The following is a 110,689-nucleotide window of genomic DNA, read 5'->3' on the forward strand; positions in this document are numbered from 1 at the left end:
CCCCCCCCCCGCCCCCGCCGATGCTTCCCCGAGTGAGACAGTTCAAAGCTTTGCAGGGAAACAGGCCCAGCAGTATCATTTCAAAAGGGAAGCGTCTTTCAATTCTCTTGATTATATCAAAGTATAACTCACTTCCTACCCTTTTACACAGGCTAACTTTCCCAGATCCCTAAACCTCCAAAGGGGTAGTATTTGAAATGTGTGTATTTCACTGTATTCATTTCTTACAGATAGCATCTATCTATGGCAATTTATATTTGTTTTCCATTCATGGGAGTGACACCAAGTTTTCTTTCTAAATATATTGAAGTAGATAGAAGCAACTCACTTTAAAGGAAGAAAAAAAAAAAAAACCCAACCCTGAAGTAACAAAGGTGGAACACAAATGAGGTAAAAACAAAACAAAAACTATAAAGGTGATACACCAAAGACTAAAGATTGGGAAAATAATGCCCTAGGCAAAATGTCCTCATTCTTGAGGGGCAAGCGGGAGGGCGTCCAAGGGTGCCAGTCTGTCAGATTCATGAGGCCTTTGAGAAGAGGTCACTGACGTGACAGAACCAACATCAAGTTAACAAGATTCTGCTACATCTTGTGAGGATCACACACCACACACGGTATGCTCCCGAAGCAGGTCAAAAACTGAAGCCAAAGCAAATTCTTGAAACTTAAAAAAAACCCAAAAAACCCTTTATAAAACAAGATATACCCTAGTATTAAGCTGCTCTCAGAAAAAAAAAAAATAATAATAAAAAGGGCATTCAGCCAGTTGCTGTATTTAACAAGCAAAATATCATCAAAATCTAATTACCCAACTTTTATTACTCCAACTGCAGTGTAGAGAGATTTCACAGCCACTTGGGGGAATGTACAACTTCTGCAGCCTTTAAACCAAGGCGGAAAGCCAGACAACTCTGCAACACAAGCCCGTGAGGTACACTTTTTGGAAGGAAATGGCTGGGTCTCTTCACCAAAGTTTCCAGCATATTCCAGTAACACACCTAGCACTGCTTACAAACAGTGAGAGAGAGCAATGCAAAAGGAGAGAGAGCAACGCATTTCTGAAACACATCCCCTGAAACGGGGAGGAGGCTCAGTCTGTGGGAAGGTCACCTTCGGGCTCTGCATCCGTCTGCTCCGTCTGCTTCTCTTTGGCTCCCGCAGCAGCCGGGGCAGGAGCAGGAGCAGGAGCAGGGACGACCTCGGCGCCCTCCACCTCTGCTGCCACTTCGCCTCTGGCCTCAGCGGCCTCATTGCTGGCCAGGGCGGCTTCACCCCCAGCCTCTGCTTCAGCGCTGCCCTTCTCAGATGCTGTGCCACACGGTGTCTCCACTTCTCCCAGCTGTTCAGAGTGGGGGCCACGAGTGGCCTCCGCCGAGTCCACGGGGCCTTCCCCTTCGGCCAGCATTTCACTGCCTTCCGGAGCAGGCGCTCCCGCCCCGTCTACGGCTCTCACTGCTGCCGTAATAACCTCAGCTAAGACCTCCGCAGCCACCTCTTCAGGTGTCTCTTCCTTATCCTCACCTCCTAAATTGTCATCTCCTTCGACTTCTGGATCAACGGCTTCGTTGGTGAAAGGGTCTTCACCCTGGCCAAGAAGAGGAAAAGGTCAATGCGGCCTACAGAGCTGTCCAGATGAAAGGCTGAAGGTGGCCCAGGCGGCCAGGAGTCCGGGTTCTTATGATGCCCCTTCAACAACAGAAATGCCTTCAACTACAGCAGGGGGGTTAATCCTACGGGTGCTCAGGGCCTATGGATCCAGAAAAGCTTCACCACAACTGTTTTGCCTTTTAACTTTAATTTTCTTATTTAGTTAGCTAGGGCATATGGTATAAGCAGAATAAGGGGGTATTCTTGGTTTTAACATTAGTAATTTCAATCTCTGCAATGGGTTTTTGAAAGATACTTTTCCCCCTTCTTCAAAGGCTTTGTAAAATTTAGAGGAGAGTATTTACAAATATTTAACACAATAACTGCTCCCCCACCCCGGCTTTGCACTTTTTAATTCAAGCATATAATTAATAGTGAAGTTCAAAAAGACCTAGGATTTCTTAACCCAATTAAAGCAAAAAAACCCTCATAACAGGAAGCTGAGTTTCAAATTTTAGTTTAAGTACACAGCCCTGGTTATATAAGAGTTGCCCCATTTTGCAGACAAGGAAATGAGTCTCAGCAACTTGTCAAAGGCCACACGACTATTAAGCATCAATCAGGATTGAACCCAAGTCAGACTCTGAGAAGCCAAACTTCTTTCAGCGTATGCTACAACCGCCTCTAGTTTAGAAAAAGTAAACGTCACCACCGGCAGATTAGGAAATAGGTTTTAAAATATGGTGTTTAGGGGATGCCTGGCTGGCTCAGTCAGTGGAGCATGCGACTTTTGGTCTCAGGGTTGTGAGTTCGAGCCCCACAGTAGGCGTAGAGATGACTTAAAAAAAAATCTTTAAATATACGAATACATAAAATATGGTGTTTGAAGTTTGCATCTACACCTGACTCAAGAAACTTTAAATCTGTTTAAGCCATGACACAAAACACTAACCAGTCATGGTTATTTATTTAGATCCTATGATGCCTTGGGGCGCCTGGGTGGCTCAGTCAGTTGAACGTCCAGTTGACTATTGATTTCGGCTCAGGTCATGATCCCAGAGTTGTGGGATCGAGCCCAGCGTCAGGCTCTGTGTTGTGCATGGAGCCTACTTGAGACTCCCCCTCTCCCTCCCCGAACTTCGCACACGTGTGTGCTCTCTGATTAAAAAAATAAATGCAATAAAAAAATTAGATTCTGTGATGCCTTTTTACCGGGTAGCACGAAGCATCCAATACTGGCAGATTCAATAAATGAGAGGTGGGCAAACAGATCCTTCCAGTCAGGCTGTGCTGGAGCCTAACTGCCAGCCCCAAACAGTGAGGTCTGGGGCTAAGCATTTAACAGATGGGCTTCCCAAGGAGGAACCAGGGGCTCTTCCAGCCGGACCTCTCCCTGGGGCACCCTCTCTGGGACTTTTTATTACTCTGCTCGGGTCACTAAGGCACAGTAGTCGTGGCACCACCAACTCTTTCCTCCCCCTCCCTCTTGTTGGTTGTCTCTGCCAGCAAGTCTCTTTTTGGCTTCTTTCCTGGATAGTTAGCATCTAACTTGCATTCTTCCTTAAGCATCTCACAATCACTTGCTCAGGATTTCATGGATATTCAAGCTTTCCCATGGTGAGCCAGCACCACTGTAGGCGCAAATCAAGCAGGACCGTGTCCCAGACCCCACGCAAGCAAGGGGGGTCGCAGGAAACCCACCGCTGTGGAATTGCCAAACCTGACACCTTCCGGCGTCCCTTGATTCTTCAAAAGACTTAGAAATGCTAAATACTGTACTCTGGGTGCAATTCTGCACTTGTAGAGTTCATCCTCCATTCCAAAAGCTTCTCCCGTATACTGGACCCCTAAGCACAAACCTTGAGGTATTTTTCCAGCATCTTCACTATGTGTCTGTTGTTCAAAACACTCTTAGCCACATGGAGACTGGTTTTCTTGAACTGTTCAGCAGCCAACTGCAAAGGGAACCAAACGTGGACTTTTAGACCTGGTGTGCAGCAAGGAGCAAGAAAACTAGCCAGGCTACCCTGAGTTGCCCTGGGATCAGCCCTAAACAAGAAAAAGACCAGTATCTTTCTTCACTGTGGCAAGTGGCAAGTCCCAAAATGCCAGACTCCCATAAGGAAAGAAGGCCCTGGAGAGACACTGGAACTGGGACAGTGTAGAAAAGTCTGATCACCACTGACACACCAGGGCCTGCCAGGTACCGTGTGCACGAACAAGCATGAAACGAGAATATTTACACATCAGATGCTATGCGGACTCAGCATGGGAAAAGGACAAGTTTTTTCTTTTCAGTTTCTTGAGTTAAGGTGACTTTATGAGTAAATTCAACGGGAGAAGTAGGGATTCTGCAACCACCTGGATTATTTTTGATCTTGACCCACTGAAACGATACTGCTTATTTGTGTTGTGTTTCCTGGATGATCTTTAATCAACTAGGAGATGCACAGGCAGGTACTGACATCTCCGTTTGATAGTCGGGTGAACGAAGGACAGAGACAAAAACCAGGGCTCAGCAAGTGAGCCTAGGGGCCACATGCGGCCACACCCACTACTTCTGTACTCTGGCTGCTGGTGCCCATCAGCAGCAGACTTGACATGTCAAGAGACCCCATGGAAGTATCTGCCACGTGACCCTTTATAAAAAACCTGCCAACACCCTGGGTCTACACGTTTATAGCCTCAGTCCCCACCAGCTAGTTTAGCCCCAATCCGTTCTTAACTCTGGGCCCCCCAGGCCACTGTGCTCTGAATGGCCCTCAGCCTCAGCTTATAGGAAATCTGGTTTGTCAACAACTAGGAAATTTACCTGTGTGACTTACAGGGAACATTCTCAACCAGGAGAATTTCACCTCCTCTACTGAAGTCTGTTAAGTAACACATTTTCTCACATTTTAACAGAAATTCGGACGTGTCTTACAATCCACTGACGAAATGACAGACTCAACAGAGTATGTTAAAAAGCTCCTCAAGATGCTCGCATTCCCCACAAGACACAGAAGGCCCCGTGTCCCACCAGTGGCAGCCTGGAAAGGCTCGGCTGGCTCGGCACGAGGAGGGGACTCACCCTGCGGTTGTGATTGTGGTCGACCGAGTGCAGGTGCCGCTGGAGGAGCTGATGCTGCGCGGGGATCAGCATGTCACAAGCCAGGCAGTGAGCCGCCTCTATCTTCTTGAAAAAGTGCTCCTGGCCGATCCCTATGGGTACAACCCAAGTCTGGTGCAATTTGGGACAGCATCAGGTGATACTGTCCTCCTGCTCCCCAACAGGGCCCACGTTTTGTCCTGGTGGGTTCGTCCCCAAGGATCGGGTTAGGGCAGAAATCTGTGACAGGCAACACCCGCCCTCTAGCAGGAGGGTGCAGATGGAAGCACATCTGCACTGGGCAATTTTACTCAACTTTTTTCATCCATCTGGTCATTTCATACAAAGGACGAAGAAACATCAGGGGGCGTAGTATCACTCCGAAAAGCCACCAGTAAAGTGACCTTCATTAGACACACTCAAGGGCTTCTTTCCATTGCTAGGTGTCCCACCCGAGGGTCCTCAGGTCACATGCTCAGCAACCCTACAACGGGCTGGCTTTGCACCCAGCCACGTGCCCCAAGACCATGACTCACCTTTGAAAGGGTCTGGTTTGGGTTTTGTGCTTTCCTTCTCCATCAGCTCCTGACGCCGCTTCTCAATTTTCTTATTCCTGTTTACGATGTACTCCTAGAGAAGATGGCACTGAATGAAATGGCAGGGCGCTGTGTCTGCCTGTCTCCCGGCCGCACCAGAGGCAGCTCACTGAGGGCGGCTGCCAAGCCCCTGGAGGAGGACAGCCCTGTCTCAGCCACCCCGGGACGGGGAGATGGCTCTCCGAGCAGCTCGAGGGAACTACAATGGCCAGAGCACTCGGCTCTCCCTCAGACCTGGGACTTGTACACTGTTATTCTGGAAAGCCCAGGCCTCATACTTCCCTTCCCCGTCCCTTCTCCGTGAGGGACCCGACTCCGGCAGGCCCATCAGGAAACACTGTGATGGACACGAAGTGTGCTTTACCTGGAGGAACTGTACGGTCTTGTCAGGGAGTTTGGTACTTATAAACCTCAGTGTCTCTTTGTGAAATTTGCTTTGTAGATGCTTCTGGATTTCATCTTCTTCAAAGCTACGAAACTTGCACACAGAACAGGCGAACTGAATCCTGGAGAGGGAAGACGAAAAGAGCAATGATGCAATCAGTTCACCTCCAGTCAGAACTGCAACGGAAATGGGAAAGCAATTTCTATACCAAGACTTCTGACTTCACACAGGGCATCAGAGTAGCCATTACCCCAGGTTTCCCCATGTCAAGAATGGGAGTAAAACCTTGCGAGTAGTTCAGGGAGGTGATTCATGCACCATTCCAGTCTGCTGGGCCCAAAGGCCCCTAAGAGAGCACCCTAAGGTGGAGATTTTCCAAAACTGTGGACTCTCTAAAAGCCTCCAGACCACTGCTCTGGGGGGGGCATAGTAATTCCATAACTTCTTTCTGCAGCCACCAGAATAACATGAGATAACCTCATTTAAAAACATTGTTTTACATGTTTATCTTTGAGAGAGAGCACGCAAGCAAGCTCATTGATTGGGGGAGGGGCAGAGAGAGGGAGACACAGAATCCGAAGCAGGCTCCAGTCTCTGAGCTGTCAGCACAGAACCCAACGCGGGGTTTGAACCCATGAACTGCGAGATTATGACCTAAGCCGAAGTCAGATGCCCAACCACTGAGCCACCCAGGCACCGCTGTATACTCTTTTTAATGTTTATTTTCGAGAGAATGGACATGAGCAGGGGAGGGGCAGGGAGACAGAGGGAGACACAGAATCCAAAGAAGGCTCCAGGCTCTGAGCTGTCAGCACAGAGCCCGAAGTGGGGCTCCAACCCACGAACCTCGAGATCATGACCTGAGCTAAAGTCGGATGCCCAATGGACTGAGCCACCCTGGCACCCCTGAGGTAACCTCCGTGAGGGGGTATTCCTGGAAGACCTTACACAATTTAAAACCTATAAAACCCAAGATAAGTTTTCCCATGGGACTCAATGTAAAGGCCTGTCATATCAAATTTTACAGCTAAAACCACATTTCTTTGTTGCCTGCTTTCAAAATCTCACAAATGCAGTCATGCTATAGGGCAAGAGGAGAGCAGCTTGCAGAGCCCTATGCCCCCAGAGCAGGGCGCTGCTTCCCTCGGCTCTGCCCAGGAGGCCCTGGCGCACATGGGGTAATAGCATGGACCCGGTGGCACTCAGGAGTCCTCATCTACCAACTCAGACTGCTGCCGGCCCCCAATGGCAGGCTTCTCCTCTCTGGACAAGATATGACATTTACTTTTGCACATACTCTCATTGGAGGAGTGCACAGAAAAAGTTCTGGGGCCCTATGTGTACGAATGCGTACAACTCTCAGGAAGCTACCAAATAAATACAGGGTTCACGCTTCCTTGTGACTATTTCTCCAAGTCTCTTTGAGGACCCTCTGTCACTAGGGTGGAGTCTAAAGATTCCTTCTGGAGAAAATGTCATCTCCGTTCTCATACAGTATGGAAATAGACCTGATCTAGCCATCGTTCGTTACTTATTCACTTACAAACAAGCATTTCAGGGACGCCTGGGTGGCTCAGTTGGTTAATTGCCCGACTCCTGATTTCGGCTCAGGTCGCGATCTCCTGGTTCATGAGTTTGAGCCCCACATCGGGCTCCGTGCTAATGGTGCAGAGCCTGTTTGGGATTCTCTCTCTCCCTCTCTCTCTGCCCCTTCCCTGCTTGCTCACTCCCAAAATAAGTAAATAAACTTAAAAAACTAAAAATAAAAACAAAAACAAAAACAAATGTTTCGATGAATTTCTGTTTAACACTTGGAAGTGCCTACTTTCCAGTTCCTGGCTTTCCTGCCTCTACAGTTAGCTCTTTTGCTAACATCTGTTTTGCACTTCTCTGCACAGGAAAAGCACCACCCCATTTGAGCCATAAAGGATTCCCCATCAGGTCATACAGAGAGCCTGTGTGTAGAGAAACAGCCGCGAGCAGTCAAGGCCTGAGCAACCAAGCACTCACAAGGCCACCAGTGGTTTCCATTTCTAGTCAGCAGCCACCTGATCACTGAAAAGGCAGAGAGGCACATGGTGTGGTCACACCAACACCCTTCGCACTTTTGCAATTCTTTTTATACCTAGAGACTAAATTTGTAAAGTAGCACCTAAACGTATACAATTGCCATGCCGAAATCCAGAGGCGGTCGGGATTTGGTCAAGACACCCAAAGCACCTTCTTAGCAGCTCTGCTGAAGTTCACCTGTCTGGGGTGACAGATACAAGCCGTGGACTGGGAAACTCCCTACGGGTCGGCAGGAGAGCAATAGCGCCCCCTGCTGGACACATGCGGGCCAGCGACTCACTGGCAAGAAGGTAGTGCCATCGGCATCTCCCAAGTTTTGTCTCCTCTCGACCTCACTGGCATTTCCTGACAGACACCACAGTCAGATCAAACCAGACCGCTCCTGCGTTGTGCAGTGAAGACAGATGAGCTCAGGAGAACCTCACCAGTGCCCGGGTTCCTGCCAACCTCCCCCCGGGCCTGCCTCCTCACCTGTCTGCCGCTCGGTCTCGCATGCGGTCTCTCCTCCTTTGCTTTTCCTTTCTCTTCTTTACTTCATCATCCTCATCGTCCTTCTCTCCTGTAACAGAGAAGTCCCTTCGAGACGCCCTGAGGAGCCTGCAGAGATGCTGAGCACCAGGGCTTGATGGGGACCACCGCTCGGCCACCACCAGGCACCCCGTGCCTTCTGCCACCTCCAACACAGCAGGGTCAGGATACCCTGAGGCACCAATAGTCTGTCAAAGGCTCCCAACAGGGATAGGCCTTTGATGAGAACCCTTGGGAGTTCTCAGGGAGTCAGCTCACATGCCCCCATGGTGTGATGAGGCTGGGATGGGCCAGGGACCCGGCCTGCCCATCCCACTCACACCACAGCCACCTGCTCTCTCTCTGTCCTTCCCTATCCTGCTTTTCTGATCCAGTGCCCTGCCATCGGTCTTCTCCCAAAATCACTTAAGGAGAGAGAGAAGCGATTCTTCCCAGATAAGAGGCAGCAGCGGGAAGGCCTCAGAAAATAGAGCAAGCCGCTCTACCGCCCTCCGTCCCACCTCTAGGTGGACCATGACGACTGTCCCGTCAGCCTCCTCTGAACTAGGGCCTCAGCAGGTCTGACAGTCCTTGCTGGCCCGAACTCTATCTTCCACTCACAAAAACCGTCCATCTAGGGCTTTCCCAGGGCTACGAGGGAAGCAGTCCTAGAAACAAAAGTGGGAAGAGACCAATTGGTCCTCCGTCCGTCCCCTGGGGCCAGCGCAGAGGCTCCTCTGAGCGCTGTGCAGCCCAGCGTCCCGGTGTGAAGCGAGGCCAGGCCAGGTCACCACGGCTCAGGGCCAGGGCCAGACACTGAAAAAAGGTTGGATAAGCATCTGAACTGTAACCCCTACCCCTGATGCCAGTCACGAGACTGTCCCACGAAGATGGCGACCGGCGTGCGCTGCTCAGAAGCCTCTCAAAAGGGCGTGTGGGATTTTTGGCAAGAGGTCACTGCCTGAAACTATTACTGTTGTTTAATAGCAAAGTCATCCCGGGTAGGTAGCAGGACCTGCGCGCAATAAACATGTCACCTTTGCTTTAGCATTTACCCTGCTGCATGAGCTGCGTACTGCTGTGTGGTCCCAAGCCATAGGAGTAATCACTTCAATAAACAATGTGGGAGGGCCTCAGAGGGTTGGCCAAGTCTAAACACATAGAAGGAGCATCTAAGCCAGGGGCCTGCAGATTTATGGCAGCAGAGCCACAAAGGAGCCAGCCTGTGATTCTTGGGGAAAACCAGCTATGGACAGACCAATGGGAACAGGAAAAGAAACAAATGGCAAGATCAAGGCCACGGTGTCTCAGGCTGCTTCTCCACACCCCCCCCTGAAAGGGTTGAACCTTGCTCTGCTCTTGCCACTTACTTGAGACTCTTCGGTCTCCCACAATGGCACTGATGAGACCTGCTGAGCAGGGAATCTCTCTGGAGGACCCGGGCTTGGGTGCACGTGACAGGCCCTCCCCTTCCCCACCCCCCACCCCCAGCTCCCAACCCAGGAAGGTGTCTGAACTCAGTCCCACACAGCCATGTGTGCTGCTGCCGCCAGCATGCCCACCACAGAGGCTGAGAGCACAACGCTGGGCTGGCAACGCAGGGAAGTGTGAAAAGAAAGAAGCCCAGGAAAAAACAGTACAGGGACCTGCAACAGGCCAATAGGGAACAGAGCAGACAGGCTGGAGAGCACCTTTTCTTTTCTTTCTTGCGTTTCTGAGACTCTCCCTTCCCTGCCACTGCAAGCTGCTGCACATACTCAGAGATGAGGTTTGCCCCCTCTCGTGACAGCCTGTATCAAGTGAGGCAGACAGACCTGTTTCCAGCAAGTGCTGCTCTAAGCACTGGAGCAAAGCCTGGGGGTGAGCACCATGGCCAAGGCCCACCCGGTGGCCACGGCCCCTCTTCTGCCCTGAGCCGCCAGGACCTCCATCCAGGCCCTGGGCTTGCTCAGAAGTCCAGCCTGGCCAGGAGCCGGGCAGTCACAGCAAAGCTCAGAGGGACATGGAGCGATGCCTACCTCTCTGCCTCCCGGAGTCAAAGAACTCGTCCTCCTGAAAAAGGGCACACACAAAGTTGGACAGTGAGGTGGAGTTTCCAGAACTCTCCACAACCAACCTAGCACCCTGCCACCACCTGGTCACAATGTGTCAGGACAAGTCTCAGGGCAGTGGGATAGAGGCTGTGTGTGTCCTATCACTATTCCTGGTTGCCTTCTGAGATTCTGTAACGACTAAAGTGCTGTTTTATTAAGGTCAGTGGCCCTCTTTCAGTTCTTTCTAAAGCTAAAGAATTCCCTCTGGCAAACACACCCGCACAGTTCTGCACATGGGAATGCCAACAGCCCACCCATCAGCTCTGTATCAAGAAACCCTGATTTGTGGGATGCTAGTTCCAGCACTCTTTACTGAAAAGGAGCTTTACCAAATTTCCAGGCCATCTGTTTACATTTATCAAGGTAATAACAAATGCACCTAACTGAAAAGTGCAATACTGCCCATTTCTTAGCCATCAAGCTCAAGGTTAAATTACTCAGCAGCAGATACACAGAATATCTAGATCCCAGACTCGAGATCTAGGGAAGCTAGATAAAGAGCAAATAAGGTTCGCCCAGAAAAACCCGAAAATTCACTGTATTCTGCCTCCCCGACCCCCCACCCATCTGAGCATCAGAAGGAGTTGGTTGAGACCTTCATATACTCAGATCTCCAGGCCCTGCCCCAGACATGGATCAGAATTTGCAGGGAGTGGGACAGTAGGCAAAGGCTGACTCCCTAGGTGCTTGTGCATGGTCATGGCTGAGTTGGCCTTAAATGCCTGTCTCTCATGATTGGTTTTGAAGGCGGAAAAACATGGAGGCAGCTGAGCACCAGCACAAAGCGGGCAGTAAGTAAGGCTTCCGTGCCAGTTTGAAAGCCTCAGCGCACACAGCCCACTGCACTTACCACGTGTGGAGCTAGGAACATCACTGAGGACACAGGAGTGTCTGTGGGGGAAGGGCTGGGAGTGTTTTCAGGAAGAGAAGCATCGTTGGTTTTTGTTTTAGAGAGAGAGCGTGAGAGAGAGCGCGCGCACAAGCAGGGGAAAGGGGCAGAGGGAGAGAGAGAATCCCAAACAGGTTCTGAGCTGTCAGCGTGTAGAGCCAGACGCAGGGCTCGATCCCACGACCCTGGGATCATGACCTGAGCAGAAATCAAGAGTCGGACACTCAACTAACTGAGCCCCAGGAAGGGAAGTACTGTTAGAAGTACAAATCTTGAGCTGCAAGTCAGACTCTTAAATCCACTCACACAGCAGTCAAGTCTACCACAGAAGCTGTTCCTGCCTCTTTGGGAGAGAGAGGGTAATAATGTAAAGAAGAAATCCCACACCAGAAACAAAGGAGGCTGACCAGTGAAGTTGGACTTACACCCCTGAATTCTTCATCTCCTGACCGGAAGTCAGCAGCTCCATCATCTACCGGACACAAAGAAGAAGGAAAATCAGCCCCTCCGTAGTTAGCCGGCTCCCTCCTTTCACCCTCCCAAGCTCACCGCCCAGAGCAGCCAGCACTTGTCCTGACTACAGTGGGGGCCATGGGAGTGCGGGTGATACGCGCCACTCTGGAGTTCAACACATGTCCACTGTATGGACGGGCAGGAGGAGCGCCAAGCACAAAAACGGACACATCTCACACCCACCCGGGCCTGCTGGCCCCCAGGGCATACCATTTTCAGAAAAATCTCCTTCGCTGTCAGCCCGGGCCAGTTTGGTGTCAGGCTCATCGTAGATGTGCAACTGCTTCCGTTTCCTGCCCATGCTGTCTGGGCCACAGCGGTCAAACCCTCTCCGTCTGGGCTACAGACACAAGCACATCCGATGTACCGCTTACCCCGACCATTAAGAAACCCCAGAGAAACGAAGATCGGAGAAGTTGTAAGATCAGAGAACAAAGGCAGGAAAGATCTTTGATCTTGTCACAAAACAAAGATGACTATAGTTGAACCCTCCCACCACCCACAATTTTATGCTAAGAAGTTGGACACAAAAAGCCACATATTATGTGATCACGTTCCCGTGAAAGGTCTAAGAGAGGTAAATCTACAAAGACAGAAAGATTAACAGTTGTCAAGACTGGAGTAGAGAGCAGGGAGTGACTGCTAATGGCAGAGGTTGGCTTCTTTCTGGATTGATGGAAATGCTGTAAAATTAGACGGTGGTGAAGGTTGCGCAATTCTGTACGTTTTTACTAACACTCAATTGCACACTTAAAAAATGAGTGAATTTTACAGTACCCAAATTTTCCCCAATAAAGCTGTTTGAGAAGTCGGCAGATTAGAGAACTTCCCGAGGCTTACCCGATCCCTCATCCGGGTCTGTGACCGGCCGCATCCATAGGGCGCAGAGTTGTCATAGCCGCCGGCCCCCTGCATGCCCATTACACTGAAGTCTGGGGCCATGGACTGGGAGAAGAGGGAAGGCGGTGGCCTGCTGGGGGAGGGACCTCCCAGGCCCCGCCCACCCACATAGTTCATCTCCGTCCAGGGAGCGGAAAGGGGCTCGGAGGAGGCTGCCGGCGGCGGCGGCAAGAAAGGGTCGCTGCGCATGAAGGTGCTGGGGGTGCTCCGGTCCTGAAAGCGGCCCTGGCCCTGGCCCCGGCCCCGCATGAAGCCATCAAGGGAGCCCCGCTCACGGGCTGGGTCCCGGCAGTCACTGTACTGACTGTTAAAGCCCCCATTTCGGTCAGGCCCCAGGTCAAAATCATAATCGTAGCTGTAGCTGGGGCGGTACGGATGGTGCTCAGGCAGACAAGACCTGGAGTCATAGGACTCAAACGACTGGAAGCGGAAGGAGCTGCAAAGGAAGCATAACCATCACTTCACTGTGGGCCCAAGCGCAAGTCTCCCGCAAAGCTGGCTTCACGACATTCAGAACAGCACACAGCACCATGCAGCCCTCCTGAAAGCTCAGAAGGCAAAGTGCACCCACGATCCCCCTTGAACGTTGTTGAACGAGGTGCATGGAGCCCTTGGCTGTGAGAACAAGAGGGTCTACAGGTACCTGACGCAGACACAAGGAGTCTGGTGTCATTTAGCTAACAGTCATACCCTAAGCCCCACCACTCAGGAAACCAGAAAGTCCTATTACAATGCCTCTGCCCAAATAACGCCCAACTCATCTACTCCATGTTCAGGAAGGAGCTGAGGAAAACCCTCCCTGGAAGAGGGGGTGCCCACTGCCATCTGCACAAAGCTGGGGTGTGGGATCCCCAGGGAAGGGCTCAGGTCCATAATCACCTCTCCCGGTCCTGCATGCCCTCCCCACCGCCGCTGCTCCCGCCCCTGCCTCCTTCCTTGGACATCATGTCCAAACGTTGATTGATCTTGGCGATGAGAGAGTCGGAATTGTCGGTGCACGGCTCTGGACCATAAGAAGCCATGTGCATGGCAGGGCCCCCAGCTCCCAGGCTGTCGTTGGCCTTGGTGGCCTCCCATGAGGCTGGGCCATAGCTGTAGGTCGCTCCTGTGGTGACGCTGGTGTTCTGGGCACCATAATAATTGTAGTTTTCATAACCTGCCACAGGGAGGAAGAACCAAATCAGACCTCAGCGGCCCCAAGGTCAGTCTACAGCTGCCACGTCTGGAGAGAAGCACTCGCTGCCCACAGAGAAGGAAGACTGTCAAGGAACCAAGTGGCGCTGGCATCACCCCACGCTGTAAATATCACCCGCCAAGGGGCGGCAAGAGAAGGACAGAGGCTGAGCCTCAGCCACGAGTGGTTGGCTTTCCGCACCAGATCTGAACACTTGCTCCCCACTCAAAGCCAGAGGTGGCCGAGAGCCCGTGAATGGCAGTTGGGGCTGCTGCTCCCATAACACAGTCACGATCCCCAGCTGCCAGCAAGTTCCTGACACTGCCTGGGCCTGCCAAGCCTTCAGGAGAGCTGTGGGCACAGCCAGAATAGGACGCGGGGGGGGTAGGGGGGCATGGGGAGGGGTTAAGTCTCTGTATCCCAGCCCCTCTGGGATCAGGTGGCCGATCAGAAGCCTTCTTGCGCGCCCACAGATCCCCAGAGGGCCTACCTTGCCAGCTGGTCACACCGGTTCCGTATGCACCTGAGAGAAACAAAAATAGCCAAGAGCTTTGTTTACAGAATGAAAGTGCCTGAGACACACACACCACCCCCCCAGCCCCAACTGTCACCTTACTCCACCAACCGCAGGTCTAGGGCTGTGGGCAGCTGTGGCAGTGCTGTGGGAGGTGCACCCCTGGTTGGCCATTGAGGCCAGGAATGGCTGGGGCCCACTAGCTGTAAAACTCATTTCCTACAGCTCTACTCAGCTAAGCATGATCCAGACTTCTCTTGTAGGCAAGCCTGATCTCCCCCATCAGGACAATGAGAAAGGACAAGTGCAGCCTTCCCAGGAAGTGTCCAGTGTGGGCCACCAGCCAAGAGGCGGACAAGGCTAGATCCTCTGGCAGAACCCTTGGAAAGTGCCAGTTCTCACCACTTGCCAGAGCTCAGGCACCGCTAACACAGCGAGTACATCAGTGGAAGATTGTGTCCCCAACTCAACTAAGCAAGGGGACATTATGTACCCAAGCAACATGAAAAAAGCTTCCTCCTGGGAAACTTGGTGATGGGAGAAAAAGTGACCCCACCACCCTCAATGGTGCTGGGGGCAAATTCCAGGGTCAGAGAACAAAGAAAGCCCTCATCCCATCCCCTGGAACAAATGCTGGCAAAAAGCAGACAACCTCGCCACCAGGGAGGACATTCTGGTCCTTTAAACATCCTGAGCATCCAGCATTATGATCTAGATTCCAGAGCAGGGCCAGCAAACAGGGCCCCAGGCCAAATCTAGCCCATTGCCTGTTTTTGTACAGCCCGCAAGCTAAGGATGGGTGTTAGCTTTGTAAATGGTTGGAGACGGGAAGGGAAAAAAAAAGAAAAAAAAAAAGAATATTTCATGATGTGAATTTTGACACGAAATGCACCATTTATATATTTGTCAAAACTCACAGAACTGTGCAACCACAGCGACTATTAATTTAAACTGTGGATTGTAATTAACGGCAATGTATTGAAATTGACTTGTTACTGATAATAAACATACTGCACTAGTGCAAGATATTAATAATAAAGGAAACTGCTGGGGTGAAAGGAGACTATCTGCTCAACCCCGTTAAGTCTAAAACTACTAAAAAATAAAGTCTATTAATCATAAAAATCTCTTATCATACCCTCAGCTATTTGCTCTGAATAATAAATCCCTAAAATAAAGGCTCTTTCACCACGTATGAAAACTATACGGTATGCAAATTTCAGTATCTTTAAATATTACTGGCACACAACCACGTCTGTTTTTTTATAAACATCTCTGGGACTTCTGCATGGCAGAGAACGTATAGCCCCAAAGCCAAAAAAGTTTACTATGCAGCCCTTTACAGAAAAGGTCTCCTCCAGATCCTTGGGCTAGCCCTAGTGTGCCTGTCACGCTCTCCAGGTTACGGTCACCGTCCCGGGCTCTGGCAGGCTAGCGCCTCAGGTGTGTGTGGGGTGGAATCCACACCTCCCCGTGAAGTCTTACCTTGGGTGTTGGTGGGTCCAGCACTCCATGCCCCATAGCCTGCGAAGAGAAGACCTGTGAGTTAGGATCCTATTTGTCACACGGAAAACGGGTGCTTCTGAGGCGCTCTGAGGCACCTAGAGTGGTCGCCTTCAAGGACAGTTCAGTGCCAGCCTCACAAGAAGGCAGCATAAACACAACACTGTCCCTCTAAAAGTCCTGAGCGGGCTGATTGCCATTACCACACTCCACACACAGGCTTGAGGTCAAAGCAGAAAAGAGTGGGGGGGATAGACTTTGGGGCCAGCTCTGCCAGTAGCCTGTGGAGGAAGCTTGGCCTGAGCCTCCATTCACAACCCGGGATGACACAGGACAAGGTGCCAGCTAACCCAGGACTAGGATACAGTTGTGTCCACATTCCCAGTTTGGCCCACCCACCAAGCAGTCCTAAGTCCCCCATAACTGAGAACAAAGTTCAGAATTTGGAGACGACTGTGCCTCTCCAGGCCTCACTTCTTTGTGACCACGGACCCTCCCTCCCATGCTCCCCTGGGCCTTCATGTCCCAGGGCTTCAGCCTGGCCTAAGGCATCCGGGCTGCAGTCCTCTCTGTGGGGGCTCCCCTTGCCCCTGCAGACTCCCATGACAGCATCTGTCTGGGCCCTCTTCATTTCTGTGTCCCTGGAGCCTCAAACGGAGCTGGGCACAGGCAGCCATCCACACCTGTCAATGATCCTCACCTTTACAAAACAGGAACATACCCTGTCTCTCTTTCCAGAACAACCCAAGCCGCTAGCCAAGGGCCTAGTGTGTGCCCACACATGACAGGCAACGGGCACATGTTGGTTGGTGTCCCCGAATGCCATTTAGAGATGACAGAGCTAAGCCTTGGAGATTCAGAGACACATTGCTGAAGTTTGCCCTTTGCAGGCTGCGGTCTCCCTTGCCACACAGCCTTTTCTACACCTGTGCGGTAGAAAAACAGAGTAGTGATCCTAACGGCAAGTGACCAACTACAGAACACTAGTCTAAATACCATATACTAATCACATAACCTCATAACACCCCTTCAGATAGATAATATTTACCCTATTGTCCCAGAGGCTCAAGAGGCTGGCACTTGCCCATGATCATGGAGCTGGAGAATGGAAGAACTGAGACATGAACTCAGATGTAGGTGCCTCCTATGGTCAGGAACCAACTGTCAAGGCTCAGCGAGTCCTGAGAGATAACTCGAGGTGGAAAAGCCACAGAGGGACTCAAGGAGGCCCCAGCATCTAACCGGAACCTGAAGGGTTCTGGCAGGTAGGAAGTCAGGAGCATAAAACCTCTTCGTGCTCAGGACGTGCATAGGGCAGGGTTACTGGCTGAAAGATCTGGTGGGAAGCAGGCAAGGAATTGCGAGACCCAGGTAGACTGCAGAGAAGACGGGGAAAGCCAGGGTGAGCCACCCCAGAACACTGGAGACACCCAAGCACACCAGGCACCTCAACAGCTCTCTTGCAATTCCTTCTGCTGGATCCTAACACTGCCACCTTTCAAGATCAGTGCCTTTCTTTAGCTGTTGTAACGAAGATCAGACTGCTTGCTTCCCCAACCTCGGATAGATACTTGGATAGGGACGGCACCTGGTTAAGCCCCCCACCCCACGTATTCCAACATCAACTGTTCTCCACGGACAAACTTGGCTTCCAGCGCACAGCAAAAGCATCCTAGAAATCTCGGATTCTGGACACTGAGAGCCAGTCGCTCGAGAAAACCCGTCCTGCCGCAGACCCTGAGGCCCAAGTGGGGAAAAGGCACGTCCCCTCTTACACAGCCCCCAGACACCTCCAGGCCACAACGAGGGGCTGCCTGAAGGAAGGCCAAGGATCTGCCACCACCCCAGGGCACATCAGGTTTGCAATTCTGCACGAGACCCAACACCTGACCCTCGAAGTCCTGTCCTAGGCCAGCACGAGTCACGTATGCGGCAGGCGCCCGCCGACACTAGCCCCTGCGGAGACCGCGCACTGGTGGGGCAAGGCCCGACCAGCGCCGCCCGGACGGCTTCCGGGACCGGCGCGACGGAGCACGTGCACAGCGTGCAGCCCCGGCCAAGCCTCACATCCCCGAGATAGGCAGTCGAACTCCCTCGGCCTCCAACCGCGGGCCCGGCGCCCCACAAGCTCGTGCCGTGGCTCCGCCCCCGGGCGCCGCCATTTTGTGGTCTTCCGAAGCGGGAAGGCGGACCTCCGAGCGGCGGGGTCGACCGGGCCAGTCCCGCCGGGTCTGAGGGGTAGAAACGGCTAGGACAGCCCAAGGCGCCCCCCGAAGCCCGCCGCAGCGTCGGCCCGCCGAACCCCGCCCGCCTCCTCAGGCCTCGTCGGCCAATCCCCACGCAGCGCCCTGGGAGCGACGACTCCGAGGTCCAATGAGCAGCGCGCGCGCGCCCCGGCCTCCTCTCCGCTGGGTCGGGCTGGAGTAACCGTGCTCGGGCGTAGGCCCTGTCCCCGCGGCCCTCTACGCAGCGGCGGCTGCGTCGCCCGAGCAGCGCCTGGCCACCCCACCTCGAAATGAGCCGCCCAAACGAACCTCCGTAGCCCTGCTCCATGTCTTCAGCTCGGCCCGCCAGCAGCCCCTTTTTCTAGGGTGCCACAGGACGCATGCGCTCAACACACTTTCCGACGTCCGCTACTGGAAGACCAGGCGCATACGTCACTCCTTCCGCACACCACCACTGGCTGGCTTTCGCGGCGCACCCGCCCGTCGCCCCAGTCGGCCTTCCGGTTGCTTGGAATCGGCTTTCACGGCATCTTGGGAGTTTTGGTCCGGACACGGAGTCTTACTCTGCGCAGGCGCTTCCCTCTAGCTCCCCGCCGCCAGTGCGCAGTCGCACCCCCACCCTTTCCCGGGTCCCGCGCGCAGGCGCAGTCCGCTTCCCACTACGCCGACGGTGCCGCACACCAACAAACGAACAAGAAAAGTGGGGTAGAAAGAACTTTATTGGGCTCGGCTTCCAGCCTTGGCCACGCGGGTCCCGCCCGCCGCGGGCCCAGGTCACGGTGCGCCCCCACCACCCTCCTCGTCGTCGTCGGCCTCCACGTCGAGGCCCGGGATACCGCGGATCTGGCGCTGAAGCGCGCCGCCCAGCAGGGGCAAGGCCTCCTCCTCCTCCTCCTCCTCCTCGGGGGGCGGCGGCGGTGGTGGGGACGTGGCCCCAGGGGCGGGCTCCGGGGGCACTGGGGGTTGCGCCGGCGCGCCCTCGGCACCCTCCGCGCCCCCTGCCGCTTCTACTAGCGTCCCCTCGTCCAGGGCCCCGCCCTCGGCCTCCTCCTGTTCCTTCTCTTCTTCGGGGCTATCCGTGAACGGGTTCTCACCCTGTGGGGAAGGGACACAGATACTGAAGGGAGGACCCGCGGGGACAGGGGGAGGGGGGGACCCCGGGGCGGCGCGCCTCACCTTCAGGTAGCGCTCCAGCTTCTTGCTGATGATTTTGTTGTTGAGGATGCTGCGGGCCACCATGAGCGAGGACTTCTTGGACTGCTCCATCATGAGCTGCAAGCAAGGCAGGCAGGGCTGGAGAGGCTGCTCTCGGCGCCAGAAAGCCCCCCTCCCCCACCTCTCCAGATCTGCGGAGCCCTTCCACCAAACCCCTCTACCCTTAGCTTAGCACAGCTGAGGATTCTAACCACGTGGCATAGGTGGACAAGTGTACCTTGGGTACAAGCACGGAGCCCAGACCTAATCTTTGTTCAGATGCTCCATTTCTTCTACACCATACTTACTGTATTGATTAAAAACAAGTCTTTACAGCTGTACAGCAGAAATCTAATGTGCTTACATAAAAACTACAAACTGTGAACAAATTAAGAAACCTACTAAATGCTGAAGGTGCAACCCCAAAAAGAAGCCAACCGCCCATATGCAAGGGACTCATTAGGATCAACAGGGAGAATATAAAAGTAGGAACACAAATGTCAAACAGCACATTTAAGGGATATACCTCCTTTTAACCCACAGAATCCCCAAGATGAAGAATTATACCCCAAATGTCAAGGTTCAGTGAAGAGAGACAGTTCTACCCCTGATGGTGAGAGGGCCAACTGTTTACTTCCTTTCTGGAAAGCAGTTTAAATAAAATGTATTAAAAATAAAAATGTCTCAGTAATTCATTACAGGAATCTATACTAGGACTTGGAAACATTCATGCACGTCGCTGCAGTAGTGAAAAACTGGAAAGCACCTAAATGTTCTTTTGTTAAATAAATCATACATTCAAAAAGATCACCGTGCAGTCCACAAATAGGGCTCATCTCTCCCCCTGTGTGATAAGAAAGGTGTGTGATGGGCGGAGTACAGGCAACTCTCACTTTCATCATTATAAAGATTATGCAGAAAGCTGTAAGCCGAAAGACAAGGATAAAAGCTATTTTTGTTGGCATGGGAAGGAGGGGCCCACCTCCAAAACCCTACTGCGGCCCCCCAGCCAACTCTGTAAGTCATCATCTCCCTTGCTGTTTCTACTCCCTTTCCCAACCTTCACTTCTTTACTCATTTTCTCTACTGCTTGGGGAAAATACCAACAGACCTCAAGGTCTGTTGCTCAAAATGAAACAAATTAAAGATGCACAATTAGGATACTAGGTCAGCCCACTTCCTCCCCAATTCCTCACTTGCCAACACATTATCCTCCTCCCTGGAGGCACCAGAGAGGTACACACAATTCCCAGCAGAAGCCCATTTACATTGTTTCCAGATTTTTGCTACAATAACCAAACACCACCAAAATAACCTTAAATACTTCCATGTTGGTGCTTTTAATTTTACCAAACAGGTTCCCCAAAGTGACGGTGCCCCAGTACTCTGCAAAAAAAGCTGTAAGTTGTAGTAGGTGGAGCTTCCTCCACCTGTATTAAAACAATGTACTTATCCTGTGGCCTCCTCAGCAGCATCAGATGTTATCACTGTTGGATACTTTTGTGGTCCAATGAAAGAGAAAAGAATGTGTGCTGCCTCTCAGGGCATTGCCCTGCCCAACAGCAAGATCTGAGTGATCTGATAAGCATGCTGGGCCACCTGCCCAGCGTTTCTATGAGGTCATCTTCTCCACAACCTCTGGGTTTCCTGGCTTGCTCTCAGGAAGGCTTTCTGTTACCTCAAGGTAAACAAACGATCTTCTAAATTTTGCTCTTATCTTTTATTTTTCACGTGTATTATTTCTGGAATTGAATATATGGTATGAGGTTAGGGGTCCAATTTTCTTCTCCAGAAATTTATGAGATAAACCATTGTCTCTCCGTTGAATGGACATATAGGTCTATAATCCCTTCTCCACAAATCTGAAACCCAGAAGGAAAAGTTTTCCCCTAAAACTCCATTGTATTTTTATACTGTCTTTATTTATCCCACTTATATAAGTCACTTGAAGAATTACTTATGGTTCAACTACAAGTCACTTTCCCAGATCCTGCTAGGGATGTTATCGATCATTACCGTGTAGATGTTCTGAAACCAAAAAAAAAAAAAAACCTGATTTGAAAACATCTGGCCCCAGGATTTCAGATAAGGAACCTGTACTGACTTTAACAGTTACTAAGTTCCAAAACATACTGGGATCTTTCATTAGACTCTCTAATCTGGTTCCACCATTTTATTACTATGCCAATATCACTTTTTTGTTTTTTTTGGTTTTTTGTTTTTTTTTTTAATTTTTTTAAATGTTTTTATTTGTTTTTGAGACAAGAGAGACAGAGCATGAACGGGGGAGGGGCAGAGAGAGAGGGAGACACAGAATCGGAAGCAGGCTCCAGGCTCTGAGCCATCAGCCCAGAGCCCAATGCGGGGCTCGAACTCACGGACCGTGAGATCGTGACCTGAGCCGAAGTCGGACGCTTAACCGACTGAGCCACCCAGGCGCCCCTATCACTTTTTGTTTTTAATTGCAGTGGCTTCGTAAAAGGTTATTACCTGAAAAACCAAGTCCCTGAACTCAACTACTGCCCTTTATATAATTTTCTTGACTGTTAGAATTAATTCTACAACATAAAACTTTCAAACAATTTCATTCCATCTCCCTCCCCAGAGTATGAATGGAATCCCATTAACTGTCCACATTAATATGTGGGGAGATATAGTTTTGTTTTGTTCTGCTATTAAATCTCCGAAGAAGAACACTGTATATTCCTCTATTCACTGAAGTCTTATTTCATATCCTCGAGTTTAAGATCCCATACCTTTCTTCTTAAATCTATATTCCTAGTTATTTTGTGGATTTTGTCATTGCTATGAGTAGATTTTTCCCCATTTACATTTCTAACTGGGTATTACTACAATGGAGAAAAGCTATTACTTTCTGTATGTTATCTTAAATTCCCCTTCTTTGTCAAATTCTATTAATTCTAAGGCCATTTTGCTGTAATCATTCAGCCTTGCTAAGAATATAGTCATTATTTGCATATAAAGTTTTCATTTCCAGTATTTCACACTCACTGATAGTTGCTAATTTCTTTTTTTTTAATGTGTGTCATTTTTTTTAACATTTATTTTTGAGAGACAGAGTAAGACAGAGCATGAGTGGAGAAGGGGCAGAGAGAGAGGGGGGACACAGAATTCAAACAGGCTCCAGGCTCTGAGCTGTCAGCACAGAGCACGACATGGAGCTTGAACTCACGGAGTGCGAGATCATGACCTGAGCTGAAGTCGGACACCTAACCAACTGAGCCACCCAGGTGCCCCTGATAGTTGCTAATTTCTTATCAAGCCATCCTTATATTCCAGAAACGAATTATACTTATATAGTGTATTACATGCTTGAATTGAATTGAATACACTGGATTGGTAATTAGTAATTTATACTTAGCACTTTTATTCTTTTTTATTTATTTTTACTATTTTATCTTTAAGTACTCTCTGCACCCAACGTGGGGCTTGAACTCACAACCCCAAGATCAAGAGTTGCATACTCTATTTGACCAAGCCAGCCAGGTACCCCTACTTAGCACTTTCATTCTTTAATACTAAACTGATGTACAGTTTCATTTTGGCATTATCCTTATCAGAGTTTTGGAATTAAGGTTAAAAAGTCTTCCTAAAAATGCAATGGGGGATGGACTTTCAGCATGGAAACCCGACAAGCTATGTGGACCTGCTCCCTGGTGAAACTGATGAAGACTATAAAACACCACAACCCTTTCAAGTCAAGGGAAATGGTCCTAAGGACATACAGTGAATGAAGAAACACTAAGGAAAAGCTACTAAAACTCAGTAAAGATTTTGAGTTGTGGTGGTTTAAACATGACCTGTTGCTTTCTTGCCTTTCCCAGTTCAGAGTGATGGGAAAACCCACTCCAGATGCCGCAGCCCAACAACACAGGCCTCGGACTCTACCCAGCTCATCACAGTTGGAAGGCCGCATCTTCTCAGGAGGCACAGAAAGTCATCAATTCTCATTCTGAGCTACCTGCTGTGGAAGCTAAGTTCTAGACAAGTTCATCTGAGAGATGGTGGCGCCCTTCTTCTCTCCAGCCCCCCATTCATGGAATGGAGGCTTGACCTAAGGCACAGTATGCTGAGAATAGTAGGTTTCACACTGCCCTAGCTCTGGCTTGTTTATAAAGCAGAGGTCCTGTGCCTTGGAGAGGGAAACCAAACCAAGACCAGAGGCTACAGTTGTCACCTTCTCTCTCCAGTCTCTCCTAAAGCAGCAGGCACTGAGAAAGCAACACTGCATAATCCCCACACCCAGCTCCAGAGTCTAGGTGCAGGTTTTACCCAGGGGTAGGCCTTAAAACAAGGAGCTCCCAAATCTCTTCCCAAAGGAACTTACTTTATTCACAAGACTGTGAAGAAGTTCAAGACAGGAAGGTATGCAGAAAAACAGGGACACTAGTAGATTTGATAACAATATAAACTAAACCATCAGCTTCCCTGGTTACCAGAACCAGTAGGACAGTTAAGAAGAGCCTCCAGGGCTCAGAACTCTCAAACCATGACCTCAAAGATGATTCCTATAGAAGAGTGTGGATTTGTTTAATTGGATCAGATTGGAGAGCAATTTAATGCCTCAAGGCATTGCTGAAAACAACACAGCCATCAGTCAACAATTTGTATAGTTTGTAACAGCTAAGGGTAGTCTAGGCAAGAAAGAAAAAAAAAAAAAACCACTGTCAAAACCATTGTTATCCCAGGGTGGCTAGGCCCGTGCTCACAGCTTCCTCATTCAAGGCACCCTAGCAAAGGTTTCACTCTGGCAGAGACTTAAAAAATAATTTGACTAAACAAACAGATAAGCAAATATAGTAGCAAGACTGTGGTGGGGGTAGGAAGAAGAGAAAAGCATAATCACACGGTCTCATCAAATAGAGAGTATCAGTAAAGAGACAAATTATTAAAAAAAAAAAAACAACTAAAACAAATCTTGGAGCTGGAAAGCGCAATAACTGAAATGAAAAATTCACTAGATGGGCTCAACAGATTTGAACTGGCAGAAGACTTAGAGAATCTATAGATTGGTAGATATGATCTGAAAAACAGAGAAGAATGAAGAAAAACAGTCTCAGACAACCTTGGAACACCATTTGGTGACCCAACATATGCATAATAGAAACACCAAAAGAAGAGGAGAAAGAGGCAGAAAAAAATACATGAAGAAAAATGTAGGCAAACTTGCCAAATCTGATGAAAAATTTGAATGTAGAGATTCGACAAACTCCAAGTAGGATAAATACAAAGAGATCCATAAAAGACAAGGGAAAACGCCTGAAGCAGAAAAAGAAAAATGAATCATCACTTAAAAGGGAACCTCAATAGGTTAAAAGTTGGTTTGTCACGAGAAACAAGGCCAGGGGGCAGTGAAATGACACTGAAAATGCTCAAAAAGTGTCAACCAAGATTCCAGGGCCCAACAGAGCTACCTTTCAGAGGTTAAGGTGAAATAGAGACATTCCCCAAAATGAGTACCTGAGAGAGTCCACTGCCAGCAGACCTTGTAAGAAGCACCAAAGCTCTTCAGGCTGAAAGCAAGCGGCCCCAGACAGTTATTCAGATCCATGTGAAAAAATAACAAAGGTAATTATAAAAGACACTATGAATGTATAATTCTTTGCCTGTCTTCTCAACTGACTGAAAAGAAGTTGTATAAAACACACACACACACACACACACACACAGAGTACTGTTTGGCCTGTAACATAGAGAAATATGTTTGCCAATAACAGCAAAAAGAAGGTGGGGGGACTAAAGTTGTATTGAACTAACAAGGAAGTGGGAACTTGAATCCACAGGAAGAACACAAATGAAGAGAACCAAAAATAAAAAATAAGGCTAATGTAACAAAAGCTACAAATATATAATTGCTGTCCTGTCAGCTTCCTTATTTTATTTATTTATTTATTTATTTTTAAGTAGGCTTGGGGTGTCTGGGTGGCTCAGTCAGTTGAGTGTCGACTTAAGCTCAGGTTATGATCTCAAGGTTCGTGAGTTCGAGCTGTGTATCGGGCTCTCTGCTGTCAGCACAGAGCCCGCTTGGGATCTTCTGTGCTCCTCCTCCACTCATGCATGCACTCTTTCTCCCTCAAAAATAAGTAAACATTTTAAATAAAATTAAATTAAAATACAATACAATACAATACAATACAATACAATACAATACAATACAATACAATAAAAGTCAGCTTCATGCCCAGCATGGAGCCCAATGTGGGGCTTCGAATTCACGACCTTGAGATCAAGACCTGATGAGCTGAGATCAAGAACTGGACGCTTACCCAACTGAGCCACCCAGGTGCCTCTCTTCCTGTCAGCTTCCTTTTTAAAAGACATAATATTATGTAAAGCAGTAATTACACTGTTATTGTATCATTGGCTTTATGTTATTGGAACTACAACACATTTAGATAAAATACTATGTATAATGGTAATAACACAAAAATCTCCCATGTAGAGAGAGCTATATGTGAGTAACTTAATCCCACTGAAATTAGGCTATTGTACCTGACAGAGATTAGTTAATATGTGTAAGATAAGGCCTAGAGAAACCACTCAAAAAATAATGCCTAAAAACGTAGCACAAAAAATATCATTAAGGAAATTAAAAATTAATTAAAACCAAAACCAAACCAAAACAAACAACAAAAAAATACAGGGGGTACAGAACAAGAAATGTAAATCTAATAATCTCAACAATATTATTAAATGTGAATGGATTAAACGAACCATTCAAAAGATCATCAAACCAGAGGGGAGGGTTCCTGGGTGGCTCAGTTGGTTAAGCATCCGACTCTGGATTTTGCATAATCACAAGATTTGTGAGATCAAACCCCACATCAGGCTCTGCGCTGACAGCGCGGAGACTGCTTGGGATTCTCTTGCTCCCTCTTTCTGCGCACGCGTGCATGCGCGCTCTCTTCCAAAATAAATAAACTTAAGGGAAAAAAAAAAAGATGCTCAACATCATCGTCATTAGAGAAATCCAAATAAAAAATAAACCATGGATACCATTTCAAACCCACTAGGATGGCTAGAATCAGAAAGATAATAACCAGTGCTGGAGAGTATGAAAAAATTGGAACTCTCACACAGTTGCTGATAGGGAATATAAATGCTGCAGCCACTCTGGAAAACATCTGGCTATTCCTCAAGAAGTTAAACAGTTACTTTTGACCCAGACATTCCACTCCTAGACACATACACAAGAGAAATAAAAACATATACCCACACAAAAGCTTGTACACAAATGCTCAAATATTTATAACAGAATAATTTATAATAGCCAAAAGGTAAAAACAATCCAAATGCCCAAATTAATGAATGGACAGACCAAAATGTGGTCTATGCATGCAAGAGAGTATTATTAGGCCATACAAAGGAATGAAAATCTGACACATGCTACCTGGACGAACCCTGAAAACGTTACGCTAAGTGGAAGAAGCTGATCACCGAAGACCATGTATTTTGTGATCCCATTTACATGAAATACCCAGAGACAATATACAGAGACAAAGAGTATATTAGTGGTTGCCTAAGACTAAGGAAGCATGAAGCATGGGACAGGAGGGGTGGGGAGTGGGGGGAGAGGAATGACAGCTAAAGGGTTTCTTTCTGAGGTGATGAAAATGTTCTATAATTGATTATGGTGATAGCTACACAACTGTAATATATTAAAAACTACTGCATCGTACAGCTTATATGGGTAAATTGTATGATATATGATTTGTATCTCAATAAAGCTGTTACCAAAAATAATAATTAGAAGGTTTCCATTCATTTCCATAGTTGGAATCTCTAAAAATACGACATTGAAATTATACTCAAATCTCCACATATCAATGATTTCTGGTGCTTTCTAAGTATCTTCTGTCTTTCCTCACCCTTCCAAATCCCTCTATTAGTAGTTATGGTTTTTTCTTTTTTTAAGTTTATTTACTTGAGAGAGAGAGCAGGGAAGAAAAGAGAAAGAGAGAGAGAGAGAGAGAGAGAGAGAGAGAGAGAGAGAGAGAATCCCAGGTAGGCTCCAAGCTGTCAGTGCAGAGCCCGACATGGGGCTCAATCTCACGAACCACAAGATCACAACCTGAGTTGAAATCCAGAGTAGAATGCCTGATCAAATGAGCCACCCAGGTGCCCCTCTTCTCTTCTGTAAACTTCTTTTAGGATCAATTTGGAGTTTATGTTTTACTAGCTATCCTCACGTCACCTAGATTTTCCACATTTTAATATCATGCACGATCCATCCTCTGTCATCTGCTCTCTGCCTACCCCTTATCAGCTCCCAGTTCAAAACCCCAGTCATGGCAAGACCCCTACAAGATCTCCTCAACCACCTAACCGCATCCCACTGTTGAGAATTAGCGCACCAAGAAAGACCAGAGATGAATCTGATGGCCGTGGAAAAAAGTTGAGAAATGCTATTTCCTACACTTCCCCTGGTTGTCATCATCTGCCCATAAATCCCCTTCACCTTCCTCCAGGTGATGGCAGTCAAGCCTCACTCTGGCCCAGACCTGGTCCTAAACTTCTCAGCTCTCTCCCTCCATCCAGACCGGATCTCTAACAGCCACCACCACCTCAATCACAAAACACCCACCCTAACTTCTATGCTAAGCACTGGGGATACACTGGAAAACGAGACTGAATTTGTTCACCTTCTTGCCGGACTTGCTCCTTTCCCTGTACCATATACCTACCCCCCCACCTTAGCAGCAGCTCTGGCCACCTAGTTACCCAAGCCAGAAACCTGAGACATCCCAGACTCCCGGTCATTTCCTTTCTCCTCACTCGAAAAGCGGAGGCCCCCCTCTATCTCGGTACTACAGCAGTTCCTCCACTCCTCGCCCCGCACCGTCTCCCTCCACACCAGGTGCAACACCAACTCTAACCCCGTCACAGTGCCTGACCTAAAAACTCTGCTGCCTACAGGAGTGAGCCCAGACCGTCATCCCAACCCTCGTGAACCTCTGAAGCCCTGACCCCTCCTCCAGCAGCACTTGCACTGCACACTTTTTGTTTGGTTTCTGAACCTATTCTGGCTGGTGGCCCCTATGCACACAGAGGCCCCCATATCCCATAGCGTTACAGTCCAGCTCTGATGACACCTTCTCCCACACAGGGTCCCCATTTCCCGCCCCTCTCCCTGTAGCTGTACTGACTGCACTGGGCCGGAAATGTCTCTATCTGCCTGCCCTGCCACACTTCCTACAGTTCCTCATGGGCAGGCAGAGGTTATAACCCCAGGACCTTCCCAGATGCCTCACCAAGTCAACCCACAGGATGGCAGGTGAACACCCCGTGGCCACTCACCCTGCGGTTCCGGTTGTGATCCATGGTCTTGAGGTGCTTCTGGATGATCCCAAACTGCATGGGGATGAAGAGGTCACAGGCTGCACAGTGAGCTGCCTCTACCTTCTTCACAAAATGCTCCATGGCAATTTCTGTAGGGCGGAGAAGGAGAGTCACCACTGGTTCCAGGTGCCTAAGACAGACCCAGCAGTTTGGGAAAAACACCAGACCAGCTCCTCACCTCGCCCTGCCACTTCCACGTGGGCCTGAGGCTGTTCTCGCTGACCCTCCCTGGGGGAACAGAGGGGTGTCGTGACCCCACTCAGAACCAGAGGGGGGCAGGCTGAATCCCTGCCTAGTTGGAGTGTGATGGAACCTCCTTACCTTGGGTAAGATCTTGGTCTCTGTAGATCTGCTGAATCAGACCATCAAGATCCTCCACGGTTTTCCGGAGTTCCTCTGTCTTTTTGGTCTTGTTGGCGACATACTCCTGCCAAAGACACCGAGGAGATTCCAAGGATTGTGTGGCTGCTCTATGTTCCAAGGAGTCCGAGAAGCTAAGAGCAGCTGTGCCGCTCTAAGGCTCACCTGCAGGAAATCGGCCGTCTGCTTGGGGAGCTTGGTGCCTACGTATTTAAAGTGCTCCTTGTGGAACTTGCTATCGAGATGGCTGGCCATCTCCTCCTCGTAGAAGGTCCGGTATTTGCAGAGAGAACACACAAATTGGATCCTGCCACAGGAAAGAAACGAAGGGCTGAGGCCTCGAGGGTCCCACGGTACAGCGCTGCTGCCTCACCCAACCCAGCTGCGAGCCCTGAAACAGGCCTTGCTCATGGGCCTCTGTCGTTCGGTCCCAGCAGGGGGACAGGCTGGGACCAGTGGGGTTGGGAGTAGAAAGGGACAGAAAGTCTGCAGGCTGCAGTTACTGCAACGTGGGGGACAGGGGAGGAGCTCTTCCTTCCCAGACAGGAGGCTGAACCCTGAGGCAGCAGCTGCTGCAACAGGCAAGGAGTCGCTGGAAGGTTGCCGGTGGGCCTCTCTACCAAGGCTGGGCAGGAGCTTGTGCACTTGGCCCAGCTGGGGACCGGAAGGAAGGATGCCCTGGCGTGAGCCAGGTGGCCCTGAGGTGCAGAGTGGAGTACGCAGTCCCGAGGCAGGGCCCGAAAAGGTGCTGCATCTTCCTTCTGGGTCTGGGGGACTGAAAGGCCCAGCCCATCCTCTGCTCAGAATGCTTGGGGGTGGTGTCGGGAGGGATGGGAGGCAAGCAGGCCTGGGCTCCTGCTGCCTCATCTTCCTCTTCCAAGAAGAGACCAGTCTGAGCTGGAAGGAGGGCGCCCGCCTGGCCTGCCAGAGGGCAGCCTGGAGTCACCTGAGCGAGGTGCTCTGTCTGGGCCTGGTGTCCACAGCAGAAGCCCGGGGTCTGGGGCCTGAGCTGGAGCAGGCCGCCGTGGCAAGGGGCGGAGGAGGCCAGCCGCCACCGAGGCCTCGGGGCGGGTCCCTACCTCTGCCGGACGTCCTTATCTGGGCCACGGGGTCAGCTTTGTCTGGAGAGCCCAGGGGCCGGGCGCCGGCGAGGCTGAGGAAGGTCCAGCAAGAGCAAGAGTCTGAGGCGGAGGAGGAGGAGGCAAGCGCCAGTGCGGGAGCCCTGAGGGCAGACAGACCCGACCAAGGGGCGTGAAGGGCTCAGCCGCAGACAGGCCCGGCCTGACAGGGCCGGCGGGCAGGGCAGAGGGCAGGCCCAAGGCTGCCACAGCCCACAGGTGCTGCCATCTCTCCTGGGCGCGGCGACGGCCTCTTGGCAGCTAGCTGGGGTGGCACAGGCGCCTTGGACCTCGAGTCTCTGATGAGCTGGCCCCCTCCCGCAGGGGCAGCGGGCCCCCAGTGCACCTCGGGGCTCGTGCGCCGAGTGACCTAGCGCTGGAGCTTCTGGGCAACGGTGCCGAGCAGTGTCGGGTCTCAGGTCAAAGACGCTAGCGGTCGCCAGGCGGCCGCAGTGGGGCAGGGATGGAGTCAGGCCTTGGGAGCTGGGCCTGGCGGGAAGCAGGGTCCATGCACGGCCGAGCAGGTGGCAGCTCCCAAGGGAGGCCAGAGGGCGGCGAGGCGGCAGAGCTACGGCCCTGCTCTTCAGGCGGCAGCCCCCGAGCGAGGCAGAGGCAAAGGAATGGAGGGCAGCTGGTTACCTTTCCACCATGCGGTCTCGCTGCCGCTTTTTCTGCTTATCCTGGCTCTTCTTGCCTGCCTGCAACTTGCGCTTGATCTGGCCACTATCATCCTGGGTGCTGAGGGCCCCTGTGGAAACAGAGGGCACAGTCACTAGCCTGGCTCCACCAGGTCGGGGCAGGCCCTGGGGCCTCTGGCTGGATCACCCGCCTTCTACTCCAGATAGTCCATCCTGAAAGCAGCTGTCCGAACAAGGACTCCGGCCACGAGCAGGGCTGGGTTCCCTGGGCTGGGCAGGGAACCATTCTGGCCTAGGTCCTGAAGAGGGGAGGACACAGGCTGACCCCACCGCTCTCCAGAACACCCACATTCCACAGAGTGGGCCCCAGGGAGGCTGGAAGGCAAACAGAAGCCATCTTGGTGGGGACGCTGGCACAAGTTCAGAGGGGCCAGGTGGTGGGATGCAGGGAGGCCATGGCTGAGGCCTAAGTGCAGCCCCCAGAGGTAAAGACCCCAAAGCTCACAGGGCTTGGCCCACCCCCCACGGCGCACCGCGGCAACAGTGGGCTGAGGCTGGATTTACTGTTAGGTACCTGCTGGCGCTCATCACTCAGGTAGGGGGACACGGACTCCCAACAGGGGCTGGAGAGGCGCTAAGGGAGAGGACACGCAAACCAGAGCCGTAAAAACTCCACCGAGGGTCCCAGCTCAGACACCAGCCACTGAGGACTCGGAGCTGTGCGCTACTGGAGGGTAGGGCGTATGCCTGGGGTTCCCCCCAACTCTCTTGCTTGCTGCCCCCACCGAAAGGTAAAGCCAATGCGCTAGGCAGACAGGGACCACTGCCACCCACAGCCTCTGTCTGGGAAGAATGGGGGGGGGGGGGGGCAGAGTGAGAAGGGAACAGAGGAAGAGGAGCCCCCCGCCAGCGCATGCCAGCCCCACGAGGGAGGGCCCCAGCTGGCCGCACATCTGTCACAGCCCCGCCCTCAGCTGGATCCCTCCAACTGTGAGTGCCTGGAAGCGCCGCCCCAGCACCCAGGCCGCTCAGAAGACTCACCCTTTTCTGCATCCTCTTTGCTTTCTTCTTTGCCTTCTTCTTTTCCCTCTTCATCTTCTCCTTCCTAGAACACCATTTCAAATGCCCCACATTAAAGCGTGTACAGTCATTTACAAAGGCTCTAAATGACAAGGCCCTGCTATGTACCAAGCACGGAGCCTCACATCCTCCCAGCAGCCCTTGCACAGGGGGGGCTCATTCCACCGTCTCCTGATAAAGAAACCTGGGCTCTGGCTGTGTGGCCTGCTCGCAGCCCATGCTCTATCAGATCTCCACCTCTCCCGTGTTGGTCACACGTGCATGACCAGGATGGCCGGTGGCCTCCGTGGAGGGCCCTGCTCTGCAGCACAGGGGCTCAGCCAGCCCGCTCTTCATAGGCCCCACCTGCTGACAGCACACAGGGCCCGGCCACTTACTGCTCTAGAGCCCTTCTCCACAGCCTCAGCGCCTTCAGTGCCCTCTGCGGCCTCCCCCTCAGTGCCCTCATCTGAAAGGCAAAACAACACGAGTTCAGTCCAGGAGCTCCATGGGGCAGGGGACAGGGGCAGCAGCCCAGTGCCCCAGCTCACCATTATCTGAATCACTATTATCCGAGCAGTCCGTCCGGGTGGCTTTGCTGTCTGGCTCATCAGGACTGCCGCACTGCTTTCTCTTCTTCTTCTTGGTCTGGATCAGAGAGAGGGAGCTGCGTCAGGGCGGGTGGCTCTAGGACCCTCGCTCCACCCAGTCAGGGGCCCAGAGGGACAGCCTCCTCCACTCACCCGGAAGTCGGCTGTGGTCCAGGTCTTCCAGGTCCGCCTCATCTGCTTCATGCCATTGCCAAACCCGAAGCCAAAGCGGGAGCCACCTGGGAAGGCGCCCCCGCCACGCATGCCCTGGAACATGCTGTACTCGGGGATGATGTTCTGGGAGAAGAGGGAGGGCAGCCGGGAGGCACCAGGCATGCACTGGCCCCGGGCCCCCATAGGGTCTTCCCACATGCGCCCATAGCCCGAGGCCATCGGCCGGCCACTCCTGGAGTCCCGGGCCCAGCCCTGAGCCCGTGGGCCAAAGGTGTCGCCGCCACGCATGCGGAACTGGTCACGGTAGGCATCGTACTGGCCCTCGTAGGCCATTTCCATCTCAGGGTCAAGTTCGCCATAGTCGTAGCCTGACCGGTATAGGTCGCGCTCACTCAGAATGGCCCTCGAGTCACAGGCCTCATAGGAATCATATCTGCAGAAGCAGGTGGAAGGCATCAGGGAGGCCCTCAGGTCTCATTACCCTTGGGTGTAGCCTACTGTTCCTGCCTTTCCCAGTAGCTCCCTGTCCTGGAGATGGGAAATCCCACTCTAACCCACCCCACCCTGTCAGAGAGGCACAGTGTTTAAAAATGCCAATAAAAAGGTTTCTCGGGAGCCCGTGCACCAGCCTGGGGACCCTAAGAAAAAGGACAATAGGGTGGAGAGGGTCTCAAATAGGGGCAGAGATACCCCACAGCCCTTACGAAGCATGTACATATGTATGTGGTAACCACAATGCCCAAGGCTGTACCTCAGGGTACAGGGCCAGGCAGCCCAGCACCCTGTGGTATGTGGGCAGTCCAGCAAACGAATGCTTGTCCAAAAGGGCTGATAATGTCCATGAGAAACCCTGTGCTGGTCTCATCCCCCTTGGCTGAGGGAACTTCCAGCACTCCAAAGGTCCTCACCACCCAAAAGGAGAGGGGAGACAAAGTGGAGAGGGTTTCCCAGGAAAGATGCTGTGAGTTTGCCCAGGGCCTAGAAAAAGAGCCCTATCACATCAACCTTGTGGGATGGAACCCTCCATAGCAACTGGGAAGGCAGGCCAAACCTCCCTCCTGGGAGAAAGAGAGCGCCACACAAAGCTATTCTAACAGTGGGAACAGCCCACATACCCCCCAGCCCTGGCCCCACACGTCAAGCAGGTCTAGGGGCCCCTCCATGCAAAGCTGGGCACCCAAGCAGCAGCAGCAGCAGCAGCTGTGGGAGAAGCAGCCGGCACCACCTGGTCATTCCCTCCCCTGTCCTGCCCCCCAGCCCCAGACTGCAGAAAGAAGGGGCACAAGTAGCCGGCATCTGCAGAGAAGGGGTCCACCTGGCCACTGAGCAAACAGCCAAGCCCCTCAGCTGCAAGCACAGCGGCTGCCAAGCAGGAAGACAGGGGGCATGTCTGGGGCTCCCCCCACCCTTTTTGCTTGTGACAGAGCCAGAGCATGAAAGTCCCTCTGGCAGCCTCTGCTCCCCAGTAGCCCCGGGGCCTCACCTGAACCCACCAGTGCCCGGCTGGACCCCTCCTTACTCTCTGTTCTCCTCCCATCTGTCAGTTGGAGCCACGAGGCTGCCCCACACCATCACATGCCCTCCTCACTGAAGCCTCTCACTAGGGCACTAGGACTTCTACGCCGGCACCAGTTTAGACAGTAACAGACGCCCACCACCTGATGCTGTGGAATCAGGCAGGTGTAGGTGGCAGGCCCAGCTCCACCACCTGCTCCTAGGTCCCTTTGGGCAAGGGATGTGACCTCTCATGCTTTGAGCATGAGGACAACAACAGTGCCTCACAAAGGTGCTTTTGTGGCCCAAGAGGTACACGTGGGTCAGGCTCAGAAGAGCAGACAGGAAGTGTCCACATCTGCTCTGTCTCTTATGCGGGGATGGCCCAGCTCGCTGTGGTCTGCCCCAAGGACTCATCCCCCCCACCAGCCCTATCTGAGGATACAAAGCCTCCGGAGAACTCCTCCAAATGGCCGTCTCCAGAAGGAGGGGTCACTTAACACTCTGGTCCTGAGAAGAGCCATTTGGAGGATAGTGAAACTGGCCCTGTCAGGGCTTGTTCCTCACCCTACAAGCTGGGGGAGAGGCTGGCCACCAGGCAACTGCAAGGGGCAGGGAGGGGGCCCAGGCCAGAGAAGGGAAGCGCACTGGACCCCAAGCAGTCTTTGGGAGCCCCAGCTGCAAAGCAAGAAGAAAGGAAGCAGACATAGGAGGCGGTTCAAAGAGGGAGATGCCAGTAGGCAGCAGGCGCCCCTGCAGAGTCTCACCCCTGGGCAGACACCCACTCACCTTTCTCCACCTGAGCCGTACATGCCTCCTTGTATCATGTCTGTCTCCAAGTGTGGCACCATATCTAAGCGCTGGTTAATTCTGGACAAAACGGAATCGGCACTGGCGCTACCCGCGGCACTAGGGTTTGTATTTGTGTCAGAGCTAGGCATTTCCCAAGAGTTTGAAGTGGCCATACCATACCCATAGTTGGTGGTGTTATCCTGGCCATAGCCATAGCCATAGCCATAGTTCTCGTAGCCTGCAATGAGGAAGACAGAGACAGACAGAGATGGCAGGGATAGGGAGAGGAGACGTACACAGAGACGGCAAGACAAACACAGAGACAAGGACATCTGTCACAGAGACAAAATGGGGACCCTAGCCACCTCAGGCTGGGTGGGCCCTAGCCACAGGACCTCCTGTGAAAGAGCAGCTGGCCCCAGAGTCCCCGGGCCCCCCGAAGATACCTCCCGATACACTTTGGGCAAGCTGGGCAGTGGTAGAAACACAACCAGTTTAATCCCAAGGGACAGGAGAGCCATCATGGGAATACTTGCCTCTGTTTGTCCCAGAGTTCCAAGTTCCATATCCTACAAACAGTAAAAGCGTAATTACATCTACAATTGATGACAATACAACAAGAGCTTACTTCAGACACAAAGACGATGATTCCCAGTATCTGGCTGATTACAGAAGACTGAATCTCCCCCGGGAAGCCCTGAGCTTCAGAGCACTACATAAACGACCCAGGTCACTCCCTAACCCTGGTGCCCAAACTTCTGTGGCTCTGACCAGCTCTTAAGGGCCCCCTCCTTGCCAACACTGTCAGCTAAGGAACTGGCTCTTTATACTCCTCCCCGAGGAGCCAGAATTAGATTACCCCAACTTCCTGCTAAGCACCAATCAGAAGAGGAGACTGGATGCCGGTGCCTCACCGACAATGCTGTACAAGAAGTTCGGCACAGAGCCCACATCCACTCAGAAAATCACATCACTCAAATCACCCAAAAAAGCCATCTGGAACAGAGAAACTGACCATCCTACTCTTCCAAGCATATGCCTTAACAAGGAAGGCCACCATATCCTTGAATTGCATGTGTGTGCTATGCTAAAACACGTTAGCAGAGGTAAGGACAAGGCACAACTCCTACCTTGCAAAAGCTATTGAGAGGACAATCTGGATTATAAACCAAATATGCTCTGAATTTTATCACAGCACGTGAGAAAAATCAATTCCTTCAGGAACATAAAGCCAGTGAGAACTGACAAAGTGCAAAGCCAAGTGGGAATTCCAAGTCAAGCAAACACAGTTCCTCTCCCCAGAGGAGTCTACCAGAACAGTGACCACTTTCCCCATGTCTCTGGGGAGACTCCAGACTTGCCTCCTACTCCCTATTGTCTCTACCCTGCAGATAGACAAGACATGTTCATCCCAAGGCAGGGACCAAAGCTCAGTGAGATGGCAGCATGATGAATGGCAAGAGTCCAGCCACAAGAGAGCAAGAGTGTATTAACTTGAAAAGATGGAAAAGCGCAGGCCAGGCGTAGACCCGAGGTCCTACACTCAGGTTCCTCCTCAATCCAGCACATAAACAGAATGGGGAGGTGTCAGAAACCAGCAAAGAACCCTAGGTGACCATTAAATCTAATGCACCTCGAGTGCCAGAGCTCACAAAGCAAAAATCCTTTCAGTTGGGAAAACCAAAGCAGAGGCTTCTCCTTCATTCAGTTTTTCAACTATCAATCGGAGAACGCAAAAGCACAGGCTGGCAGTGCTGGGCACGGCTCAGGCCGAGAGCACTGCTCACTAAAGGAGCCACTTCTAACTAGAAAGCAGCAAAGGGACAGCCCAGAGCAGGAAATCAGGAGAGAGACGAGTGGCAAAGGAGAGTTCTGACAGGCAAGAAAAGAGGCTGGCAGAAGCATACAAGGAATAATACACACTTCGCTGAAGCAGCTAACAAGAGCCCAGTCGTGTGGATGTTTGCACCAGGAACAGTGGACACCAGCTATTCAAAAGGAGAAAGGACTGGGAAGCACAGGCAGACCCACTGGGGCTCTGCTTGTGAGGCCTGTATATGGTCCCCCAGAGCTTTAGCCACCGAAAATCTGCCAGCACAGAGCAGGGAAGCACAAGGAAAGGAAGCAGGAATGGGCACTAACTCTGTAAACACAAGGACAGGTGGGTGGACAAGTAGGTGATGGCCCGATGACAGGACTCAGCAAGCACTCTCCAGGTACTACTTGCTATGTCCAGGGCAACTCAGACTCCCTGAAGGGATTCCCCACAAGGTGCCTTCAAAGGGAAACCATTGTCTACACTATGAGGCCTGGGGAGTCCCCAAGACCTGTCCCTTCCAGAAGAACATCACAGCTCACTTCACCCCCAGAGGGGATGAGACCAGTGCTGACGTAGGAAATTTTAGGGACGTAATTTTTTTAATAAGAGAAAAAGAAAAGTAGATGGTCACCATAAGCAAAACTTATAGAACAAAAACATAAAACAATGGAAATGTTCAACTTCAAGGAAATAGTTATCCAGATTACAGCCTACCTTCTCGGTGACAAAGCTCATATAGGCATCAAAAAAGAATCCACTGGGGTGCCTGGGTGGCTCAGTCGGTTAAGCGTCCAACTTCGGCTCAGGTCATGATCTCACCACTCGTGGATTCAAGCCCCGCATCAGGCTCGGTGCTGATAGCTCAGAGCCTGGAGCCAGTTTCGGATTCTGTGTCTCCCTCTCTCTCTGTCCCTCCCCTCCGCCACCCCCCGCTGTCTCTCTCTCAAAAATGAATAAACATTAAAAAAAAAAAAAAAGAATCTGTTAAGCCTTATATAGTACGAGGAAATGCTTCTAACAGTAAGCAAATAAAGGAAGACAGACAATTCTATCCACCCATAAATTATTCAACTACCTAAATTAGGAATGCTGACGAAAGTATTAAAATGGTGGGGCACCTGGGTGGCTCTGTCAGTTGAGTAACTGACTCTTGGTTTCAGCTGAGGTCATGAGTTCACGGTGGGGAGTTCGAGCTCCGCATCAAGCTCTGTGCTGACTATGCAAAGCCTGTTTGGGATTGATTCTGTCTCCTCTCTCTGCCCCTCCTCAACCCTCTCTCTCTTTCTCAAAAATAAATAAATAAATGATAAAAATAATAGAATAAAATAAAATGGTGGGGTCTCGAGTGACTGTTTTTAAAAATGTTAAAGTTGCTCTATTGCTCTTGTAATTTAACCCAGAAGGAAATATAAAATGGCCTTTATTCTTTCACACGACTGCCTACATAAACAAACCTCAAAAAAAATCCATACAGGTTATAAGAATAAGTGAGCTTAGCAAGGTTTATTACAAGGTCAATAAATAAAAATCAACGCAATTTCTTCAAATTATCAATGACCGATTGAAAACTGAAGCTTTAAAACGTACCATTTACCTTGGCACTGACAGTAGGAAATATTTGGGTGTAGATACAACAAACTACGTGCAGGATCTGTGTTTTGAGAACTACAAAACTCTAATGAAAGAAATCAGGCTGGCTCAGTCTGTAGAGCATGCAACTCTTGAATCGTGGGTTGTGAGTTCAAGTCCCACGCTGGGTGTAGAGATCACTTAAAAAACAAAATCTTTTTAAAATTTATTTTGTTTAATGTTTATTTATTTTTGAGAGAGAGAGTAGGGGAGGGGCAGAGAGAGAGGGAGACAGTCCCAAGCAAGCTCCACACTGTCAGCGCAGAGCCTGACACGGGGCTCAAACCCACGAACTATGAGATCATGACCTGAGTGGAAACCAAGAGTCAGACGCTCAAATGACTGAGCCACCCAGGCGCCCATATTTTTTATTTTTATTTTTTTAAGTTTACTTATTTAGAGAGAGAGAGAGAGAGAGAGAGAGAACACAGGCGTGATAAATTGGACTTCATCAAAATGAAGAACTTTTGTTCTTCGAAATTCACTTGACAAGAGGAGAGATGATCCTCAGGCTGGGAGAAAAGATTTGCAAATGGCACATCTGTTAAAATGCTTGTGCCCAGAATTTATAAACCAGAAGGAAAATAATTCAAAAAAGATGTGCAATCTGGACTGTTGTTTGATTAAAAGGGGTGAGGCAGACAAGGCAGGATAGGGAAGCCATACAAACCAAGTCGCTTCTCATTTATGAAATACCAGATACCTCCATACTCAATTTCAAAACATTCTCTAAGTCTCCCTCTCCCCCGGGACCAGATGCTAATACTTCAGGGAGCTTACTTATGTCCACTGATTCAGTGACTCTTGAGGTAATGTCAGGGTGTAGGCTTGGTCTTTCCCCAGACCCTAGTAGTAAAACAAATTACCCATCTCAGCAATCAAGGCATTATCCTTATTAATTCCAAAGAGGGCTCCTTCTCACAGACACCAACAGTCACAGACCACAGAAAGACTGGTTTTATTGGCAGTTAGGGTTGCCAGAGCATACCCAGAGAACATCTGTGGATTCTGTTGAGTGGCTATTTCTGAATTAGAGAATTAGCGTGTCTGATCACAACTGAGAAATCAATCGGACACTGTCCCTCAACCCAATGTGAGGAACCTGCTGGCTTGGGACGGTCTGACTGTCTCTAAAAACCCTGCTAGATTCAGACAGGCAGCTTCTCTCGTACAGAGGTCCCACACGCTACACTGAAGCTAAACTGATGGTTTGGTTTCTAGCTCAGACCATCCTTTGGACTTTGGCCACTCTCCTTCCCAGACCCTCAAGGGAATTTTCTGAAGCCACACTTTGTCACAGACCGTATGTGCTTCTAAGAAAATGTTACGGGGTCAAAGGAACCAATCATTTACAGCTCCAAGAACTCTAGCCTGCTCAGTCAGCAGCCATCTTTCCCATAATTGTCTCCAAGGGAAGCACCGGCTATTCTAACAGCCCACCACACCATTTTATACAAGTTTGCATTTGGAAAAGCAAGGCAGGGCAAAGTCAAAGGCAACTGAGAAGACACCAGAGCACTCACCCTCTGGTTCCCAGGGGCCCACACTTACCATAGTCACAGGTAGGCTGAGCGCTCGTGTCTGAGTATGTCGACTGCAAAGTGGTTTCAGATCCTTGGACAAAGCCTAAATATATGCACAGTGTGGTTAATTTCCCCAAACAAGCCATGTGGAGATGACCTAAGATTACCCTTTGGTGTAGACTGGCTGGCAGGCCCTCTCCTCAATGGAAAGCCTCCAAAAATTCTAGCTTCTGAACACTTTAATTATACCTCCAGAACATATTAGCCAATGAAAAGATGGGCTATATTTAACTCGCTACACCAGAAGAACTGGACAAACAAAAGTTTAAACACTGTAAACCAAAACTTCGTTTTGATAAATCAGTACCCAAACCATTCAGTTAAATGAGAAAAATACTTACATCAAATGACTGAAACATGAGCCAATTCAAACAAGGATGGGACTTGGTTCTGAACAATACTAAGGCAAATAACACCCCTTCCCTTCCCCCAAATCTGACACCAAAACTGCTTTGTATTTTTTCTCATTAAAAAAACGTGTACATTACCTCTTCAATGCAATTACTTGGGGTGAGCACGTTTATATTGGGTAAATATTATACATGGCATGTGTATTACTTCCTGTTTTCTCAACTCTCAAATGATTTCTTAGCTTAAAATGAATTAGTACCAACTAAAGAAAACTTAAACCTCTACCAGAAACTACTCTTAAATGATGAACCCTGATAGTATTGTTAAAATTACATTGAAAAATATTATTTTTAGGTGTGCCTAGTGGGTCAGTTGGTTAAGCGTCAACTCTTGGTTTTGGCTCAGGTCATGATCTCAGGGTTTGTGAGTTTTAAGCCCCTCATCAGGCTCTGCACTATCAGTGCAGAGCCTGCTTGGGATTCTCTCTCTTCTCTCTCTGCCTCAAAATAAATAAACATTTAAAAAATGATAATGAAATATTATTTTTAAGTAATTTACCCTTAGCACTGAAACTATGAAGGATACCATAAGAGGCAATATTTGCGTTTTCTCAGCAGAGCCAACTCCTGACACATTAAAGCCAATGACTTTGACAGCTTTTTTACAGCAAAAGCATACACCAAGTGCCTCCCCTCAGGGTGGGCATTCACATGTTGACAGTCTCTCTAGCTCATCTTTTAAGACCAAAGCAACAAAGATGGCCGCCAACATCCGCCAACACTGAACAAGTGTCTCCCCTGCAGGGCGCTAAGAGCCTTTTTATTTTATTTCATCCTCACCACAGCCAACAAAGGGGACAGGGCCAACATCCCTTACCCTGCAATTCCAAGTCCAAAAAGGTCTGAAAACCAAGTGTTCTCCTCAAATGTGGTGCCAACACTCATTGTGGGGCAAAACTGACCTGTGAGGATAATTACGATTTTTCTTTACCCAATTTGGTATAGAAACAATGCATTTAGTTACAGGGTGCTACCCCAGACCCCAAGTGCTGTGGAATGTCCTTCTCTCAAGCTAGAACTCTAAAATATACCCAGCTCCAAGGGTTTCAAACAAAGATCGGTGGACCCACACTTTAGCCTTACTTCCCAGAGGAGGGAATTGAGACTGGGCAGTGGTGAAGGAGAGAGTCCCAAGTATCCACCCCAACCTCTTCACCTTTCCTAATGAAAGAGGGGACATTAGAATGGATTCCCTCCAGGGGCCATCCCAACATGCCTACAACATAAGCACTGTCCACAAGAAACACTGGAAGCGTGCTTTGTTTGGTTCACCCATGGGGAAGCCCCACAGTGTACACACAAGTAGCCTACGTTTACCTTCTCCGTTGTTTGCTCAACTAGCTTTCTGAAACCTCTTTGTTCAGCAATATGGCCCCCCGCAAAATGGCTCCAGACTTCAGCTACTGTGGTTTGTACACAGTGCAGCCGCAGCTGGAACCTACCACACCCTGACAGGATTACTAACTGGAACGCAGTACGCAAGCTGCAGAGCAAAAGATCTATGTCTATTCAAAGGAGAGGCGCCCTAGTTCTTCCCTGGGAAAAAGGAAAGACAATCCACCAAACCTTCAGAGGTCAATGGCAACCTCTGCTCTAGTTTGGTCCTCCCCATGTTAACATTTTGTTCCACGATACTGTCTCTAGAGCAAATTAAGCTCCAAGTATGAATAAATTTTTGTCCGGTTCCAACCTTCTCTCCTTGGTTCGGTTTACCAGCCTGATCAGCTCTAGATGAGAAAATAAAATAAGCAAGGGTTTGACCCTACAAACCTAAGGCTCAGGCATGGATTTATAATTATGTATCATAACCCCTCCTTCTTGGTCAGACTGACATCTTTTTTACTCAAAAATACATAAAGCTTCTCAGGTTTTTTTTGGTTTTTTTTTTTTGTAAGTTTATATTTATTTTGAGAGGGGGAGGGAGAATGTAAGCGGGGGAAGGGCAGAGAGAGAGGGAGAGAGAATCCCACGCAGGCTCTGCGCTGAGTCACCCAGGCTCCCCAAGCTTCTTTTTTTATTCCCCAAGTTTTATTCTTTTTTTTGGAAGGAGATTCCTTGAAGAAATGACAAAAAGTGATAAACACTAGAGGTCAGGGCACCTAGGTGGCTCCCTGGGTTAAGTGTCAGACTCTTCATTTCTGCTCAGGTCATGATCTCCTGGTTAGTGAGTGAGTTTGAGCCCCGCGCCAGGCCCTGTGCTGAGAGTGCGGAGCCTGCCTAGGATTCTCTCTCGCCTCTTTCTCTGCCACTCCCCTGCTCATGCGCGCCCGCTCTGGCGCTCTCTCTCTCTCCCCCTCTCAAAATAAACAAACATCTAAAAAATTCTAAGAACCAGAAGACAACTGGAATGAAGTTAGGTTGCCTCCAGCCTGATGGTAACCAGCCTCCAAGATGGCCTCTTCGGATTCTTGCCTCCTGACATTATGCCGTCCCTTCCCAAACTAATAGAGGTAGCCCGCGTAACCAGTAAGACCCCAGAAACCACGGAGTATGACTTCCCAGGCTCTGCCCTGCTCTCTTAGATCATTCACTCTGGGAACAACAGCCCACCGCGTTGTGAGGAGACGCAGGCAGGCTTGTGGACAGGCCCACTTGGTGGGGAACCAACAGCTAGCATCAACCTGCCAGCTGTGGGAGGCTGAGTCACCTCAGAGGTGGATCCTTTGGCCCCGGGCAAGCTTTCAGATGACTACAGTCCCAACGACATCTAAAACGTAACCTCATGAGAGATCCCAAGCCAGAACCATTGAGCTAAACCACTTGTGCATTCCTAACAACGGCAAACACTGTGTGAGATAAATGTTCTTATAAAAGGATTGGTAGTGTTTCAGACCTTTCTCTGAAGGCCTGATTCTGCATTTTTCTCTCCTGTTTTTCCACTGCTCTCATCCTTCCCCTCAGTGCCACAGACAGGGCCTCCTTTCCCAAGTACACACAAAGAGACTGAATTCAGGGGCGCCTGGGTGGCTCAGTCGGTTAAGCGTCCGATTTCAGCTCAAGTCATGATCTCACGGCTAGTGAGTTCAAGCCCCACGACGGGCTCTGTGCTGACATTACAGAGCCTGGAACCTGCTACAGACTCGGTGTCTCCCTCTCTCGTTGCCCCTCCCCCGCTTGCGCACGGTCTCTCAAAAATAAAAACAAACATAAAAAAGTTAAAAAAAAAAAAAGAGAGACTAGGTTCAAAAGCTGGACAAATCATCATAAAAAAAAAAGCTACTGTAATCACTTTCTATGCGTAATAATCACGGTAACATTTGCGTCAAGTCCTCCAAAACTCCTCCTTAAAGGCAAAGAGTTGTCTGAAATGTGACTTAAAAAGCTTTTGACTTTAGTGGTCTACTTCTTTAAAGGGAAAGACTCACATTATAAAGCTGCTGTGGTTTTCAGTTGATCAAGACCAAGGAAAAAGTAATCATCACCCCATTAGCCTGACTCCCTCAGTGAGCCAGGAATTAAAGCCTACCAGATCTGGAGTTGAACTTGAGACCTGGCCATTAGCGACCTAACTCAGTCTCCTTGTCTATAAATGTAAAATGCTCCCTCATTAAGCTACTCCACAGCACCCGACCATCCATCTTCTGGTTTCCTCAGCAGTCTTGCCCCTAAAAACCAAAGAACTGTCTTCCACCTCCTGGTAAGACTTGGAGAAAACCATTACATCTCAATTCCGGAGCTGTCAGCCGCGACCCGACTGACTTTCCTCCTGAACCAGGAAAGCTACGGAAAGGCTAGGGCAGGGCTGTCCAACCTTGGCACTGCTGATAATCCACTGTGGTGGGGTCCATCTGGCACGTCACAGGATGGTTAGCAGCATTCCTGGCCTCCATCCCCCAGGTGAGGGAAGCAACCCCACCCCCGGAGGTGACAACCCAGAACACCTCCAAACACCGCCAAACGGACCGGGGGCGGGGTGGGAAGGCAGAATCGCCCCTGGTTGAGAACCACCACCGGGCAAAGGGATGGTTACTTGAAAAGCTAGGGTTCTCACCAAGCTCCTGGCCTGGGGGCCGGAAGAGGGAGGCCTGGCACCACTTCCTTGCGGAAACCAACATAAAACAGCCTACAGAACGGCCCCAGAGGCTCCGGTTCCATCGTCAGCCCCCGAACATTCTAAGCAGAATGTAGGTTACCTGGCAACCACACTTTCTCGAGCCTGATACCCCCATTAAACGGGGAGGCCCTGTCTATGGCTCCGAGCTGAGAGGCCTCATCTGTTACTGCCAAAGGCAAACCCAGGCGGCCTTTCAAAGTCCTCCAGGGATAATTTACAATCGCCCAAGCATCTCCCAGGGCCCCCTCTCTCGCCACCCTCCCCTCTGCTCAAATCCCACCGGCCTCCCTAGCTGCTCATCTAACAAGCCAGGCCGTTTCTGCTCCTGGGCCTTTATGCCAACGGCACCCCTGACCAGACACCCTGAACTCCCTCACTCCATTCAGGTCTCTGCCCAAACGTCGCCTCTTCACAGTGAGCCCAACCCCCTCCCCCTGACCCCCCGCAACAGAGCAGCCGCCGCGGAGTACTGACCGTCGGGGAATACATCCTATATTCATTTGTTTTCCTGCTAAGATCTGCCCGTTAGCTGCTTGAGGATTTCCTGCCAATATTCCAGCGCCTGTTCGGCACCTGACACGATGAATCTGACAGATGGTGAATGAATTAACACAGAAGCCGGTCACTCCTCGCAAGGCTCAGGCTCAGCCCTTTGGCCCCGAGGCTCCCCGCTCGGCCCGAACCCTGCAAAAATGTACTGATCGCCTGGGGCCAGGAGCCTTTCCTAGCCCGGAGCACGCAAAGGGGCTGGGAGGGGTGGGTGGCTGCGGCGTTTTGCAGGGAAACTGCGCGGGGGGCAGGGTGCGGCAATGGCGACGGCAGCCAGGCCCGGCGACCGATCTCAAGGGCTAAGGACCCGAAAAAGGGTGGCCTGAATCTGGGTCTGAGGAGACCGGGCCAAGGGCAGAGGTGATGGGCTCAGAGAACGCAGGCGCCCAGGCCAGGGCCCTCGGACACCGGTGACAGAAGCCAAGACCTCGGGCTGCCGAGAGCCAGGACGCTCAGCCGCAAGCACAAAGAACTGAGACGCCAAGGCGCGAGGGGGGCGAACCTGAGGCGATGGGCCCGCGGCGCCATTTTGTGACCGCAGAGAGGGCAGCGTCCAGGCCCCGGGGGAGGTGTGGGAGAGCCCGGTGCGGCTCTGGCACGTCCCTGTCCCTCCCCACCCGACGCCCGACCCCTACCCTGCCGGGCCCACCTGTATAGCTCATGGCAGCAGCTAACACCGCAACCAAGGACTCCGGCAGCTGCCCCTCACGTCCGACGCCGGGATAGCGGCGGCGACAATCCCCGGGGCCCCTTCTAACACAACCGAACCCGCCTCCCAACCCCATTGGCTCGCGTCGGATCCCCGCTTTATTTCTATTGGATGCCAGCGCCGTCTATCCCAGCCCATCCTCATGCCAGAGGCTGATGGTGCTGCCGATCTGGCGAAATCCCCGCCCTCTGTTATTCTAAGCCCGCGACGATTGGCTGAGAGAGGCAGGCCAAGACACCGAATCTTGTAGAAATCGAAGGGGCGGAGCCGTGTACTACGGGAAGACTTGAGGCCCAAGCGTGGCTGGCGGAAGGAGCGCCTGTGCCCTGGAGCGCCGCCAGAGGGAGCCGGAACCTCCGCGCAGCACACTGCTCCAATCTCGGCCCTGCTACTGAGGTGCTGTGTAAACCTAGGCTGTTTCTTAATTCCTCTGGTCTTCAGCTCCAAAACGAGCACAGTAAAGCCATGCCAGAATGAAAATTACAATTAAGCGCCAAACAAGATACTGTTCAATCAAACATTTGAGATAATATATGTAAAGAAATCAGTCCAGGGTGCGGAAATGTTTTGTTACTGATTGTTGCATAATGGATAATAGGTACATTTCTATAGCATGTTTATATTGCACATAAATATTGCACATGTCATAAGTATATCTGTTGCATATGTAACAAGTATATCTGTTGTTTATCATCTCAAATGCTCCCTCATACCTGCAAGGATCTTTTTAAAGAGTTTCCCATTTAAAAGCTGAAACTGAGGGGCGCCTGGGTGGCTCAGTCAGTTAAGCGACTCTTGGTTTTGGCTCAGGTTACGCTCTCACTGTTGGGGAGTTCAAGCCCCTTGTGGAGCCACGTGCTGACAGCATGGAGCCTGCTTGGGATTCTCTCTCTCCCTCTTTCTTTTCTCTCTACTCCTCCTAGCTCGTGCTCATGCTCTCTCAAAATAAACTTTAAAAAAGTAAATATAATAAAAAATAAAAATAAATAAAACTGAGGCTTGAAATTCATGACTCGTCCAAGGCCCTTGGCACTTAAGTGTGACAGCTTGAAGCACCCCCCGCCCCCAAAAAACTTTCTTAGTTCGTTCAGGACTTTAGAGACCCTGTAATAGTGCAGTCTGGTGCCAGCACTGTGTCCTCCGCATCCTCACTGGTTGTGTGGAATCTACTTTCAGAAACATCTCATAACTCCTACGAGATTTGACAGAGCTGCAGACACTGAAAACGGTAGTAACTACTGTTTGTGAAAACTCATTAAGGTGAGTACAAATATGGTTTATACGTGTTTTTTTCTGCTTTACTTTAAAAGTTTGTTTTAAAGGTATGAGCTCTGTTGCTGACTTCTTGATATTAAGGAATTGTCGCTCTCGTTAGGTGTAATAATGGCAATTTTGTAAGTCCCTATCCTTAATTGAAAGACTGAAATATTAAAAGATTGATTCACATAATGACGATGGTTCACCATAATTCAGATGGTTTTGGAAAGGGAAGGAGGGTGTTGGAAGGGTTATAGCTGAAAAGACTGGTGTTGAGTTGATCACTAATAAGTAGACGAGGGTTCGTTTCAGTATTCTATTATTCTTTGGTTGGAATTCTCCATGATAAAATATTTTAATAAAGGAACTTCTCTGAAAATGGCTTATGCGGAACTTGCTGCTGTATAGGTTCAAGATGCGTTGAGAAACTCTAAATATGAAGCACATAGAACTGGTTAACGTGCACTCCAGTTTGGGGGCTCATTGCAGTGTCACCATCAGAGATGCCTACTTGTTCTCCAAATCCAAGCGAAGCCCCCCCCCCCCCCCGCCCCCAAACCTCTCCTGGATCCTACAGCTTCCTTCACAGCGCATACCAGAGCCATCATTTTACCTCCACTGGGTGATTTTGTTAACATCCTACACTCTGCCTCTGAGACAGAATGGCCTGAGAAAGTGCATGCTCAAAGTTTTCAGAAAAGATCCCTCTGTGCTAAAAGGTGTACGTGACCCTTTGGAGGACCTACGTAGCCATCACTGTATGTGTGGGTGGGGAGGAACTTCCCATGTTGCTTTATAAAGTCTTGAGCCGTTTGAACTTTTTACATCCAGCTTCCTCACTTTTATATCTTGAAATCTAATTTATAAAAAGCTGAAAGGGAAAGTACCTATGGGCCAGCTCTCATCCCAAGAGAGGGCCTCCCTGCTTTCAAAGTCTTGGACATGCCCACCCACAGCGTGGGATGGACAGAAGTGGATGAGCCCTTCCTCCACCAAGCGAGATGTGTACCCTAGCCTCACAGGACCAGAAAAGGCAAGAGTGTAGGCCAAGACCACTCTGGTGGGCATGTTATCACAGCTTGTCAGCCTGTCCCTCCCAGACAGGGACGTCGTGGGGGGCCTGGGGCAATAGGGTTGGGGGTAGAGGAAGCCTCTGCTGTCTACACCCAATGAGGTCATTCCCACTTTCCAGTCCTTGGCCGTTGAAGTGAAAATGATGAGCTGAAAAACCACATGCAATAAACAAGAAGGAGCAGCCAACAAAATCTCTTAAAATCTCAGAAATGTTCAATAAACATTTGCAGAGCGAGAAAATAAATAACATCACGAAGGAGCCAGCAGCTCCCTTCTCCCCTCGTGTGATTCGGGTTCAGGGTGCATGTGTCTCCAGGCAAGTCACATGTCTCGAAGGCAGGCTGGTCCCAGCTCTCTGAAGGCTGCCAGCAACTGTGGGCTTCTCCCTCCCCCGGCAGGTCCCCCACGCCCTCACTGGACCGCTCCTGCCCTTGGAGGGCCCTCCAGCTTCATTGCTTCTCTCCATCCTGGCTCCCTTCCTAGACCAGCTGCCCAGAGCCTTGGTTCCTCTCCTCTGCTCACAGGAGCCGCTTTGCCAGCCAGCCAGCCAGCCAGCCGGCCAGAGCCCCTCACCAACCATGCCACTGAGGGCCAACAGCTGGGAACCTGGGCTCATCCCCAGCTGGGTCTGGTCAGCTTGGCGGCCAACAGGAAAACCCAGGGCCTCCGGGAGCTCTAGGGGGAGGTGGCTCAATCCCAGCCCCGGCTGCCAGACGATGCCAGCCTGTCCACTTGACAGAAAAACACACGCTGGCCGCCTGCCCCGGGGTGTTTCCAGAAGAGAAATTTAATCTAATTTACATACTTCTAGGTACATCGATAACCAAAATGTGGCCACTGAAAAAAGTTAAAAGATCAATCAGCTCCCGGTCTCTAGCTGGCCCAGGATTGCAAAATAAAAAGATCCACGTTCCTTATTCTCTACACAAAACGCGTTTTTAAAAAAGTGAAAGGTCTAGGGAGCTATACATAGAAAGCAACAGTGAAAAGGAGGAGGGGAGTGGGGGTGGGGGAGGAGAGTCCCATCCCCACCCCCTCCTGGGCCCCAGAGCCCCCCAAGGCTCTGGGGGGCCTTGACATGGCAGGAGGCAGCTGTCAGCTCTGAGCTCTTCCAGGCTGGGAAGGCCCCTCTGGGGGGGTGGGGGGCGGCCAACAAGGATTTCCGTGGCATCATGGGCTCAGTGGGGGGCTCCCAGGCCCCAGCAGGCCCTCAGAGGGAGCGTGCCTTCCCCTGAGCAAGCACCGTGGCATGATGTGGTCGTTTGACTCAGGATCTGGGGGGCTAGGGCAAATCCTGGGTCTCACGAGGTGCGTGCGTGCGTGCACGTGTGCCTGTGTGTGCGTGCATGTATGTATGTGTGTGTCTGTGTCTGTGTCTGCGTGTGCGTGTGTGAGAGGATATTCACAGGGGCAAGAGGGAACCAGGGCAGGGGTCTTTGGGGTCTTTGCAAATGGCCACGGATGGCGAACATAGCCCCGCCTGGCTGCCAGATGCGGGGGAGCGCTGGCCTTCCTCCCCTTGACCAGATCAGCTGCCACCACAAGAGACCTGGCCTCTGCCCCTGCTGGACCAGGTGGGCGTGGGCTGAAGGAAGATGCGCTGTGTGTGGCCCCAGAGCCCTCGGGCTGGGGGAAGGGCCACTAGCTGGCTCCTGGCGCCCCGGCTGTAGTGTGCCCGGCCCCCAAGGGGTGCCGGTTTGAGGTTTTGGCTTGCTCCTTTGGAAACGGAAAAGAAAGAGGGAGGACAGGGTGGAACAGACGGAGGAGAAAGAGAAGACAGAGGTGGCACGAGAGGGAATTTGGAATGCTTCTGTGTCAGGGCGCCTCTGCCGCCGCTGTCTGTGCCTGCGGGGCCCGGGGTTCCTCGGGTGGGGGGTCCGCTTTGGAGAAATTCATCTCCAGGATGTGCCGCTGTAAGTGCCGCACCCACTCCTCCTGGATGGAGAGGGGCCCCTGGAACTCCACGTCACAGAACCTGTGGGGGAACAGAGGGGAGGCCGAAGTGCAGCCCAGCCCACGTGCCCGGGCGTCAGGCACACCCGCCACGGCTCGCTGTGCACGGTGCAGGCCCAGGGCTTCAGGGAAGGGGCCCTTCACGGACGGCTTCCTCTACCCACCCCTGGATGATGGCAGGGTCCCCTACAGACCCTCCTCATCTCTAGGCTCAGGGAAGTCTGCTGGCTCTGATGCTGGGAAAGGGCCATCGGGCTTCCATGGCTCCTCTGCCGTCTGACTGAAACACATGAGCTGAGAGGACAGAGACCCCAGAGCAGCAGACCCTGCCCTGCCAGGCCCCAAGACAGAAGGATGGCAGCTGGGGAAAGGGGGTCAGGCACTAACTCACACCCACCCTGCTCGGGCACCCACCTCCCCAATTCCTTATGCCTGAGGTCCCATGGGAGGCCTCTCAGAACAGGGGCCCAGGACCTGAGCCTGTGATGCCATAGACTTGGGTTCGAATCTTACTTCTGACTTGGCCTATGTGGCCTGAGGCCACCTTAAGTGTCAGACCCAGTTTCCTGGCTTCTGATGGATGCCTGGACTTTGATAAAAATGAACTAAGACCTTCATCTGTCTTAATCAGACAAGCACTTGTCGAGTGCTTACCATGTGGCAGGCATAGTTCACGTGTTTCATAAATACTCAACTGTTTAAACTTCATGACAAATCTATTAGGTAGGTCTGTTGTCAACCCCATTATATACATGGGAGCATTGAGGTTTGGAGCAGGAAGCCCTTGCCCAAGGCCACTACGCTGATTAGGTGTCAGAGCCAGTTCTGGAAACCAGGTCTCGTTGGTTACAAACCTCAGGGACCCAGCCTAATGCTCTGAGGTGACGCTCTCTGTTAAGAATCCCTTAGCCTGGGTCCAGCTATGCTCTGAGGCAGTCCTTAAAGCTACATCTCCTGACTGCCACCAACCCCTGTGCTGTTCAGAGGTTCTGGGTGACTAGGCCCCAGGTGGGTGGTCTTTCTCCCCCGCTGCCCCAGGGGGCCACATACCTGCACTTGAGGGTGTAGATGTTGCCAACAAACTTGACCAGTGATGTCTGGGGGGGCCGGGGTACCAGGGAGGGGACCGGCCGGACCCGGGGTGGGGGTTGCCGCACTTCCTCCAGCTTCTGCTGTAGATCATTGGCCTCTTCACCCCCCCGGACCGCAGAGGCATCTGGAGGGCGGGCTTGTCGGCGCTCAAATTCTGAGGCAGGGAAAGGTACGGGGAGGGACAAGACATAAGCCAGAGGGCAAGAGCCCGGGAAACCAGGTTCCTGCCTTCAACAAGCATGGTGTGAAGGCTGTGGGGAACTGTAGGACAGGACAGGACAGTTGGTCACTGGATGCTGCCTGGGCCTGGGGGAGGAGTGGGGAGGGGGGAAGAGTTGGGATGGTGGCCAGATGGGTGAACGGGTGAGCAACTGGGGAAGTGACTAAGGGCAGGTGCCCCTCGCCCTCAAAACCCCCTCCCACCAGCACTCACTGTTGATGTTCTGCCGCTGGTGCTCCTCAGCCTTCACAGTGCCTGGCGGGCTGGCTGCCAGAGGCCGCTCACCACTGTCAGCTGCCCGTCCAGCCTCAGGCCCTGGCTCACCCCCAGCACTGCGGCCCACCACAGCCAGGCCCCCGGGTGCCAGCCCTAGGGGCGGCCGCTTGTCACTGTCGCGGCCATGGCCAGCACTGCGGAACTTCTTGGTGAATGGGCGGCCGCCCTGGATGTAGCTGCGGTAGGCCCCCACCTTCTGGGGCCGGTGCTTGATCCACTCGCTCAGTGTCTCAATGGGTGAGCCGTTTACACACCACTCGGTCACGCCAAACTGCCGCAGGTGCGCCCGCGCGTGGCTGGCCAGGGCTTTGCGGTTTTCGAAGTAAAGGCCACACAGCTCACAGCAGGCCTCGGTGGCTGCAGGCAGAGGGGGTGCTGCTGAGCCCCAGCCCAAAGGCAACCAGAGTGCCCAAAAGGCCCTGCCCAGGTCAGGAGTCAGTCCCACCTCCCACCGGGGCCTCGCCATGGGCCCCTGCCGGGGGTCAGTGTGTGCACAGCACTGCTGGGCCCTGTGGGCCCCGGCAGGTGCCCTCCCAGGACCCTGCCACTGGCTGCTTACAGGAATGGGAAGTCTTCTCATGGAGGGTCTTTGCCTTGAAGGGCAGTTCAGTCTGGATGTAGGTCTTGGCCTTGACCTCTGCTGGGAGGAGGCGGTCCTCCTGCAGGGGCCGCTTGGCTGCCACTGAGCCCAGGTAGCCAGTGGCTGTGGCCTTGGCACCGGTGATGGGCGCCAAGCTGAGCTCTCGAGGAACTTGGGCCGGCCCAGCTCCTGGTTTGCCTGGGCGGCCAGCCATTGGCGCCAGCGGCAGGGGGGCCTGCACAGGCCCTGGAGCAGCCGTGGGGGGCCCGTCCTCAGCCAAGGCGGGGGCCAGGTCTCCAGCGGGCGGCTCTTTCTTGATGAGGCACGGTTTGGACTTCTTCTTGAGGATCTCCCGCAGCGTGTCGATGGGCGAGCCGTTGACAGACCACTCGGTCACGCCCATCTGCCGCAGGTGGGAGCGCGCATGGCTCGACAGGCCCTTGCGGTTCTCGAAGAACTCACCGCAGAACTCACAGCGGATGTCACGTACAGGCTCTGCCCGGGACGCTGCAGGGGGTCCAGGGTGGGGGGAAGGGGAGGAGAAGGAGGGGGCGGCTGCGGCGGGAAGCCTCCAAGCTCAAGGCTAGTGTTAACTGTCCCGTCCATACAGCCCCAGACCCAAATGACCCACTCCCTCATCCACTTCCAGGGGCCCCTGTGTACATCCAGCCCTTCTGCCTGCTCTGTCACCTCAAATCCTAGCTGGCTTCAAGATGATCCCCTGTGACATCATGAAGCAGTGAGAGCAAGCGCTTCGTTGATCCTGGGCTCAGAGGCCAGCTTGGCTGTGACCCCCTTAATGTTACGCTGGGCTACGCTGGGCAAACCACTTCCCCTCTGAGCCTCAGTTTCCTCCTTTGCAAAATGCAGATGGAAACTTCCACCTTGAGGGAGCAGTTCAAAGCACATGGCACACAGCTGGTAATGAAATGCACAGAAGCACTAAGAGAGAGAGGCCTGGGCCATCCTCACCTGCTCAGTACACGACTCCGCCAACTGGAGCAGAAAGAACACGGTGACATGCACACTATGACTACTATATACATACCAGGCACCGTGCTCGGTGCTTTATACCACTTTGGAACTATACAGAGCTTGGACCATGCTTATCTTCATTTCCAGAAAGAAGACACTTGCCCAAGGTCACATATTGCTAGACTGCTGAGCGCTTAACTTGAACCTGACTCCGAATGTCAAGCACTTAGCAACCAGGAATGTCAGAAAGACCGTTCAGATGCCCACTCAGAGTGCCTAGACTCCTGCCAGTGGAAGACATCACGAACTGACCCCTGTCATCTTTCTCCCCAGGAATCTGGTTGGCAGACACTACCAATCAACTAAAGATGGCCCCAGAGATAAAAATCTTTTTGCCATCATCGAATGGCACAATTCTGCCTCCCCAGAGTGGATGAAAGAGCATCAAGAAGCAGCTCAGCTGGGATCTGCACAGCAAGAATGCACAGCTAACCCCTTGTCCTCCAGACCTGTGTATCCTCCCTTCTATTTCTACCGTGGGCGCTTTGGGTACCCATGAAGTGCTGGGATGAGGGTGGGGAGGGGGCCCGGGGAGACCCCTCTACCTGTTTTCACTGCCCTGCCCAGGGGTCACACTTACACAGGTTCAGGGGGGCCATGTCTTCCCGCGGTGCTGCCCAGGGACCCTCGGATGGGTGAGGCTCCCCATGAAGGGCCCCTGGCAGCATCTCCCGTTTGATCTCCACCCGCATTTGTTCAGGCTTCAGCTTCTTGGGCAGGGAGGGTGTGGCCAGGCCTGGGAACATCTTCCGGGCCGTGGGAGGAGGAGAGGCAGTAGGTGAGTGGCCTAGGGGGCTGCCTGGTGGCGGTGGCAACTTCTTGGCCAGGGGTGAGAGGTGAAGGTCTGCGGGGCTGCGGGCTTCCAGCGAGCTGCCAGGACCTCCGCTGCCCATCACCTTGGCCAGGGCTTTCGGGCTGGGCCCTGGTGGGTTAGGGGGGCCACCAGGCCGGGACTGGGTCCGTCTCTTGAGGATCTCCCGTAGCGTGTCAATGGGCGAGCCGTTGACATACCACTCGGTCACGCCCATCTGCCGCAGGTGGGAGCGTGCGTGACTCGACAGGCCCTTGCGGTTCTCGAAGAACTCACCGCAGAACTCACAGCGGATGTCTCGAGCTGGCTCTGGGCCCGAGGCTGCAGCAGGAGAAAGGAGTAATTAGCATCGTGGGCACCATCAGCATCGTCGCCTGTGGGTCTCCTGGTCGGCTGGGCATGGGCAGCAGCACGCCCACAGGCTGGGGTGGTGGTGGAGGGCAGGTGCAAGCGAGGGAACTGAGCGGGGTGGGGGCCAGACACTCAGCAGGAGCGAGGGGAGGCTCCAGAGAGCGCATGGGCCCTCGGTCCTGGCAGAGAAGGATGGAACTAAGACTCCACGGCTCTGCGGGTCCCAACAAGGACAGGGGGCAAGAGGGCAGGAAGTAGCAGCCTAAGTGCCAAATGCCATCCAGACCAGGGGCAACCACGGGTACTTTCTACACCAAAAGGTAGCACCCCACCCTTGGCCTTCATTCTCAGGGAAGGTCACAGGCACGGAGGTCAAAGGCCAGGAGAAAAGGCCTAGCAGCCAACTGCCAGCAAGATCTCTGGGCAGAACCAGCCCACTGCCAAGGGCCCCTGTCTACTCCCTGCCCCAGCAGGAAAGGAGTAGGGAGGGGGCTGTGACCCCCCCGGGAGGGGCTCCAGGGCCCGCAGGGAGGAGGGAGCGGCTGAAGCGAGAACCTACAGAGGTTGAGAGGAGACGGCTCCACATCAGAGGCCCAGAAAATGCCGGCGGCTGCGGCGGCCGAGAGGTCCTGCTTCCCCCAGGGGCTGGCCGTACCCGCGGCCTTCAGCTTGGCCTTCTTGGCCGGCGGTGGGGGGGGGAGCAAGGAGAGGGCCGCAGAGGTGGGAGGAGGCCGCCCCAGCTGGGCCAGGGTGCCGCGCCCGGGTGGGAGGCGGATCTGGACGCCGTCCCTCCTGATGAGCCCGTGGAGCACGTCTATGGGGGATCCCTTGGCGTCCGGGTCGCTGACGCCCAGGTGGCGCAGGTGGGCGCGGGCGTGGCTGGACAGGCCCTTGCGGGTCTCAAACCAGGCACCGCACAGCTGGCAGTCCAGCTCTCTGCCCCCGTCACTATCTAAAGCTGCGGAGACAAAACACAGGGGGGGGGTTCACGGCCGCCACCTTGGCCGGCCCTGGGGGACTGAGGCAAGAAGACCTGGTGTGATTCAAGGCTGCCCAGGCCATTCGGGGCCCAAGACTTGTGCCGCAGATTTATTTTAAGAGGTTTTGGGAAACAGAAAGTCCTGTTCCCTGCCTAGCCCTTTGGCATCAAGGTGAGTGTGGAGAGCTTAAGAACATGGGGTGGAGAGGCGTGGCCAAATTCCAGTGGTACAATCTGATGCTCCCAGGCCCTCTTCCCTGGGACCCCAGCTTTGGGAGCTGTATGGGTGCAAAGCAGGGGCCCCACCCAGCTGCCAAGCATCATACAGCAAAGGGCAGACCTGCTCAGGGCCTTGCTCCTGAAAGCACAGCAGACAATGGAAGCAGCTTCATCAGAACATGAGGTGCCAACTGGGGTGCCCTGTTGGGCAGGGGGCTAGACCCTGGGCTCACCCTCAGACTCAAGCACCAATGTGTGGGAAGGCCTGACTTCCTAAGGGACATCACGCTAAACCTGCTCACTGCACCTGGGGTGGGGGTGGGGGTCGGGGTGAGGGTGGGGTCTTCCCAAACCCTACTTTGCCAAGCCCACAGGTAGCCCAGGAGGTGTGGCTCCACCTATGGGCACAGTTGAGGTGCCTTTGCACATGACAGCCAGGAAGATGTGAAGACAGGACCGACTACAGGACCACTTGCCTGCCTATAGGACCCAAGATCCCCCTCCTGGGAAGCCAGGCCAACAGGAGTTCTGGTTGCTTTCACTGCCCCAACCCTCAGGCTCAGAGGAGGTCAAGAGTGTCCCTGAGTGGCAAGGGTGACCCTGACAGGCTCAGCAGCCACAGTCAGGCCTCCAGGGGGAGGAACAGCAAAGTAAAGTGGGAGGCAGATGATAATATGCTGCATGGCCAGCCCAACAGGAGACACAGTGCTCTGACCAAAATTCTGACCCAATGGACCCAGGACGTAGGAGCTGCAGTCCCCATCGTCCCCACCCTGGGCTCTGCAGCCCTCCCGGTGCCAGGACCTCCCTCAGCTCCCAGGACCCGCACTCACTGAGGTTCAGGGGCCCTTCGTCCTCAGACTGGGGCCACTGTGCCTTTGGGGAGGCTGGCCGGGGGCTCAGGGACAGCTGGGGGCTCTTGTCCTCAGGATTCTTGGGCGTAGGGGAGCCCGCCAGGGCCAGTGGTGCCTTCTTGAGGAGTGGGGAGTTGGGTGGGTGGGCCAAGCCTTTGGTGGAGAAGCCGGGTGGTGACTTGATGGCCTTGTTGACAGCAGGAGCATCCAAGGGTTTGGCCAGGGCAAGCAGGCCAGGCCGGGGAGCCCCAGCTACCACCTCCTTCGGTGAGTTGGACTTCTTGGACAGGCCTGGGGGCAACCCAAGGGGTGTGTCAGGCAGGCCCTTTTGTTTCACGAGCTCGTAGAGGAGGTCAATGGGGGCACCGCTGCTCTCCGATTCGGCCACCCCCAGCTGCCGCAGGTGGGAGCGCGCGTGGCTGGACAGGCCCTTGCGTGTCTCAAAGCAGGCACCGCAGACCTCGCAGGTGGTCAGGCTCTGGGCTGGAGGGCGAGATGAAGGCCACGAGAGCTGGCTGTGAGGCCCCTTGAGCCCTGCCCTCCCACTTCTCCCCCCCACCAAGGACCCCACTCACCCAGGTTCCCCGCAAGCCTCCCTGATCCTTAAAATGACCCTAATAAGGCAGGAATCAGCCTGTCCAGTTTGCAAATAAGGAAACTGAGTCTCAGAGAGGGAAGAGTTGTGCCCAAGGGCACACAGCAGGAGACAGAGCCCTCCGTGGTCCAGCCAATGGAACGCCTTTCAGATATCCAACATACCAGGGTGTCCTGACAACAGGTGTTCACACAATTGCTGACCTGCCAGCTACACGGTTTCCAGAGCTGTCCCAGCCAGCCTCTGCAGCTCAACTTATGCCCCAGACACTGGGTTGGAGACCCCAGCCACAGTCTCTGCGGTGCCCTGCACCCTCTTCTGCAGAGCCCTTCCTTATCCCTGCCTGTCTCCTTCTCTGCCTCCCTGCTCCCCAACTTCAATGACTCCAAGGACAGACGCCAGGTCTGTTCTGCTCCTCTCACATCCCTGGGGTCTGGCACAGTGCCTGTTACCACTCAATAATGATCTGAATGTCAACATACAGATGAGAAAATACCATGCAAAAGATCACACAGCTAACCAGGGCTAAAGTCAGCAAATGAACTGGGTCTGAGTGTGAGCTCATGAAAACCATGCTCTTTCCTTGGATGTCCCTCCCTCGCCCAGTGAGGGTACAGCTCAAGGCCGTGCATGCCCAGGGCAACAGAAGCTCGAGAGAAGACAGCTAGATCTCTCCTCAGTGTCTTGAAGCGAAGAGAAAGCTGTTGACCCCGCACTAACCCCCAGACCTGAGAGTTCCCTATGAGCGTGACCAGCCTGACCAGCACCCCCACCTTGCCACCTGGGCCACTCACCCTTGAGATCTGGCAGTTCCTGCTTGCTGCCATGAGGAACCTCTGCAGCCACTTTGCTGCTCAGCCGATTGGCCACCTGCTCCAAGGGCCCAGGGACAGGCAGGCTCTTCTTGGGGAGCGGGGGGGAGCCCAAGTCCATGGCCACCATTGTGTTTTCCTCAGAACCCAAGCCTGTGAGGTTAGGAAGACAGGCTCAGCCCAGGCTGGGTGCGAGCTGTCTACCCCCGTAACACTGAGAGTGGCGGCATGGAGCCTTCTTCCTCATCCTCGGCAGCTGCTCTCCCCCTGGGAGGCGACTCACCCCATGAAAACAGGGGCTCCATCCATAACCCCCAGCACCAGTAAGACCCAGGGATGTCAAGGCTGCCCACTGACAGCAGGGACTAGCAGCAGCTTCCACGCACCGGCACACAGACTGGTTGGGCAACACAGTGTAAGCAGAGACTCCCGTCCTAGGAGATCTGACAACAAATCTCTCTGGGCAGAACGTGTGCAGGGGAGCATGTCAGTCTTGGGGGTAGGTAGGTGGCAGTCAGAAGGGGAATCCAGTAAGAGAAGGCCAGGGTCAGAGGCCAGAGAAGCAACACAGAGGTGAGAAGCCAAGGACAGGAAGGAGGCTCCTCCAGAGGAGGCTCCCAGGACTTGGGAATCTGCACCAGACAAGACAGCTGGGGCTGCCGAGACAATTCAGGGCTCGGAAGCAGTCTACTTATCACAAGCTGAGGCCTAAGTGGGGGAAGGTGAGAACGGGGAGCCTCCACCAGCAGGGATCTGAATACGGACAGGAAAAGTGGGAATCACAGAACTTTGTGGGAAGTTTCCGGGACGTCCGGCCGGCCAGGAAGCTTCCCTGAATGAGCTGTGTATGAGAAGACGGAGTGGAAGGTATGTTTTCGTGGTCTAGTTTTTCAGAGAAGGGGGCCCGAGTGGCCCGCTGAGCCCCAGGTTTAGCGTTCAGGGCATGGAGACAGCTCTGAGGATGAAGGAACTGTGTGTCAGATGGGGCTTCGAAGTCGTTCAGTGCTCTGAGCAGGAAGCCACGCAGGTCCCCTGCTCAGTCTGAGTCCTACGGAAGCAAGGAGAAGGCAGGCAGGGGAGGCCACCGGGGTACGGGACACCGAGGACTTTGTCAGAGTCGCCGGGTGGAGTGGGCGCGTCTGTCAGATAGTGTAGGGACCGTGTCTGAAGTGACTTGGAGTGGGTTTCCGCGCCGGAGGGACCGAGACTGAGGCGAGGGGCGCTCCCGGGGCTCCAAGGGGGACAGAGGACATCTGTCAGACGGGGCGAGGGTCCCACGGAGCGGCGGCGGCGAGTGTTTCTGAAGCCCGGGACACTGCGAGCTCCGACAGGAGGCCCGGGGCCCGCGCGACCGGAGGGCCTGGGGGGGAGGGGGAGTCCCGCAGACTGGAAGGCGGGCATCGGGGGCGGCGGCAGGGGGCGGGCGGAACGCCGACTTTGCCCTCCCCGTACCCTCCCCGGCGCGGGCTCTTACCCGGCGCGGGCGCCGGCCCGGGCCCCGGCTCCGGCTCGGCCTTGGGCCCGTCCCGCGGCGGCGGCGGCGGCGGCGGGGGCGGGGGCGGCGGCGGCGGCGCGGGGAGGGCCGCGGGGCCCGGGCTCGGGGGGCTGGGCGGGGGCGCCCCAGCGGGCGCGCGCTCCCGGGCGCCCCCCGCGCGCGGCCCCGCCGCCGCCTTGCTCTCCGCTTTTGTCACTCGGCACTGGGCGGTGGAGGCGGCCATCTTGGCTCCGGCGCACGCGGGGCGGCCGCCCCAGGCGGGAGCAGCCGAGCGCCGAGCGCCTCCGCCGAGCCCGCTCCGTTCCGCCCCGCCCCTCGGGGCGCACCCAGTGTGGCCGGCCGAGCGCCGAGCGCCGCGAGCGAAACACTTGTCCCGGGCCCAGCGGGCCGGCGGGGGGGGTGGGGCCGGACCCTCAGGGAGCCGCCTGCACACCGGCTCGCGGAAGCACACAAGCCGCGCTCGGCGCGGCTGCCAACTGCACCCCTGGCCTGGACGGGCTGGGACACTCTTCCCCAACCCTGGACATTCCTAAGGCTAGAATGGGAATCCTCGGGCCACGAGCATTTGCCTTAACAGCATTCAGACTCCTGGAGCCCCGACGCCTGGAGCTAGAAACTGCGCCGGGACCCTGTTCCTTTCCCTATCCTGGAAGACTGCCCTCCGTGTCGGAGATCCTGGAAGACACCTGATCCCAACTACGAGGATCCCACAACATCATCCTGGTATCCAAATGTCCCCGCCCCATACCCTCCGGCGCCGTCCCGCAATCCTACGGAACTCCCCACACGACCGCCGGCACCTCATTCCAGGCACAACCTGCTTCTCCCCAACACCAAACCGATCGCCCCTAGCTGGTCCCTGACAGCTGGGTGGGGCCAGAATCTGACCGTTGTCCCGCCCCCAACCTGGCACCCGCCCCCTACGGCTCACTTAGGTGGGAGATGCTTCTAAGAACAACTGTGCATGTTTCTGATTCTGTGTCTCCCTCTCTCTCTGCCCCTCCCCCGTTCATGCTCTGTCTCTCTCTGTCTCAAAAATAAATAAATGTTAAAAAAAAAAATTTAAAAAAATTTAAAAAAAAAAAAAAAGGGGCGCCTGGGTGGCGCATTCGGTTAAGCGTCCGACTTCAGCCAGGTCACGATCTCGCGGTCCGGGAGTTTGAGCCCCGCGTCGGGCTCTGGGCTGATGGCTCGGAGCCTGGAGCCTGTTTCCGATTCTGTGTCTCCCTCTCTCTCTGCCCCTCCCCCGTTCATGCTCTGTCTCTCTCTGTCTCAAAAATAAATAAATGTTAAAAAAAAAAATTAAGGGGCGCCTGGGTGGCGCAGTCGGTTAAGCGTCCGACTTCAGCCAGGTCACGATCTCGCGGTCCGTGGGTTCGAGCCCCGCGTCGGGCTCTGGGCTGATGGCTCGGAGCCTGGAGCCTGTTTCCGATTCTGTGTCTCCCTCTCTCTCTGCCCCTCCCCCGTTCATGCTCTGTCTCTCTCTGTCCCAAAAATAAAAAAAATAAAAAAAAAAAAACGTTGAAAAAAAAATTTAAAAAAAAATTAAAAAAAAAAAAAAGAACAACTGTGCAGGGCAGGGCGGGTGCCAGGACCTAGCCTTAATCTTGGGCATCCTTCCTCAAGGCAAGACTTCTAGGATCTTCTGAATCACTCATTAACAGCCCTCCTGCTCACCAGGTGTTAACTGGAAGACTGATCAGGGCCTCCCCTCCTACGGACAAGGCTAGGTCAGTACCAGACTGAATCCTGGCACCCCAATGGCTTGGCCGGATCCATCAGCACATAACTAGGGGCTGGCACATTGGTCTTCTCGTAGAAACAAGTTGACCAAAGCTGAACCTGACTGCTGAGCACATGCTACCATCCCTGGGTGGCCTGACCCAGGTACCAAGTAAGGAGTGTGAGCCTGACATTCAGGCCTCTACCCGAGTGACAGAAAAAGAAGGCAGCAGGGCTGGAACTTACAAACTACCTCCTGTGCCTCCCAGTCAACCTCAGAGCCAGCTCCACTTCTCAGCCACCCCTGAGAAACCACAAACCTAGCCAGGTGTGTGAGCTGAATGCCTGGGGACAGCCTTCAGCAGAGGCAAGAAGCCTGAGGTCACATCCCTACAGTCTCTTTCGAAACTGTGACCTCCACCAACCACTATGCCCTTTCTGTGCCTTAGTCTCCTTATCCAAGGAGGAGAGGGGCTTTGATAGTGCCACCCTCCACTTTGCAGACCCTCAGGTCTCCTTCGCCAGTAAGGGGGCTTACAGATGAGTGTAGTGGAGGTCAGAGTACAGATCTAGGTAGGACCCTGGCAGCTGTAGGTAGGAGAAACAGAAGGAAACTCAGTCCCAAGCAGCCCCTGGACAGTTCCCCCTGTTCAGGGACCTCCTGCATTCCCCAGAGCCCACCTATTCCTCACTGCCCAGTTCTCTGCTTCGAGATTCAGTAAGGGCTCCCACAAAGTCAGCCTTTGCAAGGCTGGGGCCTTCACCTTTCTGCCCCCTCAGTGGTGCCCATTCCCAGGCTCCTTCACCAAAATATTACTTCTGGATTTCCCAAGCCATCCTCCCCTGGAGAGACCACCGAACATGGTTCAGAAGTCTCACTCTGTTGCTTTGTGGCTGTGTGGCAAAGCAGAGGACCCACAGTCTCTTTCTCCGTAAAACCAGAACACAACAATCCTTAGCTGCACTGAATTGTTTTGAGGCATAAATATGATGAAACTTTAGTATACACAAGCACTCAAGTTACGGGAGGGGTTATAAATGCTGCTGGACAAAGTAGGCACCAACGAAAATCTAGAAAGTGGACTCTAGATCTGCAGTGTCTGAGCAAATTGCAACTAACCTTGCACTAGCCACATTTCAAGTGCTCAACAGCCATAGGTGGCCAGTGGTGGCCTATAGAACACGTATCTAGAGAACCTTTCCATCTCAGAAAGTTCTATCGGAAAGCACTGCTCTAGATAGAAGACGTTTTTAAGACCAAGAATGGTAGAGCCTGACTTGTCTAGGGTTTCAAATCCCAGCTCTGCCACTTCTGTGTGTCCCTGGGCAAATTAATGAATTTCGTTGTGCCTCAGTTTCCTTATCTGTAAAATGGGGATTATAATAACACCAGCCTTATATCGTTGTTGTCAGGATATAAATAAGTTTGTGTTTGTAAAGTGCTTAGAACCTATCTGGTTCCTAGTAAGAGCTGAATAAGCATGCATTAAAGTCACTGTCAGGCAGGGCAGGGACTAACTGGATCCAGAAGCAGCCCTGGCCCAGCCCCTGAGTAAAAGAGAAATAACCCCTACATGGCAGGGCAGTTGTGAGGACAGTTGTCAACATACTTTGAAAAGTGACTTGAAACCCTCCCAGGAAAGCAGAGTGTCTGACCCCCTCCTACCCCCCATCTCTCTGGGCCCCTGAGGAGGGTCAGGGCCCCAACCCCCTCTGCACCCTCTCCCCTTACCATCTCCGTAGGCTGGCCCAGGGTCCTCAGCCCAGGTGGGTGGAAAGGGCACTGCAAGAGGTAAGCGGGGCCGGCGGGAGGTCAGGAAGCTGCTAGGCGACCCCCCAGGCTCGCAGCCCAGGGGGCTGGGGGGCCGCTCAGCAGCCGAGGTGGCCAGCAGCTCTTGCAGGATGTTGATGGGTGACACGGTGAGCTCCCAGTTAGTGATGCCAAAGTCACGCAGGTGGGCCCGGGCATGGCTGGAGAGGCCGGCCCGGGTGTCGAAGCCAGCCCCACAGAAGTCACAGCGCATCAGGCTGAAGGTGCCTGGGTCGAAGTTAGCCACTGTGGAGGGAGAGAGGACATGGGCTGCCTGGAGGGGTGACTCTCTGGCCCCAGCCATCCCTGTTCCCAGGGGTTCTCACCCTCCACCCTCCACCCTCCACAGATTACACAGCCAGTGCCATCCCTGACCCAGGACACCTCCCTTTCCCATTCACACTCCTGCCTGTGTGAGCTCACACATCCTCCCACAACTCCTGCTCCAAGAAGCCTTATGTGCCTGGCCTTCCAGATTTCCCCCTACTTAGCTCTCGCATCAGGGGCTCCACCCTCAGAAACTTCTCTAGTTGTGGATTTGCAATCTTTTGGGTGAACGTTCGATTAAGAGCCTTCTCGTGTCTACAGTACATGCCTATTTTTGCTCACTGTCACTCCAGTGCTGTCAGTTAAATCTTTGTTGAATGAAGCAATGGCCAAATGGATGGGATCCCCTCCCCTGGGAGTCTGCTTGCCCCTCACCCCCACCCCCGCAACAGCCCCAGGCAGAGTCAGGGACCTCCTCTCAGCTTCCCCAGCCCCTGGCTTTCCCCATCACAGCCCTGGTCACTCACCACCATAACTGCCTGGTTTTGTGGCTGCCTGCCCCCTGATCCTGACCCCCAGTGTACGCGCACACATGCATGCATGCGCACACACGCTCTCAAACACCACACCAGCACCTCCCCCAAGTGGGATCCACGTTCGCCAGCATCAGAAGCACCCAGGGCAATCCTGTTGGAGACAGATCTCCAGAATCAGAACCCTGGTCCTGGGAATCTGCATAGCTCACAGGCTGCCCTGGGGTTTCGGAGGCCGGCCAGGGTCCCACACTCCTATTACTGGGCTGGGAACTCCAAGAGAGCAGGGACTGCTATTTCCTTCCCTGCTGTGCCCCCAAATGCCCGGAACAGAGGGGACCTCTCTCAATAAATATTCGCTGAGTGAAGACATTAGTGAAATTCCCTGCCTGGGGCTGCCTCCTCTGCCCATACTCCTTCCTCCAGCTGCTGGAAGGGCCAGGGCATCGGGGCGTCCCCACACCTCCACTGATGCAGTGGCCTTTGCCGCGGCTCCCAGTCTTCCAGAAGGGGAGGCCCTGACTTCCCCCTGCTTGGCGCTATGGGAGGACTTAGAGTGAGGGTTGCTCGGTTCAGAGCTCAGCTGCCCAGCTGCACGTCTCGCGGGCCTCGGAGGGAGGTGGGTGCCAGAGCGAAGCCGCCCTACCTTTTTTCTTCTTCTTCTGGAAGGAGAACCTGCGCTCAATGGCCTTCACCTCCTCGGCAGAGATGAAATGCCGCACATTGTAGCTGACGCCCACACGGTTCAGGTGGCCCCGGACGTGGTTGGCCAAGCCGATACCGTTGTGGAAGCGATCCGGGCAGTAGGGGCACTTCCGCTCCTCATGCTTCAGTGCCACCGCCGGGTCCCCATCCAAGAGTGCGTCCAGCCCCAGCGGGCTGCCCAGTGGTGCGTCCAGGAGCAAGAAGTCCAGGGGGTGAGTGCCCCCCAGCCCCAGCTCCTCGGGCTGCAGCCGTGGGGGCACCCGGGTTGCTGCAGCCATGACCTGTGGCCCCAGCTTTGCCACCAGCACAACGGGCACCATCCCTCGGAGCTGCTGCCGCTGTGCCCGAGAGGCCTCAGCTGCCCTCAGAGCTTTTCGGAAAGTCCGCTTCAGGTCCAGGGCCAGCTGTGGGATGAGGCCAGGGGAAGCTAGGGGTGGAAAGACCCCATTTTCAGGGGAAAAGTCCATTTCCGAGGCCAGCGGTATGTCTTCCTCCTCCTCTTCGCTCCAAGGGTGTCTCCGGTCCCCCAGCTGGCCTGGGAGCCCCTGCGGGTGGACCACGCTCTTGTTTCTACCGGGATGTAAGGAGTAGGGGGCAGATGCGAGAGGTGAGGGGAAGGCTGGCCTTCCCAGGGGCCTCTGATCTGAGCCGCGCAGAAGTGGCTTTGACAGTGGGAAATCCCTCATGCCTAGCTGCTGGCAGCCTGGGCCAAAGGCCAGGCTGGGGTCATATCCAGCAGGGTTCTCCTGCCACGTGGGGGCCAAGAGCGGCTCAGCTTTGCCAAAGTAGTCCTCGGCAGCATCAGGGAAGCGGGCATATGCCTCCTGGCTGGTGCCTGGCTGGCTGGCAGGGTCCTCCTCAAAAGCCTCGGCATCCTCCTCCCAGTGGGGGTGGGCATGCGCGAGCCTCATGTGCTCCCTGAGCAGGCTCTCGCTGGGCGCGGGGAAGCCACAGAAAACGCAGCCACTGAGCCCCGAGGAGCCTCGGTAGGGTCGATAGGCGAGGGCGGTGGCATCGGGGCCTGGGCTGCCGGCCCCGCTGCCGCCCCCAAAGGGCTCCCTGGCGGGCTGGCCCGGGAGCTCACGCACGTGCAGCTTGGCATGCTGCACAAAGGCCTTGGAGGAATTGGTGCCAAAGATGCACTTGGGGCACTGTAGCCGTGCCTCCCGGCCCTCATCGCCCGGGACCTGCTTCAGTTTCTGGATCTCTTCAATGATCTTCTCCCGGGAGGCCTGGTGCAGCTGGCGGTGCTGCTCCAGGGCGCTGGGGTCCGCAAAGGCCCAGCCACACTCTCCACAGGCCAGTGGGGCCAAGTCGGCGGGGGGCTCCTGGCCCGGGGCTCGGCGGTGCTGGCTCATGTGCTCCAGAAGGTGCTCCTTCTGCTTAAAGTAGATGCTGCACTCGATGCACGGGAACACAGCCGGCTCCTCGTCCTCGTCCTCATCTGGGCTGGCCACCCCCTTGGCCACCTCCTCCAGCAGCTCGCACAGGTAGGGCCCCGTCCGGACCGGGGCCAGCAGCGGCTGCAGCCGCTCCACGGACGCCTCCGAGTTCACTGTCCAGGTCTGTGTGGCCACCTCCGAGGCTGACCTGGGCAGGCCCCAGTCGGATGGCTGGGCCAGCCCTTCAAGGTCTGCCAGGTGCTCCCTAGTGTCCACCACCGTCACATCCAATGACTTAGCGCTATCTTCTACTGGCACAAGCACCGTCCTGAAGGAAGTGAGGGGCAGGGGCTGGGGTGGCAGGTCCCGGTGCAGCCCTGCATCCTGGGGTGGGGCCTGCTCATCTGTGTCCCGGAGCCAGTCGAACCTGGGGTGGCCCCGGGGGGCCTTCTCCAAGAGCTTCGGTTCACCCTGATGGTGCAAGAACCTTCTAGAGCCCTCGAGCTCAATGTGGGGTTTCATGGTTCTCACAATGACCGAGTCCTCGAACCTCTGCTCAGATGTGAGGCCCTCCCTGGCTTCCTGGACCAGGGGGTGCTCCCAGGTCCCCTGGCCATCAGGGGGGCCAGGGAAGTGGCCCAGGAGGTGGGGTGGTGGGGAGCCCGGCTGGAAGTCCAGGCTGCCTCCATCCCAGCAACTGCAAGGAAGTGCCAATTGGGACAGGTTAGCCATGGGACTCAGTCTCCCTTCCTTGGGCAGGGGAGGGGATCCTCGTAGGCTCTGAGACAAGCCCCAGAGACCCAGCCCAAGGGCAACCTCAGAGGGGCTGGGAACATGGAGGTGAGGGTGGGGAGGTATGGGGAGTGCGGGTGGCGCATCCAGAGCTGTTAGACCAGAAAACACATCCAGCTCCCAGGCTGCACCTGTCTATATAGCCCAGCCCCATTGCATGGTGGGAGAGTGTACAGGGTCTATCAGGGGTCACACCAGGGTCACAAGGCATGTCCTCAAGTCTGGTGGCACAGTCAACTCTCATCTGTCCCCCAGGAGGGCCCAAGGCTCTGATCTGTGCCCCCAAACTGGGGTGATTTAGTTCATCTAGTCTCACCTCTCCAGCAAATTTGGTGCAACTCTGTGGCGTAAACAACTCAAGGGAATGCACTTTTCCCCTGCAGCTCCCTTCTAGGAAGGGTGGAGTCAGGAATGGTGGAAGGATCCTGCTCAGCCTCTAGCCCCAAGGACCCTGGCCTTCTTTGGGGGAAGGGGGAAGGCGAAGCAACCTCACCGGGCCTCAGTTTTCCAATCCTACAAATGGGGATGAGTCCCAAAAACCAGGAGCCTCTGTGTCCTTATGCAGCACCTAAGGAGCTTTCTCGTATCCATAATCAAAGGAAAGTTTACATGAGGTATGTGCTCATTTAAATAATCACAGCTGTGGGGCGCCTGGGTGGCTTGGTTGGTTAAGCACCCGACTTTGGCTCAGGTCATGATCTTGCAGTTGGTGGGTTCAAGCCCCATGTCAGACTCTGTGCTGACAGCTCAGAGCCTGGAGCCTGCTTCGGATTCTGTTTCTCCCTCTCTCTCTGCCCCTCCCCCACTCACGCTCCATCTCTCTCTGTCTCTCAAAAATGAATAAATGTTAAAAAAAAAATTTGTTGTAAACAATCACAGCTACAATCCTTCAAATGGGGGCCTTGACCCCGTGAAGTGTAAGGAGAGGAGGACACAGCTCAGTGCTGGGGGGAATGCTTCGCTTCACCAGATGCCTGGCTCCTGGTGAGCCCACAGCCAACATGGGTTCTTCTTATCACTGTCCCTGATAAATCTCCCTTCATTTTCAGGACCCTGCCTCCAAGAGGGGCTATCGATCGTGTCCACCAAACAGGTGAACGCATGGCTCCACCAAGAGGCTGAGCGGAAAGCAGGGGGTCACCTCTCTCAGCCCCATCGGTGACATGTGATACTAACAGGACCATCCCCCCAGGGCCATGGCAAAGACTCAGTGGGGTAAACCTGTGCCAAAGCTATCATTTAACCTGGTACAACTATTATTTGCATATTAGCACCCACCAAGACTTAATACAGGGTCCCCGCTGTCACCACTGCTGTCACTTCCTGCTCCTGTCCCACCTCCCTTGGGTCCTCAAGGCCAGCTTGTGAGATGCATCTTAGGGACTCTATTTTGCAGATGGGGAAACTGAGGCTTAGAGAGGCCTGGCATCAGGCTAAGGGCCACCTGGCAGAGACAGGACTCCAAGGGTCTAACCTTCAGGCTCCTGTCCCTCTGGCCCTGCTCCTGGCAGGGATAATGAGAGTTGACTGTCTGTGTTCATCCCAGTCTTCCCCACCCCCTGCACACGCCCAGGGGCTTGTCTGCCGGGAGCCACCTCCTCCTGCCTGGCCTCCTGATTCCCTCCTTTCCCCTTCTCACTCCCCAGGGGGCTTCTTTTGGGCCTAGGCACATCCTGCTTGCCCCCCTGCCCTCCCTGACGTCAGGGCCAGCGTGGCACTCACCAGCTGCTGATCCGATGGGTGGCGGAGGTGGCACGGGGGAGGGCTTCGCTGAGGCCGGGATGGGGCTGCCCGTCTGCAACAGAGAGGGGAGACCCTGAGGGGCTGGGGTCCCCCTGGCCGGGGTCCTTCACAACACCCCAGCTCCGGGAGCCCTGCTGGGCACCTCGGAAGGGCCTAGCCGGCTCCCCACCCCTCTCCCCTGAGAGGCCTTTGGCCTCTGCACTCCTGAGCCTTGAAAGGGGTTTCTTTGGAAGAGCCTCTTGGGTCACCCACGGGGTGTCCTGCCTTTAACCCGCCTCTCTTTGCCCCCACCCAGCAACCAGGGTGATTTTTAAAAATCACACCCTGGTTAAAACTCACCTGACCTCTCATCATACCTATAATAAAAGCCAGATTCCCAACCACTACCTGCAAAGCCCTGAGAGGTCGGACCTCCACAGCAGGTCTCTCCAGCCTCAGCTCCCTGTCTTTGACCTTCACTCACTCTGTCCTGACTCCTCTTGATGCTTCAAGCTCACCCAACCCTTTCTGGCCCCAGGGCCTTTGCATTGGCTATTTCTTCTGTCTGGAGAGTCCTTCCCTGGCCACTGACCAAAGTGAGCCCCTATGACTTTCTCTCTTTTCTCCTGTTTCATTTCTGTCTTTGAACTCTCTGAAATTGCCTTGTTCCACTATGGATGACTGCTTTCCCCGAGTCCCTGCAAACAGGTAAGCTCCCCCTGAGGGCAGGGACTTTTTCAGCCTCCTTCACTGCCGCATCCCAGTGCCTGGCACACAGCAAGTGTGCAACCAATACTTGCCAGTTGATGAGTGAGGAGCCCTAAGCCCGAGCTGCAAAGGGCCTATCCCTGCCTCCCAGGCCCCCTTCCAGGCCTCAGTCCTAGAATCAAATCCCCTCCTGGGACCCCTTACACAGATAGAGCCAACTCTCCATTATCCGCCTGTGGAGCCAACGCCTGGAGCGACCACAGGAATCCTGGCCTGTGCCTCCTCTGCCCGCCGCACTCGCCTGACATGGGTGAACGTGCCAGTTGGGGTGCAGGCCAATTGCCTGGGCCAAGGTTAACACACGGGGGGAACTTGTGCCCCGTCCAGAGCCTGACAGATGCAATTGCTGGATTAACTTCAATTGGAGGATGGTCCAGGGCTAGCTCTTTGTCTGATCCCCCACGGTTCAATTTGCCCAGGAAATTGAGAGCTGACAGGAGCCAAAGAATTAAAAGTGCCATCAGGGATGATGTGGGGAATCAGAAAGTTGTGGTCACTGGCTGAGGGTCTTTCTGCTGAGCCTGAGAGAAGGGCTGTGACTGTCACATGGCCTCTGGAAGGGGAGGGTGGTGATGGGGGTACGTAAATTTGCATTTCTAGAGCAGTTTCTCAACTTCAGCACTATCCGCGTGTAGGGTCGGATGATTCTCTGTGTGGTGTAGGACACTGAGCGGCATCCCTGGCCTCTCCCCCCTGGGTGCCAGGAGCACCACCCCCCCACCCCGGCCCCCAGCCCCTGGCCCTGCCATCACAACAACCAAAAATGTCTATAGACATTGCAAAAGGCCCCTTGCAGGCAGAACCGCCCCCATTTGAGGACCCCTAGAGTAGACGGATGGGAGCAGGGCCAGACCAGGGTTACACTCGACTGCAGGGGCCAGTGTCAGGGCGGAAGGATGAGGTGCATATTGAAGGTGTGAGGGTTGGGAAAGCAAGGCCTGGACCAGCCAAGGGACAGAGATCTCAAAAAATGGGGTCTCTTGAGAACACAGGAGTCATAAATGTGAGCTACTCAGGGGAGGGCAAGCAATTCAGTGGCACCAAGCCCCCGCACAGCCTAGAGGTGCAGGTCTGAGGGTGCGGGCATCCTGCTTCTGAGATTCTGGGACCCCAGCTCTGGAGATTCTGGGCGTCCCAGATTCGTTGATTCTGTGATTGGCGTTGTCTAAGGATTCCATGAGCCAGGGGGCTGTGTTGGCCTCTTTGAGCAGCTCCAGCGAGGCTCCTATTTTTAGTGGCAGCATTTTGGAGGAAGCAGGCCAAGCAGGGCCCCGTGTCCAAGACACCTGGGGGCTGGGGGGCTTGCCCAGAGGCCTCCATGGCCAGAGGGGATCCAGAAGTCCCTACAGGTCGGACGAGGTGCCCAGATGCAGCCCTTGGCAGTGGCCATGCCAAGGGGCCCTCATGGACTCCTGCTATCTTGGGGGTCCCCAAGAGGGTTTGAAAATGAGAGAAGGAAAATGAGAAGGGTGTCCATTTGCAGCTTGAACCCCAAGCCAGGCAGCTTGGCAGAGTGACCATGAATCTAGACTTTGGAGGCAGACAGATCCAAGTTCAAGGTCCAGTGGTGACTGAAGGGCACACTTTTCCCACCTGTTTCCTCCTCTGTATAAAGGGAACAGCTACCACCCATCTCGCAGGGCCAGCGACAGATGCCAAGGAGATCACACAGTACATGCTCCATCCGGAGAGGTGCGGTGGGAGGAAGGAAGGGCTGTGAGGGTGCCTGGGACGGGGGGTCGGGGTTGGCTTGGAGGTATCCCAGGTTGGAAGCTGGAGGCTGGACCCAGAGCTCACTCCATGCTCTGATTTCCTCCCCAGCCTGGGGCCCCACGCAAGGGCAGAAATAGTATGTCGTTCATTCCCTGGCCCCCGGTCCCAATGCCAGGCACGCACCAGACTCCCATCAATCCTTGTGGACCATCTCAGCCCCCTAAGCCTTGGCTGCACCCAGGAAGCCGAGGAGAGAGAGGCCAAACATCAGGCGGGGGCTGCAAGGACGCTGTGGGGGCTCCAAGTCAATAGGCATAATGGAGGACAGAGAAGGCAGTGGACGCATCCGTGTGCAGACAGAGAAGTTTGGAAGTAGCCACTCCAGGGGTACCTTTGGGGGGCTCCAAGGGCAGGGGCAGGGTGAGGGAAGGCCCAGGCTTCAGGGTGGAACAGCAGCCCCAGAGGCTGTTCCTATTTATAGACATCACAAGACTCCTAGGGCAGGTGCCCAAGCCAGGAAGGGGGGTCGAGCAGGCTGAGAGGACAGCAGGGGAGGCGCTGCATCCCAAGCCCAGGCCCTCATCTAACCTCCAGGCTGTGACACCCCCCCCCCCCCACCAAGTCAAGCCACCCCTGCCCCAAGCCTCCATCCACTCAAGGACATCATTTAGGGTGGGTCTGGCCCCCTTTGGCAGCCACATCCCCCTCCTCTCCAGGGACATGCACTGGAGCCTGGCTGATTCCCTGGAGGGAGGGAGGACGCACCTACCTACTTACCTTCCCCCTCTCTTGCCAGACCTGGGGCTTCTGCCAGGTAGAGAACTGACCAGCTCCTCAGAAGGAGAGAGGATTCTGGGACCCCAGACCCTGTTTCCCTGGAGCTCTCATAAAATCAAGGTCTCAGGCCTGCCCTGGCCAGTTACATGCCGTGGAACATGGCTCTCCTTCTGTCTGGGCCTTGGTTATGAATGATCTAGAGGAGGGGATTGCTAAGGTTCCCTGAGCACTGATACTCTGCCCTCGGTCTCACCCTGTCCCCTGCTGTGTAACACCTTCAGTAGCTACCCATTACTTCCATGCCATTGCATATGTGGAGCCTGATGCCTAGATGGCCCCTGCCTGTCTGTTCCTCATCCAGGACTCCTGGATGGCCCCCAGGCTGGGCCTCACCCACTGTAGCCACAGCAACTATGTCATAACACCTGGTAGCTGGTTTGTCTCCCAGCCAGATGGCAGGGTTCATGAGTGTGAGGATGCTGTATGTGTGTGGCCCCAAGAAGGTGCTCAGTAAATATCTGAATATCATGAGTATTGCTAAGGGTGAGCTGGGTGCAGGTCCAGGATGCCTTGACACAGCGTGGTGGTTAAAGACCAGGGCTGTCAAGCCAGGTTACTGCCAGCTGTGGGATCATGGGCAACTAATTTAACCCCTCAGGGTCTAAGACTCCCCATCTCAAACATGGGATGATAATAATTGAGGCTACCCCACAGGAATCTTTTAAGAATGACATGAGATGATCACATAAAGGGCTTGGCATGTAGGAAACTCCTAATGAGGTACCCGGAGGTTCCTGGAAACCAAGGCCTGTGGGGCAGGCCAAGGAGATGAAGGGAGACATCTGGTGCATCAGCCTGCACTGCCCCCATCACTCTGCTGCTCCTGCCTGGTCCTTGAACACACCAGGCTCCACCTCACCACAGGACCTTTGTGCCTGCTGTTTCCCCCACCTGGCTTGTCCTTCCCACCATTCTTTCAATGCTCCATTCAAATTCCACCCACTCAGGGAGGTTTCCCAGGTCCTCCGGGCATGATCCTAGCACTCTATGTAAAACCTTTACGGCACCTGTTACTACCTGCCCTCACGTTATTTATATAGTTGCTTATTGCCTGTCTCTAGGATGTTAGGCCTCTTGTAGGAAGGGAGTTTTGCCTCTTTTGTTCATGGCTGTATCCCCAGCACCTAGAAAACATCCTGACACCATAGTAGTTGCTGAGTATTTAATGAATGAATAACAAATCTGGAGGTGGGGACAGTATGAGACCCCCTTCTGCTGGGTAAACTGAGGCACAAAGGGGTAGCTGGTGTCCCTGACTAGCCAGTCTCTCCCCGGCCACTAGAGGGCACAAGCTGTTTTAACCTGTGGCTCAGGAGCAGGACTCCCCGACAGTGTACCAAGAGGGAGCTGGAACAGACTGATGGGACTGGGGTACACCTGGGGAACAAGTGGGCTGCTCAGGGTGCTAAGCTGTGCACTTGTATCCAATTAACGAGCTCAGAAGAGGGAACCAGGCCGACCCGAGTTCAAGCCCCAGCTCCTTGCCACCCCCTGTGGGGGGAGGGCATTCATCAGGTCTGTTTTCACAACCATAAAATGGGAAAATAAGCAGAGCACAAAGAGAAGGCTCCGGACCCAAGCAGAATCAGAATCCCATCCCAACCCCTGCTGGGCTGGGTGACCTAGCCCTCTCTGAACCTCAGGGACCAGGCTGGATGCTCCCCCAGGGCCGCAGAGCCCACTCTCTTACCAGAAATGCCACTTCTGCCATCCAGAATGTCTCGGGGTCCCTCCTTGGTGACAGGCAGGTAATGGGTGGACCGGAAGATGCCACCTTCCCCCTCAGCAGCCTCGGCCCCACCTTCGATGTCTTCCCTCGGTGCTGGGCCGGGCAGTCTCTCGGGGCCACGAGGACGATCTGGGGCGGCCAGGCCGCCTGCCAGGGGCCCATCCATGGATGCTGTCTGCCTGGCTCCACTCAATTGCTGGTCTGGCTCAGCAAGGCATTGTAAGCCTGGGGGCAGAGAGACAGGTGCTCAGGAGAGGTGAGAAAGGGATGCTGCCTTAGTTTCTCCTACCTCGAAGTTCCAGTCCTCACCCTTGCTACTCAGTGCCTCAGTTTCCCTCCCAGCCCAGGAGAGCTAAGTAAATGGTGCTGAGGCCCTGTCCATATGCATTGTAACCCAGATGGCCCCTATCTTCCGTATGACTCAGTCTCCCCACGGGTAACTCCTCTTTACACAGCTCCTGCACTGTGCTGCCTCAGTTTACCCCATTTTTTACACATGCAAATTCATGGACCTTGTTTTCTTCCAGCATTCATCCTATCACTTCTCCCAGATGCCTCCTCTCACTCATGCTCTACTGCACTTTCCCCAATTGTGCCCTCACTTCCATGTACATGCAGATCCTCTGTCCCTGCTTTAGCATGGATCCCAGCCACTTCTACACCCTGATCCTATACATTATCTCAAGTGCTCCCATCATTACCTCTGCACTTTTCCCACACTCTGACCCCTATCCTCGAAGGACCTTAGGGTTCTCCAGCATTAACCCTTCGCCCTCACCCACAGCCTTAAGTGACCCCAGCATTAACCCCTTCTCTTCTCCCCAACACTCCCTCATGCATACCCAGCCTGGGCTTCTTCATCCCACCCTCCCAAGATTTCTCTAGTCTGCGGACAAAAACGACGGATGGGGCTCCTGGTCCAGAAATGAGGACCCTGGGGAGGCCGAGTGTGTGAGGGGGTGGGTGCTGTCCTCTCCACCTATAAATACCTTCAAGGTAACGGCGGAAAGTGAAGGGCAGGAATGAGGCGCCCTCCCCAGGGAGATGGTGGGGAGGCCGGGCCCAGGCAACCGGGGCGGGGCCCGGGCTCCAGGCCTGGCTGCAGGCGCTGCCCTCGGGGGCCTGGGGGCTCCCAGGGGGCCAGTCCGTGGCCTGGCAGTCGTGGCGGGGGTCCCTGCCCAGGCCCAGAGGAAGCACCTGCGGGTGCCCACCGGGTGGGCACTGCCCGCGGGGAACAGGCGGGACCGCAACTTCGGAGCACTTTGGCAGCGTGGGAAGGGGCCTCCCGCCTGGACGCCCCCCGGGGGTCGCAGGGGTGGGGGCGGCGCCGCGCCAGCGCACCCCTCGTTGGGTCAGGGTCCGGGAGACGCTCCCTCCGCCCGTGCACTTCGGGGCGGGAGACCCCGTGGGACGCGCCGAGGTGGGGGGGGGGGACACCTGCCCCAAGACCCCCGCTCCACCCCCCCACCGGAACGGCCCCGCCCCCGACCAGGCCCCGCCCCTGCAGGCCCCGCCCCCGCCCCCCGCCCCGGGGGGTCCCGCCTGTCCCGGCCCGGCCCTGGCCTCCCCCTCCCCGCTCCGGCTCCGCCCCGCCCGCGGGCTCCCCAGGCCGGGCCGGGCCTCACCGGGGAGGCGGCGCCGCCGGCCAGGCGCCGGGGTTCGAAGCTTCCCTCCTCGGTGCGGCCGTCGCTGCCGCTACCGCCGCTGCCGCTCCCGGTGCCGGTGCCGCGGCCTCCGCAGCCGCCGCCGCCTCCACCGCTCGGGGGACATTGTCCCTTTAAATCGCTCCCCCCGCCGCCCCGCCCCCCCGGCGCGCCGCCGTGACCTCAGCGCGACAGCCCCGCCGCGCCGCCATGATGGGGAGGTCCAGGCCCCCCCTTCCCCCCCCCCCGTGCCGCCCGGGGGGGGGGGGGGGCGGTCAGCGGGCGCGCCGCCATGTTGGGAGTGGCCAGGCGGGTCACACTTAAAGGGCCCGCGCGGCCTGAGAGTCCAGGGAGAGGGTCTGTTTCCATGACAACACACTTGTCCCCCTGCCCCCAATAGCTTCTCATCACCCTACTGGTTCTTCCAATGCTAGGCCTGCTAATAGCAGCAGAAGAGTGAGGAGGGGGCAGAGAAGTTCCTCCATGAGTCATTTATAGGTCACTGAGAACTCCACCCAGCCAATCCTTATCCTTCAGTCCCTTGCCCCCCAGTCAGCTACCTTCCAACCACAAGCCTTCTCCCTCCGTTCCCATTATCCACGCTGGACTTCGGCGCCTCCATGCCCCTAGAGCTGCCCTAGGTCCCCAATATTAAGCCCCTTTTCTCCATCCAACCCCAAGGATCACAGCCTCCAGAACTACCCCATTGTGAATACATAAGAAGTCTGTGGGCTTCTCCCATCCACCACCTATCCACACGTTCAACCACCCATTCATCTCCCCACTCATTCATCCACACACTCGACCAATCAACCACTCATCTATCCATTCAATCAACTAACCACCTATCCACCCATCCATCTAAACACCCACTCAAACCACCCATTCACTTCCCATCTACCCACTCATCCATCCACCACTCAACCAACATCTGGTCCTGTGAGCCAGCTAGCCACCCACCCAAATCCCCACAACCCATCTGAACACCCACTGAGTCCACCCATCCACATCCCATCTATCTGCCCAGCCACCCACCACACAAGTAAATACTTACTTATCCATACAACCAAGCAAGCATCCACCTATCCCTGCACACACCCTTTCACCCAGCCACGCAGACATCCATCTTTCAGTTGCACATTTACTTGCCTCCTCCGCTAGAGTATAAGCTCCATGAGGACAGGAGTCCCATCTGCCTTGTTCATTATTGGTTCCCCACTGCCTAGCTCAAGAGTCTCAGGAGACCCTGACAAATATTCATGCAATATATATAACCACTTATTCAATTAACTCACATATTTATTTTCTACTGTGATCCAGGTCTCTTCTAGGCAGACACACCTATCTAGGCTATCTGCCTACTTACTCACCTACCAGGGCAAATATTCACCAAATGCTAACCTATTTACTTGCTTATTGTCCCATTCACCCTACCTCCCACCCATCCGTTCACCCGTGATTCAAATGTCCACTCATTTACCCAACCAACACCCACGGAGCTCAACTGTCTTCACACATACTCACCCCTTCCTCCATTTGCCTCCCAGACCTATGCTTTCCCTATCATGAGGGAGTTGGTGTGGGACTTGGGGGCCTAGGAAGATACTATCATATGGGCACTGGGCTTCATTGAGAAGCAGGTACTGCCTCTAACAATGATGAATACCTTTTATCAAACACCTTAAACTATGGGTCTTCTACTGTGTAAGAAACTTTAGATCCATTTTACAGATGAGGAAATTGAAGTTCTGACAGAGTAAAGGTCTAAGGTCACACAGTTGGTGAGAATCTCCTCATGTATCCCTTCCATGAGACCTCCAATTAGGAGTGAATTTGGGAGACCTGAATGGTGGGAGTGGGGTGCTTTCTGATTGGCAACACTTAGGGGCAAAAAAATCCATCGACTTTACTGAAATCAAAATTTTACTGGGTAACCTCATAGTGCCAGACTTTTTGGCAGCTAAAGCTCCACTCCCTACTGTGTAGGCCACTTAGGGCTGGAACAGGGGTCGGACAGGCCTCTGGGACGGCCATCTGCTCCCAGACCACGTGGGGCAGCGTGGACAGCTCAGGTGGTATCTCCGTTGATACACGGTGGTTTGAGGGGGAGGGACTGGCTCCGGGATCCCGGCGTTCTTGAAAGAAGCTGCAGGCTTTGCACCACATTCCTCAGCTGGACCTGAGTACTCTCCATCTCAGCCAGGCGGCGCTCCTGGAGAGGCAGTGGCAGTGGGCTCGGAGCCAGGGGTGGGTTGCACCCCAACCCTGGTTCTCTCACCGCCCACATCTTCCCCGCGGCTGGGGCAGGGGTCTCACCAGACTTTTCAGCCTGTGATCCTCACCGCTTGGACGGCCACTCTCTGGATCCAACTGCGAGGTCCTGTGGGGATCAGGGGCAAGAAGGGAGGGTCAGAGGCTGAGAAACTCCGCCTCCAGCTCCGGGTTGGGCAGCCAGGAAATCAGAGGGCGGGGCTTGGCGCGGAGGCGGAGTTTGTCTACACTAGGGGGCGGAGCCTAGATAAAATTGAAGCCCGGGCTGAATCAGAGCCTTGAATGGCTGGGAGGAAAGAACCGAGCAATCTTGGGGGATGGGGCTTGGACAGTCTGGGTGAAGTGGGCACCGGGATGGAGGTGTGCCCTGATTGAGAAGCCCGGGACCAACCTTTTTGGGAGGGGCTGATTGAGGAGTGGGGCCTAGAGGCTAGGACTCGCCAGCGAACTGGGGTGGGAGGAGCTAAGAGGGGGGAGAGACAGGTGTGTTGGGGCGGGGCTGGCAGAGGGGCGGGGCCTGTCAGGAGTGATTTGAGCGGGATTGAGAGGCAGGGCCTGAATGAAAGTGGGGCCACCGCAGATCTGATTACAGCGGGCTGACCCGGGGGCAGAGCTAATGGAGAGGGCGGGGTTCACCCTTGGCGGAGCCTGGAGTCCAGGTCTTGCAGCTGGCCCTGAAGCTGCTCCTGCCTCTCCATCAAAGCCCGGATGTCGGTGCCCAGCGACTCCACGAGGCGGGACAGAGCCTTCTGTTCCTCGCGCAGGGCGGCCACCTCACACTGCAGCTCTCCCAACTGTGGGAAGGAAGCAGCTGTAATCTGACCCGTCGTCCCGCCCCATCTTCTCCCCGAAAAACCCAGACCTCCTTGTCCCTTGCGCTCTGCCTCCTCACTGCCCTGCTCCGTTAGGAAACCTCGCTCAAGTTTTGCAAAGGAGGAAACTGAGGACCGAAGAGGGTTGCAAACTAGTCCCGGGGTCACACAGCGCAGCGAGCTCGGTATTTGAACCCAGACCTGCCTGGCTTCTTGTCTTTCCAGTCCCGTCTTCCCCCTCTGTGTAGAGACCTGAGCTGGACCTCACCTTGCCCACGGGTCGGTGCGTGCCCAGCGCCTGGTCTCTGTCCCGCGGCTGGTCCAGCTGGCGCTGCCACGGCACCGAGGGCTTCCGAGGCAACGATGCTGAGGCCCCGGTCCAGGGCCGGCCGCGGGGAGCGGGCCCTGCGCGTAGCGAGCTTTTGGGTCGTGGCCGTGGCCCTGCAGAGGGGCGGCGACGAGCGGGGCGGCCCGCAGGGACGCTCTGCGTGCGCTGCACCGGCCGGGGCAGCCTCGGGGGCCGCTCTTCGTCCGGCTGCGGTCGCGCCCAACTCCCTGCGCCGTGAACGCTGCGTAGGGACTGGCTCTTGGAGATGAGCGGGGTGTGCTTGGGGAGATCCCGGGGAGCCAGGAAGCCTGGCTTCTCCCCTGCAGAGAAACTGGGAGGAGAACAGGGGGTGGGGAGCTCAGATCCTTGACTGGCCCCTGAGCTGACCCCAAACCTACCTCTGACCAGAAATGATTCCACTTCTGATCTTTTCTATGCGACCCTGTCGCTGATGGAATCACATTTCCACCTCTGATCTTGCCCTGGACTTCTGACAATACTGTCCTCTCTATGATTTTCGACCTGACCCCAATGTAACTTTTGACTCCTCTCTAGCCTTGTTCCTGACTTTTGACACAAGGTGATTCTTGACCTGACCATCTCTGTAACCTCTGATTTCAATCTGACCCTGGGCTAGACTTCTGCTCAGAGGAATATCCCCTTTCTGCCCCACCTGACCCTCCTTTTGTCCCTGACCTCTGACCTGAAGCTGACCCTGTCTGCCTCCGCACAGACCATGGACCCTGACTGTGACCATATGACTTTACCTATAACCCTTGACCCCATTTGACCCTGGCCTGACTCTGCTTACCATATGAACCCTTCCCTGACCCTTGATGGTGCATCTTAACATCTGACCCTGATCTGACCCCTGATTTGATCCCCTCCACAACCTATTACTGAAACCTGACCCTCATCACTGACCACATGTCACTTTCTCTGTCTGACCCCAAATGTGACCTCTCCCTGACGTCTGCAATGACCAATCCCCACCTCGGGCTCCAATTTGACTCAGTACCACACTGTGAGCTTCTCTCTGATCCCTCAGGTGACCCCATCTCCAGCCTCTGACCTTTATGCAACACTGTTTCTGAGAGAGAATCCCGACGTGACCCTGTTCCTGACTGCTGACATGATCTTGTCTTCACCTCTGACCCCAGTCTGACCCTGTGCTTGCCTTTGGTTCTGCCTCTGCTCTCACCCATCAGAACTGGCCCAGACTTGAGGCAGCAGGTTACCTGGAGTGAACTTGGGCTGGGGGTGGTGGGAGACGCATTGGCACAGTCACAGGTACAGGCCGGCCCTCCTCAATGGCTCGCAGGATGGTGGGCAGGGGTTCCAGGCTGTCACGGGTTGCCTAATGAGGCATGGAGGGAGAATGGCAAGCAGCTCTTTAGGGCCGGAGGCCTCTTGCCCCCCTCCCTACCCCACACACACCCTGGGCTCTGGCTATACCTGGTCAAGTTCAGCAAAGATGGTACAGAGCTGGGCGTGCAGGACTGCCAGCTGGAGGGCTAGGTCACTGCTGCCCTGGTAACCACTGGGTGCTGCATCCACATCCACCATGGCCACTTGGTCCAGGAATTGTTGCATGGCTGGTCCATGATCCTCCAGGAAGCTATTCATGAAGCCCATGTAGGCCTCCTTCTCACCAAACCTGGGTCAAGGGTGGACGGGGTGGATCAAACTAGGCATCTGCCACCCCACTCCCCTGGCATACCGTCAGGGATGTCCCAACCAGGGCCACCCAGCCTCCCAGCTAAGGATGGGGCCAGCCTCCTAGCACCTACGGGGCACTGTTGGCGAGGTTCTGGATGACCTTGGCGATCAGTGTGAGGGCGCGGGCTGGGCCAGGTGCGGGGTGCTCTGGTGCCAGACCAAAGAGGCTGGGTGCCAGGATGGCAGGACACAGGAGCCGCAGGAAGAGAGAGGCACACACCAGTCGGGGGCCCAGTGCCTCAGAGCCACGGGCCTTGCATGCTTCTCTCCAGCCTGAAAACACAGTGCCCAGCTCTGCTGGGAACCAGCTGGGGCAGAAGAGGCAATGGTCAGAGGGGGAAGTAGGCATAAAGGTCATATTCATGTAAAAGTCCTAAGGTCAGACATCAGGAGTCACCTACATTGTGGGTTCCAGGATTGGAGACACTGGGGATAATAACACTTGGGGTCAGGATTTATGGTGTAGGTATTGTGGTGACCTCTGGAGTCAGTAATCTTGGAGGTGGGGATACAGGTTGACATGGAGATATAGACCATGAGCTTGGGATGTAGCTATAACTGGATAGGAGACTGGGGTGCCGGATTACACTATATAAAGTAGAATGGACTTGAGGTTACAGGGTAACCTAGGTTCAGAAATCACGGTATTGATGTCCCAAGTGACATGGGACTAGACGTATGGGTTCACCTAGGGTCAGAATTCAAGGAATTGGAATCCCAGGTTTTTTGTGATCAGTTGCATGGGATTCGGGGATCAGGGTCATTTAAGGTCAAGGTCATGGGATTGGGGGGTTAGCATCACCTGGAATCAGAGGTCATGATTGAGGTCCTATGTTAACTGGGGTCAGGTGGCATGGAATTAGAGTATGGGGTCACCTGTAGCTAGAGGATAAGGAATTGGGTCCCAGGTTATTCGGGGTCAGTAACCCCAAGTTGACATGACATTGGGAATGGGTTGTCAGATTTAGCAAATACAAGTTCAGGACAAACAGTAAACTTGAATTTCAGATTAAAAAATGCGTATTTTTGGGGCGCCTGGGTGGCGCAGTCGGTTAAGCGTCCGACTTCAGCCAGGTCACGATCTCGCGGTCCGTGAGTTTGAGCCCCGCGTCGGGCTCTGGGCTGATGGCTCAGAGCCTGGAGCCTGTTTCCGATTCTGTGTCTCCCTCTCTCTCTGCCCCTCCCCCGTTCATGCTCTGTCTCTCTCTGTCCCAAAAATAAATAAACGTTGAAAAAAAAATTTTTTAAAAATGCGTATTTTTTTTAGTAAAAGTATGTCTCAACTGTTGCATCACACTTAACTGGGCATCCTGTATTTTATCTGGCAACCCCAATTAGGAGTCAGGGTTATTAGCACAGTGGATGAGATGTAGGGGTAGGCTCAGGTGCTGGGGCCCTGATTCTTACTTGTAGGAGTGGATGATGTTTTGGAAGACTTCCTCACAACTGTTTCGCAGTCTGGCCTGGTGCTGTGGCAGCTCTGGGGGAGGGCACTTGCTGGGGTCCACTTCACAGTCCTCAGTGGAAGCACAGAGACGCCGCACGACCTGCCCTGCAGCACAGCACAGCCAGACAGCGGCCAGGGCCGTGACCACCAGAACCCACCACACTTGGCCTCCAACCCCATGTCCAGCTTCCTCTGGAGACACCTAACATCTTTGGGGGAGCCCCCAGTTGCCTCCAGGATTTCAGCACCCCCAAAGGCACCACCCACTACCAGCATCCATGTTACCTAGAAGCTCCCAGATCTTCCTTGGGGTTCCCTAGCCTGCCCAGACAGCCTCTGACATCCACTCTCCGGCTCACCCAGAGTCTCTTGGAGGTAATCCTGTGCCACCAGCTTCATGTACTCATCGATGGCCTTGGTGGCCAATGTGTTTTCCCGGAACAGCAGCGCCTCACGGCCTCCACTGCGCGCCAGCTCTGCGGTGCCCAGATCTGTCACCAGTGCCTGGGCACAGTGGAGTTCACGTTGCGCGGGTTGCAGACTGAGCCAGGGGGAATACGAGCCCTTGGCCTATCACTCACACCTGGGACACAGGCCCCGCCCCTCACAGGCTGCTGCTCAGGTCCGGTCCTCACTCCTAGGGCTCACGGGGCCGGAACCTCCACCCCTCGCAGCAGAAAATTAAATCTTTCAGCTCAGAGTCTCTGCTCAGGCCCCACCCCTCGCAGCTGAAGCTCAGGTCCTGCCCCTGATGGTGCCCCGCCCCTCGTCTGTGCAACTGGGGTCCTGCGCCACCTGCCCCTCTACACCCTGCTCCCCGGGGCGCGTGATCAGTCAGCCTCGGGTCACTCGCGTCCGCCCCGTCTCAGTGCCGCACCTGCGCCCGGCCGGTGGCCTGCAGCACGCGCACCATGGCAGCCGCCAGCTCCTCCTTGGCCTGGGCAGACAACGCGGGTTCCAGCGCCCCGCAGAGGCGCGCGTAGTGGAAGGTGAGGAACTCCGCCAGCTCCTTGTAGCGCTCCGACGGCAGCACGCGCAGGCGCCGCGCCCGGATCCGCGCCCGCAGCGCGGCGCCTGCTGGCGCCCCGAGCAGCGGGAACCACCGCTCCAGGCCCGCGGCGGGCGCGCGGGGGACGCCCAGCTCCTCCAGTGCCAGTGCCACGCGGCCCAGCGCCGCTCCCCCTGGGCCAGCTCCGCGCAGCCGTAACGACAGGCGACGCGCCGGAGGCAGCGCCTCGAAGTGGAAGCGCTCGGCCCAGAAGAGCTGGCCCGGGCCAGCCCGCGGCGCTGTGCGCGCCAGCAGCGCGCCGTCCAGCCACAGCTCGGTGCGCAGGCCTGCTGTCCCCGCCGCCGCTCGGGGCAGCCCTTTTGCCTCGTGCACCCACACGCTCAGCCACGTCTCTTCCCGCTCCAAGTTGTCCTGCGGACGGGAGTGGGTTGGGAGGAGGCGTCGGTGCTCGACGTGGGGACCGTGCCCCCAGGGAGATCGCTGGGCCCTTGGGGGGAGACAGGGCCCACGGCGGTCTCAAGGTGGTTCTGCGAAAGCCCTCCTGCTTTTCTGGGCTCTCGCGGCGAGATCCGGACTCCAGGGTAAGGAGGAGTAGCCGCGGGGTGGGGACTTGGCGTCTGCCTGGTAGGCGGGGCTTTGGGGGCAAATAGGGCCCGGAGTGCATAGAAGGCACGCGATTTTTGTGCCAGGAGCTGGTAATGGAAAGAAGCTGGGGAGGGTCTCGGAGTGGTTGCAAAGGTGTTAGCAGGGAGGTGTATCTCAGAGGCCGCGTTAGGGCGCTGGTGTGGGGTTGGGTGGGGGGAAGGGCGGGGCCGTGGCCATGGCCGTGGCCGAGGGCGGGGCCTTCATGTCCCACTAATCTGTACTGACCTGGCTGGGTTGGAAGTGGCGGCGAAGGTCCTCGATCCAGCGGTCTCTCTCAGCGGCGGAGCGACAAGAAAAGCAGCGGCTCCCGCCCGCCCAAGTTACCTGTTGGGGATGAGGATCCAAGGGTTGAGGCCAAGGTGGAACCAAGGGGTCGGGGTCAGAGGGAGAGTTGTCTGCATTTACCTGGAAACAGTGAGGCTCCTCCAGGAGGCTGGGATGCAGTGGCCAGACACGCACATCCCGCTCAGCACCCAAGTCCAGCTCGGAGAGCGTGGCCAGCGATTCCCGAGAGCCCAGAGCACTGGGAGGCCTGAGGAGGGGACGGTTGGATACCTGGTCGTACTTCTCTCCTCCCCACCAACCCACCCCCTACAGCCTGAAGGGTGGAGAGAGGCCAGGATGAACTTGAAACGAAATCGGACTTGAACCTAACCTTTTAGGATAAGCTCAACTCCTCATGGTGGCCTGTATGACCTCATATGGTACAGTCCTTGTCACCTTTTGACCTCATGTCCCTCCAATGAATCCCTTTCTCTGAACTCCAGTCATACTAGCCTTGTTTTTGTCACTCCGTCTGGCCCCTTGGCCTTTGCACTCCCTGCTTCCTAGCCTGGAATACTTTTCCTGCCCCTCTTGGCCTGGTTGACTTCCATCCTTCCTTCAGATCTTAGCTCATTTGTCCCTTCCCTGACACTCCCAGACCAGGGTGTTGACTTAGTTCCTGATTTAGAGTTATTGTGTCAGACTCTGCCCCCGCCCCCCTTCAGCGGAGGGGTGGTTCCTGCTGGGGTCTTTCAGTGGCTCTAGCATTGCTCAACATGCGGCGGACACAGCCGGGGCTGTATCGGGGTTTTGGTGAAGGGGGGAATGATGCAGGTGGAGGTGGAGGGCGCAGTGTTGAATCCCAGTCCCTCCGGCCCCTCAGAGACACTTACCCATCCCGGGAGGCATTGGCTCCAAGCTCTGACCTGGCCTTTTTCTTCTCTTTCAGTCTCTTGAGCAATCCCTGTGGGAAAGGGGATATCAGGTGGGCAGAACCTTGTTCTCCCTCCTCAGCTTCTTTCCCCCCAGGGTGTCCTGGGTGGTCTGCTGGTTTGCAGGGGGGACCACAAGCTCAGGCTGTATTAGCAGTCATAATAAAGGCAACCAATAGCCCCGCTTTCTAAAGCACCAATCCTAGGCTATTCTGCATTCTCTACTAACTTCTCATAAACAGCCCTGAGAGGGAGGTTCTCTCATTAGTGCCATTTGACAGATGGGGACACTGAAGCCATAGGTGGGTCAGTGACCTGCCCAAGATCACCCAGTAAGAGTCCCCTTTCATCTCTGAGGCTCTGGGAGTCTTTGCTGTCCCCTCTGCCTCCCACTGGATGCCTCACCCGAACGTTGTGGACCTGGTTGGGGCCAGCAGCCTCTGGCTCGGTCTTTCCGGGGGTCCGATCTGTAGACGGTCAGGGGTGGAAGGTTGGGGGGGGGGTGGGATCATCTTGGATTCTGCCCCACCTTGACAGGTTCCCAAATGCCCCAGCCCTCCCCACCTCTGAAACAACTCACCTGGATCCCTGAGGCTCCCCATGGCTACCTGGATGCTGCCCCCAGAGCTAGCACTCCCCAGCCGGGGCCGGCGAGGACCCTGTTCTCCAGAAAAGTGGGTAGTCATAAAGGGGAGCCAGGCAGGCAGACACATTTCCATTACCCTCTCCCGCCACTCTCTTCTGTCTCCTTCCCACCCTCTTCTTCCCTCCCCTTGCTCCTGTGCCCCTTCTCACCTCCTCCTCACTGCCAAGCAGCACCAGCTTCCCATCAAGCAGGGTGAAGGCCCCAATGTTCCAGATGGGTACGTCAGGTGTGGGGGCCTCCGGGATCTGTGGGGCAGGGGTCTCTGGCTCTGGCTCAGGCTCTGGGTAGAGGAGGGGGTGCCGGGGACATAGGAGTCTTTCCCTCTCCCTCAGAGTACCCTCTCCATTCATAGAGGCTCATCAGGAGGTTCCCTCCCAAGTGTCTCCTCTCCCCCTGGCCCCAGCCCACCCAGCAGCCATGTCAGGCTGTTGTTGGACAAGTTTCCACCCCTCTCTGGACCTTGTCCCTCCAGGCCATGGGTGGTGGACACATGTACCCTGTACTGTGTTTACTACTCCACACGCCTTCTCTCATTTAATCCTCCAAAAGCCATTCAAAGGGCTATTAGAACCCCCATTTTGCCAAGGAGGAAACTGAAAACCAGAGAGGTTGAGTGACTTTCCCAAGGTCACACAGCTTGAGCGTGGTTGAGCCAGGCTTCGGACACAAGCATTCTCTTAACCAAGACAGCAGGTTGATCTAGGAGGTTAAACAGCAAGCCAGCATCCTTGGTTCCTTACATAAATAACTAATATAAGGTGGAAAGCATTCAACATTTGAGAAAGGAATAGAAAAAAGATCAGGGTAGGGGGAGGTGGTGGTGCAGTGGGTCAGGAAAAGCCTCCAGAGACAGTAGGTTTTCAGCGGGTCTTGAACAGCAGGTTGGATGTTGACAGAGATAGTGGCAAGATGGGGACAGTGGCAAGAGCAGTTTGAGCAAAGGCTGGGAGATGGCAGATGCCCAGGAAGGGCAAGAAGGGCTCAGAGAGCTCAGAGGCAAGAGGGAAAGGTCCAGGAAGAGATTGGTGCAGAAACTTGGGTGCCAGTTAGAGAATTGTGGGATTTCATCTTGGGGGTAATGGGGAGCCATGGGTGGCATTTGAGCAGGGGAGAAGCAGAAGCAGTCTTGCTTGTTGGAACTCTCTCTGGATCCTATGGAGTGGGAGGTTGAAGTGATACATCTGCAAAATGGGCATATGAAAAGAGCTTCCAGGAATAGAAGGGCTGAATTAACCCCCCAGATTACCTGTCACCCTATGGTTTTCCCATCAGGGGAATAAATAGCTCCACTTGTTCGTAGATCACTTAGAACATACCGGGCCCTGGGCTGGTGCTACGTTCATGCTACATTCATACATACATTCAATCTTCATGGCCTATCCCTTACTCTTCTAGATCCCTCTGAGTAACAGCCCAATCTGTCACTTTCTGTTTACTGTCTGTCATGCCCAGTATACTGTGAGCTACATGGGGCAGGCAGTTTCAAACGTTTTGTTCACTGCTGCGTCCTTAGTGACTAAATCAAGGCCTGGCATGTAGGAAATGCTTGACAGATCTCTGTTTGAATGCATGAGTGAATGGATGAATGAATGTGAATTAAATAAAATATGCTTTAAGGTAGGGATTATGATCCCCACGTAGCTGATGGAGAAGCTGAGGTCCAAGGTGAAGGAACTTAAGATATGGAGGCCAGAGGGCTAGAGAGCAAGCAGGAGGCAACTGAGATGATACCCAGGCAGGAGAGAATGAGCTGGGCTATTGGATATGAGGAGAGACCCATTGGGGCCAAGAGCCATTTGGTATCTGGGCAGGGCTACCCTTAGTGTAGTCCCATTCCCTTCCCCAGGATGGACCCCCAGCACGCAGGTCCCTGACCACTCCCCCCTACCCCCAGTCCCTGTGTGAGGGGGAAGAGGGAAGAGGGCAGCTGGGCCCCAGCCACTTCCTGTTGGGCTTTTGCACTCCCCACAACTTCCTGTGTCTGTAGGGCTGATGCTCCGGAGGCAGACAAAACCCAAGCATCCGGCCTCCCTCCCAGCCTGGGTGGGGGAGCCATGTACCTGGGGCCTCCGGCTCTGGCTCTGGTTCCAGCAGTGGGCTCTTATGCCTCCCCCAGAGGGTCTTGGATAGCCGGAGGCGGCTTGTGCGTGATTCCTTGGGGGGCGCAGAGAGGACACGACGGAACAGCGAGCGAGAGGCTGGCTGACTGCTGACCACGGGCTCCTGGTGGCTTAGTGCCCTCCCCCAGACTGCAAGTCGGCCCCAGCGGGACCCTCCAGCTACTTTCTCCCCATCACCCGCTGTGTGCCAGCGGTAGGAGGTTAGCAGGGACGAAGCTGCAGGCTGGGTTTGGGAGGCCTTGCACGGTGATGATGGGTCCATGGCAGGGGTTCTCCTGGGGGACAAGAGGGTGACAGTTCTGCCCAGTGCGTTCCCACATGCTGTCCTCATCTTGGCCCCCTCCCCACTCTCAGCTCTGCCCCCAGGGAACCCCCTTAGTGGCCACATGCACTCCCTCCCTTACCTTGATTTCCCGACCAGCCCCAAAATCGGCAGCCGTCTGCACCCTGCCTGGCTTCCTCCCGCTGAACGCAACTCCACGTGACCCTGTCTGTCCCACCCCACCCCACAGCCAGGCTGGGAGGGCACAGTGGGGGCAGGATGCAGGAGGAGAGGAGGTGAGAGGTGACGGAGTAGGACCCAGAATCTCTCACTGCCTGGGAGGCAGCCTCTCTGAGCCTCAGATGCCTTCTCTGCAAAATGGGTACATACTGACCAAGTGCTGGTGAGAATACGGAGCACCTGGAGGTGTCTGCTGGTCAGAGTGTAGATCAATTCACCTAAGCTGGAAAACTGGCATGATCTACTAACATTGACTACACAGCTCTCCTCTGACCCAGCAGTTGCAGTGGGAGGTATACATCCAAGAGACCGAACTACCAGTGCTGTCTGTAATAGTCCCAAGCTGGAGGCAACTCAAGTGTCCGTCTACTGGAGAAGGAATAAGTTGTGTCTCTTCCCACAGTGGAATACTATGCAGCAACGAAATGAACAAATTGCTGAATGGTTGAACTTGGATGAATCACACACAGTGAAGAGTAAATACCGTGTAGTTCCTTTGACATAAAGTTGCAAGGATGGCAAAACTATGTGCAACAAGTCAGGATTTCGGTCTCCTTGGGAAGAGGGTAGTGGAGCATCTGGGAGTTGATTTTTTTTTTCCCTAATTGAGGTGAAGGTCACATAAGAAATTTAACGTGTCCCATTTCTAGAACTGGGTGCTGGTTACACTGTGTGTGTTTTTTTTTGAAAATTTATTGAGCTGTACATTTCGGTGCACTTCCCTGTATCTCTGTTATACCTCGGTGAGTGTTTACTTGTAAAAAGAGGTGAGCAAGTGCTGTTCTGAGAAATAAATGAGTCAGCATGAGAGTCCGCCGAATCCTGGCCCAGGAGTGGGCTCCAGTGCCAGCTGGTCCTCTCACTGTGTGACCTCCAGCAAGTCACTTCCTCTCTGAGCCTCGGTTTCCTTATTTGTACAACAAGATGATAGCATTAGTTACAGAAGGTTCATAACGGGAGCCTTGGCTTATTCATTTATTCAGTAAATGCTTCCTGAATGCCTACGTAATATGTACTAGGTGCGGGAGAAGCCACAGGGAACAAAATGGATTTGGTTCTTGCCCTCTTGGAGCTCACAGTCCCATGAGGAAAACAGATCCTGAATATAAACGCCAGACATTTCTAGCTGGTGGGTAGGAATTGGAGGAAAATAGACTGGAGTAGAGGCTGAGCAGAAGTGAAAAAATCCAGGAGGACCTCCCTGAAGAGGTGACACTTGGGACCCAAGGCATAAGGAGCCAACCATGGGAAGGGCATGCCAGGTAGAAGGAACAGTTTGTGCAAAGGCAAGTGTGACCAGAATCCACAGGATGGGGTGGGTAGGATCACATTCATGGACACGTGGCCTGGGCAGGCGTCCAGGACCCCCACGCATAGAAAGGCTCCAGACTACATTTAATGCTTTGCTGTCACTGTCTTGAAGTTCGTGCTTTAAAAAAAAAAAAATGTACTTTTATTTACTTAGAGAGAGAGAGAGAGAGAGAGAGAAAATCCCAAGCAGTCTCCACACTATCAGCACGGAGCCCGATGCGGGGCTCGAACCCACCAACTGCGAGACCATGACCTGAGCCGAAGCCAAGAGTTGGATGCCCAACCCACTGAGCCACCCAGGCACCCAGAAGTTCCTGCTTTTTGGACAGAGGGCTCTGTATTTTCATTTTGCCCTGTGCCTCACAAATTCTGTAACCCATCCCAAGGTGCAGGATCTTCTGTGAAGGCCAAAGACCCTTTTCCTGGAGCTGGACATGTGCACAGAGGTGTGTACACCTTAGGTATGTCCACCTCATTCTTACTGCATTCAATCCGGTCACTGTGCACACACGCAGAGTTTCCCCGTATTCTGACGTGTCCCTGAGTCTTTCCCACTTCACTGAATACTGATCCACTCCCAACTGCCTGCATTTTTGCTGGAGATCTTTCTCTGATGTATGGCGCCCACTCTCCCTCTCTACGCAACAAGCAGCCCCAAAGTGCCAGAGAATTAATACCTCCCCAAGATTAGCCTTTAGCCAATGACTATGAAGTCTGGAGAATCAACACCCAGCTCCCTTGCCTCTTGAGTGGGACAACTCTGAGGTCCGTGTCTTACACTGTCCCCCAGAGGTCCCTGGTGGGATTGAGCTGCATGTCCCCGCAACACCAACTTGCTTGATAATGCACCCTTTCCTGGACGCCTTCCCACCCCTACCTCTCTTCCTGCATCCCCAACTGATATGTCCTAGGATCACCTTCACCTCCCAAGCAAACTACTTGCATTGGCATTCTTGTCTCTGGCCTGCTTCTAGGCAAACGCAAATTAAAACAATGTGTGCGAACACGGATGATGCACAGACACGGGCTTTCTTTCCACTGTCTCTTTATTGGAGGTCTGAGACTGGCAGGATCATTGGAGGTGGCTTCCTTCTGGATCTTCTAGAAGCCCTCCTGGCTGTTCTGGGTTTCACATTCTAGAAAATACAGGGCAGTGTGAGGCTTGGGGAGTGGGGGGGGGGGCTGCCCCCATCATGGTGGGACCCTGGATAGGGAAGAGGACAGAAGCCCAAAGTGAGGGGGTGAGTACGATGCAGACTGCGAGCCAGCTTAACGAAATAGGGTAAGGATGAGATTGTGTAGGTGTGAATATAGAGGCGTTTAGGTGATCGAGGGCAGGGGGTAGGTGGGATCATTAGGCCAAGGCTGTGCTGGCTGTACATGGGTTGCTCCAGCATAAGAGCCGTCATCAGGGGTCAAGGAGGCTGGGGCCGAGCAAGCATCCTTAGGGCTGAGACTGGGCAGAGGATGGCAGCACACTTAGAAGCTGGCTAGAGGTTGTGCAGGCAAAGGGGTTTTTCTGTAGAGGGTCACAGGCTAAGTTAGTGTTGTGTAGACCGAGGGCCCTTTGGGTAGGGGATGGGGTGAGGCCAAGTTTGGGTAGTCTGGGTGAGGGTGTACAGGCAGAAGAGGTAACTTGGGTATAAGTTATGCAGGCCAGGCTGAGGTTGTGAGGGCAGAAAGGCTGTGTAGGGTTGGAGTCCATGCCTTGGTTGGGAGGGCGGAGGTGTTGGGGCTGGGTAAGGGACAAGCTGGCTCGGCCGGGGCTCAGCTGACGTTGTGCAAGCAGAGGACAGTGAGTAGGAGCTGTTGTAAGCAGAAGGACTGAAGTCTGGGCCTAGGTTGCGGGAATAGATGGACTGCGAAGGGGCCCAGGAGCCTGGCTGAGGCTGTATGGGCATAGGGGTTGCAGTAAGGAGTCAGGGGCCTGCTGAGGTTGGGCGGGCAGGCGGGGGTCAGGGGTGAGCTCTGGGCCTGTGCGGAAAGCTGGGCCGCAGGCTCAGGTAGTGTGGGGTCTTGTACTCACCGCAGCGAAGCGCGGCCAGGTGCGCAGCAGGTCGAAGAGCGCGTCCCCAGGACAGTCAGTGCGCACGAGCTGGCGGTGGCCAAGCATCTGGTAGTCTGGCCGCAGGAGGCCAGCGCGCACGGCGCAGCCGGGGAGCACGTCCTGCACGATGTGAAGCGCAGCCTTCGCCGGCAGCTCCGCAGTGTAGTTGCCCACGAAGGCCACGCCGAAGCCGCGGGAGTTGTGGCCGCGAGTGTGCGCGCCCACCCAGTGCCAGCCGCGGCCCTCATACACGTAGCCGTCTGAGCCTACCACGAAACTGTAGAGGGGAGGGGGAAGCAGGCACTAGGCTGCATGAGGGACGCCCTGCCTTTCAGCCGGCCCCCTACCCCAATTCTGCACCCGAGCCAAGGGCCACCTCCACGCCAAGTCCCGCCCCCCCCTTCCCCCCACTCTTCCCCGGTCGCTCTGGCTCTACCCCGTCCATCCTCTCACCTCTCCCCACGTGCCACCGCAGAAACGGCTCCGTTTTTCTGGATCTGCCCCTCAGCATTGGCCGCGTCCCTTTCTACCCAGCCCCCTCCACATTGTCTCAAGTACAGCTCCTGCCCAATCCAGAGCTCTTTTCTGTCCTAGGTCATATTCCCTCACTGCCCTGTCCCAGACCCAGCTCTTTCCACTGCTCTTTTCTTAGTTCCTACACCAGACCCAAGAATCCCGCCGTCTTGAGGTATTTCTGGTCCCGGTTAAGGCCCAGACCTGAGTCAAAGCCACGGCCCCTCCACCTTGGCTCCACCCCCCCCCCCCCCCCCAAAGCCTCCTCTCGCCCTTGCGGCTCCGGTCCAAACCCCGCCCCCTGGGTCAGGCTCCGCCCACCCCAGGCTCCACCCTGAAAGGTTAGCGCTTGGCGGGGCTCGGTTTACCTGTAGCCGATGTCGTCCCAACCCCGAGTATCTTGGTGGAAGCGTTGCATCGAGCGCATGTCGGCGGCGCAGTGCGCGAAATCCGTGCAGGGTGGCGCCGGCACGTACGTGTGATGTACATACAAGAACCCGAGGGGCAGCTGCAGCGGCGTCGGGAGGCCCCGATATGGTGCTGCGCCCCAGCGGCAACGGGGGTGGATGGCCGGGCACCCTGCGGAGAAGGGAGTCCAGGGCTGGGGTCAGCCAGCGTTTCTCTGCCTGCCGCCCGCATCCTCGGTAAAGCGCACGTGTGGACCAGTCCTCCAGCCTCCCTCCAGATCTGAGGACATTTCCCCTGGCCGCCATGGGGATCTAACTTAACCAAATTTGACAGCGTCTCAGTCCTGTTGGAACATCTGCTATGACTCCCATCACCTTGAGGATAAACCCCAAGAATTTAAGCTCTTGTTTTAAGGCGCGCTACGGTCCAGGACTCAGCACTCTCCAGCTGGCTCTGCTCTGATTTCTAGAGAGAGACAGCTACGCTGAGAAAAGGGGGATCTCAGCCCCCGTTTTGTGTAAAGCTACTCGCTTTACCTGCTTCATCTTTCTTAAACCACCCAGCACATCCAAGAGGAAGCAATGATTTTCACTGAAGAAGGAGAGGTTCAGAGAAGTGAAGCAACTTCCCTAAAGATGCACAGGAGTAACTGGCTGAACTTCCATTTGAACCTCTGTGCCTTTGCATGTGCTGAGCCCACCTCCTAGAATGCCCTCTCTCTACCTGCCCCCCGCCTATTTTTTTTTTTTTGATCGGATGAACTTTTTTTTTTTTTTTAACATTTATTTATTTTTGAGACAGGGAGAGACAGAGCATGAACAGGAGAGGGTCAGAGAAAGAGGGAGACACAGAATCTGAAACAGGCTCCAGGTTCTGAGCTGTCAGCACAGAGCCCGATGCGGGGCTCGAATCTACTGACCGCCAGATCATGACCTGAGCCGAAGTCGGCCGCCCAACCGACTGAGCCACCCAGGCGCCCCATTGGTCGGATGAACTTTTATTCAGCCTTTAAGACCCAAATGTAGCCTTTCTTTACCTATGCGGCCCTGCCCACACCACCACCCCGCCCCGCCCCGTCCACCTGGACCCTTATTTCTCCCTCTGGAATCCCCCAAGGCTAGGGGCTGTTAAATTTAGTTAAATTAGATCCCCCTGGCCACATGAGGCTAAGAGTGTAGCATCTGTGAGATGGGGGGGGGGGGGAGGGGGGACAGGGAATCACAGGGGATGGGGGCTGTTCTCACCCAGGAAGGCCTCAGTGAATTCCTTGGTAGCGTTGGTCGCTACCTGTGCCAGCTGTTCTTGGCTCATGCCCTGTAGTTGAGGGTGTGTTGGCTCCAGCTTCTGTAGCAGGATGAGGGCCCCCCACACCTGCTGGGTCAATGTAGGGGCTGAAGTCAGAGCAGCTCCGTTCTGCCGTCGGAGGTTGCTGCAAAGTTCTGGATTTCCAGCCACCCCAGCACCATAGTATTGGCTCAGTAGGTGGCTGAGAGGTAGCCGGGGCTCAGGAGTTCGGCTTAGATAATCTCCTAGGAGGGCCCCATCCAGGGCACCGTTGAGGAAGGCCATGGTGACTGGCGATGCCTTGGAGTCTAAGAGTGTGAAGGTCCGGGGGGCAGAGAGCTGGTCCCAGCAACCATCGGTTCCCAGGCCTGAATGACTCCAGGTCTGAGGGCCCTGGAGGAAGGCCAGACCCAGGTCTCTGGCCAGGGTGACCACCAGGAGGCTGTCCACCGTGGTCGGGGACTTGACTTTGGTACCTGGCGAGGGAGCTTGGACATCCGGAGAGGTGACGGGGACATCTGGAGAGCCAGGTCTAACACCTGGAGAGGTGGGTTTGACATCTAGATCTGCGGCTCTCACATTTGAATACCTGGCTCCAACATCTGCAGAGATGACATCTGGAAGGGTATCCCTGAACCCTGGAGATGTGGCTCTTACGTCGGGAACCGTGGCTTCAGTGTCTGCAAAGGTGGCTCCAGCATCCAGAGGGCTGGCCGTGCTGTCCAAGGGCAGGTTTACAACCCTGTACCCCTGCAGCCCTGCCTCCAGCCCCGCCAGAAGAGGCTCCACTGCCACCGTTGAGCCATCGGGTGCCAGCACAACTCCATATTCCTGCCCAGCCCGAACACCATGTTGGACCATGTCCTTGGTTAGACCTCGAAGCTCCGGGCTCAGTTGGTGGGGATCCAGCCTGGTGGCCTTGAGACTCCGCCCCTCCAGCAGGAAGTGATGGACAAGATCGCGGGGACCCGACTCCTGGGCTAACAGCAGCCATGCAGAAGCAGTGTGCCTGGCCTTGGTGGCTGGTACCTTCTGCTCGAGCTCAGCCAGGGCCTGGATGACAGAGTCCATGAACAGGGGCAGGGTTGCTGCAGGAGGACAGACAACATTAGCCCAGTGGCCCAGCACCTCCCCTGTTCCTCCACCTGCTGCTTTCACATTTTCTCAATGCCCCCAGCTCTTCACTGGACAACCCTGTGACCCCCAACACCATCCTTGTGTAGATGAGGAAACTGAGGCACAGATAGCCAGTTAAGGAGATTAGACAATCAGTGAGCACTGGGGAGCCATGGCAGGTCCATGAGCAGGAGAGAGACAGGGCCTGGTTGGTATTCTAAGCCTGCTCCTTTGGCTACCATGTGGAGAATGGATTTGGGGGAGGCTAGAGAAGGGAGAGGGGAGACAGTGTGGAGGTAAGTGATGAAGGTAGCCAAAGCCAGGGTAGGGTCAGTGGGATGGACAAAAATGGGCAGAGCTCCCAGGTGCTTTGAGGGGAAAATGGGGTTTTTCTTTTCTTTTAATTTCTAATGTTTTATTTTTTATTTCTGAGAGAGAGAGAGAGAGAGAGAGAGAGAGAGAGAGAGAGAGAGCAGGCGAGGGACAGAGAGAGAGGGAGACACAGAATCTGAAGCAGGCTCCAGGCTCTGAGCTGTCAGCACAGAGCCTGACGTGGGGCTCGAACCCACGAACCGTGAGATCATGACCTGAGCTGAAGCCAGACGCTTAACCGACTGAGCCAACGAGGCGCCCCAAAATGGAGTTTTTAATGGATTGGAGTTTGGGGGACTTTAGAGGGATAGGTGTCTCTAAGGATGGCCAGGGAGGGGAGAGTGGGCCTGTGCCCTGTGAAGGAAATGTCAAGTGCCTGAACCCGGAACTGAGGAATGCTGGGCTCGAGCTGAATGGGATGTTGAATGACAGCTAATGTTTATTAAACATTTACTATGTGCCAGGCACCATTCTAGGTGACCTAACCCATTTAATCTTCACAATGACCCTGTGAGCACAGAGAGGCTAAATCGTCTGCCTAGAATCACACAGCTAGGAAGTGACAGAGGCAGGATGTGAACCCAGGAAGTTTTAATCCTTACACTCTTTCTAGAATCCAGGTTCTTCTCCAGACAGTCCACACTGTGATTCCTTTATAACTTTATTCTTCTTTTTGCCTAAGACACCTGTTCCTGCTTCCCCACCAAATGATTTTTTTTCCTTCTTCCTGTCTTAAATCTATGTCCCCTCCTCCAGGAAACTTTCCTGATTTTTGCTCTTCTGGCTCCAAGTCCTTCCCCCAGCTCCTGAGTCCTGACCCTTTGGGGCTGGCAGCATCTGGAGACTGGAGGTTCCTTGAGACTGGGGCCTCCTGGGGTCTCCAGCCTCACCCTGTACAGGGCTGGACACAGAGAGGGCACAATACACTTTTGCAGAATCGAGTCCCAGCCCCAGGTCTCTGCCTTCTGACCCACCTGTCCCGGGCTCCGGCCGCAGCAGCAATCCAAACAGGACCCAGAGGACACCCTGGGCCACCATTGTGGGGTTCCAGCTTCTGAGGGACATATCCAGGTGACCTCAGCTGAGACGTTGGCAGAACTGGAAGAGAGAATTGAGTGGTGCCTTTGGCTACTGTCAAAGTCCAGTGGTGAATGACACAGCTGCCCCTTGCAGAGCTGTGGGCGGGAGGTAGCAGGAGCATGGGGACAGAGTGCCCTGGGTCAAGGTTGTCTGGTTTCAGAGACTCCCCCATCCTATCCTGTCCCTCTCAGGCTGAGGTCCAGGGTCAGCAAGCCAGGCCATCCCAGGAGGGGCCCGGAGGCCAAGTAGTTTAGACTCCAACAAACTTCCCATTCCCAAGAGAAGCAGACTGAGGCCGGTCCAGCAAACCCTAACCCCTTCCTATAATTATTGTTCTAGAGCTGCAGCTGGCCACCGGAGGGGACTCTCAGGTGTCTGCCCAACTGGTAAGACCGGCTGTGCTGGGGGAAGGGAGAGTAGGAAAAACCTGGGGTTGATAAGGCCTCCTGTGTTCTTCGCTGCCAGCACCTCAGGTTCAGGCAGAAGATGGGCACAGGGGCTGGGGATTGTTTTTGCTGAGGCTTGTGCTGAGCCCATGGGATCAGGAGGTGTCACCTCTTATCCAGTTCCAAGTCCTGATCCCAAGCAATCAGAGGCAGCTGAGAGCAGGGATTGGGCCAGAGCATTCAGGACCCTGGCTTTATCCCAGGAGCTGGCTTCTGGGCTCGCCTGGGTTGACAGTGAGGGGCCCTCCTCTTTCCTGGTGCGGTGCTGTGGCTGAGTCCTGCAGAAACGAACCCGCTTCCCCTTTATTCCAGTTTCAGGAGGGATGGGCTCCAAGTGGTTGGGGCTGCTTCACTGTGGGCCTCCCACCCTGAAACCAACCTGGGGAGTTTCCAGGAGACCCACCAGGCTGGGGACTCAGCATGGGGCAGGCCCTGGGCGGGCCTGGGAATGCCCAGGCTGAGCCAGGCCTGGGATTCCCCAGGAGGGGGTGAGGGGAGGAGGGGCGGTGGGTTGAGGGGCTTTGGCAGATACAGTGTCCTCTCTTTGGGCACCCAGCATCACACATGGGGGCTCAGGGAGTAGGGTGCTAGGGAAGGGAGTTAATGGAGGCCCCTCTCCAAGAGATTCCAAGCAAATCTCTGCCTTTGAATCCCAGTTTCCAAGGATTTGGGGATAGGGGGGCTCTGCCTGGTAGAACCACATATAGGATTTGGACTGTGGGTCCATTTGGTGGGAGGACTGATGAGGAGAGTGAGGCATTCACCTAGGGTGCAAAATTCAAAGGTGATGCTGAAAATCTGAGATCAAGTTAATATTTTAATTCAATATTTGATTTTATTATTTTTTAAATTAAGGTTTGTAAATATTTATTTATTTTTGAGAGAGGGAGAGAGACAGAGCAAGGGAGGGACAGAGTGAGAGGGAGACACAGAATCTGAAGTAGGTTCTGAGCTATCAGCACAGAGCCCGATGTGGGGCTCGAACTCATGAATCACGAGATCATGACCTGAGCCGAAGTTGGACACTTAACAGACTGAGCCACCAGGCGCCCCATTTATTTATTTTTTAATTTATTTTTATTATTATTTTGTCATGTTTTATTTATTTTTGAGGGAGAGTGCGAGCGGGAGACGGGCGGAGAGCCGGGGGGACAGAGGATCCTAAGCAGTTTCTGTGCTGATAGCAGTGAGCCTGATGCGGGGGTCGCTGCTCACCAACCGTGAGATCATGACCTGAGCCGAAATCAAGAGTTGGATGCTTAACCAACTGAGCCACCCGGGTACCCCTGAAATATTTTATTTTTATTTTTATTTTTTCATGCCCAGTGCGAAGCCCAACATGAGCTTCTCGTGACCCTGAGATTAAGACTTGAGCTGAAAAAGAAAAAAAAGAGACTTGAGCTGAGATCAAGAGTAGGACGTTTAACCTACTGAGCCACGCAAGGTGCCCCTTAATGCAATATTTTAAAAGACGAAAATGAATGCAAAAAGTCTATGATAAACAAAATACCAGTTTTTTTTTAAAGTTTGTTTATTTACTTTTTGAGATGGAGAGAAAGCATGAGTGGGGCAGGGGCAGAGAGAGAGAAAGAGAGAGAGACAGGGGATCCCAAGCAGGCTCCACACTGTCAGAGTGGAGCCTGATAAGGGGCTCAAACTCACGAACCAGGAGATCATGACCTGAGCTGAAGTTGGCCGCTTGACTGACTGAGCCACCCAGGCGCCCCATATGTCCGTCAGGGGGAGGCCTTCAGAATGTTGAGGGGTGGCCGAGGAGATCCCCACCTTGTGTCCATCTGGTCTGGAAATGCCCTTGACTTTGGGTTCGTCCCTCTGAGCCTCCCATCGATTGCAGTCGTGGGGGACCCTTGCCGGTCGTATCTCACCATCTATTTACGCACGTTTTACCCAGCAGGACATGAGCTCAGAGACTTGCTCAAGGTCATGTAGCTGGAACCTGGGAGGGCTCCAAGCACAAAACATGTTTCCACTCTCCTGTGGCTGGGTCAGGGTCAGGGTCAGAGTAGTTCATACTGGGGAAGTGTTTGCAGACTTGCTGCAGAGTGACTTCACACCCAGGAGTTCGTGGGCCAGCCAGTCAGACAGCCTTGATCTCCTTTTGAAGCTTGGAATTGGTGGCAGGGACCTGGGGAGCGGAGTATGCCGTGGCCGACCAATATTTCCCTCAGAGTGCGTCTGGGGTTTGTGTCCTGGGGTAGGACCCTTCCTCCAGGGAGCGTCCCTGATTTACCCCTGGCTCCCCCTCCTTCCCCATCCTGGCTCCCTAGCCTGGGGTTCCTCCCTTTGACTCAGACTCATCCATATAGGGCCAGGAGTTTCTCTATCCGGTTCCTCCTCCCCCCACTAGGAGAGGCTGAGTCCTCTTAGGGTGCCCAGAAGTGCCCAGCACAGGCCATGGGCCAGGTGGGTGGCAGGGCGGGATTGCCGAGTGCACAAAAGGCCTGACTGAGGATGTGGGGTCAGTTGGGATGGGTCTTTGAAATATGGGCACACACACACACACACACACACACACACACACACACATGCAGGCACCCACGCACCAAAGCACCTGGCCTGGGCTGGGCCTGGGAGGGATGAATCACCACTCCCTACCCCTGCTTCCCTTACACCTCATGAGGACCGCCTGCCAGGGTAGGTGAAGGCCCGTCCAGGCCGCAGACAGACCAGTAGTCTCATGAAGTGAAGGGTGGGATCGTGGCCAGAGGCTAGAGGGAGAGGAGCTCGGGGCAAGACTGGGCCTGGGGCCAACATCAGGGTTAAGAATGTTCATTTTGGTGGCAGAATAGTCATGAAGACCCTGGTTAATAATAATAATAATAATAATAATAACTGCTGTGTATGGGGTTTGAAGCTAAGATTTTTATATGCCTGTGGTTTTTTATTCAGCTCTGGGTTTTGTTAAGAGAAAGCAGGAGTTAGGAAACTATAGCCTGTGGACTGGCTGTTTTGTAGGTGATGCGTTTTTTTTTGTTGTTGTTGTTTTGTTTTGTTTTGATTTGCTTTTGGTTTTTTTTTTTTTTCAAGAAGAAAGTCACCTCGTATAAAATGAACTGTTTGAAAGTGTATTGTTCAGGGGCGCCTTGGGTGGCTCAGTCGGTTTTCGTCAGACTCTTGATCTTGGCTTAGGTCAGGATCTTGTGGTTCGTGAGTTCGAGCCCTGCATTGGGCTCTCTGACAGTGCGGAGCCTGCTTGGGATTCTTCCTCTCTTGCCCCTCCCCTGCTTGTGCCCTCTCTCTCTCTCGCTCTGTCTCTCTCTCAAAGTAAATAAACTTTAAAAAATGTATAATTCAGTGGCATTTAGTACTTCATAATATTGTGCAACCATCATCTCTGTCTTGTTCCAGAACATCTCCAGCTCCCTGAAGTAAAAACCCTGCACCCAGAGCAGTCACACTCATTATCCTCCAGCCTCTGGGAACCACTGACCTGTTTTCTGTTTCTGTGTGTTGCCTGTTCTGGATGTTTCACACACATGGGATCAGACACTATGTGATTTTTTTGTGTCTGGCTGTTTTGTTGCTGTTGTTGTTGTTTGTTTCTTTCGTTTTGTTCTTGTTTTTTACTCAGGATAATGTTTTTGAGGTTCATCTGTGTTGTGGCATGAATCCGTGCATTTTATCACACATCATTCTTTTTTTTTTTTATGGCCGAATAATATTCTGTCATATGGATGTGCCACAATTTGTTTATGTTAATAAATAAACACATTTATGTAAAGAAATTACTGGACGACATCCTTCCCCATTCATTTACATACTGTCTCTGACCGTTTTCACGCTCTACGGGCAGAGTTGAATCATAGCGGCAGAGGCCATCTGGGCTACAAAACCGAAATATTGACTAGTTCGTTTCCCCCTCCCCCCAGCTTTATTGAGGTATAATTGACATACAACATTGTGTAAGATTTAGGTGTGCAACATGATGTTTTGATATATGTACGTTGCAAAATGTTTACCACAATAAGGTTAGTTAACACGTCCCATCACCTCACGTAGTTATCTTTTTGTGTGTGTGTTGGGGGGGGGGGTGAGAACTTTTAAGATCTTCGTTCTTAGCAACTTTCAGTTGTACAATACAGTGCTGCTAACTAGAGTCACCACTGCTGTCCTTTAGGTCCTCAGACCTTATTTGTCTTAAGACTAGAAGTTTGTACCCTTTGACCAGTGTCTCCCCATTTTCCCCATCCTCAACTCCTAGCAACTGCCAGGCTCCTTCTCCTTCTCTGCGTTCATTTTATTTGTTTCATAGATTCCACCTACAAGTGAGACCACACAGTATTTGTCTTTGTCTGTGGCCTATTTCCCTTGCATAATGCCCTTAACTTCCACTCATGTTGTTTCCGGGTTTCATATATATATATATATATATATATATATATATATATATATATGTTTGTTTATTTATTTTTGAGAGGCGGGGAGGGGCAGAGAAAGAAGGAGACACAGGAGCCAAAGCAGGCTCCGTGCTGACAGCAGAGAGCCCAGTGTGGGGCTCAAACTCACGAACTGTGAGATCATGACCTGAGCAGAGGTCGGACGCTCAACTGACAGAGCCACCCAGTCACCCCTTCTCCTCCTCCTCTTCCTCTTCCTCCTTCTCCTCCTCCTCCTCCTCTTCCTCCTTCTCCTTTTTCTTCTTCTTCTTCTTCTTCTTCTTCTTCTTCTTCTTCTTTTATGAATGAATAATACTCCATTGTATATAGACATCACCTCATCTCTTCATTCACTGAGGGATTCTTAGGTTGTCTTCACGTCTTGGCCATTGTGAATAACACTGCAATGATTATGATGAGGGTGCCGATGTCTCTTTGATGGTGATTTCGTTTCCCTCAGATATATGTGAACTTTTTTTTTAAAGATTTTTAAAAAATATTTATTTATTGGAAGGGTGCAAGTGAGGGAGGGGCAGAGAAAAGGGGACAGAGGATCTGAAGTGGGCTCTGCACTGACTTGCTCTCAGCAATGAGCCCAATGTGGGGCTCGAACTCACAAACCATGAGATCACAACCTGAGCTGAAGTCGGTGCTTAAGTGACTGCACCACCCAGGCGCCCCTGTGAACTTTCAATAACCCAGGTTCAAATGCTCACTCTGCTGCCTACTAGCTGAAGCAAAGTGGCTTAATCTCTAGCCCTCGTTTAGTCTATCTCTGAAATGGGAGAATAGTACCAACCTCACAGCGTTGGTGTGAGAGTTAAATGAGGTGGTCCCAAGTGCATAGGGCCATCCTTGCATGTGGAAAGCATTCAGTGAGTAGAGTTGTTTCTGCCCACCCACCCACCGGCCCCATCATCCCCAGCAGAGGCTGAGCCCACAGGATCGTCTCTTATGGCCGGAGTCCTGCTTCCTGTATGAGTCTGGACTCCAAGCCATGTCTTATTTTTGCATCTGGGGCACTTGTCCAAGCCAAGGCTTCCCTGCTGACCTTCCCCCCTCCGTCCCCAGCAGCCAGCTGGGCCTTAGGGCTGGGCCTTCAGCCAGCCTGGAACCATAGCCAAGTCACTGAAGCCAGGCAGGCTAGCCCCAGAATTGGTCAGACCCAGTTTGCCAAAGAGAAGCAGCAAGTTGTGGTGTGAGCCAGCGACCTCACGGCTTCCAGGCAGGGCGATTCCACAGCCCCTGGCCGGCAGAAGTCACTCTAGTTGCATCTTTCTAGGAGACTAGAGGTGAGATTTAATCTCTCAACACCTGGTCCTGGAACTGGAGAGGAGGGAGTTTTGTAACTGAGGACATGGGATGTTATAGCGACATCGTGAGCTCAGCCCTCGGCGGTATGCTAGAGGCCGAGAATGAATGTGGGGTAACCGGGGCCAGATGTTGGTACATCCTAGGAGCACCTCCAGCTCCTAGCTGTCCTCCCTGCTTTGAGAGGATGACATGGGGCAAAGGGCTTTAAACATTATTTTCTAAACAGAAAATTTCAGAAGTAGAGACGATTACATCATGATTCCCCTTATGTATCCATCATCCAGCTGACACGTGTCAACTCATGAGCTATCTTATTTCTTCCATAACTGCCACCCTCTGTCTCTCTTCTGTGATGTCCTCTGCCTTTGGTGATCATTGCCTGGACCCATTAATTCGTTAGCAGCTACAACAGAGTGACATTGGGATGACTTACTCCTTCTTCATTTATTAGCTGGAATACATCTGGAAAGAGAAATGTCCTCTCATCTCCCATCTGGTTACCCAATTCACACGGAAAGACCAGATCAATGCTTGATATCTTGCCTTCTCTGAGTTTCAAAGTAATTACTGGTCTCCTTATCATCATCCAAAGGTAAATAATGAGATTTCCCACTCCTCTCATATTTTTACAAATTTGTGGATTTAAACTATTGAAATGTGCCAATATATTGGGTTTTTTTTAATCATTACTGATAACCAAGTTATTATCCCCTCTTTGGCCAGTGGGAGCCTCTTCATTTTGACTCCCAAGTTCTTTTGACAGGCCTCTTTCTTGCTTTATGAGGTAGCAAGATAGTCCAGAAACATCTTGTAGATTTCCTGCCACAGGCCTGGGAATCAACCATTTTCCCAAAGAGGCCTTGTTCCTCTGATTGGAAAGTGATATTTAGAGATTGCAGTCGAGGTGATGGGGGCGCTCATGGCTGCTGGGCTAGTTGTTTCTAGGATTTTTTGTTGGACAAAAATAGGAAATCCCTTACCACTTTTTAAAATTGTCTTTTTAAAACATTTTTATTTATTTTGAGAGTGAGAGAGCATGAGTGGGGAAGGGACAGAGAGAGAGAGAGAGAGAGAGAGAGAGAGAATCCCAAGCAGGCTCTGCACTGTCAGCATGGAGCCTGATGTGGGGCTCGAACTCATGAACCGTGAGATCATGACCTGAGCTGAAGTTGAACACTCAACCAACGGAGCCACCCAGGAGTCCCCCTACCATTTTTTAAATAAGATACATCATGAATTTATGTTGATACCTCCAATTCCAATTCAAATTACATGGCTCTTACTTAAACTGATCAATCTTATACATGTATTTTTCCCCCATACTGCAAATCCAAATTCTCAGTTTGCTTCATTCCACAATCACACACATCAATCTTAGAATAATACACCAACAGTTCCAGAAACAATATGATTTTTGAAAACCAGTCTAAGACCTTCTCTTTCTGGTTCTTTTTGTCCTGTGGGCATATCCCACTGTGGGTGTGCTATCAAATTACTGTGCTGTAGTGTCACTTGAAATAGTTTGTTTGTGTACATTTGTGCCACTAACCTGAAATTTTGATTCTTAGGGAATTTTTCTTTTGAGGGCAGAAAGTTTTTTTTTTTCTTTTTTTTTCTTTTTTTTTTTTTAAATTTTTTTTCAACGTTTATTTATTTTTGGGACAGAGAGAGACAGAGCATGAACGGGGGAGGGGCAGAGAGAGAGGGAGACACAGAATCGGAAACAGGCTCCAGGCTCTGAGCCATCAGCCCAGAGCCCGACGCGGGGCTCGAACTCACGGACCGCGAGATCGTGACCTGGCTGAAGTCGGCCGCTTAACCGACTGCGCCACCCAGGCGCCCCAAGTTTTTTTTTTTTCTTAATGTTTCATTTATTTTTCAGAGGGAGAGAGAGAGAGAGAGTACCTGTGTGCACATGAGCAGGGGAGGGGCAGAGAGAGAGGGGGACAGAGGGTCTGAAGCAGCCTCTGTGCTGACAGCAGCCAGCCCGTTGAGGGGCTCGAACTCACAAACGGTGAGATCATGGCCTGAGCTGAAGTTGATGCTTAACCAACTGAGCCACCCAGGTGCCCCGAGGGCAGAAATTTTTAATTTAAAACAGCCACAGCAATAAAAACAACACCTCATGATAAGATTATGCAGTTAGAAAGTATCTCAAATAACAGGATTCGTATTGTTGTAATTATTACTATTAATCTGTTAGATTATTGAACAATTTATCTCACTATTGCACCCTTCCATTTAAAAATGTCTCTGAAACACTGTATTGCAACAAATTCAATTAGAGCAACTGGGTCATACACATGAGGTAATGCCACATTGCTTTTTTTATTGTGGTAAAATCTACATAAGAGAAATGTTATCATTTTAACCATTTAAAAAAAAGTTTATTTATTTATGTTGAGAGAGAGAGCATATGTGAGCAGGGGAGGGGCAGAGAGAGGGAAAGAGAATCCCAAACAGGCTCTACCCACAATGCAGAGCCTGATGTGGGGCTTGATCCCACAAATTGTGAGATCATGACCTGAGCTCAAGAGTCAGATGCTTAACCCACTGAGCTGCTCAGGCACCCCTTAAGTCTAATGTTATTTAATTAATTAATTAATTAAAAAATTTTTAAACATTTATTTATTATTTAGAGACAGAGAGACACAGAGTGTGAGCAGGGGATGGGCAAAGAGAGGGGGAGACACAGAATCGGAAGCAGGCTCCAGGCTCTGAGCCGTCAGCCCAGAGCCCGATGCGGGGCTTGAACTCATGAACTGTGAGATCATGACCTGAGCCAAAGTCGGACGCTCAACCTACTGAGCCACCCAGGCGCCCCCTAATATTATTTAAGATATTTACATGGTTCTAAAGTCAAATCTGCAGAACAAGGTATAAAGAAAAACATCCAGCTTCTATTCGTGGACCTTCCATCATGTTCTTTCCCCCCTCCTCAGGTAACCATTTATAATTTTCTCATGGTCTATTGTTCCATTTGTAAAACACCAGTGTGTACACACACACACACACACACACACACACACACACACCCCTAGCTGTTTTCCCTCTTAACACTGTTGTTTCTGGAGATTTCTCCATGCCAGTATATATGGACACTCCTCATTCCTTTTCACAGCTGCACAGGACTCCATCCTGTGGCCGTGCCTTGGTTTATTCAGTCATTCCCTCTTGATGGACTTATGGGCTATTTCCAGTCTTCTGATATTTTAAGTCGTGCTGTTATGAAAAGCCCCGCTCATTCACCTTTTCTTAGTTTTGCAAGGGAATCGTTGGGATATATTCCTCTAAGTGGAGAAATGCACATATAACTTTGCCAGATATTACCAATTTCTCCTCCCCAGGCCTTATATCTCTTTCATTTGAGCTGGTGGACTCCTCTACATTCTTCAAAACCTAGCTCCAATATCTCCGTTACCATGAGGCCTTCCTTTGTCCTCCAGCTCTCTCCTCTTGGCTTTCCTAGCTCCGGGCTCCTTCCTCTGGCTCAGCCCTGACACTGAGAGGTTGGGAGTGTCTGTGTCCAGCTTGGCACTCTCTAGAACTGGGAGCTTCTTGAGTGCTGGCTCCAGGACTGAGTCTTCTTAGGGCATTCACACAGGACTGGTGACAGACTGGTGACTCCCGCACAGAGAGGTGACAGTAACAGGTTTTCTGTCTGAATGAAGGATAGCCCTCATAGCCCTCTGCCTCCCTTGCTGGTTTCTCCTGGGCCAGGGGAAAAGAACCAGGTCAAGCTGGCCAGTATCCTTGGTTGTGCCGCCTGCCTTTACACTGAGTCACCTGCGCCCAAGGGTGGTAAACTCAGCGTGGGTGCCTGTCACCTATGGCTTCCAGGCAGAGGAGTAGAACCTCCTTGGGGTCAAGGAGACCCCCTGTCCGATTCAGTCTTACCCACTCTCTGAGTGGGGCACCTCCCCTCTCCATGCCTTGATTTCTCCATCTGTAAAATGACAATAGTGTGTCGACCTCCTGGCCTTAGCACAGGAATCAGTGATATAAAACCATATGCAAAATCACTGCCCACCATTTACTTATTGGCTATTTACTGACTGTTGAGGTGAAATTCATGGAACATAAAATTAATCATTTGAAAGAGAGTAGATAGTTCAGTGGTATTCAGTCCCTCTACAGGGTTGTGCAACCATCACCTCTGTCTAATTCCAGAACACTTCCATCACCCCAGATGGAAACTCCGTACTGATTAAGTAATCACTCCCGGCCCCCCACCCCTCCCCTCCGCCCCTGGCCACCACTACTCTGCTGTTTGTCTCTAAGAATTCCCTTCACATAAATGGGATCATACACTGTGTGGCCCGTGGTGACAGGCTTCCTTCAGTCAGCATAAGGCTTTTGAAGTTTGTCCACATTGTAGCGTGTCAGGGTTTTGTTCCTTTCTACAGCTGAGTAACATCCCGTTGTGTGTATATATGGCATTTTGTCTACCCATTCATAATTTCATGGACATTTGGGGTGTTTCCACATTTGGCTTTGTAAGCGGTGCTTCCAAAGGCATGTACATGTACTAGTTTGAATACTGTTTTCTTTTTTATTTATTTATTTTGAGAGACAGAGAGAGAGAACATGAGTGGGGGTGGGGGAGGGGCAGAGAAAGAGGGAGAGAGAAAGAATCCCAAGCAGTCTCCTCATTGTCAGTGTGGGGCCCGATGTGGGGCTTGAACTCATCGAGGGTGAGATCATGCCCTGAGCCGCGATCAAGAGTTGGACGCTGAGCCGACTGAGCCACCCAGGTGCCCCCTGAGTACTGTTTTCAATTATTTGGGGTCTATGCCTAGGAGTGGGCTTTCTGAGTCATAGGGTAACTCTACGTCCAACTTTTTGAGGGGCCACCAAACACTTTATATCTCAGTTGCGTCACAAAGCCAGTGAAGAGAGAATTCTAAGCGGAGAATTCTAAGTCCCCATTTTGCAGCCAAGGAAACTGAGAGGTGGCAGAGGTGGCCCCACACCATCCTGAGGCTAACGACCATCCTGATAACCCCTGTCTGCTTCGTGACCACTGGGTGCCAGACATTTGCTTCTGGGTGCCAGAAGGGGATCCTGGGATCAGGCTCTGCATCGTCCCCCGTTTCTGGAATCTGACAGATCTGGATTTAACTCCCAACTTGGGCAAGTTGCTTCCTTCCTCTGAGCCTCTCTGTCTCTCTCTCTCAATGATCATAACCCAAGTCCTTCCCTTATTGTGGAGAATCAGTGTGGTAATGTAGGCACAGGATGGACCCTATATCATGCTTTTGATTTATGATGGATCAAACCAACAAAAAAGTGGTCTAATGAGGCTTGGCGGGGGCGGGGGAGGGGTGAAGTAACTTGGCGAAAGTCCCACAGCAGTTGGTGACTGGATCCACGATGCAAGCATTTTTGAGAAGCTTCCTGAAGCTTAACGCTTCTCAAAGCTAGTGAGGAGAGATTCCTGGGGAGGTCCTCTGGGGTGGGAGGCAGCTTGCAGCTCTGTTGCTTTGCTCTTTGGGGGGGGCTGAACTTCGACCACACAGAATCTTGCTGAATCAGCCTGGGGAAACCTGTGGTCATGAGCCACAACTGGTTCCCTGGTGGAAGTCACCTTGGCCCCAACCCACTCACTCCTCCGGTCGGTTCTACAGTTCACACCAGCACAGGGGGAGGGGAGGGTGACTTCCGGTGCCCCAGGCAGGCCTGGGCCAGGCATTTCCTTGCTTCCAGGAATTGGCTCCAAGTGGTCCCTCTGTTATGGGGCACGCTTCTCCCTTCTCTCTCATTTCCGTGGTGCGTACACTAGGACTTTCAGGATCTGGCTTCTACTAACCCCTCTGACCTCCTTTCCCAGTGAGTTCCTTGCTGCAGCCCACTGGCCTCTGGCTCCTGGAGGATGCTACCCTCATTCAGCCCCAGGGCCTTTGCACTTGCCGCTCACTTCGCTTACACTGCTCCAGTTCGTCTTCCTATCAGTCAGGGATCACACAAACACCACTTCCTCCTAGAAGCCTAGCCCTGACCACCCTCTTTAAACTAGATTCCCAGTCCCTCCCTATGAGCTCATTCCATTCACCATGATCCTTACCTGATATTATCTTATTCATTTGTTTATTTATTGTTGCCTCCCCCCCCTGGGATGGAAACTCCAGGAGGGCAGAAGCCTCTCTTACTCAGTGCTGCGTCCCCAGGGCTGAGATCAGCGCCTGGCACATAGCATTCAGGTGTTCAGTAAATGTCAGCCAACCTATTGACCATTGGGTTTCTTATTAGAAAGAAATTTTCTTTCCTCCTACACTGGATCACGAGGATGAATACCTGTTTATGTTCAGCATCCAAGTCCTGGGAAGCTCCCCAAATGCGCCACAGGAGTTAAAAAATCCTAACCCTATGGGGCACCTGGGGGCTCAGTCAGTTAAGCGCCCAACTTTACTCAGGTCGTGATCTCACGGTTCTTGGGTTCTAGCCCCGAGTTGGGCTTTGTGCTGACAGCTCAGAGCCTGGAGCCTACTTCGGATTCTGTGTCTCCCTCTCTCTGCCCCTCACCGGCTCACGTTCTCTCCCTCTCTCTCAAAAATAAATAAATATTAAAAAAAAAATTTAAATCCTGACTCTGTTCCCATTAGGCTGTGTGACTTTGGGCAAGTTACTGCCTCTCTCTGGGATTCCAATTTGTAAAAACAAAGTTCTTAACCTCCCTTTCCCCCCTCAAAATCTGGTAAAAGCTATGGCTCCAGGTGTCTCCTGAAAAGATGAACTCATGCTTTTGCACATGATTTTAAGGGATTTAACGAGCCCCCAAAGTCCAACGCTGGACTCCCTTGGGAAGCTTGGGAAGGGGGCATAGAAAGGCTCCTGGAAGAGGGGGCTATTGCGACTGGGTTTTGAGGGATAAATAGGATCTGGTCTGGCAGGAAAGGGCATTCCAGCAGAGGAAACAGCTTTCGGGCATTTGAGGGAGGGAGGAGAAATAATCACCCACGTTTACACAACCTTTGCCACTCAGTCCCTCCAGGGCGGCTGTGCCCGGCCAGAGCCACAGGCTACTTCCCCTCCCCCCCCCCCCCCCCCCCCCGCCCTCCCACCCTCCGCCGGGCTCCTCCTGCCGCTCTCGCGCCCCCTTTGGTCGGAGCGTTATATTGCAGCCAGAGGGAGCCGGTTGGAAATCTCAAGTAGGGAGGGCCGCCTAAGTCAGCATCCTGCTGGGCTCAGAGCCCTGCGCGGCGCCACCTTTCCCGGAGGAAAACCCGAAGTCCTCCCAGTGGCCCATCAGGTCCAGCACGATCTGTCCTGCCGCCTCCCAGCCCTCGTCTGCTCCCACTCTCGCCCTTGCTGTCTCTGCTCCAGCCTCACTGGGCTCTTGGCTGTTTCTTCAGGCACAGTGAGCCTCAGGATCTTTGCACAAATTGTGCCCTCTGCCTGGAACACTCCATCCACCTCCAGTGAAACGCTTCTCTCCCTTCCCGTCTCTGCTCAAATAGCACCTCAGAAAGGCCTTCCTCATCTCCTTACCTTGCTGGATTTTCCTCCATAGCACATGTCACATAGAATAACCTTTTTGCTTCTGTATTTCTGGTTATGCTTTCTTTAATCTCCAGAAAGCAGGGATGTGCATTGTAAAACAATACCTGGCCCTCCCTGGGTATTTGGTGTTTGTTGAATGAGTAGGTGCTATGTGTCCCCTGGGGCTGGGGAAAAGGGAGGAAATTTGAAAGACCCTGTCTACCTGCCTAGAGCTCACAGCTAAAGGAACCATTCCAAGAGTGATTTGATCGTGACTGAGGACTCCCAGGGGCTGTGGCTGCATCCAGTGTGGGCTTAAACTGAACCCAGAAGTTAGGGAAGCCCTCAGAGAAAATGGACTTTGAGCTGACACCTGAAAGATAAGTAGGAGTTAGCTGAGCAGGTGAATAGAATTCCAAGCAGAAGGAAATTCCAAGCATGTGCAGCAAGCAAAGCCTTTGAGGGGAAAGATGACCTTGACGGGTTTGGCAAAATGGTTCAAGTGGCAGTGAGCAAGAGTGTGGTGAGTGATGAATTGGAAGGAGTTGTTTGCTCCACCATTCACCCCACACCCTGGAACTGCTCTGGTCTTTGTTTCAAGTCTCTGAATTACCTTTTGCCTTGTCTCCACCCTTCTGCCCCCTATTTTGTATCCTGGGAGGCTGGCTTGTATGAATCACCCAACCCTTGCCTTATGGCTTCTGGTTGGGTTCCGCCAATAGGGAGCCACAGCAGGCATTGGAGGGAGGGAGGAGACTGAGGTCCGGGTATTAATATCTGATCTCCTCTCCTGTGTGGTCCACGCAGGCTGGCTGTGTCCCTCAACCAACAACTCCTGCCAGGTAGTCCTCTCTCTGCACATAGCCGTATCAAGTCCAGGTTCCAGCAACTGCTTTCACCCCATAGCCCCCGCACCTCTGGGGTGGTAAAGGTTCCTGGCTGCGCTGTCTTTTTGAAATAGTACTTTTGTTACTCTCTTTCCAAATTACCCCATTTGAGTGTTCTGTTTCCTGCTGGAACTCTCTCTTATTTTATTGGGGTGAAATTCACGTAATATAAAGTTAACCATCTTAAAGGATATAATAGGGCGGCATTGGCACATTCACAAATATCGCTCAACCATCACATTTGCCCAGTGGCAAAAATTTTCCATCGCCCCAAGAGGAGACCCTGTACTCATTCTCCTTGGATACGGCCTCACTCCTCACAGCGCCCCCCCCCCCAACCCGTCAATCCCTAATGTACTCACCATCGCTATGGATTTACTGATTCTGGAAATTTCATAGAAACGGAATCATCCAATGTGTGACCTTTTGTGTCTGGCTTCTTTCACTCCATCACATCACTGTGATGTTTTGGAGTTTCGTCCGTGGTGTAGTAGGTCTCAAGGCTTCATTCCTTTTTATGACTGAGTAATGCTCC

At 53.5% G+C, this 110,689-nt stretch overlaps 5 protein-coding genes across 18 annotated transcripts; all 5 read right to left on the reverse strand.

Moving 5' to 3' along the window:
- Positions 1-802: 802 nt before the first annotated feature.
- Positions 803-18,629, reverse strand: AKAP8 (A-kinase anchoring protein 8). 2 transcript variants are annotated; one of them, XM_043586884.1, is made up of 14 exons: positions 18,357-18,629; positions 15,805-15,843; positions 14,296-14,328; positions 13,511-13,787; positions 12,572-13,067; positions 11,942-12,071; positions 11,644-11,690; positions 10,255-10,288; positions 8,201-8,288; positions 5,639-5,780; positions 5,215-5,308; positions 4,661-4,791; positions 3,450-3,545; positions 803-1,588 (listed from the first exon to the last, which is right to left on the reverse strand). In XM_043586884.1, exons 1-14 carry the CDS (start codon positions 18,373-18,375, stop codon positions 1,094-1,096), a joined length of 2,121 nt encoding a protein of 706 aa, XP_043442819.1. In that variant the 5' UTR covers positions 18,376-18,629; the 3' UTR covers positions 803-1,093. The 2 variants fall into 2 exon arrangements, with proteins under 2 accessions (XP_043442819.1, XP_043442820.1); XM_043586885.1 differs by lacking the exon at positions 18,357-18,629 and adding an exon at positions 16,871-17,672 and having other exon boundaries at positions 13,560-13,787.
- Positions 18,630-18,748: 119 nt separating this feature from the next.
- AKAP8L (A-kinase anchoring protein 8 like) lies at positions 18,749-45,649 on the reverse strand. Of its 4 annotated transcripts, XM_043586887.1 has the most exons (15): positions 45,520-45,649; positions 39,826-39,900; positions 35,363-35,395; positions 35,007-35,064; positions 34,824-34,904; positions 32,520-32,973; positions 32,328-32,424; positions 32,175-32,245; positions 31,759-31,822; positions 30,719-30,827; positions 29,127-29,268; positions 28,923-29,028; positions 28,560-28,690; positions 19,224-19,319; positions 18,749-19,142 (listed from the first exon to the last, which is right to left on the reverse strand). In XM_043586887.1, exons 1-15 carry the CDS (start codon positions 45,530-45,532, stop codon positions 18,822-18,824), a joined length of 1,851 nt encoding a protein of 616 aa, XP_043442822.1. In that variant the 5' UTR covers positions 45,533-45,649; the 3' UTR covers positions 18,749-18,821. The 4 variants fall into 4 exon arrangements, with proteins under 4 accessions (XP_043442822.1, XP_043442823.1, XP_043442821.1 ...); XM_043586888.1 differs by lacking the exon at positions 34,824-34,904; XM_043586886.1 differs by having other exon boundaries at positions 34,824-35,064.
- A 2,437-nt stretch (positions 45,650-48,086) lies between these two features.
- Positions 48,087-74,967, reverse strand: WIZ (WIZ zinc finger). Of its 9 annotated transcripts, XM_043586890.1 has the most exons (13): positions 74,788-74,967; positions 73,124-73,387; positions 68,116-68,188; positions 64,161-66,298; positions 62,637-62,960; positions 57,670-57,840; positions 56,260-56,763; positions 54,788-55,186; positions 53,647-54,198; positions 52,011-52,538; positions 51,389-51,808; positions 50,914-51,109; positions 48,087-49,885 (listed from the first exon to the last, which is right to left on the reverse strand). In XM_043586890.1, exons 2-13 carry the CDS (start codon positions 73,326-73,328, stop codon positions 49,726-49,728), a joined length of 5,670 nt encoding a protein of 1,889 aa, XP_043442825.1. In that variant the 5' UTR covers positions 73,329-73,387; positions 74,788-74,967; the 3' UTR covers positions 48,087-49,725. The 9 variants fall into 9 exon arrangements, with proteins under 9 accessions (XP_043442825.1, XP_043442827.1, XP_043442826.1 ...); XM_043586892.1 differs by lacking the exon at positions 54,788-55,186 and having other exon boundaries at positions 74,788-74,933; XM_043586891.1 differs by lacking the exon at positions 57,670-57,840 and having other exon boundaries at positions 74,788-74,925.
- Positions 74,968-76,086: 1,119 nt separating this feature from the next.
- RASAL3 (RAS protein activator like 3) lies at positions 76,087-88,026 on the reverse strand. Its single transcript, XM_043586900.1, has 18 exons — positions 87,403-88,026; positions 86,939-87,273; positions 85,028-85,158; positions 84,813-84,891; positions 84,638-84,699; positions 84,194-84,264; positions 83,442-83,568; positions 83,262-83,360; positions 82,260-82,802; positions 81,742-81,886; positions 81,343-81,487; positions 80,007-80,243; positions 79,672-79,873; positions 79,455-79,573; positions 78,157-78,547; positions 77,713-77,870; positions 77,122-77,185; positions 76,087-77,017 (listed from the first exon to the last, which is right to left on the reverse strand). Exons 2-18 carry the CDS (start codon positions 87,258-87,260, stop codon positions 76,874-76,876), a joined length of 3,039 nt encoding a protein of 1,012 aa, XP_043442835.1. The 5' UTR covers positions 87,261-87,273; positions 87,403-88,026; the 3' UTR covers positions 76,087-76,873.
- Positions 88,027-89,839: 1,813 nt separating this feature from the next.
- PGLYRP2 (peptidoglycan recognition protein 2) lies at positions 89,840-95,762 on the reverse strand. Of its 2 annotated transcripts, none has more exons than XM_043586903.1 (5): positions 95,526-95,762; positions 93,024-94,151; positions 91,740-91,950; positions 90,838-91,135; positions 89,840-90,015 (listed from the first exon to the last, which is right to left on the reverse strand). In XM_043586903.1, exons 1-5 carry the CDS (start codon positions 95,614-95,616, stop codon positions 89,941-89,943), a joined length of 1,803 nt encoding a protein of 600 aa, XP_043442838.1. In that variant the 5' UTR covers positions 95,617-95,762; the 3' UTR covers positions 89,840-89,940. The 2 variants fall into 2 exon arrangements, with proteins under 2 accessions (XP_043442838.1, XP_043442837.1); XM_043586902.1 differs by having other exon boundaries at positions 89,840-89,947; positions 95,526-95,727.
- Between the last annotated feature and the right edge of the window lie 14,927 nt (positions 95,763-110,689).

The sequence above is a fragment of the Prionailurus bengalensis genome, chromosome A2, assembly GCF_016509475.1.
Source record: "Prionailurus bengalensis isolate Pbe53 chromosome A2, Fcat_Pben_1.1_paternal_pri, whole genome shotgun sequence".
NCBI classification, from domain to species: domain Eukaryota; kingdom Metazoa; phylum Chordata; class Mammalia; order Carnivora; family Felidae; genus Prionailurus; species Prionailurus bengalensis.

Bases quoted from the DNA above. Each gene is read 5' to 3' on its own strand.
- AKAP8 (XM_043586884.1), bottom strand. The intron at 13,788-14,295 runs GTAGGCCCTCTG...TCCCTGTGGCAG, and splicing joins CGGTGTGACCAGCTGGCAAG to GTTATGAAAACTACAATTAT. The intron at 4,792-5,214 runs GTGAGTCATGGT...TTGTACCCATAG, and splicing joins CAAACCAGACCCTTTCAAAG to GGATCGGCCAGGAGCACTTT.
- AKAP8L (XM_043586886.1), bottom strand. The intron at 32,246-32,327 runs GTGAGCTGGGGC...TTTGCCTTTCAG, and splicing joins TAATAGTGATTCAGATAATG to ATGAGGGCACTGAGGGGGAG. The intron at 31,823-32,174 runs GTAAGTGGCCGG...ATGGTGTTCTAG, and splicing joins TGGAGAAGGGCTCTAGAGCA to GAAGGAGAAGATGAAGAGGG.
- WIZ (XM_043586890.1), bottom strand. From the start codon at position 73,328: ATGGATGGGCCCCTGGCAGGCGGCCTGGCCGCCCCAGATCGTCCTCGT. The intron at 56,764-57,669 runs GTGAGTGGCCCA...CTCGCCCTCCAG, and splicing joins GGAACTGCCAGATCTCAAGG to CCCAGAGCCTGACCACCTGC. The intron at 51,809-52,010 runs GTAAGCAGCCAG...CTCTGCCTGCAG, and splicing joins TGAGAAGACTTCCCATTCCT to CCACCGAGGCCTGCTGTGAG.
- RASAL3 (XM_043586900.1), bottom strand. From the start codon at position 87,260: ATGGACCCATCATCACCGTGCAAGGCCTCCCAAACCCAGCCTGCAGCT. The intron at 85,159-86,938 runs GTACATGGCTCC...TCCTCTACCCAG, and splicing joins GCCAGAGCCGGAGGCCCCAG to AGCCTGAGCCAGAGCCAGAG. The intron at 77,018-77,121 runs GTGAGACCCCTG...CTGCCTCTCCAG, and splicing joins ATCACAGGCTGAAAAGTCTG to GAGCGCCGCCTGGCTGAGAT.
- PGLYRP2 (XM_043586902.1), bottom strand. From the start codon at position 95,616: ATGTCCCTCAGAAGCTGGAACCCCACAATGGTGGCCCAGGGTGTCCTC. The intron at 94,152-95,525 runs GTGGGTCAGAAG...GTCCTCCTGCAG, and splicing joins GCGGCCGGAGCCCGGGACAG to CAACCCTGCCCCTGTTCATG. The intron at 91,951-93,023 runs GTGAGAACAGCC...CCTTCTCCGCAG, and splicing joins ATTCACTGAGGCCTTCCTGG to GGTGCCCGGCCATCCACCCC.